Below are 139,767 nucleotides of genomic sequence, written 5' to 3'. Positions count from 1 at the left end.
TTCTTCAGTGCTCAGCCTCCTTTATAGTCCAACTCTCACGTCCATACATGGCTACTCCAAAAACATAACTTTGATTAGACAGACCTTTGTTGGCAAAGTAATGTCTCTGCTTTTTAATACACTATCTAGGTTGGTCATAACTTTTCTTCCAAGGAGCAAGCATCTTTTAATTTCATGGCTACAGTCACCATCTGCAGTGATTTTGGAGCCCAACAAAAAGTCTCTCACTGTTTCCATTGTTTCCCCATCTATTGGCCATGAAGTGATGGGACCAGATGCCATGATCTTAGTTTTCTGAATGTTGAGTTTTAAGCCAACTTTTTCACTCTCCTCTTTCACTTTCATCAAGAGGCTCTTTAGTTCTTCTTTGCTTTCTGCCATAAGGGTGGTGTCATCTGCATATTTGAGGTTATTGATATTTCTCCCGGCAATCTTGATTCCAGCTTGTGCTTCATCCAGCCCAGCATTTTGCATGATGTACTCTCATATAAGTTAAATAAGTAGGGTGACAACATATAGCCTTGACGTACTCCTTTCCTGATGTGGAACCAGTCTGTTGTTCCATGTCCAGTTCTAACTGTTGCTTCTTGATCTGAATACAGATTTCTCAGGAGGGAGGTAAGGTGGTCTGGTAATTCCCATCTTTTGAAGAATTTTCCACAGTTTGTTGTGATCCACACAGTCAAAGGCTTGGCGTAGTCAATAAAGCAGAAGTAGAGGTTCCCTTGGAGAAGGCAATGGCACCCCACTCCAGTACTCTTGCCTGGAAAATCCCATGGACGGAGAAGCCTGGAAGGCTGCAGTCCGTGGGGTCGCTGAGGGTCGGACACGACTGAGTGACTTCACTTTCACTTTTCACTTTCATGCATTGGAGAAGGAAATGGCAACACACTCCAGTGTTCTTGCCTGGAGAATCCCAGGGACGGGGGAGCCTGGTGGGCTGCCGTCTATGGGGTCGCACAGAGTCTGACACTACTGAAGCGACTTAGCAGCAGCAGCAGCAGCAGCAGCAGCAGAGGTTCCCTTGCAGCTGCATCGTTTCCGGGTTTTGCGGCTCACCGCCCCTCCCTTCCCAGCTGTACTCCACTTCCGCGTTTTTCTCTGGGCCCTGGGCGCCGGGGCGTGGAGGCGGTAGCGCGCACGCGCACAGGGATCCGGCCCGGGCCGAGCGCGCGGCCGGACGATTGCGGGTGAGGGAGAGTCGGCCCTGGCCGGGATGGCGGGCCTGAGGGGTCGTGGTCCGGGTCGGAGCGGGCAGGGGCTCTCGGCTAGGATCTCCCGGCTCCCGGGGCATGCGGGGGCCGGGCGCTAGAGCCCGGGTCCTGGCGATCTGGGTAGGACGATCGTGTAGGGCCGGGGGCGGTCTCGGGCCGCCGTGACGCGGGCGCTCAGCCGGGCCGGGGCGGGCGGGAGGCGGGTGCGAGGCGGCTCCTCCTCGTCGCGAACTCTCGGTGACCTTGGCCAAGTCACTCCATCCCCTTGAGCCGGCGCCTGCGTCTGTGAAGTGCGAATTATGAGCTCTGCCTGCCTGCTGGAGCGGTTTTGAGGCTCGGGGGCGGGACCCCGGAGGGTACCTGGGGTAGAGGGCGGTTCCCCGGGGACCACCAGGGCCCTGGGTGAGGGAGAGGGGCCTTCCTGGCGTAGCATTTTGTTACAGGCTTTGGGGAGGACCGCTCATCTGTAGATTTTTAAAACTCCAGAGCACTATGAAGTAGTTACAAAACTTGATTAACACAAAGGAGAGAGGTCAGGGCTTCCCCGAGGCCCACGTTGCACAACTGTTTCAGCAATGCTCACGCTCCGGCTCAGTGAGAATGGTTCGCAGCCGTCAAGACCCTTAGCTGTGGAATTAGTACTATTTGTGATTCCTCTTGTTTGGCAAAACCCGTTGCGCCCACCTGGGAAATTGTGGCGCTGGCCAAGCAAGTGTGGTATCTGTCCACGTGAGGCAGTCCTCCAGCTTCCCAATGGACCGAATTGTAGAGACTGAAGATGGAGGGGGCGCCATAGCCATTTTGGGTGGTGGAGTGGGATCTCAGGAACCCTCCCGACGCGGGCAAGGGTCTGCAGTGTGACAGATATTATGTAATTATATAGTACTCAACTGCCAATGGTAGAAAGTCACTAAAATAAGAAGCCTATTAAGATGTTCTAGGTTGGAAGAAATTCAGAGCATTTGAATTGACTTGAACTGAAACTTTTCACCGCAGGTGACTAGCATGCAGATAACCATTCTCTGACCTGCTGCCCCTCTTCTGACATGGCCCACCGCGGTGGGGAGAGGGACTTCCAGACTTCAGCGCGGCGCATGGGCACCTCTTTGCTCTTCCAGCTCTCGGTGCATGAGCGGGAACTGGACCTGGTGTTTCTGGATCACAGCTATGCTAAGCCGTGGAGTGCCCACCCGGATGCCAGTAGTGCCCGCCCCACCCGCATGCTCTTTGTTACTCCTCGGAGGCAGCACGAAAGTACCATGTGAGTTTGGCCTTCTCTCCTGTGGGCTGCGGTCACCCTAACTGGGCAGTAATCAGTTGGGGATTAAAGTGGATTTTATTGTGGGAGATTAGGGGTGGGGTGGGATGTTTAATTCAGCATCCTTCTTAACCATCCTGAGAATGTCAGGCCTTTTGATGAACCTCTGGATTCAAGACATCTAATGAGTTAGGAAGGCAGGATGTTCAAAGGAAAGCAAACAGCTGATTGCATTTAGGATAAGAGGACTTGTGTGGAAAGAGGAATTGAAGATGATTATTTAAACGGAAGAAAAAGATGGAAGAGTTGACTTTTAAAAATTGTCACATAGGATTAGACTCATTCCTAAAATAGCCCAGTGTTCTGGCTCCAACACCGGCCTTTTTATGGTAATTTGGTTTGTTTTTCCTCCATTCACCTGCAAAGCTTAGGAGCACATGCCCAAGACTTTTCTTTCCCTCTTAACTTGTTATGGAACTGTCACCATGGGTTGATCTTAATCCTTCTTAGATATGGTTATATTTTCAGCTCGCCTACATAATAGGGTCAGGAATTTTTTCATAAACTTACCATGTAATATGTGGTAAGTTACATTTGGTCTGTGCAAACTTGTTTAGCAATTCTTTTGAGCTTTAAGGCATTCTGATTACCTTGGAACACAAGATGTTTCAAGATTTAGTGATATATTCTGATGATAAAATCATGCCCTTAATAATTTTATAAACTTTTTTGGGGAGGAGTTTGTTTTTGTTTGTCTCAATCTGACCTGATGTTTAATCTCTGTAGCACAGGTTTTAGGTTTGCTGGAAAACAGAGATCTTGTGCTTTGCTTCTTTTGATCCACCAGTGAGCCTTAATGAGCTAGAAGTGCCATGACATGTGTGTTTAGCACGTGTAGAATAGTGGTGGTTTTTATTTCATTTCCCAGCGAGAGCCTCATTTTGTTGACCTATTTTGGATGTCACAGGATCTGTGATTTTAGAGAATAATTGAGCATAGTCCTGATGCTTCTGATCAAGGGCATCACTGAAGAGCTCTTTTAAATAGAATTGCAAGTCTCGCTCTTAGTTATGTAATAGCTTCTTGCAAACATTGAAACTCCTGTATTTAAATCTCATGATTATTTTCTTAAAGTGAGATTTTGTGGACTTGGTCATTTCAATACTCAGAAAATTACTTCCTCTTACAGACTAGCTCCATATATGGGCCCTGTAAGTGGGAGTTTGGCATATTTTAGGAGCTCTTTTTAGGCCACTGGATCTGGAAGGTGGTTGCAATGGGGGTGTAAGTGGGAGCTAGGGGAGAAGCTGGCAGGGGCTACCTCATGTAGGAATTTGAATCTCAGAGTTGGTGAGAAGTCATTGAAGGATTTTAAGCTAGAGATTGAGTTTATATTTAAAAAGATCACTTTGAATTTTTGTTGAATAGATGATAGTGCTGAAGTGGAATAGATAAGACCTGGCAAGGAGACCATTGCAGAGTGGTCAGGGCCAGAGATCATGGGCCTTGATGGGACAGGCATATTACAGGTGGGGAAAAAGGGATGGCCTTGAAGTGTATTTCTTGGGTAGATCCAACATGACCTGCTGTGGTGAGTTGGCAAGAGTGGCCAGGATTAAGGGGAGAGGAAGGGAGGATGATGCTCATGTTTCTGGCTCAGTAGTGCCATTAGTTGGGAGGGACCCCGGGAAGATAGGGTTGGAATTGTGACACCAGGACTTCTTTTTCAGGCATCCAAGTCTAAGTACCTTGCCCAAAGTCTGTCCACAAAAGATAATCAGCTCTTTCACCCACCACCAAATCCAGCTGCACATTATTTCACTTCATTTTATAATGGTATAATTATTCTAGCCATTGGGAGTGTATACAGTAGCATCATTGAGGTAAAAAAGTTAAAGTGACATTTGCTAGATTGCCAGTAGACCAGTGTGATTAACATCATATTTTGGGTGACAGAGTTATTGCACTGAAAAACACAGCACTAGGATTTCATTAACATTTTATTTATTTTTTTCATTAATGTTTTAAAATACAAAAGATCTTTCAGGTATCCACTTGTGTTTGTTTCTGTTGTGGGCTCCTTACAGAGTGAGTAAGCTGAGGTGTCTGTCTGCATTCCCAGCGATGTGTCTTAGACAATCATGGGCTTTTACAGCATATCATTAGCTATCAGTTGACTTGGTAAGGAAAGGAAAATTTGTATAAATAATTTAGAACTTTAGACCAACGTTGCCTGATAGACTCTCTGTAGTAACAGAAGTGTTCTGTACTTGCTTCCTCTAATATGGTAGCCTTAGGTAGACATTTCTTTTTTTTTTTTCTTGGAGAGAAAAAGAAATGCAAAAAGGCAAAATGGTTGTCTGAGGAGGCCTTACAAATAGCTGTGAAAAGAAGAGAAGCAAAAGGCAAAGGAGAAAAGGAAAGATATACCCATTTGAATGCAGTGTTCCGGAGAATAGCAAAAGGAGATAAGAAAGCCTTCCTCAGTAATCAATGCAAAGAAATAGAGGAAAACAATAGAATGGGAAAAGACTAGAAATCTCTTCAAGAAAACCAGAAATACAAAGGGAACATTTCACGCAAAGATGGGCACAATAAAGGACAGAAATGGTATGGACCTAACAGAAGCAGAAGATATCAAGAAGAGGTGGAAAGAATACACAGAAGAACTGTACAAAAAAGATCTTCATGACCCAGATAATCACGATGGTGCGATCACTCACCTAGAGCCAGACATCCTGGAATGTGAAGTCAAGTGGGCCTTAGGAAGCATCACTACGAACAGAGCTAGTGGAGGTGATGGAATTCCAATTGAACTCTTTCAAATCTGAAAAGATGATGCTTTGAAAGTGCTGCACTCAATATGCCAGCAAATTTGGAAAACTCAGCAGTGGCCACAGGACTGGAAAAGCTCAGTTTTCATTCCAATCCCAAAGAAAGGCAATGCCAAAGAATGCTCAAACTACCACACAGTTTCACTCATCTCACACACTAGCAAAGTAATGCTCAAAATTCTCCAAGCCAGGCTTCAATAGTACATGAACTGTGAACTTCCAGATGTTCAAGCTGGTTTTAGAAAAGATCAAATTGCCAACATCCACTGGATCATCGAAAAAGCAAGAGAGTTCCAGAGAAACATCTGCTGCTGCTTTATTGACTATGCCAACGCCTTGTGAGCCTTTGGATCACAACAAACTGGAAAATTCTTTAAGAGATGGAAATATCAGACCACCTGATCCGCCTCCTGAGAAACCTGTATGCAGGTCAAGAAGCAACAGTTAGAACTGGACATGGAACAACAGACTGGTTCCAAATCAGGAAAGGAGTACGTCAAGGCTGTATGTTGTCACCCTACTTATTTAACTTATATGCAGAGTACATCATGCAAAATGCTGGGCTGGATGAAGCACAAGCTGGAATCAAGATTGCCGGGAGAAATATCAATAACCTCAAATATGCAGATGACACCACCCTTATGGCAGAAAGCAAAGAAGAACTAAAGAGCCTCTTGATAAAAGTGAAAGAGGAGAGTGAAAAAGTTGGCTTAAAACTCAACATTCAGAAAACTAAGATCATGGCATCTGGTCCCATCACTTCATGGCCAGTAGATGGGGAAACAATGGAAACAGTGAGAGACTTTATTTTCTTGGGCTCCAGTGTCACTGCAGATTATGGTGACTGTAGCCATGAAATTAAAAGATGCTTGCTCCCTGGAAGAAAAGTTATGACCAACCTAGATAGTGTATTAAAAAGCAGAGACATTACTTTGCCAACAAAGGTCTGTCTAATCAAAGTTATGGTTTTTCCACTAGTCATGTGTGGATGTGAAAGTTGGACTATAAAGAAAGCTGAGCACCAAAAAATTGATGCTTTTGGACTGTGGTGTTGGAGAAGACTCTTCAGAGTCCCTTGGACTGCACTAAGATCCAACTAGTCAATCCTAAAGGAAATCAGTCCTGAATATTCATTGGAGGGACTGATGCTGAAGCTGAAGCTCCATTACTTTGGCCATCTGATGCAAAGAACCGACTCATTTGAAAAGACCCTCATGCTGGGAAAGATTGAAGGCGGAGGAGAAGGGGATGACAGAGGATGAGATGGTTGGATGGCATCACCAACTCAGTGGACATTAGTTTGAGTCAACTCCAGGAGTTGGTGATGGACAGGGAGGCCTGGTGTGCTACAGTCCATGGGGTTGCAAAGAGTTGGACATGACTTAGCAACTGAACTGAACTGAGGCGGATGTGTCTGTTGAGCTCTTGAAATATGGCTTGTGTGACTGAGGAAATGAATTTTTTTATTTTATTTAATTGTTAGTAAGTTAAACATTTGCATGTGGCTTATAGCTACGCTATTGAAAAGCACCTTTAGGCAATCAACTGTATGCTTATGGAATATACTTGTCTTTTTAAAAAATAGCTTTGTCAGTTTTACATAAGCTCATTTAAAACAACTTTGTGTTTCCCCTTCGTACACCAGCATGTCACAGAGATCTAGATGCGTGTGGGAAAGGTAACTTTGGATCAGAATTTTCTGTGGACACAGTGTGCTTATGCAAACTGTAAAGCTGATTAAGGACTTCCCGGGCGGCCCGGTGGTTAAGACTCTGCCCTCCCAGTGCAGGGCCCACAAGTTCTGTCCCTGGCAGGGAGTTAAGATCCCACAAGCTGCTTGGTGCAGCCAAAAAAAATAAATAGATAAAAAGCTGATTATATTAAAGAGACATTTTTGGCACTGGGACAATCATTAAATACTTACGTTGTTTGAAATATGTGTGGCTGGTCCTATTTCCTCACTTTTACAGTGAATCAGATGTCCCAATAGACGTGGAGACAGTCATATCCACCCCTGTGCCACTCTACGACAATCAGAAGGCACGTAGTGTGATGAATGAGTGTGAACGGCACGTCATCTTCGCCAGGACCGATGCGGATGCCCCTCCCCCGCCAGAGGACTGGGAGGAGCATGTCAACAGGTAGGTTGCTTCTGAGAGGACTGGGCACTACAGGGTTCATGGTCAGTGCATTGTGAATATCTTATATCGTTGTCATTGAAACGTATTTTTAGGAGTTTATTTCATTTGCAGCCATAGGAGTCAAAATGTTCTCCTGTCTTTGTAACTCTCAGCTCATTCTGCAGTGGGCTCCCTGGGAGGAGAGCTTGTGTGTCCGCCGTCTTTGCATCCCTGACACCTCGGACATTGCCTGGCACATAGTAGGCAAGTAGTAAGTGTTAACTGAATGTATAAATGAGTCAAATTTGATAGGTGTGACTTGCTCTGTAGTGTATATAGTACACGTTATGATAGTACACGTTATGATACGGGAGTTAGCCAGACTACCAAAAAAAATTAAGTGTCCGTTTGTATGATACTGTGCTTATAGTGTCTATAACTAGGGTAGTGAAAATGTTTTGGAGTCGTATGAAAGGCTAATAGATGTTTGAGTTGAGTGACTTTTAAAGATAGATTTGTAGTCTGTGGTTTTGGGGGAGCACCTCAGCCTGTTTTCATGAGTTTGCTGGCTGGTTTTGCTCTCTCATATCCTACTGACCCAGGGACTCAGCATTCCTCTTTAGGTCATTTCTTTGTTGTTTGCTTGGCAAGCATTTATTTATCTTGTATTTGTTGCATAAAACTTTATGAAAGTAAAATTTATGTAGCATACAATTCGCTTATATAATATGTACAACCAGTGATTTTTAGTATATTCATCACTGCAGTCAATTTGATGAACGTTTTCCTTACCCCCAAAAGAAACTCCTTACCCATTAACAGTCACTTCCCATTTCCTCCCAACCCCTCCAACCCCTGGCAACCACAGTCTACTTTTTGTCTCTCTAAACTTAACCTTTTCGAAACATTTCATAGAATCATACAGAACACGGTCTTCTGTGACTGGATTCTTTCACATAGCATAATGTTTTCAGGATTCATCCATGTTGAAGCATGTGTCAGTAGTTCATTTCTTTATAATGAACTTTATTCCTTTATAATATCATTCATCCTGAATAATATTCACAGTACAGAAGTGCCGCCTTTTGTTTATCCATTGATCTGTCGATGGATATTTGCGTTGCTAATGCTTTTTGGCTACTGTATATGAATAATGTCACTGTGAATATTCATTTACTTGTTTTTGTGTGGGCATACATTTTCATTTCTCTTGAATATATACCTAAGAGTGAAATTGCTGTGTCGTTTGATAATCTGTGAGGAATCTTCAGGTTCTTCTCCAAAACGACTGCATCATTTTGCATTCCCACCGGCAGCATATGAGGGTTCCAGTTTCTGCACATCTTTGCCAACATTTGTTTTTCATCTGTCTTTTTCTTCTTAGGACCATTCTAGCAAGTGTGAAATGACATCTCATTGTGGTTTTAATTTACATTTCACTCATGGCTCTCTCTGTATGTATTTATCTCCTAAGGGAATGTTAAGGTCTTTACATCAGGAGTTGGAAAGTAGTAAACTTGTCATAATGTTGGAGGGTTCTTACTTAATGGAGGAAAAAGAAGTAATTTGGTAGGAAGAAGGGCAGGAAAGTTCGAGGCTCGTTGGAATGGTTCATGAGTTTGGTTGGAAGCAGGGAATGAAATTGAGCTGGTGTGCTTGTGTGATCAGGTGGTGGCTGGTGAAGGTGGAGCGGTTCTGCACCCTGGTTGAAGATCTTGTGGAGAAGTTCTTCGGGGTCTTGAATTGGAATTAGTCTTGTGCCCTAAGAAGGGGAAATGGTCTCTAGAGCGTCAGATAAAGAGGAAAATCGCTGTGAATGAAGATCAACTACTCGAGTATTGCTGGGGCCAGTGAGCTCAGCAAAATCGTTTATCGCCATTGTTATAGTTAATAACCCTGAAGATACTGGCAATGGTGGTAACAAAAAGAACTCACATTTGTCGAGCGCTTTCTAGTGCCAGGCATTGTACCAAGTGCTTCACGTGCGTTCTCTCTTTTAAACCTCACAACTCCCCTAGGCATATCCCTTCTTTATCTGTATTTTAAAAATGAAGAAGCTAAACTCAGTAAGTTGAAGAAACCTTAGGAAGTCGTGGAGCAGGGGTTTGTTCAGAGCGCGCCGTCTGACTCTGGAGCCCAGTGCTGTCAGCTGCTGTACCTTTTCTTTAAGGGCAGTGGAAAGAGCCCAGTGATGGCCGGACAAGGTGACTTCAAACAGATATGTGTCCCCATTGTGTTGTTGGTTGCCTTGTCTTCAGTCTGCAGTTTGAGAAACTGCATAGCAGAATTGCATGAATTTTTCTATCGGTTCACCCTTGGTCATGGGCAAAGGGTTTTGGGTGCACTCGTCATGCTTACCAAAGTCATCAGAGACTTAATAATATGCATGAATGCAAGTTTCTTAATTTATAAGGAGAAATACAGCTGCAGGGCAGACGAGATACTGGGGCAGCCTGGCCCAGAGCCCTGATGCTCAGTGGGAGAGTCTGGGAAGCTGTTCTCTTACAGAAGTGGGTGGCTAGTAGACCATCTGCACGGGGGTGCCCTCCTCCAACACGGTAGCTGGATGACAGAGAGGCCAAGGCACACCTTCACCTGCCCAGTCCTGCAGAAAAACACTGACAGGCTCTATGCTTTGGCTCCTCTTTCTCCATGTGGACCTCCATACCTGTGTTATGCCATTGCCACAGATGGATATGATTAATTAGTGCTCAGTTTATCTCAGATTATTTGTTTTTTAGTGTCTGATGAGATTTTGGAGGTGTTCTTCTCTCATTAGCAACAGGCTTACATCTTCAGGTACGTCACTATTTCACATAGCTGATTTCATTATTTGATGATACTTACTGGCTTCAGTCTCAGAGGTCACCATTTTTATGACCTCGTCCCCAAATTCTGGATCTGTAGCCTGTTTGGAGGTTGTAGTTAGTTCTCTCTGCTCTGATTATAATCATCTGTTGCCATTCTTTCACTTGATTTTATTGTTAAATTGCTGCTTCTTTTCTTCCATGTATAAAATCATATAAAATTACAGTTTGCTACACCAAGAACTCATATAGGACAGCTCCCTAGAAATGTATTTTTCCTCAGAGAGATGACTGATCTCTCTATCAGGGAGTCAGAAACGTACTTTTCTTTTTTAGTGCCCCATTTTGCCCTCCTGAATTATTTCAGTAGCAGATAGCTTCAGATCACTTCTTTTTTTTTTTTGTCTGAGCCACGCAACATCAGGGTCTTAGTTCCCTAACCAGGGATCAAGCTCATGCCCCCTGCACTGGGAGCACGGAGTCCTAACTACTGGACCACCAGGGAAGTCCCCAGATAACTTGCTGTATTTAGAAAATGCATCCCCCACCCCAGCTGACTCTTAGGTTCTCTAGTAATGCCTGATATTCCATGAAACATGATTTTAAATATCCCTGTCTTCTTGATTTAATTGTCTAGATCAGGGGTTGGCAAACTATGGCCTGTGTGCCAAATCCAGCCCATTGCTTGTTTTTCTATGACCCATGAGCTAAGAATGGATTTTATATTTTTGAGTGGTTGAAAAAAAATCAAAAGAAGACACAAGAAATTCAAAATTCAGGGTACGTAAACACAGTGTTATTGGAACACAGTCACGCCCACTCATTTAGGTATTGTCTGTGGCTGCTTTTGCACTACAATTGTGGACTGAAATAGTTGTGACGGAAACTCTAAAATATTTAGTATCCAGTCCACTATATAGAAAAAGTCTGCTGACTCCTGGTCTAGATTTGTGTCTGCATGCCAAAATCGTGTGACTTGGTGAACTTTTGAAAATGATATATATTTGCAGGTATGGTAATGTTTCCCAAAGAAGTTGGATCAGCTTTTTTCCCCCAGATGTTTGTCAGATATCAAGTTTAATTAGATGCACAGCTTTTCAGACATGTAACAAAACTCCTGACATATGGTACTTCAGGGCCTTGCTCGAATGGATTCGAGGACATTGCCAGCCTTTCAGTAAAAGCATCTAGTGTCCTACAATAGCAGATTGTCTATCTTAGAAATCGGAACTTCTGAATTCAACTAAAAAATATTCTCCTTTTCTGAATTTGCTCTAATTGTATCTCTCAGTATTGTATATATAATATCTATGTGTTAATCTCAGACAGATATTTGAAATTTTGATTCAAGACCTTTGAGTTGTTTATTTTCCCTCCCTCTTTCCCTGTCATTCCTCTTCCTTTCTCCTGGTGTTTAAGCAAAGAATTTTATGATCTGAAAAAGTAAGTGTGACCTTTTTCATCTCTCTGATGTTCTTTGTTTTTCTCTGTTTGACTTCTGGTTAAAGAGAAAAAAAAAAAAACCCTTTAGACATTTTAATATTGAATTAGTGTCAGAGAAAGAATTATCTTTGAAAATATCAGGCTCTTCTAGGACTCATGTGACTTTGGCTGCTTTGGATAAGAGAAGCCAGAAGTCAGAATGTCATTTGGTTTCAGTGGGAGTGTGGAGAACATAAAATTGTCTGATCTCATCTAAGCAATGGAGAGAAGACATTTTTGTACCCATGAAAATTGAATAGGTTTAGATGGGGGAGTGCATTGACTCACCACAGTTCCCATCAGCTGTGTGACTGTTTAGACTTGTGTCTAAAATTCTGTCTCCTGTTTTTAAATTTTTCCTTAATTATATCTTTTGCATACTCTTAATCTTCGGTTAGATCATTTTTTTCTGCCCATTTAATTTTCTAGCCTCCCACGAAGCTCACAAAATACAGAGAATATGTTTCAGTTCTTGGAATCACTTTGTTATATATCCAGCAACTAAGTTCAATCCTAAGAACTTTTTCTGGGGGTTTTAGACTTGTGGTTTTTCAATTTAATTTCAGCTGTCAGTGGTGTATGGTAGTAATTTCTAAATAGCTTTCTAGTCTCCCTCCCATTTTGTTCACATCATTTTCCTTGCTCCCATCATTTTGGGTTTCAGAATAAATACAGGGTAAGAAAAACAAATAGAGAAAACATCCTGTTGTATGATAAAGAACAAGATAATTGTGGAAATGCTGTCGGTACCTCATAAGTAAAAATTATATACACCTCATTCTCTTTCCTTGGGATTAGGGTTTGCAACCTGATTGATAGGCTTTGAGAAAGCTCAAGAGATCCTTGAACATAAAGAAATTGTATTCGTTGTTTAACCTGTTTGATTATCACTGAGCATTATTGCTGGGGTTAATGGCTCAGTCGCTCTGTCTTGTCTGACTCTTTTGCAACCCCATGGACTGTAGCCCGCCAGGCTGCTATGTCCATGGGATTTTCCAGGCGAGAATACTGGAGTGGGCTGCCATTTGCACCTCCAGGGACTGGGGGTAAGGCTGCAGTGTAATACTGCTTTCAAGATTTTACAGGTTCTTTATACATATTATTCACACAGAACTGGAAATTCTAAAATTTTAACACAGATCTTTCATTTCCACTTCAAGAGATTTATCCTGCAGAGAGATTTGCATGACCATGTGAAGATGCAGAGAGATATGTATATGAGTGTATTGGGGAGAGGTGGGGTTGTCACTGTGACTGTTTATAATAGTAATAAAAGGGACAGAACCTCAGTGCCCACCAGTAGTGTAGAACCAGTCATTAAAAGCAAGGAAGTTTATTAATAAGGAAATATCCATGTATCTCCAGAGAGCTTTTTATAACCACTTGTGGACATCCTTTGTCTCCTCCGACCACCACCAAAACCCAAGCCCAGCAAAGAATCACTATGCATAAGCGAAGTGCTACTCATGTCAGTGTGTAATACATTTGAACAGTGTAAAGGAAGGTAAGGTTATGAACCAGCGGACTGGTGACGCTAGTTCACACAAGCCTTCCTGGTCCCAAGGTATCCTGAGCCCCAACCTTGAGTAAAAGAAGCTGCTCCTCCATCTTCTAAGTTCAGAATCTCTCTGAATATCAAACCACAGCAAAAACTGACTTGAGACTGATGAAGTAGCAGAAATTAAGCCAGGAGAGCTGTGGGAAGATAAGAAAATGTCAAGAAACCTGAGATGGCTGCTGGAACCCCACAAGAGGTTATAAAAGGATGAGTGGCTTTGGAGGTTGAGACGGGCGTTAGCTGTGGCAACAAAAGCTACTAAAGACAGAGGGCACTTCTGAAGAGAAAGTTCTGTGACCGTGGACTTGGGCTGCTGACATAGAACTTTCACTCCCATCAGTAATCGTAGCTAGCCTGAGTTTTATAGATCATCTTGTCCATCTCTTTGCAGTCAAGGAGACCAAAGGTACTCAGGCAGCTCCTGGCTCACAGCTAGTGTTTTCCTGGACTTGGTGACTGTGGTAAGTTGTAAAACTGGAGATGTAACGTGGTAGGTGGAGATTGTATTTTACAGAAGGAAAGGAAGTTGGGCTGTTATTTTCCTCCTTTCTGGAGGGTATTTACTCTTTTCAAGGATAGTGAGATGATGGTTGAAGTTGGAAGCAATGTTCTTGTGGTCCAGGCACCCTGATCTGGTGAAGGGCTCTATTTACAGTTGCCCCCACATGATGTATCAGTGTTGCGCTGCTCCTCAGGACCTGGGCACCTAACTGTGGTAGGGAGTGCGAGGGTTTGAATTTGTTCTTCGCTGTTCACAGGGTTTAGAATGCAGTGTGCGTACAGCTCCTCCATGTCTTTATTCAGCAGATGGTTAAAGTCCCTGCTCTGTGTCAGAGACTTTTAAAACAGACAAAAATCTTTGCCGTCTTGGCCTTTACATTCTAGCAGAGGGAGACAAACCAAACATAAATAAAACGGATAGAATGTGAGGTGGGGATAGGGAATCCCGAGGTGAGAGTCTTGTGTTGGCAGTTTTACGTGTGGGTGAGTTGGGGGAACCCTCAGTAAAAGGTGACATCTGAGCAAGAACCTGGCGGTTGGAGAGGGAGCCATTGTTTCAGGCGGAGGGAGTGGGTGGCTAGGGCCCAGTCTGTGCTGTGGGAACATGCAGGGTGTGTGGGGAGACAAGGGAAGGGGCAATGCAGGGACGCATAGTGAGCTGGGGGCTGTCATGGAGGATGAGGTTGGAGAGCCAGGGGCCACACAGCCCATGGCTACGACTTTGACTCTCAGCTGACATAAATGGGCCTGGTTTGCAGTTGCCACAGGCCTCCTTGCTTCATCCCAGCTGATGTGGAGTGCTGCCTTGATGTCATTCCACGCTCTCATTCGGGTCTGGCATCCACCTAAATTTTTAAAATGAGATTTAATCACCACTTTATTTTTATGGCAGGGAGAGCTGGTAAACAAATACTGGAATAAATTGGGCATCTTCTGTTACGTTTTTCTTGGTATCTGTAGGAAGATTACTGGCCAGAGTTGGAGTCTCAGAGTAATTAAGGTTGTCAGGAGTGGGGTGGAGAGGGTAAAGCTTTAGTCAGCTCCACACTGCTGTGCAGCGTTTCATGAGGTTGGGATGAGCAATAGGGTAGGTTTCTAATAGCAGGGAATTTATAGCTGAGTTGGAGGAAGAACCATAAAGCCTCCCATAAGCAAGGTCAAAGTGTGTCAACCAGGGTTGTACTCTGGATGCACAGCACTGACTTCCATGGGGCAGTTGTATGGCAGAAACCATGTAAAGCAGCCATCCTCCGATTAAAGATGAATTAGAAATACATTACCTATTTAAACATTTTACAAAGTAAATTTGTTAATTGTGGGATATACAGAAAAAACATGGAGAAAGAAGGAAGGTTAATGAGGGGTGGATTATTTAGGAGTGGGAGACCAGCCACTTGGTTTTGTTGTATTTTTGTCCCTAACACTGATGTAAATAGGCCTCTTATCTTAGTGTGAGGTTTTAGTGCACTAAATGCTTCCTCATCCTGTCTACCTTTTTTGAGTAACTTGTGAGATTCAGATATGTCTGTGCTGTGCTGCCTTGCTTTTGTTTACTAGTGGATTATTTTAGCTGTTAGGTCATTAATGAGCTTTGCTAGTACCACAAAGGCATAATTGCTGGTGGCTCGGCAGTAAGGAACCTGCCTGCCAACGCAGGACACACAGGTTCAATCCCTGGGTTGGGAAGAGCCCCTGGAGAAGGAAATGGCAACCCACTCCAGTATTCTGAACTGGAAAATCCTAGGACAGAGGAGCCTGACAGGCTACAAAGTTGGACATGATGGAGCGACTGAACACCAAGCAACAAAGCCCCACAAAGACTTGTCGCGTGTGTATTAACACATGTGCTGAGGTGCTTCGCTGGCAGGACTGGGACCAGAATCTAGGTGTTGTGCTTTAGCTTGGTACTCAGCTACTTGGAGTTACACTGTTTCACAGTGGGAACAAAAATCATGACATAATCTTCTTTGCAGTGAACTGGTGCAGGGAGCGTCCCCAGGGTTTGACTCTTAATTCCTCAGAGTGTCTCTTACAGGACTGGCTGGACCCTGGCCCAGAACAAGCTATTTAACAAGATCCTCAAAGCCCTGCAATCTGACCGGCTTGCCCGCTTGGCCAATGAAGGGGTAAGACTCCAGAAATCTGCCCCCAGCGGGCCCTCCCTAGCTCAGGCCTCTCTGACTGACTCACTTGTTGGGTGCTACCCCCCACCATCCCCCAACCCCAGTTGCTACCAAGGTGACCCTCAGACTTTTCCCTCTACTTCCACCGTTCAGGCTTGTAATGAGCCCGTGCTGCGTCGTGTCGCTGTGGACAAGTGTGCAAGGAGAGTGCGGCAGGCTCTGGCAAGTGTGAGCTGGGACACCAAGCTGATCCAGTGGCTGCACACCACCCTGGTGGAAACCCTGAGTCTGCCCATGCTGGCAGCCTACCTGGATGCTCTGCAGACGCTGAAAGGGAAGGTAAGGCTGGGATGGGTGTCTGCCCAGTCCTGGGGTAGCCAGCCTCTGCTGTGGGTTCAGGAAACGGGACTGGGCCGGGTCATTGCCTGGTCAGTCTGGAGGACATGACTGAAGCTAAAGTGCTTGCTATTAAAAATAGGAGACATGGTGTCATTTCACGTTCTCATTCGGCATAAATGTCTTCAGCCCTCCTGTCTCTAGGATGAGGTGTGGCGCCCCCAAACCAGAGAACATGTTTAGCCTCTACAGCCCTGCAACTTGTGGTTTGAGGTGAGGTGAGAAAGGAGAAGACAGATGAAGGGTTTACCAGGGTGAAGTGTTGAGAGAGGAGTGAGAAGCAGATACCCATGGAGCTGAGAGTGGGGTGGGAAGGGGAGGCGTTCGGAGCCAGGAGCGCAGGGCGGACGCCTCAGTCTCTGCTCATTGTGACAAGCCTTCAGTAGCAACACTCTGACTTGAATCATGCTTTATAAAGCGCCGTTGCATTTCGCCTTCCTTACTTGGACAGCGTTGCAGTCACGCTGTTTTCCTTTGTGACTGTGGTTTACTGTGGTTGTAGTTAGACTGTTCAGTGTGATGGAGTACTGGTTCTGGACACAGACTGCCTGGCTGATCCTTTCATCACTAATTAGCTGTGTAATCTTGGTTAACACCTCAGTTTCCTCATCTCTAAAAAATGGCTGATTATAATAATACCTGCCTAGGATTTTTGTGATAATTTGTTAATCTGGATAGAATGCTTGGCACAAAGTTTGGCACATAGGAAACCCAGGGTAACTGTTAGTGATTTATAAGTGGTACCATTGTATTTAGTGTGTTTTGCTCCAGCATGGCCTCAGATAACTTGGATTAATTCAGTTTTTTACTTTTGTGGGTTTTTTTCTCCTTTGCAAGCAGCTGGCCAGCAACTTTCCCCAGCCATATTCCCCAAATTTCCAGACTTACTGTTTCCTATCTGTTTGTAAGTTGAAGGATGCTGAGTTTGTTTGAAAGCAAAAGAAGACTGATTTAGCTTCTGGAAATAAAACTCAGGACTAGATGCATTAATAAAATGCATGGTAGGAATTTGACATTAGTTTATACGTGCTGCCTTTGGAAAGAGAATAGCATTAATGAATCTACTTGAGGGGACCAGTGTAGTCATGCCCAGAGTCCACGTCCTGCTTCTCTTCATGTGCCCAGTATGCCTTGGAGGTCTTTTTCCTCATAATGAAGTTGGCACTGCTTTCCAACTGAAGTTATTGTCTGGATGTTCCCAACAAATACATGTTTTGTGTCCCCAGTGTGCCGGGTGTTGGGATGAGCAAAACAAATTCTCTCTCCTCTGATGGAGCTGATTTTCTAGTGGTGAAAGAGGCAAATGAAAAGATGGCCCCAGACTTCCCCCTGTGCTGCTCCTCTGCAGTGGTCACCCTGGCTCAAGTGTGAACAGGGAGCAGCAAGGGCACAGGGTGGGTAAGGGGCCAAGACAGGCCCCTGCCAGAGAGCAGTGGCTTGTAGTCGAGCAATTCCACTGCTCTCTACAGCATTCCGCCTGTGGAAAGAGAACAGCGTTGGTGAGTCTGCTCTGGGGGACCAGTGAAGTGGTGCCCAGAGTCCACTTCTCAGTTTTTCTTTGCATGCCCAGTATGCCTGGGAGGTCATTTCCCTCAATGAAGTTGGCACTGCCTTCCAACTGAAGTTATTGTCTGGGTGTTCCCAAGTGAAGGAAGTAGTGTTCAGATTTACTGAGCACCATGGACCACTGGCGGTACTCCACAGGTGTGCATGGTGCGTGCTGCTGAGTCACAGTATGGGTTAGCTGGGGTGGCAGAGAAAGCACAGTTAGCAGGGGCCCAGACTACAAGGTGCTGTTCTGCTCAGTGGTATCTCTCCCATCAGGCTCTTGTTTTCCCATGACTGTTAGAGTCACAACAAATATTTAAGTTGTTCCCCAAACTTCTAATGTACCAGCTGGATGGAATTGTCAGTGAGTGGGGTCACGCTCTAGGCCCGGTTACTTTCACCATCAGACCTGTTGTAAAGGGAGCAGAGACGGTATGGGCCCCATCCTCTTCACTGTCTGCCGAGAGTGATCCTGTGCTGGAGAGAGCAGGGATGCTTGGTCTGCCTAGCTTCACTCAGGCAAAGGAGTCTAACTGTTCTGTTTACAAAAAAGCGAGTTTCAAGGCTTTGTCATTTCAGAGGTGTTCTCTACTATGTGTGTTTGTGTGTGCGTGCACGCATGCTTTGTGCTCAGTCATGTCTGATTCTGCGATCTCATGGGCTGTAGCCCGCCAGGCTCCTCTGTCCATGGGATTTTCCAGGCAAGAATGCTGGAGTGGGTTGCCATTTCCTACTCCAGGAGATCTTCCTGACCCAGGGATGGAAGTTGCGTCTCTTGCAGTGGCAGGTGGATTCTCTACCACTGAGCCACGGGGAAACTGCCAGATAAAAGTTTTTAAAATCTAATATTCAGTCAGATCCTCTACCTCTAGGTGTTGAGTGGCTCACAGTGACAAAATATCAATTAGTTTTAAACAAACACCCGGTTTAGGGTGAAGATCCTTTACAGTTTGACACTGTCCTTTGTTACCGCTGCTGCTGCTGCTAAGTCGCTTCAGTCGTGTCCGATTCTGTGCAACCCCATAGACGGCAGCCCACCAGGCTTCCCCGTCCCTGGGATTCTCCAGGCAAGAACACTGGAGTAGGTTGCCGTTTCTTTCTCCAATGCATGAAAGTGAAAAGTGAAAGTGAAGTTGCTCAGTCCTGTCTGACTCTTAGCAACCCCATGGACTGCAGCCTATCAGGCTCCTCCGTCCATGGGATTTTCCAGGCAAGAGTACTGGAGTGGGTGCCATTGCCTTCTCCTTTGCTACTAGCCTCTCCTATTTCCTTACTTGAATTCTTGACTTCAGGCCATCTGTGCCTAGAGTGAGCCCTGGACTTTGTTGTTTATATCTGGTGTCTGTTTAGAAAGCTTTTCCCCATCTTCTGTTGGGGTTGTTCAGAGTGCGTCTCACTTCGCATGCTGTATCTGCACTTCCGTCTTCTCTGCTGGATGGTTCGGGCCACAGCAGTGAGGCTTCTTTTCTTTACGGCGCGTCGCAGCCCCTCCTCTCTGGTGATCTGTGTGCTCGCCTTTGTAGGTTGTAGATTAAACTCCTTTGCAGTCAGCACTAGCCTGGTGCCTTGTAACAGCAGTGTTGCATAAATGTTTGTTTCCTGAGTTAAACTGAGACAGCCTCATGGTTAAATATTCCCCTCATTTTTTGTGCAGAGCTCTTTTTAGTCTTGCTCTTTTAAAATTAAGAACACTGTCCTTTCTTGTCATTTCCAGGAATAACTTACCTTCTTGTGCTATCTTCAAACTTTTAATTTTAATTGAAATATAACTGACATATAGGATTTCCCTGTTGGCTCAGATGGTAAAGAGCCTGCCTGCAATGCAGTGTTCGCTCCCTGGGTCAGGAAGATCCCTTGGAGAAGGAAATGTCAACACACTCCAGTATTCCTGCCTGGAGAATTCCATGGGCAGAGGAGCCTGGCGTGCCACAGTCCATGAAATCGCTAAGAGTCGGACACAACTGAGTGACTAACACAGATACACACATACAACTGACGTTTATTGACAAGTATACAATATGCTTCAATATTTGTATGTGTGGTAAAATGATTACCACAGTAAGTCTAGTTACCATTTGTCACTGTACGTAGTTAAAGAAATTTTTTTTCTTCTGATGAGAATTTTTAAGATTTATTCTTATAGCAGCTTTCAAATATGGAGTGTAGTATTATTAACTACAGTCATCATGCTGTATGTTACATCCCTTGACTTTATTTATTTCATACTTTTTGATCCCTTTTACCGATTTAACTAATCTCCCATCCCATCCCTCTGACAACCAACAGTCTGTTTGTATCTATGAGTTTGGTTTTGTTTTGTTTTTCCATATCCCAGATACACATTAGATCATTCAATATTTGTCTTTTTCCATCTGACTTACTTCACTTAGCACAGCGCCCTCAGGGTCCATCCATGCTTTTGCATATGGCAAGATTTCCTTTTTATGGCTGCATAATATTCTATTGTATATATATTTCCACATTTTCTCTATCCATTCGTCTATCAGTGGGCACTTACGTTGTTTTCATATCTTGCCTATTGTGAATAATGCTATGGTGAATATGGGGGTGCATATATCTTTTTGAGATGGTGTTTTTGTTTTCTTTAGGTAAATACCCAGAATTGTGGTAGTTCTGTTTTTAATTTTAGGAGGAATGTCTATTAGTGTTTTTCATAAAAGTTGTACCAGTTTACATTCTCACCAAAATGTATAAGGGTTCCTTTTCTCCACATCCTTGCCAGCATTTGTTAATGCCTGTCTTTTTTGATAATAGCTACTCTAACAGGTATGAAATGATATCTCATTGTGGTTTTGGTTTGTATTTCCCTGATGATTAGTAATGTTGAGCATATTTTCATGTATAGTGTATAAGATCTGTATATCTTCTTTGGAAAAATGTCTATTCAAATCTCCCACTTTTTAATCAGATTGTCTTATTGGTGTTGAGTTGCATGAGTTCTTTGTGTGTTTTGGATATTAACCCCTTATCAGATACATGACTTGAAAAAGTTTTCTCCCCTTCAGTAAGTTGCCTTTCCCTTTTGCTGATGTTTTCCTTTGTTTTGCAGGAGCTTTTTAGTTTGTAGTTCCACGTGTTTATTTTTGCTTTTGCTGCCTTCGCTTTTGGTGTCAGATCCAAAAAAATATTGCCAAGACTGACATCAAGGAGCTTACTGCCTATGTTCTCTTGTAGAAGTTTTATGGTTTCAGATCTTCATTCAGAATCTTTAATCCATTCTGAGTTAATTTTTGTGTATAAGGTAATACGATGGTCCAGTTCATTCTTTTGCATGTAGCTATCTAGTTTTCTCAACACCATTTATTGGAGAGCCTGTCCTTTCCCCGCTGTGTGTTCTTGGCTCCTTGGTCATAAATTAGTTGACAGTACATGCTGAGTTTATTTCTGGGCTCACTGTTCTCTTCCGTTCTCCTGTGCGTCCGTTTTTGTGCCTGTGCGATACTCTTTTGATTACTGTAACTTTGTCAGATAGTTAGAATCAAGAAGCATGATGCCTCTAGCTTCGTTCCTTCTTCTTAAGATTGTTTTGACTATTTGGGGCCTTTTGTGGGTCCATACAAATTTTAGGATAATTTGTTCTATTTCTGTGAAAAATGCCATTGGAATTTTGATAGGGATTGCATTGAATTTGTACAGTATATTGCTTTTTGGGTAGAATGGACATTTTAACAATATTAATTCTTCCAATCTGTGAGCATAGAATATCTCCATTTGTGTCTTATTCAGTTTCTTCAGTTAATGTCTTACGGTTTTCAGATAAGATGTTCTCATTCCTTTTACCTCCTTAGTTAAATTTAACCTGGGAAGCCCTAGTTAAATTTATTCCTAGCTATTTAATTCTTTTTGATGCATTGTAAATGAGCATATTTTCTCAATTTCTCCGCTATTATTTAGAAATGCAACAGATTTTTGTATATTGATTTTGTATCCTGCAAATTCACTGAATTCATGTATTCTAATGGTTTTTTTGGTGTCTAGGGTTTGCTGTATGTAATATGATGTCATCTGCAAATCTGTAGTTTCACTTCTTCCTTTCTAATTTGAATGCCTTTTAGTTCTGTTTCTTGCCTGATTGCTCTAGCTAGGACTTCCAGTACTGTGTTGAATAAAAGTGGTGAGGGTGGGCATCCTTGTCTGGTTCTCATCCCAGAGGGAAAGCTTTCGGTTTTTCAATGTTGAGTTTGATGTTAGCTATGGACTGAACTTTTCCCGCCTGCATCACCATAGTAGTTTTTATTCATATTTCTCAAAAAAATTGTATTTGTTTTTGGCTGTGCTGGATCTTTCTTGCTGCATGGGCTTTTCTTTAGTTGTGGTGAGCGGGGCCTTCTCTTAATTGTGGACATTTTGACTTTCTGCGGGCAGTATGAGATTCACACAGACATTTTTTTTCAGTGGAAGCATCAGCAAGTCTGTAATCTATATTTACACATCTTTGAGGTCACATTTTTGGTAAATTGTAATGGTGTAATGTGGAACCACTGATACGGAGAGCAAACTAAAATTACACAGATTTTTCAGCTTCATTGGGGTTGGTTAGTGTGCCAAGCCCATGTTTTTCAAGGGTCAACTGTATACCCAGTATAGTAGGCTGTATTACTTGGAGCATAGTAACAAATTTCTGTAACACTCCAGAGCTTGAAGGCAGTATACTAGAAGAAAATGCAGAGTTTTATTTTGTTTTTAACTTACAAAATCAACTGATGTTTGTTGACGAAATTTAGAAAATATAGAAGGAAAGGAAAAAGCTTCTTCATATCTCCATAAAGTTTATTATGAACATTTTCACATATTCTCTTATTGTATTTTTCTTAATTAGAGATGATTTTTATATTTTCTGTTTTACCTTTAACATTTTAGCAGGGGAGTTTCCTGTATTACTGCAAACTGTTTTAAGCATTTTAACTTAGTCCATAAGATCTGATTATGTAGATAACGTGCTTAGCCACTTCTTGTGCGTGCCTTGATGTTGCTTCTACTCTTCGACTATTACTGAGAATGAATTTATCTTTTGCTTACCCCCTACCCCCTGTGTGTATGTGTGCATGTGTGTTTCTGATACAGTTTTAGGAAAGGGATGGGAATAAGTTTAAGTCTCTCGATGCATATTACCAGATTGGTTTCCAAAGGACTGTGTCCATTTACCTTTAATGATGGAGGGTGTATTTTTAGCCATCCACTTCTTTGTACTTTTTCTTGTGAGGAAAGTCTGAGAGGCGTCATTGGAACCTGTCCTTGGCTCACAGTAGGGCTGTGTCCTCCCGCCTGACCCTGGTAGTGGGGTCTCCTGCCTCACACTGGAAGCGTCTTCATTCTCCCTTGCTTCTAGATCCCCACGTTGATTGACCGGATGCTTGTGTCCTCCAACACAAAGACCGGGGCTGCAGGAGCTGAGGCCTTGTCCCTCCTACTGAAGAGGCCCTGGGACCCTGCCGTGGGGGTGCTTTCTCATAACAAACCAGTAAGTTGGACTTCACTATGGCCCGTGAAGTTTATTTTAGATTCCAGTCTCAGAACCATGGCAAGAGGATAATAAATGGCGTGTTTAACTGTGTTCACTAATAACTGGCTGTGTGTCATGCTTAACATAGTTTCCTGAGCAAATCAGCATTGGTGAGGATGAGATAGGTCGTGGGGTACGTGGGGTTCCGTTGGGGAGCCTCCGTCACTCACTGGCTCTCTGATGGGGTCTTACTCTGTAGAGCAAACTCCCCGGCTCTCCTCTCATCCTCATCGCCTCCTCCGGGCCTTCTAGCTCCGTGTTCCCCACCTCACGCCGCCACCGCTTCTGGCAGTCTCAGCTGTCCTGCTTAGGCAAGGTATGTGGGGGGCGGGGGGGGCGGCTCGAGAGGCAGACAGATGCTCGATGCTTAGTGAACTTAGTACACTCCTTCGTGTACAAGAAGCGGGTGCCGAGATGCGAGATGGATGGACTTGAATGTGGTGCATCCTCCAAGTCTCTGGACTGCTGATGGTGCTTATCCGGGGTTGGAGGGTTCAGGGGAGGCTAAGCAGACTGGAGAGAAGAGCGGAGACTGAGCTCATGGCGTGGCAGCCCCTGTCTTTCCTTTAGGTCATCCCTGTCGCCACCCACCTGCTGAGCAATGGGAGTGGAGTGGGGGTGCTACAGTGTCTGGAGCACATGATCGGGGCGCTGAGAAGCAAAGTGCTGGAGGTGAGGCTGCTCCTCTGTCAGCTCGCCGCCACTCACCCAGCATTCTGCACCCGTCTGCGGCCTCCTGTCTCACTGTCTTCTCTCTCTCCCCACAAAGATTCACAGCCATTTCCCCCACAAGCCCATCATCTTGATTGGCTGGAATACAGGAGCCCTGGTGGCCTGTCACGTAAGTAACCGCATCTTATCCAGAGCTTGTCTGGGGCTCAGCTGCTGCTGCAGATAGCTACTGTTGAGCCAGGCACTGTGCTGAATGCTTTGCCTGCATACTTGGATTTTAAACTGTGGGGGACAAGCTTTGTTTTTTAACTTTATTGTAGAAAATGTTAAGTAGAAATTTAAAGGGAGGATAGACTGGTGTGGTAACCCCCTGGGCCCCTCATTAAGCCCTGCCAGTAACTGACTCAGAGCCAAGGCCTTTTTCATCTTACCTCTGCCCACTTTCAGCTCCCTCCAGTTACTTTGAAAAAAACACCAAGTATTTTCTTTATATATATTTTAGTGTGTAGCTAAAAGACGGTTACTCCTTGGAAGAAGAGTTATGACCAACCTAGACAGCATGTTAAAAAGCAGAGACATTACTTTGACAACAAAGGTCCGTCTAGTCAAGGCTATGTTTTTCCCAGTAGTCATGTATGGATGTGAGAGTTGGATTATAAAGAAAGCTGAGCGCCAAAGAATTGATGCTTTTGAATTGTGGTGTTGGAGAAGACTCTTGAGAGTCCCTTGGACTGCAAGGAGATCCAACCAGTCTATCCTAAAGGAAATCAGTCCTGAATATTCATTGGAAGGACTGATGTTGAAGCTGAAACTCCAATACTTTGGCCACCTGATGTGAAGAACTGACTCATTTGAAAAGACCCTGATGCTGGGAAAGATTGAAGGCGGGAGGAGAAGGGGACGACAGCAGATGAGATGGTTGGATGGCATTACTGACTCAATGGATATGAGTTTGAGTGAACTCCGGGAGTTGGTGATGGACAGGGAGGCCTGGTGTGCTGCAGTCCATGGGGTCGCAGAGTCAGATATGACTGAGCGACTGAACTGAACTGGGCACTGTCTATTAATTTTGAAAGGGAGAGGTATTCTTCACATAAGGGACAAGAGCAGCATTTGTGTTCTCTTGGTTGCATTTGTTCTTAGTGGAGGAAAAAGGGAGGACTCAAGCCTTGCAAATTCCCATGATGGAAGCATTAGACCTCCCATCCTCCCAGAGGTTCAGGTGGGCCCCTGTGGGCCCCGGTTCTCTCGGTGGGGGCTGTGGTGTAACCAGACATGCTGTGTTCTGTCCTCTTACTGCCCTACTGTGTGGCTGATACGCCTGTGTCATCACCTCGGGGGCGTGTCATCGCCTGGGAGTTACAAGGGGGGCAGGAGGTGGGACCGGCTGGTGGCTTCTGGGCAGGATGTGGCTGTGGGGAAGTCAGTCGGCCTCGAGGCAGACCATGCCATTATCTGCAGGTGTCGGTGATGGAGTATGTCACTGCCGTCGTCTGCCTTGGGTTTCCTCTGCTTACCGTGGACGGCCCCAGAGGGGTAAGTGTGGGGCCTGCGGGCTGCCGGGTCACCGGCCGGTGGGAGGACAGGAGTAGGAGCCTGCCTCTGCAGGCTGCTGCTCAGAGGCCGCAGCTACCCGGGCACTGTCTTGAGTGCACTTGCCAGGCAGTGTTGAGCATGTATGAACTGGCTGACTGTAAAACCGGACCTGTTTAGGATGTGGACGATCCCCTCTTGGATATGAAGACTCCAGTCCTCTTTGTCATCGGTCAGAACTCCCTGCAGTGCCACCCTGAAGCCATGGAGGACTTCCGGGAGAAGATTCGGGCGGAGAACAGCTTGGTGGTGGTTGGAGGAGCTGATGACAATCTCAGGTGGGAAGGGTCCCTGGGCGCTGCCAGAGTGCCATGTTGGAAAGACGCTTACTTCTAAAAAGTTGGAAAAATTGTACCAAAAAATTCTATATACTGTTCACCCAAATTTCCCAAATGTTAACATCTCGCATAACCAAAAAGTAGTCGTCACAGCTGGGAAGCTGACATGGATACGGCGCGGTAATCTAGTTTGCAGACTCGCGTCCCGTCACTGTGCCGCGCGCTCGTCTGGTCCCGGGCCGAGTCCAGGCCGCGCGTGGCTGACGGGTGCTGTGTCTCCTCAGCCTCCTCTGATGTGACGCCGCTCCTCAGCCTATCTGTCATGACCTTGACACTTCCTAAGAGTGCTGTTTTGCAGACTGTTCCTCAGTTTAGGGTTTTGGCGTTGTCTCGTGATTAGGTTGAGGGCACACTTGGCGGGAATGCCGCGGAGCTCATGTGGCCTGCGTGCATCCTTGGGGCTGCATGTTGCTGCGTCCCATTACTGGCGAGGTCACCGTTGATCACGTCGTTAAGGTAGTATCTGCCAGGTTTCTCTACGGTTACTGTATTTCCCTTTGTAGTTAGTAGTCTTCTTGTGGGGAGAAGATATTTCGAGATGCTGTAATCATAGTCCTTGCCATTCGGCTTTCACTGGGGTAGGCATTTCTTTACATTGTCTTCCTAGTAACACTGAGGATGAATTTGAACAAAGATTTTATTTGTCATGCTGCTGCTGCTAAGTTACTTCAGTTGTGTCCAACTCTGTGTAACCCCATAGACGGCAGCCCACCAGGCTCCCCCGTCCCTGGGATTCTCCAGGCAAGAACACAGGAGTGGGTTGCCATTTCCTTCTCCAATGCATGAAAGTGAAAAGTGAAAGGGAAGTCGCTCAGTCGTGTCTGACTCTTCGCAACCCCATGGACTGCAGCCTACCAGGCTCCTCCGTCCATGGGATTTTCCAGGCAAGAGTACTGGAGTGGGGTGCCATCGCTTTCTCCTTTTTGTCATAGACGTCCTTTTATATATTTTGGAGTATAAACAACCAGAGTTTGGAAGAGATTTTAGGGGGACGTCTTTAGTCATTGAGATGGCCATTCTTCCCTTTCAGGGTCTGCCAGCGGGGCCTTTAGTTACATTTTCATGAAATGTACTGAAAAAGAGATTGTGTCCTTTATCGGCCTGCTTTCTCACATGCTCAGTCTTATGTATTAGCTTCCTGTGAATGTTTTTACTGGAGAGCTTAGAGTGAGTGCCTGTTCCCACCCGTCTTGTCACTTTCTCACCCAGAGATCCTTTGGAGAAGCCGTCCTGGCCTTTGTCATCTGACAGCTTCTTGTGGACCTAAAGTCTAATCCTTGGATGCTCAGGGCAATGCTTGCTTGTAAATACATTCTTTCCTATTAATTCAGACATTCTTACGTATAGGAGGATAGACTGTTGAGTTGTGGTGAGGGAGTAGGAGGGATGAAAACACCTTTCATTAGAGTTGCATTGTGAGGCTGCTTGTGAGACATATTTGCATGGCGCTGAGGGCGTTGGACTGAGTCAGGAGACCTCAGTTTAACTCTTGGCTCCTTTGCTCAGGTAAATCGCTTAACTTCTGGGACTTGGTGTCCTCATCTGTAATACGAACACGTTACATGACAGGGCTAGAGGCCAGACACCAGTGAACTGGGGCCTCAGGATGTGGAGGCTCAGAATGTTGCTCTTCATCTTGTCACTTGGTGCCCTGTTTCTGTCTCTGCTGAGACTCCAGGCAGAAGCCAGGGGATTTAAGTCTGGCTTTCAAAGAGGAGAATGCAGCCAGCAGTGGCCAGTTTCTCTGATCCCTGTAGAACTCACCTGTGGCCACCTTTCCTGGTAATATCATTTCAACAGCACCTAGAAGTCTCGGGGTTTGGAACTGTATTGGGGGACCTCAAGATGAGGGCTTAGCGATCAGGTAGAGTTTACCTGTGAAGCCGTGGGGATAGGACTTCTGGAGTGGACAGCCCCAAGCACCTTCCATGTTTCTTTAGTTCGTTACCTGTGTTGCTTTGTGTCATCCCCACAACTCCATGAGGGAGGTGTTGGGGTTCCTTATTTTGCAGATGTGGAAACTGAGGTTCGGAGAGGTTGCAGACCTGCCTGTGGGCTACCATTATCTTCCTTCTTAGATTTAGAAAAGAGCCAACACAGAAGAGAAACCCGTTCTTATTTACATTTGTTACTGTGGAATGTTTAGAAAGTAAATATTTCCTCTTTTTTGCCTCTTAGAATAAGCAAAGCAAAGAAGAAATCGGAAGGGTTGACGCAGAGCATGGTGGACAGATGCATTCAGGTACACAGTTGCTTTCCGTGGGTTTCTCGGCTAGGCTTGTCTGTCTGTAACCTTTTAGGCTCGGTCTCCTTGGCAGCATCCTCCCGACTCTATGGAAGATTGGGTATCCCCTGGGGCCTTTGGGGGACCTAAGTCATAAGCAAAGAAAATGGGGAAAGAGGGAGGGGAGGGAGAAGGAGAGTAATGATCTAAGATGTGAGCAAAGCGGGTGGGGAGGAAGGGTCCACTGAGGAGTGGTAAAGTGTGACCACTCAGAAGGCCACGCCCACCCTGGGCACAGGGCCTGGGCTCCTGTGGGCCCTTGGCTGAGTGCAGGGCTTGGGCCATGCTTTGTGAAGTAGGAGGGGCAGCGCACTGATTTCAAAGCTGGGGTGACTCCGTTTTAGTAGGAACTGTTGGGGCACTTCCTGAGGCCTGGGCCTCTCCTTCCCCCAGGACGAGATCGTAGACTTCTTGACCGGGGTACTTACTCGTACTGAGGGGCACGTGGGCTCCGAGCCTCGGGATCAGGATGCCGAGAAGAAGAAGAAGCCCCGAGACGTGGCCCGCAGAGACCTGGCCTTTGAGGTCTCAGAGCGGGGCAGTCGACCTGCGTCACCAGCTGCCAAGCTGCCTGCTTCCCCCTCGGGCTCAGAGGTAATGCAGGCAGAGAGGGGCGCTGTTGCTGGGGAGTCAGCAGAGTGGGTTCCTGTGCTTCCCGGGGAAGGCTGCTGGCCTTCCCAGGCCTCGGAGTTCCTACAGGGGGAGGCCCTGACCGGGGAACTCCAGGGGGCTTGATGATTGACAGTCCATCCAAACGACCTTGACTTGGCCGTTATCCTTCTCCATCTACTCAGGATCTCTCCAGCGTGTCCAGCAGCCCCACCTCCAGTCCCAAGACGAAAGTGACCACAGTGGCCTCTTCCCAGAAGTCCAGTCAGATTGGAAGCACCCAGCTGCTGAAGAGACACATGCAGCGGACAGAGGCTGTGCTGGCCCACAGACAAGCCCAAGGTGCGGCCGCCGGGCCCAGGGCCTCTCTTGGCTTCTGCCTTCTCAGTTGGCGTCATGTGGCAGTTGAAAAGTATTGGTACCTGCCTCTTTTTCCAGACATGTTTGTCCATGCAGAATTAGGTTGGAATAAATACTGAGGGATGTTTTCAAGGATAAAATATGACACAAGGTCTATGCGTTGGTGTGACTGTGTGTTCCACTAATTATAGCCTCGTCTTGGCATTTGGGCAAGTTCACTTAATGAGTCGACTCCATGTATATTGGCCTCAGATATATTTTCTGACTCCCAGTTGGGAAAGCTGTGTCTTCTCTTCAGGCCCAGCCTTTCCTGCAGTCTGGGAGCTCTCCGGGTCCTGCAGACGGGGCTGGCCGTGCTCATCAGATACCAGGGCAGCTCCGAAGCCTCGTGCCCCCCCTTGGAGAGTTAAGATTCCTACACTGGGACTTCCAGTGATGTTTTTCAGGAACCTCTGGATATAGGTTTTCAGTTAGGCTGGGAAATACTTGTTCAGTTAAAATTAAGAGTTTGGAAAGCAGTGACTGTGATGTAAGAAGCTGCCCTGCCCCACTTTGATCCAGTCAGCAGTCCTGAGGTGAGGCCCCTTGGGCCTGGGCCAGGGGCGGGTATCCTCCGAGAGTCTCCGGCTGGGGGAGAGGCGGCAGCCAGAGGTGGCTGTCAAGCGGACAGACTCTTCGGCTCGTTTCTTGTAGTGGAGCCACAGGGTCAAGACTTAGACCCAGGCCTCGTCCAAGGTTGCCCAGAGGTGGCTGTGAGTGTGAGTGGATCGATGGAGACACAAAAAGAGGCCAGGCCACTGAGGTCCACACGGATGCTCTGTGACCCGCGCCGTCCCCAGTGGTGGCCAGAGCCACGTGGGTGCAGTCCCCTCAGGCTTTTGATGAAGAGAGAGAGAACAGTTTGTGATGTTTCTGGAGGCAACGACTAGTCAAGGCCGGAAGGCCTGCAAGGCTGACTGGGGAGCTGGGTGCAGAACGGGACCCAGAGCGGCGCGGAGGAGAGCCGCAGCACGGCTGCCTGGCACAGGCAGAGCTCGCGGGCAGGGGGTGAGGACAGCTGGGGTCCCTGTGCCCCCGCCAGGCGCCTCGCCCCCCTCTTGGCACTGGACTTGCTGTTGCTCATGGAGTCCGGGCAGCGGCCCCGTGAGGCAGGCACATGCAGCATTTTCAGTTTATGGAGGACTCCAAGGAGCTGCCAAGTGGCAGAATCAGGTTTCAGATTCATCAGTAATCCCAGGAAAAGCCTCTGTTGACCATTTTTCAGAGCATTTTCATACCTTTTCTTACTCCCCGTCTCTTTCTCCTTTCTCTGGCTGGCTGTGATTCTGTAATTCTTTCTGATTCATTCCAGCTCAGTTTGCTGCTTTTCTGAAACAAAATATGCTGGTGAGGAAAGCTCTTCCTCCCGGCACCTCCTCCTGTCTCTTTGGTGAGTATCACTCTCCTCGCCTGCACCCTCCGCTCTCTGCTTCTCTCCTCCTTCCCCATCTCATCTCTTCCCCAGCCCTGCTTCTCTTTTGTCTCTGATTCCCCTTATTCTCTTCTCTCCGCATTTTTCTTTTCTCGTTGCTGTCCTTTGGCTTACTCCGTAGTCTTTGCTTTTCCCCGTTCACTCTGCCTCTCATGGTGGTTTTCCCCTTTTGTGTCTCACTGTGGTGCTTGGCTCTGCTTCTCCTGTGCGTGCCTATGGGCCATTCCCTGCGAGCCTGCATCTCCCTGTGTTTTTCTCCTTGCCTCTGATTTCCTGCTTCCGTCCTGGTCTCTGCAAGCACTGAGCAGCATAACTATATCTTCTTTCCCTTTGGCCCTCCTTCCTGTGCTGATTTTGGTCAATGCATTCATCCCCTAAGCAGTCCTTCCTTTCAGCTGACTGTGGCCTCACTGTGGTCTGGAGTGGTTCCCTGTGGCCCCACACCAGTCTCCCCCCGGCACTCCCACCTCCCATTTTTCGTGTGAGTCCAGCCCTCTCTCCTTCCTCCTGCCTTTCTGCCCCTGATTGCCTGTGCTGAGAAGGGCTGGGCGTGCTTCTAAGTGGAAAGAGGAGGGGACCTGTGAGCAAGGCTAAAGGATAACTTAAGCATCTGGGAGGCTTCGCTCTGTGCAGGATGTGTGTTTGATTTGGTGGATAGGGTGGCCTTTCTCAGCCCTGTTCCCACTGACCTGGGGACTAGCTTGTGCCGTGGGCCCCTGCTGCCCTGTTACTTCAGGGTCAGAACTGTAAAGTCGTCGCAGCTATGAAGCCCCCGCGCCTAGTAGTTACTCAAAGCCAGCCTGGAGTCCTGGTGATAATCCTTCTCATGGTCAGCGTGCAACAGGCAGACCCTCAGCCTTGGGCCCTGAGGGGACTCAGAGCTCTGGGGACATCTCCCTTGTAGGGAGGACGGAATAGCCTGCTCCTCTGTTGCTTGTGCAGAACTCGTTGGCTGGCCTGCAGCTGTGTGACGGGGGAGGGCGGGAGGCTTGTCACATTCTGAGTCCAGGAAGCCCTGTTGAGGTCCACTGTGGCGAGTCCCATTTGTTCGGCAGAGTCGGGATGGCATCTTCCTGTCTGTCTCCACCGACTCAGAGCTCCTTCCTTCCGAGCCCAGGACGGGAGGGGAGGGGACTGTCCTCGTAGAGGGCCACTGTGGAGATGAGCATAGGTGGGCCTGAAGGAGTGGCCTCTGTGGACACGCTGGGCCGGTTCTTCCCACGCGGCCATGCCGATGCTGGTCCCGGTCATCAGCGTCTGTCGGGCTTCTCTGGATCATGGAGAACTTCACCGCAACTCCATGTCTTAGTTCCTATTTCATCAGAACAAACCGAGGAAGCTGAGAAAGAGGAGCTCAGGGTCCAGCTGAAGCGGCACCATCCCTCCAGTCCCCTTGCTGGCAGTAAGACCTGCAAGCGGCCGAAGATCAAGGTGTCCCTCATCTCCCAAGGGGATGCAGCTGGAGGGCCTTGCCCCACTTCCTCAGGGGGCGCTCCAGAAGGTGAGTGTCTCTCGGCCTGCTTAAATAACAACCGACGGGACCGTCCCAGAGACACAGCATCGCCCCCTTGGCGGCTACTTGCTGGGCGGCGGCTCCTCTCCCTCGGCGCAGCAGGCGCCCAGAGAAAGGCAGCAAGGGTTGCACGTGGGGGAGAGTGGGCAGGGAACTAGGATCAGGGAGGCAGGACAAGGATCAGAGGGGGCTGGGGGTCATTCACAGCATCGTACTCTTTGTTTCTTTTTGCTTTCAATTAAAGATGATAAAATATTCCAGGAAGTTTAGAAAACAGAAGGAAAAGATAACCCCCAACTCTTCCCCACCCTAATGTAGAGTTATCTTTAGTTTTTCGTCTTTCAGTCTTTTCTATAATATTTTGCATTTAGCCTGGACTCTGGGACCCTGAAAGGTCAGCACCAATCCGGACTGACCGGCGGCCTCGGGGTTTTCTGTTTTGCAGCCGCAGGAGGGAAGCCCCTCACCATGACGTTGGGACAGGCATCCACAGGGGCCACAGAACTCACCGGGCTTCTCGCCACAGCCAAGTGAGTCTGTCTGCTGGGCTGTCTGTCCCCTTCTTTGCCCTCACCCCTTCTCCGGATCCAGTGAGTGCTTTGGAAGATAGTGGATTCTGGAGTGAGTCTGTCCTGTGAATGTGACTTCTTTCTGAGTCGGGTGTTTTTCCTTTGGGTCAACTCAGAGTTGACTTTTACTTAAAGTTTACAAAGTGTCCTGTAGCTCTTGCTTCAAGACCTGAAGTCTTTCCTTTAGGCCTGACTTAGAAGGACTGGAGGCTGAATTCAGAAGGTGAGACAAGACACCGACATTCTAGCCTTGCGTCCATCGCTGAAAGCCTTGCTGGGCCCCCACTGGACCCTCCTGGTACTGCCAGGGACCTTTAGGTGACAGAGCTCCTCTTTGTCTCCAGGTCAAGTGCTTCTGAAGGGTGTGTCTCGGCCAGCCAGACATCCTCAGTGGTCTCCAGCAGCGCCTCGCCCAGTGCCTTGCACACGCTCCAGAGCCGCCTGGTGGCCCCTTCTCCTGGCGGCTCCCTCCCAGGTACCTGCTAACTCAGCCCCCGCCGCACCCCAACCCCACCTCCCAGCCAAGTCTCTCTGTCTGCTGCTGGAGGGTGGCCCTGGGAAAGCACTGTGGAGCTAGGGCTCAGGGGTGCTCCTCTGGGTCTCAGGCTTATTGTAGACTTGGCATGGAGTGGAATTAACTTTTAGGTGGGGGAGTTCAGGGCCTTAACATCTGTAGTAAGTAAATGTCCTAGTCCGCAGGTGATGTCTCTTGTGCTGTAAGGAAGGGGTCCCTAAGCCACAGGCTTGGCGGTCCTGGTCAGTGACCTGTAGGAGCTGGGCCCCACGGCAGGAGGTGAGCTGTCGGCTAGCAAGCCAAGCTTCATCTGCCACTTCCCATTGCTTACATTACTGCCTGAACCATCCCCGCTGCCCCTGCTCCAGTTGTCTTCCACGAAAAGCCCCTGGTGCCAAAAAGGTGGGGACTGCTGCTATAAGGAGAAATAGCAGGTAGGTTTCCAGCTGAGTTGGTGTTTTTAAGCATATCTGGTTTAAAGCTGGAAATGGTTCTGTACAGGGCATCAGCAGAATGAGACATGTTTCTGCCAGGCTGGTCCCCTCACCCTGCATTGAAAGGCTAGTTGCTTGAGCCCAGCAGGGTGCCCCGTTCTTCCAGAGGACCTTCCTTTTTGCTCTCAGGCCACTGGACTGTGTGTAAAGTGAAGTCTAAGTCAGGTATTGGGGATTCTTTTGGCTTGTAAGTGGGTCCATGTTCTCCTTGGTGTTACTGAACCCATCCAAAATGCAGGCCAGGTGGTCTGGATCTGGCTGGGATGTGCAGAGTGAATCCAAGACAGCGAGTCAGGAACAGTGGGCGTCCGGCGCGCGTGCGTGTGTTCTGGCATCTCTCTGTGGGCACGGGAAATGTCCAGGAGAGAGTGTCAGTGTCTCAGTTGGTCACTGAGGATGGCGGGCACAGCTGCTCGTGAGAAGGTGCCGCAGCCCGTGCTGACGTCTCTCGTGTCCTCCCTTAGGGGCCGCGTCAGCCAGCAGCCTTCTCCAGGGCCTCAGCTTCAGCCTGCAGGACATCAGCAGCAAGGCCTCTGGCCTCCCGGCCAGCCCTTCCCCCGGGCCAGCCCCGCAGGTGCACGTCTGCCTCCCCTGGGCGGGACAGGGCGGGACAGGGCGGGAAGGGAGGCGGCCTCCTCGGCTTAGGTGGCTCTGGCAGGGACACGGGGTCAGGGACAGGTAGCCTCTGACTCCACAGCGGGGCACTACCAGAGGCTAGTGACAGGTTTCTAGGTCTCTTTGTATCTTTGCTTTCTTGGTTGTGAAATGAGGATAATGATAGTCCCTCCTTCGCAGAGCTAATGTGGGGATTAAATAAGAGAATATGTGGAAATGCCTGGCAGAGTACCTTGCGTGGGGCAGGAGAGGTATCCCCAGGAGAGGTATCAAGCATGCGGGCCCGCCACACTCGACCGTCGCAGCTTCTGACTGGCCAGGCTTGTGTCCCGCAGGCCACCAGCGTGAAGCTGCCCGCCCCCGTACAGAGCCTGGGCGCCGTCTCCACGGGCGCTGGCAGCATTGTCCGCGCCGTCCCTGTGGCCACCGCCCTCTCCTCCTTGGGTGCCGCTCCTGGCGGGAAGCCCACAGCCATCCACCAGCTGCTGACCAACGGGGGCCTCGCTAAGTTAGCAAGCAGCCTCCCTGGCCTGGCTCAGATCTCTAACCAAGCATCAGGTGAGTCTCGCATGAGAACTGTGGGAATCTTCCCCCAAGACCGTCCCACCTCGCACGGGCAAGGTATGATGTTGAACCCAGCACCGCAGGGTCCTGGCCTTGACCTTGGGGATTCAGCTCTGTGGTTCCAACCACAGGGAATGTGAGAGTATACAGGCTGCTCCTGTTGCTTTTGGACTGACTGACGGGGCCTAGATGACCCAGCTGGGGAGGAGACCATGACAGGAGGCCGGGTCGGGGGGTGTCTCATGGGTGGTCAGGGGACGCTCTAGGAAAGGGAAGTGGAGGCTAGGACAAAAAAAGCCTACCATTCTGTGTCTCTCAGGCTTGAAGGTCCCCACCACCATCACTCTGACCCTGCGTGGCCAGCCCAGCCGGATCACCACGCTGAGCCCCATGGGCACAGGAGCAGCCCCATCAGAGGAGCCTGCCTCCCAGGCACTGCCCTCCAGCTCACAGGTGAGTCTGTCTGGGGAGACCGAGGACATGGGCCCAGCGTTGGGAGGCGGGGCCCAGCTGGCTGGCTGGCTGGGGGAGCTGGGCTGGTCAGCAGGCCCGCTGCACCTCCACTCTCAGAGTTTGTGGCTTTGTTACTGTGGTTGGGTTTTGGGTTTTGTTTTTTAGAAGTATAGTTGATGTACAGTGTGTTTGTTTCAGGCGTACAGCACACTCAGTTATACCCTTTTTCAGATCCTTTTCCCCTTTAGGTTATTATAAAACTGCTGAGCACAGTTCCCTGTGCTGTACAGCAGGTCCTTGCTGGTCGGAGTTTGTAGCTTTGAGGCTGAGGGAGTCGTGGGCCTCTTTGCGGCTTCTTCTCTGTAGCTCCCCTGGATTGTGTGAGGATTAAACATGAGCTGTGTTCAGCGCCTGGTCAGTGCTCGTCTTCTTCCCCTCTCCGCCCTTTTCTGCTCTGTTCTTGGCTTCACTGTTCAGAGGTTACATGGGAGCAAAGTGGTAATATTCTTTATTTGACTCTCCAGCCTTGGGCCATCCCAGATCTTTGTGTTCATTGTTGTCTTTTCAGGGCTCAGTTAGGTTTTTATAGCTCTTACACAGGAAGACACCATCAGTTTCTCTTAGCTGATTTGATTTCCACTGTGACCTTTTCAAGTAAAATGTTTCTAACTTTTAATGGTGATCTGAGGGCCACCCAAAGATCAGAGGTTAACAACAACAGAAAGTCCTGACTCCAGCAGCGCTCCTTGAGTGTCCGGTTTTCAGCCGAGGCCTCCTGTGTGGAGCCCTGGGGTGCAGCTTCCATGGCTGAGGCTTAGCCTGTCCCCTGACTGCTGCCAGGCCAGCCCCGCCCTGGGACTGGGCACTGGTGCCCTCCCACCTGAGCCTCCCCAGGGGGAAGTACTGCTCAGAGGTGGTTACCCTGGCTTTGTGCAGAGAGGTGCAGGTGATTTATTTTATTCTCTGTTCTTTTTAATTACAAAAGTGATTGCACTTTCTTTAAATAATCCAGAAGTTATAGAAATCATATAATTTATAAAGTGAAAATTTCCCATGATACCACTCCCAGGAATGATAGCCCCTGTTGGTAGCTTGATATGCATTTTGCTAGATTATTCTTTCTACAAAATTCATTATTTTACTCTTTTGACAGAAATTAGACCACAGAATATGGCTATTTTCTAACTAACCTTTGTTTGTGAAACACGTGGTGTCTTTCCCTGTCCTTTCCATGGAGACTTCTCTATTTCTTGTTAGTGGCTGTCTCGTGCTTCACTGGGCTGATGTACTAAAGTGCATTTCACCAGTTCCTGTTAGAGAGCTATGTTTTGTTTTTCAGTAGCGTAAATATTGGTATGGTGACTACCCCTTGTTCACAATTTTTGTGTACCTCTGGGAGATTTCTGTAGGCTGGAGACAGTAAGCTGGGGCCTGTACATCTAACACGTGGCTGCTGTTGTTGTTTAGTCGATAAATAGTGTCCGATCCTTTTATGACCCCATGGACTGTAGCCTGCCAGACTCCTCTGCATGGGACTTCCCAGAACATCTGGCTAGCTGCTGACTAATTGTCCTTCAGAAGGGTTTGTCCATTTACAGTTCAAGCCACAGAGATGAGAATACCTCTTTTCCTCCACCTTGTTGATTATGAAAATCAGTATTTTTAATTTTACTAATTTGATAGGTGAAAAATGAAATTGTTTTAATGTGCATTTTCCTGATTACTTATAAGGTTGTGTCTTTAATGAATTACTTGTCATATTCTGTATCTACTCAATTCATAGCAGCTTTATATATGGAGATGTTTATCCTTTATACAAATATGCAAATATATTATACAAATTGTATATGCTTTATTCCAGTCAGTTACTTATATATATATTTTTTTTTTTTTCTGTTGAAGTATTAAGTTGCTTGTCTTTTAATTTTTGTTTCTGGGTCTTTTATCAAACAGACATTAAAAATTGTTTATGTAGTTAAATCTTCAAATTCTTCCCTTTATGACTCTAAAGTTTTGTGTCTTAAGAAAGCTCTTCCCATTGTAAGGATATAATCTTTTTATGTTTTTAAAATTTTCATGCCTAAAACTGTGGTAAAATTTGCTTACAGACAGTTTACCATTTTACCCTTTTTAAACTGATGGTCACCACCATGTGCCTCCAGAGCTTGCCCATCATCCCTTGCTGAAACTCCGTGTGTGTTCTCTTACGTTGCTTGTGTTCCGTGCTTACCTTCAGTTATTCAGTACATTTGGAATTTATTTTTCACTCTAAGTGAGGTAAGGATCTAACTTACTGGGTCCATTCATCTTCCGTTCATTTGAAGAGAGCTGCTCTCACATTCTAGATTACTTACTGTACACGCGGGCCCTGTTAGTACCCTTGCCTGTTTCTGTACTACTTGATTATTGCTTGATAATGCATGTTCTTAAGTATCAATTGTGTTTCTAGTTCCCTAAGATCATCTTTATTCTTTTCTTTTCTTTTTATGAATAATGAGGTTTAAGATTTGTTCATTGCCGTTTTGGAATCAAATGAACTGAATGAGCACAACTATTTCTTTTAAGTCAGTTAAAATGGTTAATTACTTTCAAACATTTCCTAATACCAAGCTGTCTGAATCCCAGATTCAGAGTTTGTTCAGTATGTCCTATTCTGGTTTTGCTTTTGTTTTTTGCACACTCCTGAATTTTATTGTACGTGTATAAGAAACAAGAACTTCAGCGTAACCAAGTCTAGTCTTGCTTTACTTTTGTTTTACTCAGGGTTTTGATGTCTATGTCTATTAGTAAGATTGGCCTATAGTTTTCTTTCTCTCTGCTCTTGCTTTTTGATGTATGTCCTTTCCTTGTCCAGCTTTGGAATATGAGAAACATTTTCTTTCTCATATTCCAAAACATTTATATAGCACAAAAATTGCCAGTTTTTTGATGGTTGGATGGAAATGACCTGCAGGCCATCTGGGCCTGTTTTCAGGCAGTCTTAACCTTGGCTGATGACACGTTGATGCCCAACTAGAAAACAGATCCTCACGAGTTATGTTCCTTTTCTTTTAGATGGTCCTCTTCAGCTTGCTTTGGCTGGGGCAGGTGGGGGGATCTAGTTAGAGTTGAGAAGAGAGCAGAGGTCAGCGAGAATCCTTTTGCATGGCTAAACTGAAGGACTTCTACTTGATGGTATTTACTTGAGAGCTTAGTTTTTAGCTGAGTAAAATGGGTGTGTCAATTACTAGGAGGGTTCTAGTGGTGATTGTTTTCTTTTAGACAAAGGAGGTGTTTCTAGGTTAAGGCTTGCTGATTCAAAAGTGTTTAACAGTTATTTCAGTGTGCAGACTGCCAGACAGTATGACCTCAGGGAAAGCTCAGGCCTTCTGTCTTCAGTAAGCTGTGTGACCCTGGGCAGATTGCCTGGCCTCTCTGTGCATTTTCTCATCTGGTCTAGCGAGGAGGTTGGCAGAAGTCAGTGACTCAGTTGTGGTGGTGGGCTTAGTAGGGGCTGTCTCAGAAAACTCTTCTGGCTCTGGGAAGATGGATTTCTAAAAGCTGAGAAACAACCACCCATTTCTGATGTTTATATGACAATTGGAGATTTGAACACTGACTGGATTATTGTTTATTAAGAAATTGTTAATCTTTTTAAGGTGTGATAATAGTTTTAAGTTTGAAAAATAATCTTTTTTAAATTTGGAGGTTATAGACTACAGTATTTATGGAGAGAATGAATTAAAAAAAAGAAAAGGTTGTAAACACTGATAGACTTCTCTAAGGTCTGTGCCCTTATTTATCTTGGTTGTTCCTGGTGGAGATGAATACTTTCTGTGTGTTTCCTTATGAAACTGGACCATTATGTGGCCCTACAGCTGCGAGCTGCAGGAGAAAGGGGAGACAGTGTAGTGCCCTGCATCAGGTCCTGGGAATGGACTCCTTGACTGTGATCACGAGGTTTTCCTGTCTCTGGCCACGCAGTGCCCTCGTCAGGCTGGCAGGCAGCCTCCAGCTGTCTGCCCAGCGGGGTCATTGCTCCCAGCACTCCTGGTTGGGACAGAGCTCATGTGTGTACATTGCAGCCCGCCCTGGAGCAGCGCCAGCGCATGGGCGACGGAGCCTTTCAGGTTTTGATTGTCAGACCTTTCCTCATTCCTCCTCACCTGTGTCCTCTCTCCTCACCCCCCGTTTACTGCATCCTCGGAGACCTCTTAGGAGTTTTCCAAAGGCAGAACTAGAGAAATAGGGAGAATCTTTGTGGAAAAAAGCCAACTCTCTGTACTTCCTTCTTCCCAAGCTGCAGGGCTCAATGATTCATGGCATCTTCCACAGCACTTAAAAAATGAACATGACCTAGAGCAGTGATACTGCAGAGCAGTCATGGAAAACTTCTCTTCAACTCTGTCACCCTTAACAAGTCACCCGTTTCCTTTTTCCTGCATTTTTTCCCTTTTTTTTTTTACATAATAATAGGAGCCAGTGATTGTGGTTGACACACAGGCGCCCTATGCAGGTCAGCCCATGTAGCCTGACAGCAGCCCTGGGGAGCAGGTGCCCTCGTGTCTGGCTCACAGAGGGGGAAGGAGGCCGGGGGCTGGGGGCCGTGGCCCCGAGGCGCGGGCGGGGCTCTGGCTGCGTCTGCGGCTGCCGGAACCCCCGTCCTTGTGCCTGTGCCGTCCCCCACCGAGCTTACTGCTTTGGAATAAGTTCCCAGGGGCGGGGTAACCGGCTTAGTAAGAGGGTCGGTTGTGCTAACCTGGCAAGCTGCTGACCTTGTTCACTGCCTCTCCCGCCACAGCGCCTGCCTCCAGCCCCCTGAGGACCCTGTGCCACATGTCTTCCTTTGCCAGGCTGGTGACGGCTGCTGCACGGTGAGGCCTGGGCGGCGTGCGGTCCTGCTGAGCTGTCCACTTGTCCAAAGACCTCTTTAACACAGTCATTCTTGCCTCTCTGTCAGCTGTCTTCAGGGCTGGACCTCCAGGTCTTGTGTAATCATGAGGCAAGGTGATACGGCACCAGCAACGGGACCCTGTGCCCCAGTCACTACAGGTCTGATTCCCAGAATCTCCAGGTCCTCAGCAGACCTGGTTGGGCACGAATCTGAGGCACTGCTTCCCCATCAGGAGCTGTAACTTGACCCAGGAAGCGGTGTCAGACTGCTCACTGCATTGTGATAAAGGAGCACCTCTTGGAAGTCTGTGCCTGCCTGCACCAAGTTGGGAGGAGGCATCTGTGTGGTCCGGGGCTGTAGGAGTTGAGGTCAAGAGCCCTGTGCTGAGGGCAAGGATCATCCCGGCCCCCCAGCTGGTGGCTCAGTGCCAGGGGGCTTGTTCTGTCCGTCATAGTCCACCGAACAGTCGTGGGAGAGGTCTTTCCAGGCAGCACTCACTGTGGGAGCCACGCTGGATACCAAGTGCCTGCTGAGGCCTGGGGACTCCACTCCAAACCCACGAGAGGGCGCAGAGACCCGGACTGTCCTCTTTGAGTCCCTTTGGCTGCTTACAGACCCGGGGACAGCAGCTGCTGGGAGGAGAGAGCCAGCTTTTCTTTTTTCCATCATGTTTGGGCAGTTCTTGTATTCAGAAAGGCTGAAGAGGACGAAGGAGACAGCAAACAGAGTGACCTGGAGGGCACGTCAGTGGTGAAGATGCTCGGGGCTTGAGGCTTTGCATCTGGCATTGTGGATGCGACTGGATACGAGAATTTGCCGGGCCAGAGGAAAGAAGCCCCAGCCCTGAAATTTCTGTGCTCAGTAGTAGAGCAGGGACAGCTGCTAAGTGAACATCTTGGCCGTTCGTCCCGTGGAACTCTGACATCAGGACGACAGATGCCATGCTTCGGTGTTTCTGTTGCAGCTCTGTGTGTGATTCTCGTCTTCTTGCTCAGAAGTGGGAGGATGATCGGCATTGACTCTCCTGTGCAGGGTGCTCAGTACCAACCTGAGTCCTGGAGGTGGAGGTCCCTGGAGAAGTGATTACTGAGGATGGAGCCCTGAGCCCTTCCTTACCTCCTCACGACACTTGTGTGCAAAAGTATTTTTAGATTTGGTTTAGAATCCAGAGCTGGCTTCTTTCCCTGTTGTACTCTAGAAAGTTTCTAACCCAGGTGTAAGGCATCCCACGTATGACTCTTCAGTATCTGTAGGCAGGGAGGAGCCACAGCATACCATGGCTGGACCTGTGGTGAGGGTCCTGACCTGGGGGCGGTGTGCATCCAAAGCAAGCCACCTGTGTTCAGTCCAGGAGCCTCAGTCCAGTCTGAGTGGCAGCCGGGAGGGAGCCTGTGGTATAGAGGAATCTCAGACAAGGCAGACGGGGGTGGGGGGTGGGCGTCCAGGCAGGGCCCGGGGCAGTGCACACCCCAGGCGTGGAGTGGGCAGGTTATACACTGTAACCCCCCGACCTCCTGCCAAGCTGGTCTCCCAAGTGAGTCACACAGAATTAGCCTGCATCCTTGCATTAGTGGGCAGGTTACTGCTTTCTGAAATTCAGGCAGCATTCGGTAAGTTGGAGGAAGATATGAAATGTGAAAAAGACGTCCAGGGTCAGGGGTTTGGTGACTTGACAGGTAAGATCGTAACACACCAAGAGGAACTGAGGACAGTGAGACCTGTGTGAAGCTTTTAGCAGTCACTGCCGGCAGATTCCTGAACAACCCATTCGTGACTTAGGAGTGCATTCTAGACAGCACTGGGGGGGCTTCTCTGAAAGATGCTGACCCCGCTGTGGGCTGGGCCAAAGGAGAAGCTGAAAAAACATCCCGCGTTTGTCTCAATCCTAGTAAGCTTCCCACGAATGATTTTCTGAGGCTTGGCTTATACACCGGGAAGGATGCCAAAGCTGGAGAAGGGGAGTAGTGAGAACCTTGGTTCTGCTGCACTGTGGAGGGACGGGCTAAAGGGGGAAGTAGTTGAAGTCCCTAGAATCATGCTCCCCGATTCCATACTTCTGTAGCCACATTTCTCGAAGTGGAGAAGGAGCTTTCCTCTGCCAATCACGTAGCAGACCTAGAGTCCCTGACCTCGGAAGGTGACGCTACTGGCCAAAAGTGTAGAAGGATCCACAGGGCTTTAGCTGAGTTCTTGGTGACAGGTACGTGCTGACGCCCTGTGAAAGCAGCCTTTGTGTGAAGATGAGGTCACTGATGGAGGAAGACCTGTCCTCGGCTCCAGCGCCGGGACAGTCCTGGGCTGGACGGGGTATCGAGCTGAGCTGCTGGGGCAGTTCTGTTCTCCATTAGCCAGAACACTTAAATAAAAACAGATTTTGGATTGCTTCAACATGTCTTCAGTCAACTTCTTCCTTTTATTCTGGTAACCACCCAGTGGAATGGCACAGAAAACAAAAGCTACAGTATTATGGTAATTCCGCTGACCATCTTCCTGATGCCTGCAATACCCACGAGGTGGGTGCTGTAATTCCCTTTACAGATGAGGAGACTGAGGCACAGAGAAGCCACACAGCAGGACTGAGCCCAGACAGTCTAATACCAGTGTCTGTTCTTCTCTGCACTGTGCTGGGATTCTGAAATGGGAGACCGGAAGTGGAAATTAGCGCAGGAGGTGAGGAGATGGTGGCTTGGCCTTCATGCGACTCCTTTCAGTTTAGACCCTGGGCCCACCAGGCCTAGAGTGACTGCTGCTGCCCTGGTGGGCTCTCAGCTGGGGCTCAGTCAGCAGGTGAGGCCCCTCAGCCTTGGCCCTGAGAGGTGGGAACCCCTGTGCACATCCTGTCCCGCTGCTGCCCAGTAAGTAATGACTTAACGCTGAATGAACGGATTCCAACCTCCGCGTTGTCTGTGATCCTGTGTCTAAGAGGACCTTCCTGAAAGTAAAGTGAAAGTGTTAGTTGCTCAATCATGTCCAACTCTTTGCAACCCCGTGGACTTTGCAACTTCTTTGTCCATGGGATTCTCCAGGTAAGAATACTGGAGTGGGTTGCCGTTTCCTCCTCCAGGGGATCTTCCCAACCCAGGGATCCAACCTGGGTCACCTGCATTGCAGGCAGATTCTTTACTGTCTGAGCCACCAGGGAAGCCCTTAAATTCCAGGTGCCCACCTTCAACCTTGGAGCCCCTGTGGGTGGAAACTGTGGTTCTGGTGCACTGCTGAAAGGCCTTCACATGCGAGCTCTTCTCGTTTCCTTCCTTACTAGAGACTTCATCTCACTTCAACTCCAGTCTCACCGACTTGGGTGCGTCACATGAAGGGAGAGGTGAAGATTAGGTTGTTAAATGATAGCTCTCTCAAACTTTAGCAGTATAAGGACAGGGCCATAGCAGATAAGGATACAGAAGAAATTCTGTTGCCTTTTTCTCTCCCTTTCCAAAGCATATGTTTTAGTCAGGGTTGATGGCTGCAAGAAGCAGGAAACTCTTCACTACCCAAACTAGTTCTAAAAGGCGATACTCTCTCACAAGGTGTCTTCACTGACGGGAGCCCGCCAGTCTCCACTGCCCGCCTGATGATGCCCGCTGAGCTGGCACGGCCAGGGGCCGGTTTTGACTCTGTCGTCATGGGTTTTCCACCCCTTTGTGAGTGGCCAGTCTCTGTCTCTCATCCAAATTCTGAGCACAGTGAGTCTGGTTGGCTCAATCCCACGTACAGGTTGGTTCTTCTTACACCCTTTCTCACCCCAGTTTAGTAACATCCAGAGGATGAAGTCATATGGCCCATGTTTTGCCTTTCTAAGGGATTAAAAAACAAAACTACCTGAGCTATTTCGATGTGTGTGTGTTTAACTTACATTGAGAGCATAGGGAAGTCCCATGTTCATTTTCCTCCAATTTCAGTTTCCTCCAATACTTAAAGTTCCCATAACTAATAGTTCAGTCTAAGTCAGTAAAGATTGACAAATTTGACTAAATAGAAGTTTAAAGCTGTGGTTTAAAAAAACACCTTTTTTAAAAGTGTGAAATAAATTGTGTATGTGTATGTGAAAGAAAACAGAAAAGAATGGAAATATACACATCTACCTGTTGGCACATGTCCTGCAGAGGATAAAAGGATCAGGGAGAAAGAGATCTATATATGAACCCCAACAAATTTTAAACAACATAATGAAGCATCACAATACACCTAGGAGAAAGGCTAAAACAAAAAACAGAGACAGAATAAGGATGCAGGGAAAATGTATCTCTTCTACATTACTGGTGGGAGCATCAAATGGGTTTGCTCTAAGTTTTTGCTATGACTACATATTACTTGCAATATCCAGGTGGCTCAGTAATAAAGAACCTGCCTGCCAATGCAGGAGATGTAGGTTCTGTCCGTGGGTCGGGAAGATCCCCTGGAGTAGGAAATGGCAACCCACTCCAGTATTCTTGCCTGGGAAATCCCATGGACAGAGGAGCCTGGTGGGTTACAGTCCGTGAGGTCGCAAAGAACCAGACATGACTGAGCAGCTACACGACAACAAAAATGAATGTTCTATGGATTGAATGTACCATAGTTTTTGTTAACTGCTCACTTGTTGAGTGGCATCTTGATTGTTTCCAGTTTGGGACTATTGCAGATAGAGCTGCTGTGAGCATTTCTGAGTGGATTTTTGTATAAACTTTCGTTTTCATTGTCTCTGGACTAAATGCCCAGGAGTGTGATTATCAGGTCATATGGTAAATTTTTATCTTTTGAAAAACTGTCGAACATTTTCCCAAGTAGCTCTTCCGTTTTATGGTCCCACCAGTAATGTAGTCGGTCAGCTCAGTCAGCTCAGTCGCTCAGTCGTGTCCGACTCTGCGACCCATGAACCACAGCACGCCAGGCCTCCCTGTCCATCACCAACTCCCGGGGTCCACCCAGACCCATGTCCATTGAGTCAGTGATGCCATCCAACCATCTCATCCTCTGTCGTCCCCTTCTCCTCCTGCCCTCAATCTTTCCCAGCATCAGGGTCTTTTCAAATGAGTCAGCTCTCCACATCAGGTGCCCAAAGTATTAGAGTTTCAGCTTCAACATCAGTCCCTCCAGTGAACACCCAGGACAGTAATGTAGAAGAGATCCATTTTCCCTGCATCCTTACACTGTCTCTGTTTTTTGTTTGAGCCATTCTAGATATATCGTGATATCTCATGTTTAAAATTTGTTGAGGTTTATATGGTCTAGGATCTGGTGGTTCTGTCCTCTTGGTATATTTTCTGTAGGTGCTTGAAACATTATACTGTTGGGTAGAGGGTAAATGGTGATAAAATTCTGTAGATTGATGGTATTGAGTTCTTATAGCTTATGCCCTTGCTAATTTTCGTCAAGTTCTGTTGGTTGAGAGAGTGCTGTTGAAATTTCCAACAATAATTGTGGAATTGTCTGTGTCTCCTTTAAGTTTTTGCTTCAGATACTTTGCAGTTCTGTTATCTGGCACATACCACTTAGGATTTCTGTGTCTTTTTGGTGGATTGACATTTTTATCATTATGTAATGTCCCTTGGACTGCAAGGAGATCCAGCCAGTCCATCCTAAAGGAAATCAGTCCTGAATATTCATCGGAAGGGTTGATGCTGAAGCTGAAACTCAATACTTTGGCCACCTGATGTGAAGAGCTGATTGATTTGAAAAGACCCTGATGCTGGGAGGGATTGAGGGTGGGAGAAGGGGACGACAGAGGATAAGATGGTTGGATGGCATCACCGACTCAGTGGACACGAGTTTGAGTAAATTCCAGGAGTTGGTGACGGATAGGGAGGCCTGGCATGCCACGGTCCATGGGGTTGCAAAGAGTCAGACAAGACTGAGCGACTGAACTGAACTGAATGTCTCTGTACCTGGTTATTTTCTTTGCCCTGAAGTTTACTTTTATCTGACAGACATTCACATGTCACATCTGATTCCATTTCTGGTTTTGGTATTTTTTTATACTTTTAGAAATTGTCTTTTATTATTTTCGGCTGCTCTAGGTCTTTTGTAGTTGTGGCGAGCTCGGGAGACTGCTTGCTGCAGTGGGTGGGTTTCTCGTTGCGGTGGCTTCTTTTGTGAAGCACCGGCTCCAGGGCTCGTGGACGTCAGTAGTTGCGGCTCGTGGGCTTATTTGCCTCGTGGAATGTGGGATCTTCCTAGACCAGGGATCGAGTCCGTGTCTTCTGTGTTGACAGGCAGATTCTTAATCACTGGACTACCAGGGAAGTCCCGTGATTATCTTTTTTGTACCCTTTCTTCTATTGCCAAACATCTCCAATTATCTTCTACAATAAATTCCCAGAAATAAGACAGTCAGATGGTATGAATACTTTTTATGACTTACTGTTGTCTAAGCAGCTTGTGATAAGTTATGCCCTCACCAGCAGTGTGTAATGCTGCTTGTTGGTTTTGAACTGCACCTCACTTATTATTTTTAATTTAGAACAGTGGAACAGTGGAAAATGTTTCCTTTTTCTTTTTGCATACATCAGTTCCCAAATTAGAAATTTCCTGTTGAAGGAACCACATATCCCAAGTTCTAATTTGGGACATACGGGAATGTGATAAGAAGGGAGATGGAGAAATGGGTAATCTTTTGTTTGATATCATAGCTGCTTACGTACATGAACACAAGCCCACACTCACTCACACACATGAACATTACACATGTGTACAAACGTTCGTGCCTCACACCCTCACAAGCACATTACACACGAGTGATTGCATTTGTGCGTGCACCAGTTCACTCCTAGGTTTTGTCTTATTCTGTTTGGTCTGCTATAATAAAATGCCACAGATTAGGAGGCCTATAAGTGAGAAATTTATTTCTCACAGTTCTGGAGGTTGGCAGTTCTAAGACCAAGATGCCTACAAATTCAGTGTCTGGTGAGGCCCCCTTCCTAGGCTGTCTCTTATCTGTAACCTCCCTTGACAGAAGGGGGCAAGGGAGCTTTCTCAGTCTCCTTTATAAAGGCACTAATCCCATCCACGCGGGCTCTTCCCCTCATGACCTAATCACCTCCTAATTCCAGTGTGGGAGGGCATGACATGAGACCATGGCAGATCCCTCATGGAGCCCCTGGCTGGGCCGGAGGCTTCAGCATGGCCAGGGCATGCTCAGAGTCTGTCTCTGACTTCTTTTATTCCCTTATCCTTGCCCAGAGTCCCCGCTGCTACCAGTTTCAAAAGTTTTAACCACTGGTCTGGGAGCGAAGGTTGACTCTGGGACAGGAAATGAGGATTTGGAGAGGTATGCCTCAAGAAGGTGAAAGCAGAGCTTCCTCCCCTCTCTGAGATGGTGAGTGAGTTTGGCTAAACCCCTGGGTGGAGCTCTGGATGGTGACCGGAGGTCTGGATTCTGACAGACCCGTGTCAGGAACCAGGGCTGGCACCTGCCACGCGGGTGGTGTTGAGTAGCAGCTTCGAGGGGCAGTTATGATTTGTGTCTGTGGTGTCTCCCTTTTGTTTTTCCTAACATTTTAACAGAGTTTTGTTTCTCTCTTTGCTTAGTCTCAGGAGTGTGTGTGTGTGTTCAGGGAGAAGCAGATGGGCTTGGCCCATATCTCTGCAGCGGTAGTCAAAAGTGTCTATCCCTTCTCCAAAGCGGGGTGGGGAATTGGCCCAGGTCACTGGCAGGAAGAGCTGCTCTTCTGCAGGCCCGCCAGTGTCCAGGGCTGATGGGGCGAGAACCACTTCTCCAGAATGAACCTGGGCATGGCTCCTGTGTGGGTCAGGACCCTCTGGGAGCCACTCAGGCAGCTTGGGAATTCTGAGGGGGAGGGGGATTCTGATGCTGACTAATACGCACAAATACCGTAATAATTCAGGTGGAAAAGAATTTGGGTGGGTCCAGGACACCTGTCCCATGGCCTGCCTGTAGTCTCTCAGTCGTGTCCAACTCTTTGTGACCCCATGGGCTGCAGCCCGCCAGGCTCCTCTGTCCATGGGTTTCTCTGGAGTGGTTTGCCATTCCCTTCTCCAGGGGAGCTTCCTGACCCAGGGATTGAACCCGGGTTTCCAGCATTGCAGGCAGATTGTTTACCGTCTGAGCCAGCAGGGAAGCCCACTGTCCTATGGAGACAGGTAGAATTGGGGATTGGTGGTGAACAGGAACCGCTGACTGCCCTGAGGGAGCCTACATTCTGGGGTGAAGATAGAGAATGGGTCTGGCAGTGGCAGGAGGGGCGAAGCACTGGGCGCCTGAAGGCACGTGGGAGGGGTGCCCGAGCCAGTCAGGCTTCCTCCGATTCTCCTGACAGAGGCTGGAAGGAGGAGCCAGAGCCATGGAGAGAATGCTTGTCAGGTCAGTGTTTTCTGTGCTTCCAGGTCCGCGGAAGTGCCAGGCAGCTGGGAACTGAAGTGGGGCCTCAGGACTCAGCCCAGACAGGCTGTGAGGGTGGCGACATCGCAGTGGGGAGGGGGATGCCATGGGGGTGTGGAGTCAGGAGGCTCGGAGGAAGCAGGGCCAATAAGGAGCCTTTCACACTAAGACGTTTGAGGTTTAACTTGAGGGCAGTGGGGGGTATTGGCCAGGTTTATGCAGAGCTGGAATGGGAATGAGTCTTTGAATTTACCATCTGACTTCCTCAATACGCAAGGCCATCTCAAATGCATTGCAGCTGCTCTTCAAGTGACACTACCATTCCTCCACTCCACTCTTGGTGTTTTCGTTTTAAATTCTTCTCTTTGGCTGTGCTGGGTCTTCGTTGCTACATCTGGACTTCTGTATTGCAGGGCACAGGCTTCTTATTGCGGCGGCTTCTCTCGTTGCAGAGCAGTGCTCTCGGGTGCTTGGGCTTCAGGAGTTGTGGTTCCCAGGCTCTAGAGCACAGGCTCGGTCGTTGTGGCACATGGGCTTAGTTGCTCTGCAGCTGGTGGGATCTTCCCCGATCAGGGATCGAAACCCCGTCTCCTGCACTGGCAGGCAGATTCTTTAGCACTGAGCCACCAGGGAAACCCCCTACTCTTGATGCTGGCTATAGATAATCCTTCTTCACGCAGCCCATGTAGACCTTTTTTCCCCCCAAGTTGTAGGCAGCCTGCCTAGATTTCTCCCCAGAAGCTGCCTTGCTGATTACTACCCAGTCATTGAACTCAGTAGCCCACGAGCAGGTGATGTCCAGCCCTAGTTTCTAGGATTTGGCTCCCTGGCCCAAACCCTGCTCCCCCACAACCCTTGCTCATGTGGGAGGGGAACCAGACAGCTCTGCACAGGACCTGCGGCTGAGACGTGGCAGTGAGCTCAGGGACCTGCGTTTAAGTGAAACAGCCTTCATCAGGTGGTCACCAGCTAGTCATCATGTGTATACACAGCAGCTCTGTGGCAGGTAAGCCTTCCTGGGCCCTTGGCAGACATTACTAATCCATTACGTCACCTTCACACTGAGTCAGCCCGAAGCTGCAGACAAACCATCAATCAGAGCTGGTACCTGGGGTGAAGCCGATTTGCCATCCTTGTCCCAGACCAGACAGGATGCAAAGGTCAGGGTGACTCTGAGTCAGAAGCCAGGCCGGAGGGCAGTGGTCAGTATGCCAGGGATTTCAAAAGCCCTGCGGTAAAGGCAGGGCAGGGGATGGTCAGGCTGGCCAAGCAGAAATGCAGGGAAGGAGCTGATGATTCACCTTCACCCAGAACCTCAGTTTGCAAAGCACTTTCACTAAATAACCATGAGTCTCAAGGTAGAAGTTACTTCCATATTATAGAAGAGGCAGTGGAGGCCCAGGGGAACCTGTTCCCAGTGTCACCAGTATGGCAGCTACGGTTTTGGTCTGCCTGACAGACACTTCCTGTGAGGGAACAGGCCCACGCGCCTCGTACGCACCAGATGTGAGACCAGGCTTTTTCCTGAAAAGTCTGTCCTTGCCTTGAGACCGCCAGGAGAGAGGGCAGCAGAGCTGAGCCAGAGGGCAGCGACATGCTAATAAATGCCAGAGTACCAGCTCCCGGAGGGTGCAGTCCTCTCACTTTGGCCTCGTTCAGGCTGCCAGTGTGATACTGAATGCAGGGTTGGCAAGAGAGGAGCCGGGGGGAGCCAGCTGCAGCGCCCCCAGGGCAGGGCCCACAGCCTGGTTGGTGAGCTCTCCCTGCAGTCCCCTGAGCCACGCAGGCTCTTTCCTGCCTGAGTAGGGATTTGCTTCTGTTGTTGGCAAGTAAAGGGCTCGAGACTCCTCCCTGAACCCATGGAGGAGTCGATCTCAGGGGTGGGGATCTTCCCTCCCTGCCCCCTGCTCCCTCAAGGGAGAGGTGACCAGACCTGGCAAGTGGTAGGAATCAAGCCAAGGAGGTGCCCCCACAGTCAGGGGAGGTAGGGAGGTGCCCATCCCTGTTCTCCCCCAGCGGCCCCTTGCTGCCCAGGCGGCCTCACAGACAGGGCTGGGCAGGGACTCCACTTGCTGGTCGCAGGTGGTATTGGTTCTCCAGGAAGGGCCAGGGGCCCAGAGGAGCCAGCATGGTCCTCTTGGGACCAGGGTATGTTCAGTGGGCAGGGAGGAAGGTACCTGCCCTTCTCCAGTCACTAGACCCTGCCTGTCTGGGCCTCACTCTGGGCCACAGTGCAGAACCTGGAAGGGACCGCACTCGTTTCCTAGATGTGCAGATGTAGCCCAGGACGGGGCAAAGGCTTCTGATACCTGAGGAGTTGGGCGGGGGAGCCCACCCCCTGTCCCTGTGGCCGGAAGCCAGGGGACACTGCACAGGTGACTCTGCCATGACCCACTTCTGCCCTGCTTGCCTGTCTGGAAACCTCATTGTTTCCCGGCAGGAAACAACAGGAAACGTTCCTAGAGTCGTTTGCTTAGGAGGCTGGCCCGGTTGATCTGATGACAGCAGAGCGGAAACCGCCGCCTAGTGTCTGAGCTGCTGAAGGGCTGAATGTGGAAGCGCCTGGGAGACCTGGAGGCTGGACAGCCCAAGCCCCTCAGGCTGCGGACAAGTAGGGCTGTAGTGGATAGGCGGGTATACCCTGCCCGAGGTGCAGCCGCCCCCACTGAGTGCCGAGCAGTGGCCCCCATGTGTCCAGAAATTCTGATTTTTAAAGAGCAGCCCAGTACCCACATTTTTATGTAAAATTTCTTGATTTTTAAATGCTAGCAACTAGTTACAGAAACATTTAGAAAAAAATTGCATGGATCAGTCAAATGAAACACGTCTTCAGGCCATCGTCTGCAGCATCTAGTTTTGAGCCTACATGGAAATCTCTCCCTTACCTGTGGGGTCTTCCCAGCCTCCCCTTCTAATACCTCCTTCCTTGCAACTGCCAGCCCGCGTCTGTGCCCACCCAGAGCCCGCTCCCCTGTGGCCCCCTCATACTCTACCCACAGGGGACTGAGAGACCTCCCTGCTTCCAGACCCTGTGGCTCCCCCTTTTGAAGGTCACACCAGGAAAACAGACATCCCCTCTCCACCGTGTCCTTGCTGCAGCCACCCACAGACCCTCGAGTCCTCCTTCCAGTCCCTGCAGACAACAGTCCTCGCCCCAAACCGCTGCTATCCTATCTGTGCTGATTCCAGGGCAGCCACAAGATTGCCAGGAGAAATATCAACAACCTGGTGTATGTAGATGACACCACGCTAATGACAGTGAAGAGGGACTAAAGATCTGCTTGATGAGGGTGAGCGGAAGAGGAGGCTGAAAAAGCTGGCTTTAAACTTATCATTCAAAACTAAGATCATGGCATCCGATCCCGTCACTTCATGCAAACAGAAGGGGAAAAAGCGGCAACAGTGACGGACTTGATTTTCTAGGGCTCCAGAATCACTGTGGACAGTGACTTCAGACATGAAAGTAACAGATACTTGTTCCTTGGAAGAAAAGCTGTGACAAACCTAGACAGCTGTTTTAAAAGTAGACATCACTTTGCCAACAAAGATCCATATAGTCAGTTATGGTTTTTCCAGTAGTCATATATAGATGTGAGAGTTGGACCATAAAGAAGACTGAGCGCCGAAGAATTGATGCTTTCAAATTGTGGTGCTGAAGAAAGACTCTTGAGAGTCCTTTAGATTGCAAGGAGATCCAACCAGTCAATCCTAAAGGAAATCAACCCTGAATATGCATGGGAAGGACTGATGCTAAAGCTGCAGCTCCAATACTTTGACCACCTGATGTGAAGAGCCGACTCACTGGAAAGGCCCTGATGCTGGGAAAGATTAAAGGCAAAAGGATAAAGGGGCAGCAGAGGATGAGATGGTTAGATGTCAGCTCCACAAGGGTAGAAACTTGAAAGTTTTGCCCACTGAGGTGTCTATCCAACACCCAGAACAGTGTCTGGCACCCACTGGAAATAGACATTCAGTATTTGTCAAACCGCCTGTACTTAAGACTGTCACCAGGAAAAGGGCCAGGACTGTAGGGACATGCCTGCCAGAGTTGCCTCCACTCACCACCAGAAACCATGCAAACGCCACAGATGGTTTGGAGGGGGTCCTAAAAATGACCCTGAAACAGTTTATGCCTCAAAGGCAGGTGCTGGCCTGTAAGTCCCCAAGGCAGAGTCAGGAACTGTTAGGGGACATGGCAGGTAACACAAAGGAACGAGTATAAAAAGCAAAGTGACGTGGGTGACCCATCCACCTAGGGCGGCAGCGCCAGGAAATGTGCAGGGTGCCCTGCCAGCGAGCAGGCGCTCCCTGCAGCCCAGCCTGGCGTCTTAGCTGCAGGATCTCTCAGACCTGCTGGCTCAGGATGGTCCCACCCCTCGGAATCTCGGGGCGTGAGAAAAACCACAGAAAGGTGGCATGCCAGAGCTGCAGGGCACAGAGGTCTTCCAGGAAGTAGGTCCACATTCGCCTGCAGTGTTTGCTGATGCCGGAGCAGAGCCGCAGCGCGCCCCCCGGGGACCAGCTCTGGACGCAAGACGCCCGTGCAGAGTAGTTCCCAGCGAAGCCTCCAGAGGGCGCCAGCGTCGCAGCTCTGTGCAGCCCGAGCTCAAATCCTGTTGCCAGGCCAACGGCCCACTTCTGTGCTGGGAAAAGGCCGCTGTGGCTTTGCAAATGAAGGGGACTCCAGCGACCCTGCCCCACATCAGGCAGGGCCCCGCACACAGCAGATGCCCATATCCAGGGGATCTGACTCTAAAACACCTGCAGCCCAGCACAGGGCCTGCTGCTGCTGCTAAGTCGCTTCAGTCGTGTCCGACTCTTTTCGACCCCAGCGACGACAGCCCACCAGGCTCCCCTGTCCCTGGGGTTCTCCAGGCAAGAACACTGGAGTCACAGGGGATGTGACTCTAAAAGACCTGCAGCCCAGCACCGAGGGCACTTGCCAGGAGGGTGGTGGGAGTTCTCAGACCTCTCCCTACTCCTTGTCAACCACGGAGACCCCATAGACTCAGAGATGGGAGCACGTGGGTGCCTGCAGGGGTGCGGAGCTCAGGGGTGCGGAGCTCAGGGCTGGAGATCCGCTACTTGTGCTGGCGTCTCCCCACAGCAGGGAGCAGGGGGATCCCTTCAGAGCCTGCGTGTTCATCCATCATCAGCTGATACATCTGAGATCGGAAGTCAGGACCCGGGCCAGTAATGGCACTGCCTTTCCAGAAACCTGTATGGAGCTTGGCCGGTGGCTGTGCCCAGGTTCTAAGAACAGGCAGCCTGAGGAGGGAAGGGGAGCAATGCCTCTGACGGGGTACCCCTCCCACAGCGACAGGTGAGAGCACACTGCTCCCCAGGCAGAGCCTGTAGGAAGGAGGGCATTAGGCTGCAGGGTCTGAGCCCCGGGAACAACCGCATCAGGAAGAAGGCAGATGCCCAGGTGAAGATTCTGATCCCCTTCATCCCCTTTTCCCTCCAGGCGCCCCCGGTGGGAACCACCTGTGCCCCCACCCCGCACATGCGGCAGGCTAGTAGAAGGGCTCACCAAGAAGACTTGGCAGCAGCCCCCCAGGTCAGCATCCAGCACCAGGGCAGGCGACTCCAGCATCCTGTTCGCACCCTGAGCCCCAGGAGCGCTGCTGACAGCTGCAGGGCATCCATGTGGTTTAGGTCAGGGTGCTGGATCACGCCCCAGTGCACAGCTCTGCTCCCCCATGTACTCCGGGGGAACCAGAGCAAGTCCCAGCCTCTCTGAGCCTCAGACTCCGATCGGCACCGTGAGGAAGGTAACAGCTGGTTGTCCCCAGACTCAACCAGCCCAGTGGGCTGAAGGCACAAGCCAAAGGGCACAGCGTGCGGAGGTATGAGCTGGAGGCTGGGTTTGCCATGGCCCTGCTCTTTATCCCAGTGACAGCATCCCAGGCAGGAGTGGATGCTGCGCAGGTCCCTCTCCTTGGCTCCCCTGTCACCCTATGGGTGGCGCTGCCCACGAGATCACCCCCGCCTCACTGCTCCTGCAAAGGTCCACACCACGCACACCTCAGGGCTGCATGTATTCACTGGTGTTTTATTGGACTTTCCATGGGCAGCATGGACAGCCCCAGGGCCCATCACCCACCCCGATCCCTGCTCTGGGGCCCGGGCTGGGAGCTGTCCGCCTCTCGATGTCTTCTCCTGAGGCATGCCATCACTGGGCCCCAGCCCCTGGGCTCAGGCTGCCATCTTGAGAGGGAAACCCAGTTTGCCCAGGGCCTTTTTGGGCCAGGCTTCCCAGCCCGGGCCCATCCCTGTCAGGCACAGGCAAGCTCTCCTGAGGAGGGGCTCAGAGCCCCGGGCAGTGCCTATCCACCCCAGGCTGAGGTCAGACCCTGACTGCACACAGCATGGCAGGCTCAGACCTACAGCTTGGTGTTGAGGTGGAAGGAGAAGTGGGGTGCTGTGTAGGCTGTGGCAGGTGGCACGTGCCATGGAGACGAGGCCGGGCAGAGTCTGTGGCACAGGGCACCGTCAAAGGATGCCGGTGGGAGGTGCATCAGGCCAGCGGTCATGGGCGAGGGTGCTGTGGCGGCCAGCAGGTTGGCCGGGAAGGCAGGGATGACCAGGGGGCTGAAGGGGAGGGTGGCCTGGCCCTTTAAGGGGCCCAGGGTGCCAGCAAAGTTCAGTGGACAGCGCAGCATGGTACCCCTGTAGGCCTCCGGGAGGGCGGGGCCCAGCAGGCAGGAGACGGCCAGGTCAGGGCCCCCGGGCTTGGTCCCACACTCCTGGGCGTTCGCCTCCTTCAGAAAGGGAGACACTGCCCGCAGTTTTTTGCCGCCGTGGACCGAGCCGTCTTCCGCCAGGCTGCGCTTGTGGCCCAGGCCTGGGCTGCTCGGGAAGGTGGGCAGGGGCACGGGGCTCTCAGCAGGGACCTTGGTCATGGGGGACACCCAGCAGGCTTTGGGTTTGGGGCAGAGGCTGCCCTTTCTGGAGCTGCCCTTGTGGAATGCAGAAGGGCGGCCGGCATCCCCGCCCCACACCAGTGGGGGCTCTTTGGCTGGCAGCCCCTCCTCCTTGGCAGGGGGCCCCAACAACACCCTATCTTTAAGACTGGGGAAAAGGTCCCTGGGACGCTGGCTGATAGGCTTCAGCACCTCGCTGGGGTAGGCGTGGAAGCAGCCGGTGACGACGGGGGCCGACGGGCGAGGGCCTGCCTGTGTCTCCCCCCAGAGGCCGCCCCCAGGGGCCTGCCTTCCTTCCAGAGGTGTCAGCCGGTGCCTGGAGTCCTCGGCCGGCCCTCCTGGGCTCTGGGGACTCTCCATGGGCGGGGCGGCTGGGGGTGCCTGGGGCTCCCCACCTGCCCCGTGGCGACAGCCCTCCTCCTGACACTGCAAGGCCTCCGCCTTGCTCACCTGGGCCAGGAGCTTCTTTTTGGCCAGCGGTGACATGATACCATGTGTCCCTCTGCAGTAGAAGCTGGACAGGAGCCGTTTGTAGGCCTCAGGGCAGCCACTGGCACCCAAAAAGGGCAGAGAGGGCCCCGCAGCCAGGCCTCGCTGCTCCATGCCGTCTCTGGGTGTCTCCTGGCTAGGAAGCCTTGCCAGGTCAGGGGCATCTGTTTTGGTCTTTGCTGGCATCAGCTAGAATGAGAAAAGGCCAAGCCTCAGGGCTGTGGTGAGCCATGCAATGCTGACCTGGGGACGTGGGGACAGGAGGGAGCCAGCCCTTCCAGCACCTTCGTGCAAAACTGTCAAAAGGCGTCCCATCCCCTGAACAGACACAGCTGGTGTCAGGACTCGGGGACTGGTGAAATGGGGTGCAGGCTAGGACTCAGACTCCACGTGTACCCCCAACTTGAGGGCCCTCAAGTAGTGAACCACTCTATGACCCTTGCCCCCCGCCCGGTGCTGCCCTTGGGGGAGGGGGGTGTTCTGGGGGTTCCAGGCAGGGAGCTCGGCAGCCACAGTGAGCTGGTAAGGGGCGCTTTGAGAGGCATGGCATGGGGCTCAGAGCTCACCTGGTCCACCCGCTTCTCCTCCTTGACCTTCTTTGGCCTCTCAGTGGCCCCATCATCCCCCCGAGGCTCCTTGGCCATCTTGTACTGCTTCCTGGGCTTGGAGGGGGGCAGGGGCTTGTCATCCTCCCCCTTCAGGTGCCGCACGTATGGGAGGACCAGCCTGGGGAAGAACAAGGCATGTTGCCAGGGGGCCGGGCTGGCAGGAGGCTCCCACCCTCTAGGCCCACCCCAGCTTCCCCCCCAGCCCAGACTGCCAACACCCCTGCCCGACCAGCACACAGACACCCCCCAGCCGCGGGGGCCGTCACCCGCCCCCAGCCCCACCGCCCAGCGGAGTTGCCGGGTGACGGCCCCGGGGCCCCGCACCTCTCGTAGTGGCGGCGCGTGCATGTGGCCGCGCTGGTGCTGCCCGGGCTGCCCCCCAGCTCGTCGTACACATTCTTCCAGAGGCGGCGGCCAGTCACCTGCAAGGGCGCCACGTCAGGGCACAGCTGGCGGGTGCCCCCTGCCTGCGGGGTCCTCGCAGCTCGGGGTCCCCACCCGGAGGCTGTTTCTAATTGCTTCTCTGCCAGCAGGGGCGGGGAGGTTGGAGGGGCCTCCCCTGGCCAGCAGCCAGCCAAGTCCCCCTCCCAGGGGCTGCCTGAGCACTGGCCCTTGGTGAGTGCAAGGACAGGACAGATGGAAAGGGTGACGATCTTGCTCGGAACACCAAAGAACGGCAGATAGGGCAGGTCCCTCCTCCCTGCAGCGCACAGGGAGCTGGGGAAAGGGCAGGGTTTGGACACCGCCTCATCCTCCTGCCGACGGGAAAGGGCAGGTCTGCTAAGCTCCCTCTTTTCCCGAGGCCCCAGGGGCACAGCTGATGTGCTGGGAGACGCGGCAGGGTGAGGACTCAGAGGAGCCATCCTTACCAGTTCATAGGCCCCTAGCTTCTCCACGGCCTTGTAGATCTTCCACAGGTTAACTGGGGACAAAAGGGGGCGGGACCCCTGTCAGTCTTGGTGGGAGGAGGGGGCAGCCAGCTGCCTGTCCCCATGGCCCTGTCAGGCTGGCACAGAACCAGCACATACCCAGACAGGGCCACCAGGATGGCTGGGCAGACCGCACCCTGTGTGCTGGGGGCCCAGTGGCCTGTGAGGATGGACATCTGGCCACACCCACTGCCAGGCCAGTGCCTGGAGGGGGGCAGCCTTTCTGTGTGCAACCCCGGTGGGCTGGCACGTCGGGGGTCGCCCCGAATGGAGGTCCCCTGCTGGGCCCCCCTCCCGTGCCTGCACCCCGGGGACGCACTCTGCTTGAAGCCGAGATGGGGCACCCTCTCGATGGGCGTGTGTCGCTCCTTCATGAACTTGTAGAGGCTGACCAGGAAGGCCTGCTCCTCCTCCTGCTCCTCCTCCCGCTCCCCGCCTGCCTCGGGGGGCTCCTGGGGAAAGAACACGAGGCAGTGGGATGAGCCCCCAGTTGGTAGGAGGCTGCGGAGAGGTGGAACCACTGGCTGCTGGGGAGGGAGGAGATGCATGGCCACCAACTCCAGGCTCCCAGAGGAGGGAGCAGACCCTCACACCCAACTCTGGGCTGCAGAGGTTGTTCCTGGGGTCAGAACAGAGGTGTTCCACATTAGCCCAGGACCCCAGGTCAGGATCCAAGAGGCCTGGTTACAGGGATGGCCATGGGAGCAGCCCTGCCCCTTCTCCAAGCTTCTGATCTTCTTCACCTGGCTGTAGGTTGTCACGTCGCCATCTCAGCTCCTCTACCAGACTCTGAGCTCCTGGAGGCAGGCTCTGTGGCCCTGGGGCCCCCAGTGGCCCCTGTGGTCCAAACCAAAGGATGGTGCGTTCATCTGTGTGGGGCCATTCCACCAGGCTTGCTTCCGTGGTCTGCCATTCATGTGCTCAGTGCGGGAAGGAGAGACCCTGTCCTGGGCTCCAAAGGGCCCTTGTGTCCAATGCACAGGTCTTTTGGTTTCTGCTCCCAGTGGGAATTTCTCCTGATGCTCTTCCTGTGGCTGGTGGCTCAGGGCAGGGGCTACTGTTGGGCTGGGGTTGGGGTCCCAGCTGGGGTGGCCCCAAACACGAGAGGGCTGGCAACCATCATCAGGGTGAGAACCGTGCAGAGAGCCATGTGTTCCAAAAATACTCTATTCAAAGTGTCATGACCGTAGTTTTGACTAATCAAAGACCTCTGGAAATAAACATGCCAGCTTGCACGTTACCTATGAAATTGGAACACAGTGCCGTGCCTCAAAACAGAGGCACTCTGACCACTGCTCTTCAGACGAACATGCTTTTCTGTTCCTCTTCTCTGAACTCCAGGAAATCTGTTAAAACCTGTTCCCATTTGCAGCTCCCTCCAGCCTGTGCCTCCGAAGCAAATGGCCAGAGAGCACTGAAGCAGAGGCTAAGGGCTATGACTGGGCTGGCCGCGCGGCAGCGCCGATCTCACTGCGGGGCAGAAGGGCGCACGTGCCGCCTAACCTTGCAGAACAGAGCTTACCCTGTCTCATAGATCAGGGCTCCAGGCCAGCCTCATGCAGAAGGGTTCTGCTGTGAAAACCAAGCCTGAAAGTCCAGCCAGAGGTGATGGGCGAGCCCTCCCGTCTGCCCAGCGCCCAGTCAAGGCCCCAGACAGTGGGGCTGTGCCCCTCTCTGGACTCTTTTAGGGTTGGGGGGGTTAGGGAACACATCTCCAGGGCGTCTCCAAGTCACCTGGGAGGCTGCACACAGGTGGGGCAAAGTGAGGGGCAGGAAAGAGGCCCCCAGAGGGGGAGGGGTGGCCCAACTCACCTCCAGGTGCACGGGGCTCCGGCTTCTCGGCTCACCATCGGGCTGAGGAGACACTGGTGGGTCTAGGGGCTCCCCTTCCTCTGACTGCTTCCTTTTCCCTTTGACCGGAGGTGCTGGGGGAGAAGGGCAGGGGAGAGTGAGAACATGAGATGCTGGCGGAGGAGTGGGTGGCAGGAGGGCAGCGTGGCATCCGAATGGCCTGGTGGGGGTCAGTCCTTGCCACCCTCTGCTTGTGGTGCCCAGCTGCTGCAGGCGGCCTCTGAACCACACGGGTTCCCCTGACTCTGCCGCTCCCACAGCCCCACCCATGCCACACCTGCCGGTTTTCCTTACTCCATTTAGCCCTCTTCCCAAAACTATGAAGGGAGACCCTTAGTCACCCTGGGGTCAAGTCAGAGAAGGCTGGGGCCATGGTGCTCGGGGAAACTGTCTCCAAACCCCACCTCTCCACATCAGAGAGTATTTGCAGCGGCTGCTAAGAGAGCTGCAGAGGCTCCCATGTTTGTGGGTCCTCAAAGCACCATGGGGGCTGCTGGGACCATAGACCCTCCATGAATAACCAAGAAGAAAGTTCCCATTTATGAAGCAGCCAAGCTTTTCTTAAGCATCCCTCATGATCCCATGCATGCTTAGTCATGTCTGATTTGTTTGCAACTCCAGAGACTGTAGCCCACCAGACTCCTCCATCCATGGGATTCTTCAGGCAAGAATACTAGAGTGGGTTGCCATGCTCTCCTCTAGGGGATCTTCCTGACCCAGGGATCAAACTCGCGTCTCTGGCGTCTCCTGCACTGGCAGGCAGCTTCTTTACCACTAGTGCCACCTGGGAAGCCCAGCAGAGTCCTAACTGCCCGTAATTAGGCCACACACTCCCCTCGCCTTCATGGCTCCTGGTGACCCTTCAGGTCTCACCTGACAAGCCCCAAGCAGGTAGTGGGGGGCCCTTCCCAGCCCTCAGCCAAACACAGCACTTCTCTCTAGTCATCCTCACCTCCTCACACCATACGGATGGGGCCATCCAGACTGAGATGCCCATGGCTTGTCTGGCCTCCTGACAGCTTGGTGAGGCCGCCCAGCACCCCCACACAGCAGGTGGCAGGTAAGGGAAAATGTCTCCTCTGTCCGTGGGATATTCCATGCAAAAATACTGGAGCAGGTAGCCATTCCCTTCTCCAGGAGATCTTCCCAACCCAGGGATGGAACCCGGGTCTTCTGCATTGCAGGTGGATTCTTGACTGTCTGAGCTCCACAACAACCTGATGGAGGGCAGGGAGGAGCCAGGAGCTCAGTTGTCCTAAGGGCATCCTGTGAGTTGATGGCTGCAAAGACATAGCCACTGGAAGCCGCTCTGGCCACGCAGTGGGTGATTGGCCGTGTGAGACCACACTTTCTTTCCTCCTTTCTGTTCATGTTCCATGAACTGTCCTGGTTCACTCCAGCTCAGAAAATCCTTACTGCTGGGAACCTGCAAGATTCCTCCTCCGTCCCAGGTAGAAAAGAAACTAAGAACAAGAAACCTGGGCTTCCCTAGGGGCTCAGTGATAAAGAATCCGCCTGACGATGCAGGAGATATGGGTTTGATCCCTGGTCTGGGAAGATCCCACATGCTGTGGAGCAACTAAACCTGTGAGCCAAAACTACTGAGCCTGGGCTCTAGAGCCGGGGGCGGGGGACCCACAACTACTGAAACCCTCCAGCCAAGAACCTGTGCTCTTCAACAAGAGAAGCCACCACAGTGAGAAGCATGCCCTCCACAACCGCGGTAGAACCTGCTCACTGCAACTGGAGAAAAAGCCTGTGCAGTGACAAAGACCTAGCGCAGCCAAAAATAAAGAAGAAACCCGCAGCAGAGTGACCCTCAAGGCCAGCGATACCCAGAAGCCTGAGCCGTAGAACCTCTGACTGCTGGACAGTGTCCCCTTGGGCGGCTGTTCACGGAAGTGCCACGCAGGTTCTCGGCTCTGTGTCCCTGGCCCTTTCATATGTATGTTCTCTCAGTGAGTCCCCGAGGGATCCCGTTTTAAAGAGAGATTAAGTTGCCTGCCTCCCTGGGGGACCACATTCAAAGCAAGGTCTGTCTGACCACCCGTCCAGGGGCCTGGCCTCGCCATCACTAAGGCTGTGGTGCTTATCACCAACATCCACAAGCTTTGATGGGGAGTCCAAATAAGCCTGGAAGAGAAACCGAGCCTCATGCTAATTGGGCCTGGGCCGTCCTTGCAGGCCGGCTCCTGATCACCAGAGACATAGCCAATCTCCAGAAATAACTGGGTGCTAATCACTGACCCCTCCCACCCCTGACGATGCCTTTCCAACCGGGCCCTGGGCAACTCTGCACCTTCTTTCCTTCTGTGAATTGGGGCGGGGGTGGGGGGAAGAAAGACACTGCGGTCCTTTGCTAACTATCCGTGAATCCTGAAGCCTTCAGCTAATCGGCACGCCTCTGTCCCCCCAGCTTTTCTCCTTTCCCTTCCTGCCTTCTCTGCTCTGCTTTCACATCCTCTGTCCCTTCTTTCCTGAAGGGAAAATGCTCAGCTCCGAAGGACTCTCTCCACCTGTTCCTGTGACGAGGCTTCTCACTGGCACCCTCCTGCAGATCGGCGGGCCTCAGGGAAAGAAGGTGGTGGGACCAGGGCCCACTGGAATCACCAGGGAAAATTTAAAAGACATGGTGCCTGTCTCTCCCACCCTCCCCCAACATGAGTACGACTTAAGGTCCTGCACGGGGCACCAGGGGTTTCCTGGTGGCTCCGCAATAAAGAACCCATCTGCCAATGCAGGAGACATGGGATCCATCCCTGGGTCAGGAAGACCCCCTAGAGAAGGAAATGGCAACCCACTCCAGTATACTAGCCTGGGAAATCCCATGGACGGGGAGCTTGGCAGGCTACAATCTGTGGGGTCACAAAAGAATCAGACAGGACTTAACGCCTAAACAACAACAGGGGCTTCAGGGGTTCAAACTCCCCAGGGGGCCTGAGAGGGCAGCCAAATTAAGGGCCACCGGGACAGAGCGGCCCTGGTCCCTCCTGCTTGGTTGCAGGGGGCCACACTCTCCTAGGGAAATCTCCAGGACTTGGGCACTTGGGTCACCTGGGAAGGAGGTCACCATCTGAGCTGTTTCACCCCAGCAGAGACGGGGATGAAAGCCACAAAGGGAAAACACTCTGGCTCTGTGCTCTGTGCGCGGCCGAGTCTGGGGGAACGGGCCTCCATTCTCGCCCACCTGGGCCACAGCCCTGGATGAGGGGCGTGAGGAGAGTCTTCACCCTCCTTCCCCAGCCTGTCCTCTCCCTCTCTTCTCCAGTCATTGCGAGATCGTAGTTCCCGCTAAATCTTCATTTGGAAAAAGAGTTCTGCCTTGAGAAGTAAGTCCGAAACCCCCTCCCATATGGGCCGGGTGAGTCCTGTCTGCCCAGCTCCGGAGACCCCAGCATAGACTGAGTGATCTCCTCCCCGCATAGTTTGAAATTCTACTTCCCCCACAATCGAAAGGTTTGTAAGGAACACTCTGCGAGCTGGTTTTGGGCTTTCTGTTCTCTTTCATTCCTTGTGGAATGCTGGACCCATGCACAGTTTTAATTTCTGTTGCGTTGTAACAAAACTTACTATCCAGAGCTCAAGTCCCCCATCGTTACTCCTCTGAAAAAATTCCATCTGAACTTTAGGATAATTCTGTCACATTCCAAGATGAAAGAGAGAGAGGGAAAGGATGAAGGAGAAGAAAGAAACAAAAGCCACTGGGGTTTTTGACCGAGTTGCATTTAAACTTAGAAATTACTCTGAAAAATGCTAACGCCTTTCTGACGTGCATCCTCCTAAGCAGGAGCAGTGTCTCCACAGATGGAGGTCTCCTCCACAGGGCTCAGGGGCTCCTCCTCAAGGGCCCTGTGGCCCCCGCTGAGCTTATCCCCAGTTGGCGTGCCGCTAGACAACCAAGTGAGAAGAGCCCTGGCGACGGCAGCGGGACCTGGCTCGCAGCCCCGGCGCCCCTCATCCCAGCCGTGGGGCCCGGCCCCATCACGGGCAGCGCGCAGCCGTGGCAGCAGCATGGCTACGGCCCTTCCTGTGCCAGCAGTCTGCTCAACTCCACAGCTCTGTGGAAGTCAAGCTTAACCCTCGATCCCAAAACCGAGGCAGTGAAGAGGTTAATTTCAGTCACTAGCTGTGAAGGAGGAAGCTCCTGAAATGAAGCCCCCTGCTCTCAAGCCACCCCCCACCTCCACACTATGTACTTCACCATCTGAAACCAGTCTCCTAGGCCCTGGTCTGGGCACTTCTGAACACTGGCTCACTACATCTTCCCAGCACCCAGTGGGTATTATTATCTCTCTGCCCCATTAACAGATATTACAAGATCTGAGGATCTGAGAGGCTCAGTAACTCACTGAGGTCACACAGCTTACTAGCGGCAAAGCTGGGATTTGCAACCAGTGCGGTATCCCTGTCTCAAGACACTGACTCCAAGGTCTAGAGTCTTTTAATGGGAGCAGGGAGACCCCAGGGCTTCCCTGGTGGCTCAGTGGTAAAGAATCTACCTGCCAATGCAGGAGATGAGGGTTCGATCCCTGGGTTGGGAAGATCCCCCAGTGAAGGAAATGGCAAGCTACTCCAGTGTACTTGCCGGAAATGCCATGGAAAAAGGAGCCTGGCAGTCCATGAGGTCACAAAGAGTCGGACACGACTTAGCGACTAAACAACAATAAAGCGAGACCCCAGGTTCCTTGTCTGTGCTCAGAGGGTGAAAATTGACCGTCTCTCCCCAGGGGACCTGCAGTGCCACACTGCAGCCCCCCTGTTAGTCTGCTCACAAGAACCTGGGCCTGTCCTCCCAGAGAAGCTGAAGGCAGACGAGGTGGGGCAGGAGGAAGGGTGGGGAGGGGGCTCTGACCCCACACAGGTGTTTCTGGCCTTTACTTCGTTCTCCCACCTATAAGAGGGGTCTGTTAGACCCAGTGGGCCCAATGTTCTATGCAGAATGAAGCGAGAAACGAGGCTCTCCCCCAAAAAAACCACAGGTGGCTGTGTGCGTGCGTGTGTGTGTGTGAGATCTGAGGTCTGTCACTCCACTGTGTCTCAGTGCCTAGAGTTCTGCAGCTGCTTCATAAACATGACCTGCACTGATGGAGAGGAGCTGGGCTGCGCCTAGTTCAAGGCCTCTCTCCCTCCCTCTCTCTCTCTCCCTCCCTCTCTCTCACTCTCCCTCTCTCTCTCCCTCTCACTCTCTCGTCCCCTGCTCCTGCCCCGCCTCCTCACTCTCGGTGTGACGGAAAGGAAGCGACACTTCCTTTCATGAAAAGTCACCCACTGGGAGCACCGTGTCAATTACTACAATAATGGTAACAGAGGCCTCAATAACAACCAGCAGACTCGCCACACCTTCTTGCCTGAGGTTGTTGGCTTAAGTTGCTCTTTGGCTTGAGCTGGAGCTGAAACAAAGACAACCTTTGAAGCGGCCAGTCCACTCAGCTCGGAGCCAGCTGCCTGGCAGAGCAGTGGTTTGGGGAGGGGGGCCTGCCCAGGGCTGTGCTCCAGCCAGCATGGAGGACAGACGGACAACCTGGACACGTGCAGCCCCCACCTGCCCTGCCTCCATGTCTCAGGGGAGGGAAGAGGGGCCAGGGTTGGGGAGTAGCTGGGGCCAAGGTGACAGCCTTGAGTGTAGAAAAGAGGGGGTGTGGGGCACCCCACAATGTGAAACGACCAACCCCCAGACCCCCAGGATCTGGTGGTCCTGAAAGACCCCGATCCAGGGTGGGGCTGAGTCCCCACCGTCTTGTCCCTCCAAGTCTGGGTGGTATCTGGTGATGAAAGTGACAGCCCCATCTCTGTACTGCTTCCTGTGTCCCCACCAAACCGGGCTGGGTGGCGGCGTGTCCAGACGTGGGTCAACAGTAGACGCACAGCCAGGACAAAGGAAGGCTGCCTGACTTCTGCCTGGGGCACTCTTCTTTCTCTCTCTCCTAGTAGAGCTCTCCCAGAGTGGCTCTCGAAGCCCAGCCGGTAAAGCAAGGTCCAAGACGGGTGCGGGCCATCCCAGGTCAATTTCCCACCTGGGAACAGGAGACCATTGGGAAGGGCGAGAGGGGCAGGGTCTCAGAGGCCTAAACTGTCCTCACTGTCAGACCAGGGCTGGTCTCTAAGCCTCAGTTTCTCAGGCTGTAAGCCCCTCAGAGAGAGGGACTGATTCTGTGAGGTCCTTTATACCACGGCCATTCCAAGTTCGAGGTCCAGGGCTTGGACAGGACCTCCACCCTGGTGACCCAACCCACTAGCTGCCATCTCCGCCCTAGCACGGCCTCTGGGCACAGAGACCCCACACCCCCAACTTTGGTGCTCCAGTTGGGGCAAGAAGCACCTGTTATCCTCCCTTCAGCTCCGCGGACTTCTCTTGGCTAGCTGACGACCCCGCAAAGAAAGGGACCCTGGGTCTGGCCAGTACAGTGCCGCCAGACCCGCACCCTGAACCCTTGGGGGTCCGGCATCGGGCGATCTCCTCCCCCATTCCTTCCGGGGAGGCCTGAGGCCGGCGCGGCCGCACCCCCTGAACACTGCGCAAGGACAGAGACGAGGCAGCGATTCAGACTGAGCGCGAAGCCAAACGCTTCTCTCCTCGCAGCCCGTGCGTCTCCGTTTTCCACCCCCTCCCCGCCCCCCATCACTCGCGGGTCCGCCACGCTGTCCCTTCTGTAGCCCCAAGGGGAAAAAAGAGACACAAGAGAAAGATGAGCGGATCAAAGAAGGAAGTTACTTCTTCCCTGCCGGGGGTTGGGAGTGGGAGGATACAGAGGAGGGTGGACCGGAGACAAGAAGAGGAGAGACTACGGGAAAAAAAAGAAAAAAGGGAAGAGGAAAGAGAAAGGGTCGGGGGCAAGAAGCCGGTAACCGCCGAAGGATCAGTACAACTCTCGGCTTAAAGAGGAACAGTTGATTCTTCAAAATGCATTGAGCAAGTTCTTCAAAACCAGCGCAGAGTCACTTTCAGGAAACGGCGGCCGCAGTGGAAAGCGCCCCGCGCGCCCAGCGGACCCGGTGCCCCTTCTCGGCGGCGCCGGCGGATTCTGAGAACCGCCGGGATGTGACGGCGGGGAGGGGAGAGGGGAGGGTGGGGGGCGGGGGTACTGCAGACGGAACTGCTGCGGACAGCTGTCACAACAAATTAGCTGAGACCAGCTCGAGATTGAAAACCACAGCAGGAAGTGGGATGACAGAACCGTACAGGACTTGGTAAATTTCAGTCAAGAGACGACGAAGAGAGTTTCGAGATAAACGCCCGGGAAGCCCCTTGGCCGCCAAAACTTTTTGTCTTTCCTTTTTTCGAACAGCGCGCGCCCGACACTAGGCTTTGGCTCCGGCTCGCGGCGGGAGGACGCGGGCGTCCCGGGCCAGACTACCTCCCCGCGCTCTCAACCCCCGAGTCCACTCCCAGCCCCCGCTCGCCCCCCAAGGCAGCACCGACCGCCGCGAGCGCCGGGAAAGACCGGGCGCCACAAACTCGCCCTCGCGCGGGGCCGCCCGTCCCGTCCCGTCCTGGACGCACCGCAGAGCCACTTACCCATGGTCCGGAGAGCGCGCGCGGCGCCACCACAGCACCCTCCTCGCGTTCCTCTCTCCGGACCCCGCGCTCCCCGCGCGACTGACCCAGAGGCGCCGCTCGCCGGCCACCAACCCCCCCCCGGCCCCGCCCCTGCCCGCCCCCAGCCCCGCTCTGGGCTCCGGTTGGTGGGTCCAACTCTTCCGCGAGCGATGGGGACCGCCTCCTCAGCCCGCAGAACTCTGGGAGCTGTAGTGTGCTCTCTCCCTCCACAGGCGAAGAAGCTGCGGAGCTGGGCTCCTCACCCGGAGGGGCTGAGGTAGGACAGCCAGGAGTCACGGCTTCCTTGCGCCGCTGGAGGCAAAACTCGAGTCTTGGAAATGTCCTCTTTGGTCTTAAGCAGGGCACTGGGGTCTGGGTGGGGTAGCAAAGCGCTTCCGATTTTGACTTGAACTGGGTGGAAGACCTCTCCCATCTCCCTTCCAGCCCAGCTTAGAAGTAGAGATGGTTGGTGAAAGCTAAACAAGGACCCCTTCCAAAGTAACAAGTCCTCGGCCAAAGCTCTGTGGGGGCCCAGAAATGCCTGGGGCAGGAAACCTGCTGACAGGGGCCCGTGTCCACCTATTTCTCAAAGACAGAGAGGGCAGCTACAAGGTGAGCAGTGGAAAGGGGGGGCATGATCCCTGCTTGGGGAGATGAGGCTTCCAGTGGAGTAAGGGTCTTAGGAGATGCTGAGCCAGCTGCAGCTGGGCTTCTGCCAGAGGGAGAAGTAACTCAGCCATATTCACCTCACAGAAGAGAAAACTTGGGTTTTCTCTTGGGTTTAAGAATTCAAGGTCTGGAAGCATTGTTCACAATAGCCAAAGAGTAGGAGCAATCCAGTGTCCATTGATGGATGAATGGCTAAACTGTGGTCTGTACTCGGTTGCACCCAAGTCTTTGCCGCTCTTTGGACTATGGCCCACCCAGGCTCCTCTGTCCATGGGATTTTTCAGGCAAGAATACTGGAGTGGGTTGCCATTTCTTCCTCCAGGGGATCTTCCCAACCCAGGGATCAAACACATGTATCCTTCATGTATCTCCTGCATTGCAGGCGGGTTCTTTACTGCTGAGCCATCAGGGAAGCCCCTAAACTGTGGTGAAAGTGAAAGTCACTCAGTTGTGTCCGACTCTTTGTGACTCATGAACTATAAACTCTGTGGAATTCTCCAGGCCAGAATACTAGAGTGGGTAGCCTTTCCCTTCTCCAGGGGATCTTCCCAACCACCCAGGTCTCCTGCATTAAGGCAGATTCTTTACCAGCTGATCCACAAGGGAAGCCCAAGAATCCTGGAGCGGGTAGCCTATCCCTTCTCCAGGGGATCTTCCTGACCTAGGAATCTAACCGGAGTCTCCTGCATTGCAGGTGGATTCTTTACCAACTGAGCTATCAGGGAAGCCCGAAACTGTGGTATGTACATACAGTGGAATATCACTCAGTCTGAAAAAGGAAGGAAATTCTCACGTGTTCCACAACATGGATGAAACTTGAAGACATTATGCTAAGTAAAATAAACCAGACACAAGCTACAAATACTGTATGATTCCACGTATATAAAGTACTTAGAGTCAAATTCATGGAACAAATAGTATAGAATTATGGTTGCCAGGCTTCCCTGGTGGCTCAGATGGTAAAGCGTCTGCCTGCAATGCAGGAGACCTGGGTTCAATCCCTGGGTCAGAAAGATCCCCTGGAGAAGGAAATGGCAACCCACTCCAGTACTCTTGCCTGGAAAATTCCATGGACGGAGGAGCCTGGTAGGCTACAGTCCATGGGATTGCAAAGAGTCGGACATGACTGAGCCACTTCACTTCACTTATGGTTGCCAAGGGCTGGAGGGAGGGAGGCAGGATAGGGAGTTAGTATTTAATAAGGCTTGGAGAAGGCAATGGCACCCCACTCCAGTACTCTTGCTTGGAAAATCCTATGGATGGAGGAGCCTGGTAGGCTGCAGTCCATGGGGTCGTGAAGAGTCGAACACGACTGAGCGACTTCACTTTCACTTTTCACTTTCATGCATTGGAGAAGGAAATGGCAACCCACTCCAGTGTTCTTACCTGGGGAATCCAAGGGACGGGGGAACCTGGTGGGCTGCCGTCTCTGGGGTCGCACAGAGTCGGACACGACTGAAGTGACATAGCAGCAGCAGCAGCAGCTCAGATGGTAAAGACTCTGCCTCCAAAGCAGGAGACCTGGGTTCGATCCCTGGTTCTGGAAGATCCCCTGGAGAAAGGAATGGCAACCCACTCCAGTATTCTTGCCTGGAGGATTCCATGGACAGAGGAGCCTGGCAGACTACAGTAGATGGGATTGCAAAGAGTGGGACATGACCGAGTGACTAACACACACACATTTAATAAGCACAGATTTTCAGTTTTGCAAGATGAAAAATTTCAGAAGATGAATGGTGGTGATGGTTGCACAAAAATGTGGCTGTACTTCAAGTCCCTGAACTGTATACTTAAAAATGGTAAATTTCATGTAATGCGTATTTTTCCACAATTTGAAAAAAGAGCCAAGGTCTCACATATGGACTTGAACCCTGTCCTAACACAGAGTAAGCAACCGCAAATTGTTGATTAGTTTTAATACAAACAGCACTATGCATTTCCTAATTTTACACTATAAAACTGAGCCTCCAGAGGATTAATTGGCTCAGTAAGACAGCTGGTAAATGGTGGAGCTGAGCACCCGAGCCCCAGTCAGGCCCCTCAGTCATTCCCCTCAGAGCTTCTTGGCAATGCTGTTAGCTGAATCAGGGAACACAGCCTGAGAAGGAGAAAGCGTGAAGGGGAGACTTGAGCGCTGGTGAGGACATGATGGGCCAGGGAGATGTCCAGCGATAGTTGGCAGTGAGGCCTGGAATCCATGACAAAGCGCCGACTGGAAACACAGCTGGTTAAGGAGCCCTAGGACCCGTGCATTCACCAACCCTGTTTGCACTCATCGCCCAGCCATCAGCCTAAACAGGTGGCCAGGGTGGTAGTTTGGTGACCCTGAAACTCTCCCTCATCCTTTGGCTCTGGGATGGAAGAACTCTCCAGGCCCAGTCCAGAGTGGACAACACGTGGGCTCCCTTGTCTACCTCATAATGGGTCATTTTATAAAAGTCTGTGCCTGCAGATTTGGTAACAGACACATCGTCAACAATAGTAACTGCCTCTAACAATCATTATAATGGTGATTATGATAGTGCCCCCACACTTCCCAGTTTATAAGCCCTCCAGGAGACCTGAGGCTGTGTTGGCAGATGCTGTGGTAGAAAAGCTTTGTCCATTCTTTTTTTTCAGTGGCAGGGAGCCACAGCTTGCAGGATCTTAGCTCCCATACCAGGGATCAAACCCTCGCCCTTGGCAGTGAAAGCTCTGAGTCTCGACCACCGGACTGCCATCCTATTAGGACTGTTTGCCCAAGGTTTGGGGTAGAGGCCTAGGCACTACCCTCAGCATCCCAGTCTAGGCCAACCCCACCCTCCCAGGCTGAATAGACTCATTGCCTGACAAAGCAGCAGATCATCCCACACAGGATAGAGTTATTCTGCCATCCCAGGCAGTCGAACACACTCTTACAGACAGTGGCTGTTGTGCAAAGCCTCAGCAAGTCAACACCTGCCTGTGTCAACCTGGAAACAATATGATCTAAATTTAATTGCCTCCTGAGGCAACTGTTTGCAATAGAAAGTAATTTACAACAGCCAATAAATCTTGCAGAGGAATGACATCTCCATTTGCTTCCCTAAAATCAAACATGCCTGTTGGTCAAGCCACTATCTGATATACCTTCACCTCCTACCCACAGCTACCCTCCTCCTGCATTATCTAACCATCGGATCCAGCCCCTGATGGCATGAGAGAAGTCGCCTGGGCCCTCCATGTCCTGCTGTCTCAAATAGATTAATTCAAAAAAAGAAAAACCCACGAATGCATTCTTCCCATAAAGACATTACAAATAAATCATTTCTCTCTGACACCATTCCAAATTCAATTCCCTCCCCAACCTAGAGATAAGGACTCTTATCACATTGAGTGGGCTTCCCAGGTGGCACTAGTGGTAAAGAATGTACCTGCCGACGCAGGAGACATAAGAGAGGTGGGTTCGATCCCTGGGTTGGGAAGATCCCTGGACAAAGGCATGGCAACCCACTCCAGTATTCTTGCCTGGAAGATCCCATGGACAGAGGAGCCTGTGGGCTATAATCCATGGGGTTGCAAAGAGTCAGAAGCAACTGAGCATCAGATTGGGTAAACTCTTCCGGAACTTTCCCTACGTATTTTCATAAATACATGGTTTAAAAAAACACGTAAATGTATGTGTGCTTTTAAAAAGTGATTCCATTCTAATTGTTCTATTCTGCAACTTGATTTTTTTGTCCAACAATACGTCTTGGAGAACCCTCTCTGTTAGAACACAGATCTGTTTCTCTCTTGTAGCTGCTAGACTGCATATCTGGTACGGACGTATAGCAGTCTTTATTTCATCCCCTCTTCATGGTGCTTGGTCTTTTTGCAATTACAGGAACCTTCCAAGAACATCCTGGACCCCCTTAGAACATTTGCAGGGCTCTGTAACTTACAAAGGAGTCCCAGAGATTGGCCTAAAAGCTGCTTTCTCCTAGCCTCTGTTCCCAAGACTCGGCATCCCTTGCTGGCCCAAATCTAGGAAGAAAACCTGGTCTTGGGAGGGGTGGTCCTCATCCTGGAGCTCTCAGAGCTGGAGGGACTGTTCACGAGCTTCTTCCCACCTGGCCTCATTCTGGAGAGGAGGCCAGCAGGCCCAGAGACGTCAGGCAAGTTTGAAGGAGGTCACACAGCAAGTCCGTGTTGTTGCTCTTGCTCCTGGGACCCACAAACACATCCAGCGCGCTCAGTCAGTTTTCTGCTCTGGGAAGCTCCGTTCCCAGGCTCCAGCGGTGGCAAAAGGCCCCCAGGGCTTTGTTTTCAAAGGAGAAATGAATCGGGAAGTATTTTTAAGTGCTGGCCCCGCCTGGCTCCTGCCTTGCTCCCTCGTGCCTTAGCTGTCCAGGAAAGGCCAGCTTCACAGTGGCATCTGCAACTCATGGAAAACAACAAACGCCTGAAATAGATGATACCCAAGCTCAGGAATGGAAAGAATTGGCTCATGGCTTCAAACGCCTCTTAGAAAAAGGCAAGAATAGCTTTCGGCGTTTGGGGAACTGCTGGAGGTGAGGGAGGGGGATCTGAGAGCTTTGGTCACTTTTTTTCACCTCCCCCTCCCCCCACCCCCATGTGAACACTTAGCTTCCCCAGCTCAATCCACTCTGGGAGCACATCCACACCTGGCTACTGCCGGAAACTGGAGGAAACTGGAGATGCTACGTGATTCTTACGCTTCTTGAGCCTGAAAGGTAACGGTCGAATTCCTATGTGTGTCTGTGTTGGCGGGAGGGCGGGAGGGTGGGGGAGGGTGACAGGGAGAGAAAATGCGGATTTTCATCCCCACTCAGATAGCCCAGCTGCTGTGTGACCATCTGCAAGTCACTTGACCTCTCAGAACCTCCAATTCCTCACTGGCAAAGCAGGCATAATGATTCATTTATTCATGAATAAATGAGTCATTTGTTATGACCCAGCTCTGTGCCAGCACTGGACTAGAGACTGGGGGTATAGCCATGACCAGGACAAAGCTCTGATCTCGTGGAGCAAAATATACAGCCCTTGACAACCTTACAGGTGATGAGAATCAGCCATTGCTTCTTCAGACAGTTCCAAAGTCACTCAAGGCCTGGTGCCAGAGGGGTGACAATACCTTTGACCAGTGTTTATCAGGCACTGAACCTAGCATCTTACCTGGATTATTTCATTCAGTGTCACCCAGCCCTATGAAGTGGCCACTATATATTTATCCCTATATCACAGTTGAAGACATCGAGCAGCAGAGAGTAAATGCTGGACGAGGTAATAAAGACAGGCCAGCTGTGGGCCAGCTCCCTGTTAAGCGCTGGATACCTGGACAACCAAAGCCTGGTTCCTTCTTTATGACACAAAGTAGTAAGTCTAGACTGGAGGTCAGTACAAATGCACTGGACAAAGGCTTTTTTAAAACAAAACAAAACAAAACCACGGGGGTCTGTATAGAGCTTTTTTTAAAAATGTATTTTAAATTGGAGGATAATTACAATATTGCATTGGTTTCTGCCCTACATCAACATGAATCAGCCATAGGTATACATATGTCCCCTCCCTCCTGAACCTCCCTCCCACCACACCCCACCCTACCCCACTAGGTTGTCACAGAGCATCAGATTTGAGCTCTGTTCATCAAACAGCAAATTCCTATTGGCAGGCTATTTAATATATGGTAATATATATATGTCAATGCTACTCACTCAATTTGTCCCCCACTCCTTCACTCAGAAGTCTGTCCTTTATGCCTGCCTCTCCTTTGAAAGTGAAAGTGAAGTCGCCCCGTAGTGTCTGACTCTTTGCAACCCCATGGACTGTAGCGCGCCAGGCTCCTCCATCCATGGGATTTTCCAGGCAACAGTACTGGAGTGGGTTGCCATTTTCTTCTCCAGGGGATATTCCCTACCCAGGGATCCAACTCAGGTCTCCTGCATTGCAGGCAGACTCTTTGCCCTCTGAGCCACCAGGGAATCCCTTGTTGCCCTGCAAATAGGTTCATCGTGTCAATATATGATATCTGTTTTTCTGACTTACTTCACTCTGTATTATAGGCTCTAGGTTTATTCACCGCATTAGAACTGACTGGCAGCACTATTTACAATAACTAGGACATGGAAGCAACCTAGATATACTTTCACAGATGAATGGATAAAGAAGTCGTACAGAGCTTTTGCTCTCATTTTAAAATAAGCTTCTGGTAACCCTTCATTTCCCTGGTGTATGACTGTCTCCCATTTGACAGATGAGTAAACCGAGGCATGCAGCGCTTAAGTGCCTCTTCGGAAGACTGCACAGACTGCACGATGGGACCTTCTTACCACCTGCAGGTTCCCAGGACTCTCTGGCGGGAGCGGGGGCGGAGGCGAGAGGGGGTCGCGTCCCAGGGCAGGAGAGAACTACATCTCCCAGGATGCCATGCGAGGGGCGTGTAGGGGTGGAGCCGCCGCGAGCCCACGGCAGTCATTTCTTGGTATTTAAAAAAAGTAGCAAAAGAAAAGAAAGAATCAAAGCCTCAAGCGTCACGTCTAGGAATAGCGTCGGAGCCAGGCCAAGTCATTATAGACGATGAGTAATCCGGTTAAGTCATTTCTCTAAACGCCATTCCTTGTAAGAGAATTAAAATATCAGCTTACATCAGTCCGGGAGAGGCAGGCTCCAGGGGCCCGGGGCGGGAACGCTGCCAGGAGGGGGCGCGGCTGGCGCGCCTCGGCCGCTCCGCTCGGTCTGGGGCAGCGGCTGGACGCCAGCGACCGACAGCTGGGCCCTGGGCTCGGCCTGACAGCCAGCTAGGGGGCGGCGGGGGAGCCACCCGCCAGGCCTCAGTTTACCTTCTTGTTAAGAGCTTCTAGGAAAGTTTGGGCTGCCTCCTCTCAAGAGAATCAGTGTCCCTTGTGGGGATGGACCTGCAAGGTGAATGAAGGCCAGGCTACTAGGCCAGATGGGAATGGGGTTTCTTTTTCTTCAGTGTCCCCTCTTTCTGTCAGATTCCAAAATTCCTATCTTGACAGCTGCAGGAGCAAAGAGCTGATGCTGGGAAAGAGTGAGGGCAGAAGGAGAAGAGGGCGACAGAGGATGAGATGGTTGGATGGCATCACCGATTCAATGGACATGAGCTTGGGCAAACTCCAGGAGATGGTGAGGGACAGGGAAGCCTGGCGGGCTGCAGTCCATGGGGTTGTGAAGAGTCGGACATGACTTAGGGACTGAACAGCAACAACAACCAGTGGGGGTCGGGGTGGATCTGGATCTCCTGGAGGTGTGAATTTTGCCCTAGACTTGCAGGAGTCATAAAAGCATCTTGAGATGAGGATTGCAATGAATTTAGGGAGGGTGAGCTGATCCAGAAGCTGACCCTAAAACCTGTCCCCTAAATCCCTCTCCAGGTCCAACAACATGAGCTGGGTCCTGGTAGTGAGCTGGACACTCATCTCTCCCTCGGTGACCCTCACGTGGACCCTTGGCAGATAAGGTCACTGGGGCCCGGAACCTTCCCACTGGCTTCCCGCACCAGTCCCCAAAGCGGTAGAGAGTAACTCAAGCTTACAGATGAACGCTTGTGGCAGCCTCTGAGCAATTTACACACGTTCACACTTGCAATGAATCAGGCGCTTTTGAAATTCCCTTTTCACCAAAGGGCAGAGAGAAACCGAGAGGTTCTCAACTTCCTAAGAAGCTGCACAAGGCTCAGCCAGTCCACTAAAACAGGAAGCTCCAAGGCTCTGGAGTCAGGCCGACTGCTCCCCAGTCCTGGCACCCTCACTTGCAGATGACCTTGGATGAATGACTCACTATCTCTAGTCTTCGATTTTCCCACATGTAAAACGGGATTAGCAATACCTACCTTGTGAGATTACTGTGACGGTTAGAAATAACGTAGACCTTTAACAAATGGTCATTCTGTTGTGTTGGTGTTGTGTGAAAACAGCCTCCGACCCAGCAGATTCTGCGTGCATCTGAGCCTGTAGAAGTAAATGTTAAATAACCTGCTCCCCCAAACCCAACCATCTCTTAGCACAGCAGTCACCTTCCCTGCATCAGGGGGCCAAGCCCTTGGCACACCCCTGGCTCCTCTGCACAGTCCTGCCTGTGTGCACCCCAAGCCCTGGCCTTAGCGACCTGAGCTGGACCCTGAGACCCCCCACCTGACCAGGTTTTCTAGGTTTACAGGTAGTAGCTTCAAGGTCCTGAGCTCCCCAGTTGGGGTCTTCACATTTGGCCGGGATGTTGGGAGGAATTATGGTCGAGGTGAATGATGTAGCTCTAACCTGAGCGGATCCATTAACCCCTTCCATGCTGGAAGCCTAGGCTTGGATGGGTGGGGTGGGGTGGGGGTTGCTGCTCTAATTACTTCTCCTGCTCAGTCCCCTAGTGGCTTCAGAGTCTCCCAAACCCTGACCCACACAGATCTCTACAAGAGGGAGATTCCTCACTCATTCTGATGAGTGAGGCTTCCTGTGGCTGAGTGGCATCTGCCTCCTGCACAGAGTGGGAAAAGCGACCTGCATTCTCCATAAGAAGACCAAGTGCCCCAGGACTGCCCTGGCCGTCCAGTAAGACTCCAAGCTTCCAGTACTGAGGGTGCACGTTCTATCCCTGCTCAAAAGTTTTGTTTTGTTTTAAAAAATAAAACCCGAGTGCCCCAAATCAGCTCAGTTCTTCATGCTCAGTCTTCTCATCTGTAAAATGGTCATGGCACAATAAAAGCCGTCACACCTGCTAGTGCAGTTATAGGCACTAGATAAGTTATTTCTTATAAACAGCTTAGAACTGTGTTTGGTGGGAAGGCAGATCTCCATAAATATTAGCTCTTATCCAGAACCCAGGACCAAGCAGAAGGCATGGGGTGAGCCAGGGCTAGGGGAAGGACACAGGAAACCTGGGTTCCATGGACCCATGGAACATAGCAGATAGTGGTCCTGCCCACCCACCCCACCTTCCCTTCTGCTGCTGCTGTCAATGTGTCAAATTTTGTTGCCTTTAGGGCTTTTTTTTTTTTTTAATTAAACACGGGCTGCCTGAAAACCCTAATATTCTGGTTAAGTTTTGAAACAGCTCAGAAATCCCCTCCTCTTGTGAGTCAGAGGCAGGAGCATTAAGCAGAACTGCCAGTGGGGTGCTGCGCAGAACTGCAAAATAACAGCTGGGCAGCCCTGTGGCCCCAGGGAGCTGAAATAGGGGCTCAAAAATATTGGGGTGCGCTGGCGTGGCACGAAGGCCGGAAGTCCCTGGGGGTGGGGGTGGGGCACACCAAAGCCCCAAAGGATCGCCATGCCCACCCCCTGACATAAAAACAACTCGGAACGGTTCAATTAGTGTAAGGAAGTCTCACAAGACTGGCTTTTCCCGGAACGGCGATTTCGATGCTCGCCTGGAAATATCAAATCCTTTCCAAGCATTTTTCTTTTTTCTATTTTGGTGCCTTAAGCACGTGCTTGGGGAAGTGATGGGTAGTTTTCTCTTTCCAACCCAGCCCGCGCGCAGGGGTCTTCACCGACCCGCTCCGGGGAACTTGAGTCCCGCCTCGCGCAGCCATCCTCTGCTCGGCTCCGCCGGGGCGCGGTGGGAGGAGGGGCGGGCTGCGGGGTCCGGAGGGACGCCGCCCTGGGGATGCGGGGCGAGGCAACGGGGCGGGGTGGTCGGTCCGAGCGCCCGCTCCCCTCCCCCTGGGCTCGCTGAGCCGCTGAGCCGAGCTGGGGAAGGCGGGCGGGCGGGGGTTTCGGAAAGCGCTTTCCATGCTCGGCCGGATCTGAGTCAAAAATGGGGAGCTTGTTCAAACCGAAAGAATAATTCGGTTAGCCAAGGCCGCCAATATTTCTCTGCGCCCAAATTATTGCTAGGCAGGGAGAGCCTGAGCCGGAGCATCGCTGGCCCCTCGGGCCTCGCCGAAAGCCCCGGCCTCCACCCCCCCCCCCACCATAGTTCCTCTTTTTTCCCAGAAAAGGGACCAGGGGGCGCGCCTCCTCCAGGCCCACAGACTCTGCCAAGTACCCAGGGCCATCCAGACCCTCCTGAGGCCCAGAGGAAAGGGGGCCGGCAGAGATGAGTGAGACCTCTCTCACCTGCCCTGGTCGGCCCTTCTCAGGTGGATCAAGAGGTCCCTCGTGCCTCTGAGCATTTGCACCCTCTGTTCCCTGTACTGTTCCCTCCCCACCAGCTTGCAAGTTCTTGAACATCCTCCTAGGGGTAGAGATGTGAAGCTTTTCAGAAAATTTTCTGGAAGTCTCATACTAACACTCCTGGGGCCTCTACTAGGTCTTAGAACAGGCCTGGCTTCCCATCATAGAGACCTGCTTGAAACCAGCTTGAAAAGAACCCCCAAGTAGATTCAAAATCCCCCCTACAGGCCCCCATGCCTCGATTTCACTCCCAGGCATCTTTGCTTAACAGGGTTCACGCTCTGGCCTGCATCCCTAGTGGACCCAGTAAGGCCCAAATTAACAAGGCTTTTTGAACTGACCTTAACAGGGAAAGAAACGTCGATCTATATGTAAGAGCTAATGATTTTCTTTTTTTTTTCAGGCTGGCCTCCCGGTGAGGAGTGGGCTAGGGAGGGCCCAGGGGTTCTTTGTGGATTCTGACCTCTCAAACTCAGCTTCCCCAGCCTTTGTGGTCACAGAGACTCTCTGGCTGGGCCCGAGTTCATTCTGACCTTAGGACAGGTGTGGAAAGGAGATGCTGATGGTTCATCTTTCTGGGCTACCCGCAACACCTGGCCTGGGCCTGCTGCACTGCCGCCTCGGCCCAGCTCATTGATTCAGCAGAAAATTCGCCCCGTAAGCAGGACCATGGTGAGCTCCCAGGCAGGGCCAGCTGGCCTTATGCGGAAGAGCCCTGTAGACAGCCAGATGACTGAGGCATAGAGGGCACATCACACACAAGGACAAGCACAGAACATGTTCAAGGTCAAGGGACATGCGGGGTCAGCTGGGCCTATGAAGAGGACAGCGGTCCCACCCCACCGCCACCCCAAGGCTCATGGCCCAGGCTGGCAGGGACAGGTCAGCATGGCCACTGACCTATGAGAACACCTGGCATTAACCTGGCCTTACCCGCTGTGGTTGCTGTGTTGGGGGAAATTCTGAGGTCCCTGCACTCCCTTTTGGAATGTCGTACTCTGGCCAGCAGTGGAGACACACACATGGAGCCGTGCACACATCAGCACGTCCAGCATGCTCCCCCCTCAACTCTCGGGCCCACCTCTGTGCCAGGGAGCATCTTTCCTCTCTGTTTAGCCGTCACTGTTTCAGATTAACTCTAACCCCAGGAAAAGGAAGTGGAGATCAAGGGTGGCCAAGAACACAAGCCTGTTTGCCAACTGCAGGGTGGAGGCTGCCCCCAGCCCAGGAAGCCTTGTGGAGGGAGGAGAGACATATTCTCAGGGATCACTTCCTGTGAATGCTCCCACTTCCAAGGGCGCTCTGGACAGGGAAGCCTTCCAAAGGGCAGGGTTCTGGGACCATCATTGAACTCCCTGAGGTCTCTCTCATACCTGGGGAGGGGTTGGCTGAAGGGTTAGCTGGATGTGGAGGCCTCAGGTAAATACAGCCCAGAGAAGTTTTATCTCAAGGCTCCCAACAGCTTTTGTTTTGCTTTTAATCTCAATGTCAACTTTAAAAAAAAAAAAAAAAAAAAAGGTGGGGGGGGGGGCAGAGTTCCGTATAAAATTGTAGATTTCAGACTTCTCTTAAAATCAGATCTGCCTCACCAGTCAAGCGGCCTGCCCGTCAGCTAGCAGGTGGACCCTCTGTGGCTCGCTCAGCCGCTGTACGCCTCCCCACCCTGAGGCCGTCTGTCACTGGGCTCTGTCAGCGTTATCTACCAGGCCCCAGAGGGATTTGAGGGTGGCCACCCCCTGAACGAGGCCTCTGTTTTACAGAAGACCTGGCTGGTCTTCGGGGTGTGTTTTTGTTTTTGGCTTCTCGGGTTCTTTGTAGCAGTGCTCAGGCTTCTCTCGCTGCAGGACACAGGCTTAGCTGCCCCGCGGCGTGTGGGACCTTGTTTCCCTGACCAAGGATCAAACCCTCATCGTCTGCATTGGAAGGCAGATTCCTAACCACTTGACCGCAAGGGAAGTCCCTGGTCTTTGTGCTTTTGAGCAGGGGAGTATCTGTTCATCCCGAGGGGTGAAGAGGGCCCTGGTTGCTGAGAGAAAGCTGGGAGCCTCTTCATTTTAAGGAACTAAGTGAGAACTTGGAGCCAGGATGAGGGCTCTGCCTTCTGGTACATTCTGGGGTGCTTCACTGGCCTGGCTCCATTTTGATAGGGTTTTATATTTTTAAAGGGTTGTAAAAAAAAAAAAAAGACCAAAAAACCCCAAAAACAAGCAAACAAAAACAAAGACGATGTGACTGAGATCGAAAGCCCCAAATATTTATTATCTAGCCCTTTTTGTTACAAGCTTGCTGAGTCCTGGTTTTACAGATGGGAATACTAAGCTCCAGAAAGGGAAAGTGATGTGCTCAAGGTCACATACGATGCACGAGATGCAAGAGACACAGGGTCAGTCCCTGGGTGGGGAAGATCCCCTGGAGGAGGAAATGGTAACCCACTCCGGTATGCTTGCCTGGAGACTTCCATGGACAGAGGAGCCTGGCGGGCTACAGTCCATGGGGTCGCAGAGTCAGACACAGCCGAAGTGGCTGAGCAGTAGCAAGACCACACGGCAGACTGGTGACTGAGCTCTGTCTGTGCCGACCAGCCTCCTGCTTTTCCTTCAGTCTTGCAGTGAGCACGGGGAGGCGCCCGTCAGCCCTGGGCCAGCCGTCTGTGAGCGCAGGGCCTTGGAGGGGGGCCAAATGGACGCCTGTGCCCTGATGGTGGCCGTTTCCTGACAGTTGCTTTGACAACGCTATGTTTTGTTACCTTTTACCTGGGGATCTCCAAGCCCACGACTGAATTCAGAGAATATAGTTGCTGGTTTCTGTACATTTTCCCTCCTGCGGTTTGGCCTCTTCATCAAGAACTCTATGAATCAGAAAATTCAAGTGCGTGCAGACACACACAGGCATGCGTGTGGAAGGGAAATGACTTTTCTGGGTAACTGAGGGTTAACTGGAAGCCTGTGTTCTTCTGCCTTGTTGAATTTTTTTTTTTTTTCTACAAATGATGAGCATTTCCCCAACTGAGTATTTTGAAAAGTTCCACCACTTTCTAAATATGTGACCTTGGTCAAGTTACCTAACCTCAGTAACCTCAGTTTCCTTATCTGTAAAAATGCACCGAGCGCCGCCTCTCTAGGTTGTGAAAGGCACTAGAAAGAGGAGTGTGTGCTTGAGGTGGAGGCGCCAGCACCGTAGTTATTCTTCTTAGTGGGTCAGTGGAGCGGCCAGATTGACTGAAGCTCTTCGTGGGTATTTAGCATTATGCTTTGGAATCCAATGTGCCTTTTGTACGCGTTGACATGGAGATTAGCCAGAATTGGCATTCATCTGCAATTTCTATCGCAGCTAAGTCCTCCCAAAGAGATGGTTTTTCTTATGATTTGCTGCTTTCTCATAAAAGCCGGTGCCTGCAACGCACCAAGGACTCTTGATCTGTCGGGACCTGAATGCTGTCTTTATCTGGGAAATGTCTACAGATAAAGGGCAGGACTGGGGCTCAGCCTTCCAGGTGTCCCATCACACCCCCGCTCCTTTCCCATCGTCCCTACTCACAAGCCAGGACCCACCCCCGGGTCGAGGGTAGCCGGGAAACAGGGAGTGGGGAGACTTCGCGGACCACTGAGAAGGCAGGAAGGCCTGTGAGGGGAAGACCTGGGCAAGTTCTAGATTCTCAGCAAGTGTAGGGGGTGCTGGGGGAGTGGGGGGCCAGTGCATTCTGGGAAGCCTTTTCTGACTGGCCCTCAGATTGAGGAGTGGAGGGGCTGCCCTCAAGAGGGGAGCCCACAGGAGCCTCAGCCCCATAGGCTCGCTCTTGTCGTTTGTGGAGGACAAGGAGCCAGCCCCAGATGGGAGGGCGGCTGCCGGGCACACCACCCTACAGGGCCCTCTTCCCTCTGGTCTGACCTCTGCTGCTCCGGCCGCTTGCCCCTGGGATGAGGCCAAGGGAGCTGCCCGTGCTGCGAGTCAGGGGGACTCAGGTGGGTCTCTCGGCCCAGTGCATTCTGGGAAGACAGCAGCTGTCTTCCACAAGGGGACTGAGCTCAGAGTCAGATCAGCTGCCTTCCCGGTCTCTCGCTGTGTGGCCTTGGACGTGCCACTCAGCCTCTGGGCCTCACTCTCCTCACCTGTAAAGTGGGAATCCTTACCTCTCGGTGTTGACGTGAAGACAGTGAGATTAATGTGTGAGAAAGGAGCCTCACGTGGGTCTCGAGGCTCATGGCCTGCCCTCTTCTTGGGGCTGGGAAAGCTGCCTCTGGAGTAGGTTTGGTTTCTGGGCTGTAGACAAAGGTTTTCCTCGGTCCTCATCTCTGCTCAGCCCTCCGGAGCCCCCCTTCTCCCTCTGCCACTCAGCTCAGCCTGTCCGGGCCTCTCCACCTCTCTGTACCCCCGTAGCCCACCTGATGGCATTGGTGATGTAGATTTCAGCTTCTGTTTACCCTGCAGCGAGCTTGCCACCCAAAGTCTAGTTTCCATCTGTCACCATACAGTTGACCCCTACACCCACTTTGCCTATGCCTCCCACCGCCCTTGGCTTCCCCTCTGGTTCCCTCTGGTAAATATACTCTGTTCTATGTATCTACATGCTTTTGTTTAGTTTGGTTTATTCATTTATTGTGTTTTTGTTGGTTTGTTTTTAGATTCCACATAGTGAAATCATACGGTATTTGTTTTTCTCTATTTTCACTTAGCATAATATCTTCGAGGTCACCCATGTATTGCAAATGGCAAGATTTCATCTTTTTTAATGGCTGAGTAATATTCCTCTGTGAGGCTTCCCTGGTGGCTCAGGGGTAAAGAATCTACTGGTAAAGATGCAGATTTGATCCCTGGGTTAGGAAGATCCCCTACAGAAGGAAATGGCAACCCGCTCCAGTAGTCTCGCCTAGGAAATCCCATGGACAGGGGTACCTGGCGGGCTACAATCCATGGGGTTGCAGAAGAGTTGGACATGACTTAGTGACTAAACAACAATAACAAAACAATACTCCATTGCGTGCATAAACCATTGATCTATCTATTCATCCACTGATGTGCACTTAGGTTGTTCCTGTATCTTGGCCATTGTAATTAATCCTTCATTGAACATGGGGGTCGCATATGTTTCAGAATTAGTGTTTTTGTTTTCTCTGGATAAAAGCCCAAAAGTGAAATAGCCAGATTGTGTGTTAGTTCCATTTTTAATTTTTTAAGAAAACTGCATGTTTTTTTCCACAATGGCTGCACCAATGTATGCTCTCAGCAACGGTGCAGGAGTGTTCCCTTTCTTCCTGTGTAGACTGACTCTTATTCATCCCGCCTAGGGTTCAGTCTGCCTCTTCCGTCTGAAGATTCAGGCCTATTTTTAATCCTAGAAATTTTCATTCATTATTTCTTTGAATATTGCAAATGTTATTCCTGGCCCATTCATTCTGATTTTTCTCTTCTACAACTTCTGTTTGTTGTATATTGCTGCTAAGTCGCTTCAGTCATGTCCAACTCTGTGTGACCCCATAGACGGCAGCCCACCAGGCCCCGCTGTCCCTGGGATTCCCCAGGCAAGAACACTGGAGTGGGTTGCCATTTCCTTCTCCAACGCATGAAAGTGAAAAGTGACAGTGAAGTCGCTCAGTCGTGTCCCATATCATTTCATCATCTGTCTCAACCTTTCTCTCAAATGTTCTCATCCTTTGACAGAATGTTGCATTCTGATTAATTTTCTCAGATCTGTCTTCCAGTTAATCCAACTATGTCTAATCTGCTGGCTTGCCCATCCATTCTGTTTACAAATTCAATGTCTATATCTTTCATTTCCTGGCTCCCTTTTCAAATCTGTTTCATCCTTTTCAAATCTTTTCCATAGTATCCTGCTCTTTCCCTGTCATTTTTTTCCTTTATATATTTAAGTATTTTAGCATATCAATATGATCTCTTTCAGCTTGTTCTATTACCCCCAAGTTCTCAGAGATGATTTTTCCATTTGCTGTATTTGCTGACTCTCCTTCACAGTAGATAGCTTTTGTGTGTGTAATTTAATTGCTGTTTTTGAACTCATCTTCAGTGAGATTATTTTGCTCTGTGGGAGCCCTATGTGTTCTGGGCTGTGAAAATGGCCTCAGAGATCTGTTTTTGTATTTTTTCATGCTAATTGCTCCAAGGACTCATTAGAGGAATTTTTTTTAATTTATTGAAGTATTATTTCTTTATCTTTATGCAACTTTTTATTTTATTTTTAGGTTTTTGGCCATATTGCAAGGCATGCAGGGTCTTAGTTCTCAGACCCGTAGGGAAATCTTTTTGTGTTAATTTTTCAACTTGGGAATTCTTTGCCCCATAGAGAGTATAAATTTGGATGCCACCTCCATGGATAGTTCGAGTTTCCAGTTCTGGTCTTTCCCAAGGATCTTTTCTCCCACCCAGAGCCATAAACCAAAACAAGATTCACCGTCTGTTCCCTACATTGGTGGGTAGCTTATTTCCTGATGGGCAGCCTTTTCAGGGTTCTAGCTTATATAGCAATCTCAGTTCTATTTCTTCTTTTTAAAATATTCATTTACTTATTTGGCTGTGCCAGGTCTGAGTTGCAGCATCTGTGATCGTTAGTTGCGGCATGTGGGGTCTAGTTCCCTGACCAGTGAGGGAACCTTGGCCCCCTGCATCAGGAGCATGAAGTCTTGGCCACTGGACCAGCAGGGAAGTCCCCTGCTTCTTCTTAAGGCCATACCTCTTGACCCTGAGTGGGTGTTGAAGCTTCAGCCCCTATCGTTAGGCCCATGGTCAAGGTCAAAGCTCAACTCTGATTTCAAGTCCTCTCTGTACACCCAATACCTGGGTGTTTCCCCACCCTTTTTTCAAATCCTACTGTGGTCCGAACGTCCACTCTGAATTTCTCAGTGTTTTTTGGGGGAGGGGTGTCAGTGTTATTTCCATACACGATGTTGCCAGAATCGGAAAGTAGTGGTCATGTGGTTTAGCAGAGCCCCTTGAGGACTGGGGGAGGGGGCTGGAAAAATCGTTTTGGGGGTTATATCGGTTCAGAGGGACAGCTGAACATCTCTGCTTCAGAAATAAACAGAGACCACAGGGTGAGGAGAAGGGGAGAATAAAGGGCCTGGAGATGTGAAGGAAGGTCAAGGCTTATAAAGCCAGGAATGGGGAGAAATCCCAGGGGAGAAACAGGACCTTGAAAATAGTGGTTGGTTGGGCTCTGATTGAACTTTGTTCTCTGTGCTGAGTGACACTGTGAGTCCCCCTCCCCTCACACAGCTTCATTGTTAGAGCTTATCTGGGGTGTGCTGGGTGGGCTGCAGGGAAGAAAACCTCCATGGGAAAGGAGACCAGAGAGGGGGATTTGGCCAGAAACAGTGGGCAGAGAAGGGAGGCCTTTGTTAACTTCTCCCCAGAGTCCCTGGAGCCTTTGAGGGGAGGCACTGGGTTCCCCTCTGGTACTAAAAGGCTAAAAGAAGGCTCAGGCTTTTTACTTCAGCTCTGGGTACCACTCCCCACTGGGCAAGGCCTGGGGAAGCTCACAGACAGCCCCACACTCAGAGCGACTCCCACAAACACAGGATCCATCCAAAGAGGTGGCAGCTCAATTATCCAGAAATCTGAGTGTTTTTTCTAAGCCTCTTCACCTATCTGGAACAGACCTGCAAACAAGGAAATGTAAAAAAATACATGCTGCCAGGTACATGTACTGATTTTTTTTTTTTTAATATTTCACTTGATAGTAGAATTTATTGTACACATTTCTACTTTGGAAAATTGTCATTCTTTTCAGATTTTGGGTGTTTGTTTTGGCCACAGCACATGCCACACAAGATCTTAGTTCCCCTACTGGGAATCAAACTCAGATCCTAGGCCGTGAAAGGGAGCTAATCACTGGGCCACCAGGGAACTCCCTACATGTACTGAGCTTGTGCCCATTTTTCAAATGTCTTTGGGACATTTACTCGGGAGACTGAAAGTGAAAATCACCCAGTCATGTCTGACTCTTTGCGACCCCATGGACTGTAGCCCTCCAGGCTCCTCTGTCCATGGGATTCTCCAGGCAAGAATACTGCAGTGGGTTGCCATTCCCTTCTCCAGGGGATCTTCCCAACCCAGGGATCTAACCCAGGTCTCCCGAATTGCAGGCAGATTCTTTACCATCTGAGCCACGAGGGAAGCCCTCAGGAGACTAGTTATCTTTATTTTAGAATTAATAAAACAGTGGAGAACTTAGGAATCAGTTCTGGTTTAATCTCTACTAGTTACTCAAACTTGAGCCTCAATTTCTGCATCTGAAACACACCCAAGTCACACAGCCAGTGGTGGCCGAGACCTGACTCCGCACTGCCAACGGCACTCAGGTATCCTGTGCGCTTAGCACAGGGCCAGCACATCAGGGGCCCAGGAAGTGTTTGCTGACTGCCCCGCTGAAGGACTCGGTGAGTTAATGAAGGTCTTGGAGAGGTCACACACGGGGGTGGGCACGGGGGACTGGTGTCCACTCACCGGTGAGAGAGTGAAGTGCAGGGTGGTGCCTGGAGCACTTGCTCGCAGTTAGTCACCCCAAGGCCCACCTCCGCCCCCACCAAAGTCAACCCTCAGGACAAGTGAGACCCCTGGAAACAGAATTTGAAGACCTGTCTTCCTTGCATATATTTTCACACATAATCAGGAGCTGAGAGAGGCAGCAAAAGTCAGTGGGTCCACGGCCCAGGGGGACAGACACCCAGCTGTTAAGCCTTTTATCCCCGGAGGATGGGTCAGTTCTTATCTTGCCTCTGGAAGCTCAAGGGGAGGGTGGACAGTCCCCTAGGAGACAGAATAGGCTGGCGCCCGCTCTGGTGCCAGACACCTGGGGTCGTGTCTCTGCCGGGGTGGAGGGAGTGCCGGGGGGTCTGGAGGGTGGTCACCCCTTGTCTGAGGGCTGTGCCCAGGGCCCGGGCAGTGGACACAGTGACAAGGGCCAACACGAGCAATGACAGTGGGCAAAAGCTCAAACGAGTGGAAAATAGCTTTTTAAAAATATATATGTATGTATTTATTATTTATTTATTTGGCTCTTAGTTGTGGCACATGGGACCTAGTTCCTTGACCAGGGCCTTGGAGTCTTAGCTGAGGGACCACAAGGGAAGTTCCAGAAGAAAGACATTTCTTACTTTCTGTGTTATTTCGGCTTTGGTGTGGGGCCAGAAGGCCCTCCGAGGGAAACTTGAAAAATTCTTCTGGAAAGCTCTGGAATGTGTCTTCCTGGCCAGCAGAGGGCGTTCTCAGCAACACCGACTCCCCTCCCCACCCACCCGCACCCCCCACCCTCACAACGGATACCCGAGGCTGGGGACCCAGGAGACGCGTCCCCAGGGTGCACCTGCGCTCGGCAGGGGCTCCCTGGGCAAAGCTCTCTCCTCCCTTCACCCTGTGCTCCTGGCTGCCGGCCCCTCTTACCCAGCACCCTGTGACCACTCCTCTCACTCCAATATTCCTTCTCTCCTGTGGCAACAGCCGGCCCCCACTCCTACCTGGACACAGAACTGTCCAGAATAAAGGCTGCCTTCCTAGGCCCTGTAGTGGGATGTGGCCGGTGGGATGTGAGCTGGAGTAAGGGCCTGGGTGAGCCTTCTTGTTGTTCATTCGCTCAGTCGTGTCCAACTCTTTGCGACCCCATGGGCTGCATCACACCAGCTTCCCTGTCCTTCACCATCTCCTGGAGCCTGCTCAAACTCATGTCCACTGAGTCGGTGATACCATCCAACCATCTCATCCTCTGTTGGTCCCTTCTCCTCCTGCCCTCAATCTTTCCCAGCATCAGGGTCTTTTCCAGTGAGTTGACTCTGCATCAGATGGCCAAAGTATTGGAGTTTCAGCTTCAGCATCAGTCCTTCCAATGCATATTCAGGATTGATATCCTTTAAGATTTACTGGTTTGATCTCCTTGCAGTCCAAGGGATTCTCAAGAGTCTTCTCCAACACCACAGTTCAAAAGCATCAGTTCTTTGGTGCTCAGCCTTCTTTATGGTCCAGCTCTCACATCCATACATGACTACTGGAAAAAACCGTAGCTTTGACTAGACGGACAATAATAGAATGGGAAAGACTAGAGATCTCTTCAACAAAATTAGAGATACCAAGGGAACATTTCATGCAAAGATGGGCACAATAAAGGACAGAAACAGTATGGGCCTAACAGAAGCAGGAGATACTAAGAAGAGGTGGCAACCTTCCTGGCTCTGCCCTAAAAAGGAAGGGGCAAGCCTGTGCCCCGCCTGAGCCCTTTCCTCCTCCTGCTGGCACATGGCTAATGGGCAGGCACTCTGGGCCATGTGCAGGAGACAGGACCCCAGCGAGGAAGAATACGTGTTAGAAGCGGCCTAGCCCGGGATCTCCCGGGTGGTCCAGTGGTGAAGACGGCTCGCTTCCCCTGGCGAGGGCACTGAGATCCCACGTGTTATGGGGCATGGCAAAAAACAACAACAGCAAACATGTGGGCTGGCTCATGATGGCTTCAGAGTGGAAGTCCCCTTCCACTTGGACTTGGAAGGAAATGGAACATATCCTAAGCAATTCTGAGCCTCTGTTACAGCCTATTGGACGCAGCTGCCCCCTGGCTTCCACCTCCACCCCTGACCTCGGACCTCCTCTCCAATCACTGACCTCCTTCCCAACAAACCCAATGGCTTCTTCCCAGCTGTCATCCCACCTGACCCCTGGACTGAGCTCGGCCACCTCCAGGTCCTCCCTCTGGGCTCACCCTTAGCTTCTGGATGCCAGGCACCTCCCCTGTCTCTGATGTTCCTCTCCATGTCCTTTGAGGACCCTTATTCCTGTGCTTGTCCCTGACATGTTGGTTTTCCCAAATGCCGTCTCGGGTCATTTTGGGGATAAGGGCTAGACTGACTTTCTAAATGGAAGGGTTAAGCAGGGGATACTGTTATGGCAACTCACTCCAGTATTCTTGCCTGGGAAATCCCATGGACAGAGGAGCCTGGCGAGCTACAGTCCCTGGGGTTGCAATGAATTGGACTCGACTTAGCACGTAAACCACCACTGTCTACCAGACTCCAAGTCAGGTATTTTCTCCTGGTTGGACATTGCCCATGCCACACGCTGAACTCGTGCAAATGTATGTGGGCCACTGTTCCACTCATGACGGCGGGCTGGGCCTCTCCCTCTGCCCCACCAGTTATCTTCGTCAGTTTCCCAAACTGGGCTCCTTAGAGTCATCTCTATGGGGCTCACGATTGGCCCTCACCCTTCTGCTCATCTGTGTCCTGGCACACACACAACTCCTTTTCCAAACCAGCGGCCTGGACTGGTGGTGCCCCTGCCTGGGAGAGCTGCCTGAACCAGGGGCTGCCCTGGCCGTGCTGGGTCGGGGCTCCGTGGGGCCCTGGAGATGCAGAGTACTGTGACTCACTCCCCACTGAGCTCATCTGGGGCCCTGGGGACCCTGCCTGCAGCAGGAAGACTACCGGGCAGACTCAAGACCCCAAGAAAGGCACCGATGTCCCTCCAGCGAGGACAGAGCTGCCCCTTTAATGGTGAGAGCTGGTGTTTACTGACGGAGCTGTTGCTGGGGCTAAGCACTCACCCATTGCATCCTCCTCTCAGCCCCCGAGGTGGGTTCTTCATCCCCACCTTGCAGCTGAGAGAGCTAAGGCTCAGGAAGGCAAGCAGCTAGTCCAAAGGGTTAGGTTGTTAAGCAGTAGCCCTGTCTGGCTCCAAAGAGTGCGCGCTTACCCTCACCCACTTCCTTGTCCTCCCTGCCTGGTAACTCTGGAGGGTTTATCAGATTCCACCTGGGCACCGCTGCTGGGCAGATCTCACGCACAACGGGAGAACTGGTGACTCCTCTAGTTGAATCCCCAGCACTGGCTTCTCGCTTCTACATCTGCCTGGATCCTCAGGTGCCCTCGAGCCATCTGACCTGAAGGTTCACACATCTCGAGCTCTCTCTATATCTTGAACTCCCGTGTCCCTCCCCTGTAGCTGGCAGTGCCTCCCCTTTCCCTGGGGCTCTGCCCCTGTTCTCATCACCTTCTTGCCGTCCCCAGCTCATCACCCGCTAGCAGCTCTCCTCCCCTGCCCTCAGCCCTCCTAGCAGCTGTCCTCCACTGCCCTCAGCCCTCCGTTGTCCTGCCTTTGGGTTGTTCTTTTCTGTTTAAATCTTTCCCCGGAGGAAATTGCTCCAGACCCCTTCACCCAAAGCTCCTGTTCGGAATCCTTTAGTGAGTCCCTATTTTCTACAGAATAAAGCCTATACCCTCCTTAGCATGGCCTCTGTGAGCGAGTTCCCTGCTCTCACCTCACTCCACACACTGGAGGACCCCTGCCCCACTGCCCTGGGCTGGACAGTGCTAGATGCCCATATCCTCCTTCTTCTGTTTTTTAAATTTTATTTATTTATTTTTAATTGAAGGATAATTGCTTTGCAGAATTTTGTTGGTTTCTGCCAAACATCAACACGGATCAGCCATAGGTGTACATATGTCCCCTCCCTTTTGAACCTCCCTCCCGCCTCCCTCCCCGTCCCACCCCTCGAGGTTGTTACAGAGCCCCGGTTTGAGTTCCCTGAGTCACAGGGCAAATTCTCATCGACCATTTTACATTCGATAATGTATGTTTCCATGTTATCCTCTCATTACATCCCTCCTTCTTCCTTAATAATAGAACCCTGTGTTTATCTGCTCCCTCAATAAAGACTGCATCTCTGTTTCCCTTGCAGCTATTTGTGGCCACGTGACAAAATTCTGGCCAATAAAGTGTCAACAAAAGTGTTACATAAATCCTCCCATATGTGGACTTGACAAGGAGCTGACTTAGCTGAGAGGAATGCCTTGGGGATCTTTCCCCTTCCTGCTACCTGGAATGCTGATGTGCTGGCTGGAGCTCCAGCAGCCTTTTTGATCCGTAAAGTGACCTTGAGGATGAAGGCTATTACTAGAATAGTGGAGAAGAAAAGTAGAGAGAACCTGGGTTCCTTATGGCCATAGGGCTGTCACACTTACTTGCGACTTACTTTGTGTGAAAAAGGGATGGACACGTCTCATTTAAGCCACTATTCTTTCAGGCATTCTGTTATATGTAAGCAGTCCTAATTTTAATCGGTACAACCAGAGAGCACTGTGTGTGCACAATCGCACTTCTGCGCCTTTACACGTGTGGCTTCTCCTTCCCGGAGTGCTTTTCTTTCTCCTACTGCTGTTTAAAGTCTAGTGATCTTTCAGGGATCAATTTTTAATATCTGTTGTTTTGCAAAATCACCCATTCCTGTGCATAAGAGCTCCCCACTGAACCCATGGTCTTCACAGCCCTCACTCTGGCCTTCTTGTAGCACTTCTTTAAGTACCAGGGTGAGCTTGAGTTGACTAAAGCTCAGATATTAGGCTTTCTTCATCCTCTGGTCACTTGGAAAAAAAGAACAGTGCTTGGCACTTAATAGTTTGTGACCCCATGGACTACAGCACACCAGGCCTTCCTGCCCGTCACCAACCCCCAGAGTTCACCCAAACTCATGTCCACTGAGTCGGCGATGCCATCCAACCGTCTCATCCTCTGTTGCCCCCTTCTCCTCCTGCCTTCAATCTTTCCCAGCATCAGGGGCTTTTGTAACAAGTCAGCTCTTCGCATCAGGTGGCCAAAATATTGGAGCTTCAGCTTCAACATCAGTCCTTCCAATGAATATTCAGGGTTGATTTCCTTTAGAATAGGCTGGTTTGATCTCCTTGCAGTCCAAGGGACTCTCAAGAGTCTTCTCCAACACCACAGTTCAAAAGCATCAATTCTTTAGCCCTCAGCCTTCTTTATATCCAACTCTCACATCCATACATGACTACTGGAAAAACCATAGCTTTAACTAGATGGACCTTTGTTGCCAAAGCAATGTCTCTGCTTTTTAGTCTGCTGCCTAGGTTGGTCATAGCTTTTCTTCCAAGGAGCAAGCATCTTTTAATTTCAAGGCTGCAGTCACCATCTACAGTGATTTTGGAGCCCCCCCAAAATAAAGTCTCTAACTGTTTCCATTGTTTCCCCATCTATTTGTTGTGTAGTGATGGGACTGGATGCCATGATCTTAGTTTTCTGAATGTTGAGTTTTAAGCCAACCAGAATGGTATGGACCTAACAGAAGCACAAGATATTAAGAAGAGCTGGCAACAATACACAGAAGAACTGTACAAAAAAGATCTTCATGACCCAGATAATCACGATGATGTGATCACTCACCTAGAGCCAGACATCCTGGAATGTGAAGTCAAGTGGGCCTAAGGAAGTATCACTATGAACAAAGCTAGTGGAGGTGATGGAATTCCAGTTGAGCTATTCCAAATCCTGAAAGATGATGCTGTGAAAGTGTTGCACTCAATATGCCAGCAAATTTGGAAAAATCAGCAGTGGCCACAGGACTGGAAAAGGTCAGTTTTCATTCCAATCCCAAAGAAAGGCAATGCCAAAGAATGCTCAAACTACTGCACAATTGCACTCATCTCACACGCTAGCAAAGTAATGCTCAAAATTCTCTTAGCCAGGCTTCAACAGTATGTGATCCGTGAACTTCCAGATGTTCAAGCTGGATTTCGAAAAGGCAAAGGAACCAGAGATCAAATTGCCACATCCATTGGATCATCAAAAAAGCCAGAGAGTTCCAGAAACATCTACTTTTGCTTTATTGACTATGCCAAAGCCTTTGACTGTGTGGATCACATCAAACTGTGGAAAATTCTTCAAGAGATGGGAATACCAGACCACCTGACCTGCCTCTTGAGAAACCTGTATGCAGGTCAGGAAGCAACAGTTAGAACTGGACATGGAACAAGACTGGTTCCAAATCGGGAAAGGAGTATGTCAAGGCTGTATATTGTCACCCTGCTTATTTAACTTCTATGCAGAGTACATCATGAGAAATGCTGGACTGGAAGAAGCACAAGCTGGAATCAAGATTGCCGGGAGAAATATCAATAACCTCAGATATGCAGATGACACCACCCTTATGGCAGAAACTGAAGAAGAACTAAAGAGCCTCTTGATGAAAGCGAAAGAGGAGAGTGAAAAAGTTGGCACTTAGTAAGTGTTCAATAAATATCTGTTGAATACATACACAGACATAAATGACATCCTCAGGGCAGTGCCACAGTCTTCCCAGCACAGACACCCTGAAGATGTGTGTATGATGCGTGGGGCACAGGGCAAAGGGAGACAGGAAACCAAAAGAGGAGAGGGTGTGCCCCGCCTTGCCCCCGCCTCTGAGCTGCCGCTGCCCCCTCAGCCAGGCCTCATCCCTGGCTCCCCTCTCCGGCCAGCTCCACACCCACAGGGTGGAGGGGACCCAGCGCAGGGGAAGCTGCAGCAGAACCAGGACCCAGGAAGGTCTGGACAGGGTAGCAGTGTGGAAGTAAGAGCACAGACTTAACTAGGGGCTGACGACTTTGCTGGCAACCCTAGCCTTCCTCTCTGACCTCTGGACCTCTGGGTGGGGGTCCACCTACTCACCAAAAGGATGTGGTGGACTCCAAAGAATTTCTAGGAGGCTCATAGACAGGAAGCAAGTGGGCAGAGAGAGCCAGGGCCTGGGAACAAAGCTGAGAGCCTTTGTGGTCCCAACCATTTCCTTCCAGCGTATTAGATCCACGGTCAGTTCCATGTCTCTCCACCAGGCGGCAGTGCTAGCCAAGCTCTCTGATTTTAGGGCAGATTTTTTCCAAGGGCGTGTGGATGCTTCCTCCACTGTTCATCCTCTCACTGAGAATCAAGAGTCTGGTATTCACCCAGGAGTGGAATCGCTGGGTTGTGAGGTCGGCTGATGGACAATTTTTAAAGAAACGGCCACACTGCACTGTTTGGCACTGACAAATCCTTGCTGACTACCTACCATGTAGACAACCCTGATTATTCTAAGGGCTGGTCTCCGGCCTGGCAGCCCCCTTGTCTCTGATATTTCCACATGTCAGGTAACAGCTGAGCACAGGCAAGGGGTCTCAGGGGCTCCAACAGCAGACACAGAGGCTGGGCTGCCTAGCAGAGTCTCAGATTGGCTGGATTCCCACTGGCTTCCCATTTCTGCTCAGTGGCAGGCTGGTGTGAACCCTAGGCAAGACCCCAGCTCTCTTGGCTGTGTGATGGGGACTGACACATCTGTCCAGAAGCTTCTCGGAGCATTTGAGGCATCTTAGGAGATGACCCAGGAACAGCCTTTGTAATGATGAGGGTCTGGGCAAACAGATGATTGATTGCCAGTGAATGGACCCTGGCGGGGGGAGGGAGAGTCTGTGGGGAGCTTCAAGGTGAGGGAGGAGGGGCAGAGTCCTCAGCCCCTCTGACTTCTAGTCCTGGGAGCGCCCCTCCTGGCTTTGAGGATGCCACTGGACTTTGTGGGCTCACCCCTCCTGCAGTACCAATTATAGCCAGCAGGGGCCACCTCAGAGGACACCCTCCTCTTAGAGGGCCTGTCTCTGTTCAAGTAGCTAAGTCCAGTCGGACTCTGTGACCCCATGGATTGCAGCACTTCAGACTCCTCTGTCCCTCACTATCTCCTGGAGTTTGCTCAGATTCATGTTTATTGAGTTGATGATACTATATAATCATCTTCTGCCTCCCCTTTCTCCTTTTGCCTTCAGTCTTTCCCAGCATCAGGGTCTTTTCCAATGAGTCAGTTCTTCGCATCAGGTGGCCAAAGTACTGGAGCTTCAGCTTCAGCATCAGTCCTTCCAATGAATATTCAAGGTTGATTTCCTTTAGGATTGACTGGTTTGATCTCCTTGCATTCCAAGGGACTCTCAAGAGTCTTCTCCAGCACTACAATTTGAAGGCATCAATTATTGGGTACTCAGCCTTCTTCATGGTCCAACTCTCACATCCATACAAAACTACTGGAAAAATCATAGCTTTGACTATATGGACCTTTGCCAGCAAAGTGAGGTCTCTGCTTTTTAATACACTATCTAGGTTTGTCATAGCTTTCCTTCCAAGGAACAAGAGTCTTTTTTTTTCATGGCTGCAGTTATGGTCCTCAGTGATTTTGGAGCCCAAGAAAATAAAATCTGTCACTGCTTCCACTTTTCCCCCTTCTATTTTCCATGAAGTAATGGGACTAGATGCCATGATCTTAGTTTTTTGAACATTTGAGTTTTAATCCAGCTTTTTCACTCTCCTCTTTCACCATCATCAAGAGGCTCTTTAGTTCCTCTTCACTTTCTGCCATTAGAGTGGTATCATCTGCATATCTGAGGTTGTTGATATTTCTCCTGGCAATCTTGATTTTGGCTTGTGATTCATCCAGCCCAGGATTTCACATGATGTACTCTGCCCAGAAGTTAAATAAGCAGGGTGACAATATACAGCCTTACGGTATTCCTTTCCCAATTTGTAACCAGTTCATTGTCCCTTGTCCCATTCTAACTGTTGCTTCTTGACCCACATATAGGTTTCTCAGGAAACAGGTAAGGTGGTCTGGTGTTCCCTGTCTTTAAGAATCTTCCCGTTTGATGTGCACAGTCAAAGGCTTTAACATAGTCAATGAAGCAGAAGTTTTACTGAAACTCTCTTGCTTTTTCTATGATCCAATGGATGTTGGCAATTTGATCTCTGGTTCCTCTGCCTGTTCTAAACCCAGTTTGTATATCTGAAAGTTCTTGGTTCACATACTGCTCAAGTTCATGGACCTTGAACTTTCCAGGCTCCTATGCAATATTGTTCTTTATGGCACCGGACCTTACTTTCACCACCAGACACATCTACAAATGAGTGTCATTTCTGCTTTGCCCCAGCCACATCATTCTTTCTGGAGCTATTAGTAATTGCCCTCTGCTCTTCCCCAGTAGCATATTGGACACATTCCAACCTGGGAGGAGGGGGGGTGCATCTTCTGTTGTCATGACTTTTTGCCTTTTCATACTGTTATGGGATTCTTGCAGCAAGAATACTACAGTGGTTTGCCATTCTCTCCTCCAGTGGACCACGTTTTGTCAGAACTCTTCACAGTGACCCGTTCGTCTTGGGTGGCCCTGCATGGCATGGCTCATAGCTTCTCCAAGTAACTCAAGCCCCTTTGCCAGGAGAAGATTGCAGTCCATGAAGGGGCCAGTCAATGTCTTCCTGAAACAAGTATTTACAACAGCCTTGCAGCCAGGCAGGTGTCCTGGAGGGAAGGGTGCAGTCTCCATCGTGGGGGGCCTCCACTTCACACTCAGGCAACCAGTCAGCAGCTATCCATGAGTCCCTACTACTGTCAGCGAGATGGGGAAGATGTTAGTAGCAACTGAGTGCTCAGAGGGACCACGGCCTGGTGGAGGATCATGGAGCCTGCACAGCATGGTGGATAAGGCACCAGACAGCTGGGGCCGCACCCTGGCCTTTTGTTTCTGATTCTGAACAAGTTGCTTCACCTCCTTGTGCCTCCGTTTCCCCATTTGTAAAGTGAGAATGATTACCATAAGTAGAATGTTTTCAAGAAGTTGCCTTGAGGATTAGCAAGTTAATACAGTACTGGACTTAGTAGTGTTTGTTATTAATAAATAAATAAGCTGGAGGTGGGACTTCCCTGGTGGTTCAGTGGTTAAGAATCTGCCCGCCAGTGCAGGAGACATGAATTCTGTCTCTGGTCCAGGAAGATTCCACATGCCGCGGGGCAACTAAGCGCGTGCCTCAACTATCGAGACTGTGCTCTAGAGCTCCAGCTCTGCAACAAAAGAAGCCACCGCGATGAGAAGCCTGAGCCCCGCAACGACGAGTAGCCCGTGCTCACTGCAGCTCGAGAAAGCCGACTCACAGCAACAAAGACCCCTTGCAGCAGAAGATTAAAATTAGAAAAAATAAAAATTATTCAAACAAAAAACCTGGGGAATGTGTGATGGGAGGGAAGGCCTCAGAACCCCAGGCCCTGGATTTGAATTCTCAGAACGCCCACCCCACCGAGGTCCTGAAGAGGAGGCCATACCACCTCAGCCTGCTGGCACTGGGCGAGCTACCATCCACAGCCTCTCCAGTAATTTTCCAGATGGGCTGAGGCTCAAGGCCTGATTTCCCTGATAAGATACCAAAACTATCTCTTTTATAGGAATGTGGTTTATCAAAAAGGTGCCCTTGGCTCCAGCTTACCCAAGGCAAACAGCCAGCCCTACAGGCGGGGTCAGGGTGGGGGTGGGGGGGAAGGCAGCCTCTGACTCCAGCCCTAAGGCAGGATTTCTCCGACTCGGCCAGCAGGACCACCGGCCACCGACTCACTATGATTGCTCCTGACTTCTCATCAGTTTGCCTTTGTCCTTAAAGACGGTCTCTAGAGAGCCTGGCAGGGGGCTTGATGTGGAAGAGATGGTCCAGAGTCACAGCAACACCTTCTGAAGTCAACCGAGGCCAAGCAGCTGTTACCAGGACCAAAATCATGGCACGCTGGGGCTGGCAGGGACCCACACACCAGCGCACCCTGGTCTTCCGTCCTACACACGGGGACACAGAGGCCTGCGGAGAGAAAGAGAGGTAAAACTAACACAGGAGACAGAACCCGGGTCTCTAGACACCCATCCTTTCCCCTCCTCACCCCGAGTCAAACTGCCCAGCCAACAGCACCACTATCCCCAGGGACATGCATGGGGCATATCCACCCCTTCAGCTGAGTTCCAAGCAGTCAATGATCAGAGGGCTTGCCTGGTGGTCCAGGGGCTAAGACTCCAAGTTCCCAACTCAGGGGGCCCGGGTTCAACTCCTGGTGAGGGAATTAGATCCCACATGCTGCAACCAAGACCCGGAGCAGCCAAATAAATAAATATTGAAAACAAAACCAAAGCAGAGTAGCCACTGCTGATGGCCTCGGTCTAGGGTCTTGGGAGGGCCTTAGCCTGGAGGTCAAGGGCCAAGATACCCACAAGCATCCGAACTCACCTAGAGCCTGTCGCCTACAGTGGGCTCTACAGAACCGCCTTGTTAGAAAGGCTGAATCCCACACCTGCCCCGAGCTTCTGACTCAATCTGCATCTTAATAAGATCCCCAGCAGGTTCCCGTGTTGCCATCTGAGAAGTACTAGGTTAGAGCAAGCCACTTTCCCTGCCACCAGCCTCAGTTTCTCTAACAGGACCGAAAGGGGCAAAAGATCTCTGACACCTCTTGCCATCACTAACACTCTGGGAGCCTGGCCTTGGGCACGACCCCCTGCGGGACTCTGTGTTCCACGGGGGATTCTGGGCAGTGGAATTCCAGCTCCAGCAAGCCTGGGGCGCAATCGACACCTCTGCTTGGCTCTTCTCTCAGCCAGAGACCCGGGCCTGGGGCAGCTTTGAAGGTCCTGGAATGCAGTTAATTCATTTCAGCCCACTTCACCAACACTGATTAAACAAGCGCCGCCTGTATACTGAGGTCAGCAGCAGTGAATCTCTCGCTACCCTGGGCTGTACATTAGAATCAGCTGTGGCGCTTGTGCTTTTATTATTTTGGTTTTTGTTTATTTTATTTTACTTTTTTTTTTTTGCCTCACTGTACGGAATGTGGGATCTTAGTTCCCTGACAAGGGATCAAACCTGTGTCTCCTGCAGTGGAAGCACAGAGTCATAACCACTGGACAGCCAGGGAAGTCCCTGGGGGTGCTTTTAAACAAGGCCGATGCAGGGCTCCACCCCAGGCCACTGGAATCAAGGTCTCTGGGGGCAGGTCTCAGTATAGGTATTCATTAACACGACTCAGGCAATAATAATGCACAGCTGGTTGATCGCAACTGGTCAGAAATAAGAGAGAAGGCTCCTCCACATTCGACCTCGGCCATCCTCCCGAGTCCCCGCTTCCTCCGGGCCAGCCAGCTGCACCGGCCTGTTGCAAACCAGAAGTCATCAGGAAATTCCCTGCAAATGCTAATTAATCATCAACACTGTAATATGATCCTGGCCGCATGACAAGGGGACCTGTCGAATATCTTTGGGAAACCTGTCCCCTGGCCTTCTTCAGACCCAGGGACCCATGCCTGAGGAGCCCAGGCGGATGGGGGCCCAGATCTGCTCTCAGACTGGTAAGTACGAGCCCTGAGCTTTGTGCCTGGACCAGAAGGACAAGAGCAGAGGGGTGCTCTGTGTTTTCTGGGGTGGAAGACTCAGGAGATAGAGGTATAGTCAGTGGAAATATTGCTTAGAAGGAGTTTCTGATCCAGGCCAGGCTGCCCTAGACAGTGAGCTGTTATGAGGCTGGGAGGTAGTGAAAACTTCCTTTCTCTGCAAGAACCCAATAGAGGCTGAGGAACTCAGGCCACAATCCTGAAGTGATGCAAAGACCCTTACGACCCATTTGCCTTTCAGATCCTGTTGTGCGAGAGAAGACTGGCTGGGATGGGAAAGAGGGTAGAGTTTAGGGGGCCTGGTGGAAGACCAGGGTCCCAGCTCACCTTCACAGAGCTGTGGGGACCTTTCCTGCCCAGTCACTTCTCCCTGGAGGCTCAGTTTCCTCATCCGCAGGCTGGGGGCCAATGCCCCCATCCTGCCGGTTACAGAGCTGCCAGAAGCAGACCACAGGGTCACCAGGCTCAGTGGTTCTCTGCCAGTCTCACCTGAGGTTACAACTTTGCCTTAGTGTGTGGGGCGGGGATTAGAGAGCTGGGTCTCTTACGACTACTAGAGATCTGGACCACACATCCCTGCTCCCAGAGCCTGAACTCTGCTCCTTCCCAAGCAGAAGGACCCATAGCTCTTGACTGTGTAGTAACCATAGTAACCTAGGTTCCCGGGCACCAGCAGCAGGGGGCACCTGGATCAAGGGGCAGGGGCGGGGCCAAGCCGCCGCTGCCAATGTGGCAGCAGCAGCTCGTGTTTGGATTTCCAGGCAGTGCTGCTGCCATGAAGGAGGCAGCGCAGGAGTGCAGGGTGAGGAGCTGGGCCGGGGCTGCCTGACTTCCAGCTGCACAACCACCTCCCTGAGCTCAGTTTCCTCCGAGAGCTTCCCTGGGGGGTGGCCGGGAGTCTGTAAGGCACTTGATAGGTGCCAGGAGAGGCTTGGTGACTGGAGGGGTGTGAGGATGAAGATGAAGATCTGGGGAGGTCCTCACTGAGCCTGGTCATTTACATTCCAAGAGCCTTGCTGCAAAGATTCTCTGGTTGGAATCCACCTGTCCAGAGGGCAGGACATCCAAAAGGCCATGACTGTGCTCCCTGCTCCCCAGCCACCCAGGGGGCCCTTATTGCCAAGCCAGTGCACAGTGGGGGCCTAGGGGAGGCAGGAGGAGTAGTTGGGAGGGTCCCCCATGGGCAACTCCGCCTCAGGAGCCTCAGGATGCTGCCTGAAAGTGGGGCTGATGAGAATAGCCACCTGCAGGCATAAAGTGCTCAGAACTCCCTGCCCAGCTGGCTGGGGACAAGCCTACTTGCAGGGCCACACTTGGCCAGTGCCCACCTCTGCCTCGCCCCAACCCAGGAGCAGGCTGGACTGGGTCACCTGGGTCAAAGAATGGGAGGAGCCCTGCCAGCCAGCCTTGGAGAAGGGGGTACTATCCAGAACCAGCCCCAAACTCAGGCACAGAGCCCCGGGCAAAGCAGAGGAAGGGGCCCCGTGGGCAGATGCAGTTCTGCCAGACTGGCGGTACACAGGCGGCTGTCATTGCCACTCAACCTTGGCTTTTTGCCGTGAACAACTAACACAGCCATACAGGACCTCACATGTGGAAAGGCTGACCCCCAAGGAGCCCTGTGTGCCTTGCGAGGGCCACACTCAGGCCACTGCTGAGACAGTGAGTGGAGCCCAGACGGGCAGCTGGGAGAAGTAGCACAGCCCACCGGGCCCTGGTGTCCTGTGCGGCACTGTGACCCCTCTCGGCCTCCCTCCTCTAACTGGTGACATGAGGACATAGCCCCACGGGCCAGTGGGAAACTCCCGAGACAGGGGTAAGCTTTGCAAACTGTCAAATTCCTGTAGAGGACTAGGTCTGCTTCTCCTAGGGTCCCTAGGGCCCCCTGCCCTGCTGAGGGACGCACGCACCCAGCAATCCCATCAGTCGCGTCTTTGGCTCCTGCCCCACTGCTCCCAGAGCCGGTGGAGGTCAGGGATGCACTCGCTGTGACCTTGAGGGTGTGCCTGACCAAACCGAGCCTCCCCTTCTGGTGCCTGGCTGACACCTTGCAAGCATATGAGTGTCAGAGAGGAGGGCAGGGATTGTGTGCCCCCTGCATTGACTGGAAGCATGGAGTCTTAACCACTGGACCACCAGGGAAGTTCCCTGGCTCAAGTTTTGATTGAATTCATCTCTTTATATTTTCAGCCTCCCTCCTCCAACCCAGAAAAAGCAGGGTCAGGAGGGGAGGGGGAGAGAGCTAAGGCCTGGGGAGCTGGCTAAGCGCCCTTCTTGGGGCAGGAAGCTCCACCAGCTTCCTTCAGGCCTCTGGGACTGAGAGGAAGGGCTGCCCAGCAAGGAGCTTTCCCGTTCCAGCTGCCAAGTGGAGGCAAGTCAGGAAGTCCCCTGCTTTCAAAGCGTACCCAGGCCTTGGCTGGGCCCAGCTCACAATTCTGAGGGGCTGAGCTGGGACCCCTTTTCCGGGTTTCACACCGTCACTACTTTGGGAGTTACCAGGCTCCTCTTGCCTGGAAAATCCCATGGACGGAGGAGCCTGGTGGGCTGCAATTCATGGGGTCGCTAAGAGTCGGACACGAATGAGCGACTTCACTTGCACTTTTCACTTTCTTGCACTGGAGAAGGAAATGGCAGCCCACTCCGGTGTTCTTGCCTGGAGAATCCCAGGGATGGGGGAACCTGGTGGGCTGCCGTCTATGGGGTCGCACAGAGTCAGACACAACTGAAGTGACTTAGCAGCAGCAGCAGGCTCCTTCTTTCTCTCCCAGGACGAGAGAAGTCACTCTCACTTGGGGGTGAGGCCGGTTCTCTGTGGCAAAGTCAGAAAGTCACACAAGCAGATGGGAAAACTCAGCCACCGCCCACCCCCCACCCCCCCCATCCCCCTCTGCAGAATTAGAGCTGACCACAAACAGCAGCATGCCAGCCCATCTTCTCTCAGCCTGTTTCTAGATACAGACGGGCTATACACGTATAAACGTGTGAGTGATACACGTATAAATGCATGTGTCAAGCAAAAGCAACCTGCTCTTTTTAGTTAATGGCAATAACAACCATCGCCAGGTATCCAGAACTGGTACCGTCAACAGTTCCTTTAATTTTTACAACATCCCTAAGGGAGGGAGGGGTTCCCTGGTGGCTTAAGTGGTAAAGAATCTGCCTGTAATGCAGGAAACCAGGAATGGATCCCTGGGTTGGGAAGATCCCATGGCAACCCAACTCCAGTATTCTTGCCTGGAAAATTCCATGGACAGAGGCGCCTGGCGGGCTACAGTCCATAGCTCTCAAAGAGTCGGACAGGACTCTGACTAAGCAGCAGCAAGGGAGGGAAACTGAGGCTCGGCAAGAGTCAGGAGAGAACTAGGATCCCAGACAGGCAAAGCGGGTTCCCCACTGGTTCTAAGAAGGTCTCTGGAGTGGGGATGCGGGGAGAGCAGGGACAGTGTCCCCAGGGACATGGGTTGGTGGAAATGCCCCTTTCCCCTGGTGGGGAGGGCTCCAGCCGACCTTCATTGACGCCCCCGCCCCCTCCGCAGACGCCGAGGCTCCCCGAGAGGTGCTCCGCTTCCACGCCCAGGCGGTGGGCGCACAGGTGCGCCTGGATGCTCAGCGGAGCACCGCGTACAGGCGCGCCACGTTCCACGACGGCATCGTGTTCAGCCAGCGGCCGGTGCGGCCGGGAGAGCGCGTGGCGCTGCGCTTGCTGTGGCACGAGCACGGCTGGCTGGGCGGCCTCCGCGTGGGCTTCACGCGCCTGGACCCCGCGCGCGTGTCCGCGCCCAGCCTGCCGCCCTTCTTGTGCCCGGACCTGGAGCAGCAGAGTCAGACCTGGGCGGCCATGCTGCCTGACGGCCGCGCGAGCCCGGGGGACGAGGTGCGCTTCTGGGTGAACCGCCGGGGCCAGATCTTCGCCCAGGTCAACTCGGGGCCCCAGCGGCTGCTGCGCAAGGGCGTGCTCATGGGCGCCCCGCTCTGGGCCGTGATGGACCTGTACGGGACCACCAAGGCCATCGAGCTGCTAGGTGAGGCCAGGGCTGGGGACCCAGGCACCGTCCCTGGGAATGCGGGCGGGGGAGGCGGCGGCTCCGGTGGTACCTCACCCGCATAGAGAGTCGGGGAGAAGTGTTTCTTTCATATGGAGTTTTTCCATCAGCTTCTGTCAGGGTATGAAGATGTTCGCTGGGGACCAGACCCAGTCATAGGGAGGGCAACCCTGCTTTGAAGAACGAGAAGGCACGCCCAGCACCCCAAACATATGTCAGAGCAGCGGTCCCTAGCCTTTGTGGCACCAGGGGCCGGTTTCGTGGGAGACAGCTTTTCCACAGGAGGGGTGAGGGAAATGGTTTCGGGATGATTCAAGCGCATTACATTTCTTGTGCACGTTATTTCTATTATTATTCCATCAGCTCCACCTCAGATCATCAGGCAGCAGATCCCGGAGGTTGGGGACCCCTATGTGTTAGAGGGCTGGTCTCATTTACAAAAAAATATATTCAGGGCGGGCTGAGTTTTGCAGTCAAAGTAGAAGTTTGCTGCAGACAGGGGTGGCAACAAAGGGAACATAAGTGTGCGAGTTAGAGGTGGGCAAGAAGGCAGCCTGGTGGGGCAAAGGTGAGATGTTCAGGCACCCAGTGGGGAAATGAGGACCACCTGAAAGGAGAGTGGATTTCAGAGGAGTGAGGGATACAGGGAGACTCATAAACAGAAGTGCTGGCATGCCTGGGCAGTGTTCCAGGGGCCTGCACAAGCATTCCAGTGCCCACCCCCTGCCCCCCGCCCCGTGTGTTTGCTTTTCAAACTGCTTGTCACTTGTCACAGCTGCTCGAACCTCACCCCTGGGGAGCCTGACTTGGTGGTCTGGGGGGCCCAGGCCCTGTTTTCCCACCTCCTGAGGGATTCTGTTGCACACCCGGTTTGGGGGTGGTGACTGATGCTGAAGATCTCTGCTCAGGCAGTGGCAGTGGGGCAGAGAGGAGCTGTCTGAAGGAAGCATGGATTAGGATGGGAAAGCTGCAGGTTCACAAATTCTCTGCTGGGTCCCACTGGGAAAGGGGTGGCCAGGACAGGGCTGGACCCCGGCTTGGAGCTGCAGCACTGCAACCCAGAGAAGAAAGGAGGTGGATGCTCTGCTTTGGAGGCAGGGACTGGGAAGGTGGGTTGAATGGAAACACCCTGACTGCTTTCCCCAGGTCTTGACTTTCCCTTTCTGCCTTAGATCCTACAGGCAACGGCTTCCCCACAACCACGCCAAGGGGCCTCAGTGATGAGGCTCTGCCTGGGCCCAAAGGTGAGTGGCTTCCCTGAGCGCCAGGGACTCCCCAGGGCTCCAGAGCTAGGGAAGCTGGGTGAGGCCCCAGCCCTGGAAACTCAGTTATGTCTTCCCAAATGCCATCAAGTCTCCCACAGGCTCTAGGCCGAAACCTAAAAGCCATGTAACAGTTTTGCCTTCTAGGACGTTGGCTGGCTTCATAAGTTACCAGGCACACTCATGAACAGATGTTATTTTGTCTGCCTGCTTTTAAAAGAGCAATCCCTGTTCACAGAAAAAAAAAAAAAAAAAACTTTGCCAAGCAGAAATAAAATACATATTCAAGGATAAAAAAGGAAGTGAAAAAAAAAAGAAAAAACCACACACCTCCCAAACTTCACATTACCCGTTAGGTAGATTTCCTCTTGGTATTTGTAATCATATATATATATGGGCGGGAGTGGAGGAGGGTGTTTCCCAGGTAGCGCTTGTGGTAAAGAATCTGCCTGCCAGTGCAGGAGATGATAGAAACATGCGTTTGATCCCTGGGTTGGAAAGATCCCCTGGAAGAGGGCATGGCTACCCATTCCAGTGTTCTTGACTGGAGAATCCTGTGGACTGAGGAGCCTGGCAGGCTGTAGTCCATGGGGTCGCAGAGTCAGACACCACTGAAATGACTAAGCACAGCACACCACACGTGGGGAGTTATTTGTGCTTGTTTTCCTTTTTTCTAACTTGGAATCTTATGCTGTGCATGTATGGACCTGACAATTTTCTTCCCAACCTTTTCCACTGATTGCATGATGAGCACTCTCTTACGAGGTAGTCTTCTTCGTACTCGGACCATGTGCTTCTCTATCCTGTGGCGATATGAGTGGGCTGCCCCCTTGTGGCCCCCTGGCACCCCTGACCTGTGTTGTCCCCTTTCCCTGCCCTAGCAGGAGAAGAGTGTGCCATCTGCTTCCACCAGGTTGCCAACACCTGCCTAGTCCCCTGCGGCCACACACACTTCTGCAGCTCCTGTGTCTGGAGGGTCTTCAGGGACACGGCCAGATGCCCCATGTGTCGCTGGGAGATCAAGGCGGTTGTCCCAGCTTGGGACCCTCTTGTTCTGGGTGCTGGAGACGGCCTCATGGTATAGGTGCAGAGCTCTGAGCCCGGCCCCTGCTGACAGAGGAGGTGCAGCTCTGCCATCCTTCTGGAGAAGAGTCGGCGATGCTGGTCAGCAGCAGGCGTGGTGGAGAGATGGCTCAAGGTCACAATGGCTCTACCCCTCCTCAGCAAGTTAGGGCCAGAGGAGCCAGGAGATGCCCCTTTCTGCCCACACGGGAACTACCTCCCTGGCTGGAGAAGGTGGCTAGCAATGGGCCAGCCAGGATCTCGCCCCTCTGCTTAGTCCCAGGTTCATTGCTATGTGCCAAGGCTTTTAACTAGCCTTGGGGTTCAGCCACCATGGACCTGGCAACCCGTGGTACACCTAAGTCCCAGGAGTTCCAAGAACCCACCTGTGTCAGTGAGAAGGGCCTTTGTGTAGACAAGGAGGCTTGATCCCTGGTTTTATGACTGAGGAAGTTAAGGCATATGGTGCGTGTCTGGTGAAGCCTTGCCCACCTAGGGTATTGAGGAGCCTGGACCAGATGCAGGGAGCAGCTGGGTGGAATTTTTTTTTTTTTTTGATTGAAGTATAGTTGATGTACAATATTGTATAAGTTACAGATGTACTGTTTAGTCATAATTTTTAAAGGTTATACTCCATTTGTCATTATTATAAGACTCTTGGCTATATTCCCCTGCTGCGCAATGTATCTTTGTAGCTTACTTTATATCTAGTAGTCTGTACCTCTCAATCCCCTACTCCTAAATTGCCTCTCCCCTGTTCCCTCTCCCCACTAGTAACCCCACATTTTGGTGTGCTCATGAGAGGAGGGGCGCTCAGAGCCTTTCTACTCCATTATCTTGGCCTCTGTCTACCTGGTAGAATGTTCACAGTCTGTAGGGAAGCTAGGTCACTTCTACAAGTCCTCTGAGGACTTCCCTGGTCGTCCAGTGGTTAAGAATCTGCCTGCCAATGCAGGAGACACCAGTTCGATCCCTGGTCTGGGAATTAAGATCCCACATGCCGTGGGACCACTTGGCCCTTGGACTGTGACTACTGAGCCCACACGTTCTAGAACCCATGAGCCACAACTGCTGAAGCCCATGTGCCCTAGAGCCCGTGCTCCACACGAGAAGCTACCACAACGAGAAGCCTCTGCACCGCGACTAGAGAGTAGCCCCAACTCACGGCAAATAGAGAAAGCCCGCTCGCAGCAACCAAGAGCCGTGCGCTGCAACAAAACCCCAGTGCAGCCATACATAAACAAGTAAACAGATAAATAGAAAGTAATTAATTAAAAACAAGTCCTCTGTAAAGGGGATCAGCAGTCAGCTGCCCCACCTTCCTTGCTCGGCAGTCATGAGATCCCAGCAAAATTGTGCATCTGAAGTCGAGCGGACCCTTCAGAGTGCACTGTTGTCGTGCTTATTGCCTTGCAATTTCTGAGATATCAAAATAAACTTTGTCTCTCATGAGTGATTTCATAACGTGTACGTCCCCTTTGTTGCCATCAGCAGGAGTGAGCAGGGTTGGGAGCTGGTCAGGATGCAGGGGCGTGGGGCCATGCCCTCCTGTCCCTCGGAGGCACACCGTGGCCTTGCAGTGACAGGGGCCTGGGCGCTCAGGCCTGCAGACTCTGTTCTGCTGAGCAGGTGAACAGGATGAGCCTACAGCTCCAGCCTTAAATTTACAACCAGGCCCTGCCCTTGCCACCTTTGACTTGTGAGGCCTTCCTGGAGTCTCTGCCCCTGAGTGTAGATGTGACTTGACCTGGGAACCCCAATCAGCAGGTGTCTGTGGTGGGGACAGGTGGGGAGGACAAGCTGTACCTGTTACATTGCTGGTGTTCCTGCTTCGTGGCTGGTGTGAAAGAGCACTAAAAGGGAGTTGGACCTATATGACATCCCAAGTCATGGTGACGGGCACCTCCACAAGCCATGTCCCCACGCTGCAGCCAGCCAGAGGGTCAGGACTTGGGTGTGGAAAGTGAAATGTTAGTCACTCAGTCGTGTGCAATGCTTTGCGACCCCATGGACTGTAGCCCACCAGGCTCCTCTGTCCATGGAATTCTCCAGGCAAGAACACTGGAGTGGGTTTCCATCCCCTTCTCCAGGGGATCTTCCTGACCCGGGTCTCCCTAGTTGCAGGCAGGTTCTTTACCATCTGAGCCACCAGGGAAGCTCGGGTGTGGTAACCCCCAGAAGAGCTTCCATTCTGGAGTAGGATCCCCTCTCTGCTGCCCAGGAGTTGCTCTGACCTTGGTTATGTGACTTGGACATCTGGGAGCCTCAGTTTCTTCATCTGTAACATGGAAATAAGATAATTTTGTTTGCTGATATGTTGTTAGGATAATGGGTATGAGTGAAACTTGTAGCTTAGAGGAAGTACTCAGAATATGGCAACTTTCTTTCTCTGGAAAAGGCATCTCCCAGGGGAAGCAGCCAGAGCTGGGCTGGCCGTCAGGGAACTGGGCATGAATCTTGACGGCTCACTGACTTGTACCGGAGGCCCCCATGCCACCCCAGTTCTACCCTTCTCATACTCCTTCATTCAGCTCAGTCGCTCAGTCGTGTCCGACTCTTTGCGACCCCATGAACTGCAGCACGCCAGGCCTCCCTGTCCATCACCAACTCCCGGAGTTCACCCAAACCCATGTCCGTCAAGTCGGTGATGCCATCCAACCATCTCATCCCCTGTCGTCCCCTTCTCCTCCTGCCCTCAATCTTTCCCAGCATCAGGGTCTTTTCAAATGAGTCAGCTCTTCACATCAGGTGGCCAAAGTATTGGAGTTTGAGCTTCAGTATCAGTCCTTCCAATGAACACCCAGGACTGATCTTTAGAATGGACTGGCTGGATCTCCTTGCAGTCCAAGGAACTCTCAAGAGTCTTCTCCAACACCACAGTTCAAAAGCATCAATTCTTCGGCGCTCAGCTTTCTTCACAGTCCAACTCTCACATCCATACATGACCACTGGGAAAACCATAGCCTTGACTAGACGGACCTTTGTTGGCAAAGTAATGTCTCTGCTTTTGAATATGCTATCTAGGTTGGTCATAACTTTCCTTCCAAGGAGTAAGTGTCTTTTAATTTCATAGCTGCGATCACCATCTGCAGTGATTTTGGAGCCCCCCAAAATAAAGTCTAACACTGTTTCCAGTGTTTCTTACTCCATGTAAAACCACTAAACTTTGGGCATATCTCTGAGACATAAGGGAGCAACCAGGAAACAAGACACCTCACCCCCTGAATCCTTATTCTGTGTAAATCCTTTGATCTAGTTATTTATAAACCAAAAGTAAATATTTCCTTAAGCTAGATTAAAGTCGTTATTCTTGTTCATCATAAAAGACAGATTTGGCTTCTATATTAGCTATATTATATTATAATATATTATAATATAGTCTATATTAGCTATATTAGTATCAGATAAACTAGAATTTAAGGAAAAAAAACATTAAAGGGGATAAAGAGAGAATCCAACTAGAGATTATCGTACTAAGTGAAGTAAGTCAGAAAGAGAAAGGCAAATACCATATAATATCACTTATATGTGGAACCTAAAATATGACAAATGAACCTGTCTTTGAACAGACACAGAGGCAGAGAACAGACTAGTGGTCCTGAGGGGGTGGGGGAGGGATGGAGCAGGAGGTCGAGGTGAGCAGAGGTAAGCTTTTATATGCAGTACTCTTGCTGGGAAAATCCTATGGATGGAGGAGCCTGGTGGGCTGCAGTCCATGGGGTTGTTAAAGGTCGGATATGACTGAGCGACTTCACTTTCACTTTTCACTTTCATGCATTGGAGAAGGAAATGGCAACCCACTCCAGTGTTCTTGCCTGGAGAATCCCAGGGACGGGGGAGCCTGGTGGGCTGCCGTCTATGGGGTCACACAGAGTCAGACACGACTGAAGCGACTTAGCAGCAGCAGCAGCAGATAAACAATAGGGTCCCACTGTACAGCACAGAGAGCTACGTTCCATATCCTAAGATAAACCACAATGGAAAGGAATATTTCGTTACAGAGTAGGATCAGATTCTCAAAAGAGAATGTGTGTGTACATATACACATATAATTGAATCATTTTGTTGTACAGCAGTAATTAACACAACATTGTAAATCAACTAATACTTCAATTTTAAAAATTTAAAACATGATTAAAAAAGAATTATTCATAATAACCCCAAAGTGGAAACAATCCAATGTCCATCACCTGATGAATGAACAAATGTGGTCTTTCCACACAATGAGATGTTTTTTGACAATAAAAAAAAGGAATGCAGTGCTGATTCATGCTACAACATGGATGAAGCCTGAAAACATGCTAAGAGTGGGAAGCCAGTCACAAACGGCCACATATTGCATGATTTTATTCCTGTGAAATGTCCAGAATAGACAGATCCATAGAGACAGAAGTAGATTAGTATAGGGGCTGCAAAGAGGAAGAATGGGGAGTGGCAACTAAGGGGTATGGGGTTTCTTTTAGGGTTCTAAAACTGATTTTGCTAATGGCTGCACAACTTTGTGAATATACCAGAAACCACTGGACTGCCCACTTTAAAGAGGCGGATATGTGAGTTGCATCCAATTTTTAAATTCTGCAAAAAAAAAAAAAAAAACCCACACCAAAATAGATGAATGAAGATGTGCTAGTAGAAGAAAAGGAAGGGAATATTAGCCCTGGGAGGAAAAGCTTCACACAGGAAGTGACTTTTAAACTGTTCTTACAGGTCTGAACTTGAAAGCAGACAGGATGGGAAAGAGGCATTCCACACAGTGGGCACAGCACACGCAAGTGCAGGACGCATCCCGGGCATCATGGGACGGTCCACTGGCCAAGGCAGAGGGAGCAGGGAGCACAGAGAGCCCAGAGGATGGTGGGCTGGAGCTGGCCGTGGCGCACTCTGCCTGCCGTTGAGTGGCTGCAGCGGGCGCCCTTGAGGTCTAGGCTGGCTGCAGGAAGGTGCCGTGTCGGCGGGCCCCTCTCACCTCAGTCAAACACATTCTGCTTGCAAGGCATCTGAGAAACAGGCCCCAAGTTTCCCTTTCCTAGAAGTCCAAGATTTGTAGGTAGTGGTGATAAGGAGTCCCTGGATCAAAGAAGAGGGAATGTGTAATAAATCGTTATCACGAGGGTAATACAGAGTGAAAGGAAGGTAAAAGCACAACCAAGGATTTCCAGTGTTTGCTATGCTGAAGTGGACTCACTATGGGGCTTTCCCAGGGACTGAGAAAAATTCCCTTGCTCATGTGACTTTCAGATGGCTTCCTGTTAGGCCACGTAAGGTGTAAGACAACAGTCTGGGCAATAACAAGCCCTCCCTCCAGGGACCAGGACCACCGTGTCCCCTGTCCGCCCCCAGCCCCTTACATGGCCCCAGCATGTGGTCTTCAGTCCTAGCTGCAACCACCCCCGCCCTGCCCCAGCATTATTGCCTAAGTGATATCTGCTTTCCCCGCTCCACGCACACAAGCAGAGGCCTCCTGGCTGCTGGTAATCTGCTCAGGAACTTCCACTTGGAAGAAGTCCATGAGCAAAGGCAGGAAGGGCAGTGGGGGAGAATCCCTGAGCCTGTGGCCGAGTGGGGAGAATGAGGTGCCATCGCGCTCTTCCATGGACCTGCACACCACACCCATGTCCTGTCTTCCAGCTGCCCTGCTCCCCCTCCCCTTTGTTTGAAGGAGGAGAAAATAGGGGTCCCCTCATGAGCCTGGTGGTGCTGATTCTGATCCTCTGCATCAGCCTGCCTGTCCCTCTCGGTCTATTTGAAGTAAGTAAGCCATGACAGATGGTAATGTCCCCATTTTACAGCTAGAAAAACTGAGGCCCAGAGACCACTCAGCAGTTCATGGTGTGGTCAGGACTAGATCCCAAACCCCTGGATCCCAGCCAAGGGACTCCTCTGCCTCAAGCTTTACCATTTATGGTTTGACATAAATGTAGATCACCTAGTAAATACCATCTCTTTATCCCCTCAAAGTTCCCAACAAAATGGGCACAGTTTGCCCAGTCTCACCCACAGGAGGCAGGGCCTGGGAGCCAGCCTTGAGTACCTGTGTGCCCACACTGGTCAGCCCACCACAACACAAGGGCCTGTGCAGCCCACCTGGGGGCACTCCTAGAGCGTGTAACTCTGGTGAGGGAGGGGACTGTGCTGCTAGACACCACAGGGTATGTCCTGTATAAAAGCACTTCTCCAAGATCAGGAAACAGAACCTGCCTACCTGATACATAGAAACAAAAACAGAGACTCGGGCAAACTGAGCCAACAGAGGACTATGTTCCAAATAAAGGAGCGAGACAAAACCCCAGAAGAACTAAGCAAGGTGGAAAACTTCCCTGACGGGCAGCGGATAGGAATCTGCCTGCCAACTCATGGGACACAAGTTTGATCCCTAGTCCAGGAAGATGCCACGTGCTGTGGAGCAGCTAAGCCTGCGCCACAACTACTGAGCCCACGCTCTAGAGACTGCACGCCGCAACACTGAGGCCCAAGCACCGAGAACCCCGCCCTGCAACAAAGGGTAGCCCTCGCTCACCACAGCTAGAGAAAGTGACCGTGCTTGTCACTCAGTCGTGTCCCACTCTCTGTGACCCCGTGAACTGTAGCCTGCCAAGCTCATCTGTCCATGGGAGTCTCCAGGCAAGAATACTGGGGTGGGTTGCCATTCCCTTCTCCAGGGGATCTTCCCAACCCAGGGATCGAACCTGGGTCTCCTACGTTGCAGGCAGATTCTTTACCATCTGAGCCATCTGGGAAGACCCACAACTAGAGAAAGCCCTCGCAAAGCAACAAAGACTCAATATAGCCAAAAATAAATAATTTTTTTAAAAAAGAATTCAAAATAATGGTCAGAAAGATGCTCAGTGAACTTGGGAGAAAGATGAGGAGCACAGTGAGAGATTTAACAAAAAGTTATACTATAAAAAACAGAGCTGAAGAATACAATAGCTGAAATGAAAAATACACTGGAAGGAATCAACATCAGGCCACTTGAGGCAAAGAGCTGACTCATTTGAAAAGACCCTGATGCTGGGAAAGATGGAGGGCAGGAGGAGAAGTGGGCGACAGAGGATGAGATGGTTGGATGGCATCACCCTCTCAATGGACGTGAGTTTGAGCAAGCTCTGGGAGGTGGTGAAGGACAGGGAAGCCTGGCGTGCTGCAGTCCATGGGGTCATGAAGAGTTGGACATGACTGAGCTACTGAACAACAACAGGGAACTAGATGCCACAGCTAAGACTCAGCTCAGCCAAATAAACAAACATTAAAAGGATAAGCCATCCTCCTGACGCCAGTAAAAAGGTCAACTGCACCTGCCCCTCTCCCCGCTCCAGGTGAGGATCTGGCATTCTTCCCCCTCCTCCAGAGGCAGATGGTTCCCTCTGTCACATCAGCCATGCTGTGGCCGCCTCTCTCCCACTTCCTCAAGGAACCCAATTTCTGCACAGCCAGCCCTGGGATCCCCAGTGTTGGTAAGTTGAACGACACATTAGCAACCTGGGTGCTGCACAGAAAGTCAGGTTTCCAGGGCCTGACAGTGAGAACACTTTCTCCCATGGGACTTAATACAGGGACCTAAGTTTATACAGGGGCTCCATCCATTAGGCAAATATTTTTGAGCATTTCATGCTCTGGGAATGCAGCAGCCTGGGCATGAGCCTGCAGGGGCTCAAAGAAGCAGCTTTGCGGAAGTGTCCGGGGGAACCTAAGTGTGGGTCTCTTATGTTTGGATTTGACCATGAACTTTAGATTCTCCAGTGTTGGTACAACCAGTATTACTGGGGTTTGGCTGACCTTAAGCTAAAACAACAGTGGTCTGTGTATCTTCCATTGACTCTTCCCAATTATTTGTTGAAATTTAAGACTATTGCCAATATTCCAGTATTTGGATTTGCACTGTGGCGAGCAACTGTCTACCACTCTTGCAAGGAGCTTTCTTTGTGCGGAAACCTTTTTCTGTTTGGAGATTTGCTTACTTAGTGTGCACTTTGGAGAGAGGGTCGGGTATTTGTGATTTAAAAAAAATTTTTTTTAATTGAAGTGTAGTTGACTTGAAATGCTGTACCAATCTCTACTGTACACTAGTTATACACACATAAGCATTCTTTAGGGAGGGTATTTGGATCAAAGAGGGTACTTTGGGTCAAAGTCCCTTCAGCAGTCCCACAATTAGCTTCTGGAACATTCCCATTCACACACCCCAAACTGTTCTTGTGATGGTGAGATATAAATTTTGGCTCCGCTTCACTTGCCTTAAATGGAGAAAAGAGAAATTAGAACCACATCAGAAGGTCTAAAATATATGTGTGTTTACACACAAGAAAATGTCCCCAAGGGTTGTGGGGCTGGTGCCTCGCTTCCCTTCCTCTCCCCTCCCTTCGTCCCCTATCCCTGGGGCTGTTGTTAAAAAAGAATAAAAGGATTAAAAAAAAACAAAAAAAAAGAAAATGTCCCCAAGGTATAGAATGGAATGATAAGAGGAAAAGTAACAAGTTGTGTTTGTATGTACTTATATGTGTTAAGGAACTCAAAACATCATACCTTTCTGATTCCTCAGTTTCCCCAGCAGTTCTGGGGTGAAAAATTTGGCTGGTGTGTTCCCAGCTTGACTTAAACAAAGGCGGTTCTCCACCTTCCTGTTTCGTACTGTAAACAGTCATCCTTTTCATGGCCTATTCAGGGCTGTGTTTTCCTTCTCATTTTTGTGCTTTTTGTTTGTGCCTTCACAGTTTACAGTGGCCCTGAGAATAATACCAAGGTGCCATCTAGTGCTCCTGAGCTCAGGAAGGCTGGGGTGTGCCTCCCAGGGAAAATACACCGTAGATAATCTCTGGTCAGTTGTGAGTTAGAGTGCAGCTGGCTGGGAATCCAGTGTTAATGAATCACCTATGTATTAGATAAGAGGTCTCTAAATAGAAGCACACACCAAACAAGGCTATGCAACCATAAGTTGATGAAACCGCTGTGACCAGAGGCTCCTAGGAGCCTGACCCTGTACTTTGTACAAGGAAGCTGTTTAGTATTGGCTGTGGCTTTAGAACTACTGAGAGTTGACTGTATTTATTGGTACAAAATATCTTTTGTAAACATCTCTTTCAAAGGCTATAAATGTTTTATTAGCAGGCACTGTCCTGACCAAAGGGACAAATGCCTCTCATTTCACATCCTGTGAGCCCCCAGGTGACGGCAGCTGCCTGTGTTGAGGATGAGGTTCTGCGAAGCAGTGTGTTGGGACTAGTGCATCACTGAGGCTGTCATTTCAGAGAAAGGAAAACTCCTGTCCACCCCACCATGCGAGATAAGCGCAGGAAGGAACAATTCCAATTAAATCTACACTTTTCTATGTTGTCCTGTCATCATGCTGTCCCCAGTCCACCTGGCTGTGCCCACTTCCTCTCAGTGCACCCACATGCAGAATTTTATGGAACCTGGGCTGACAGCATCCCATATCCACCAGGGCAGCCCCTGGAAGTCAGGTGTTGGGCAGGCTGCAGGCTCTGCCCCTGGAAGTCAGGTGTTGGGCAGGCTGCAGGTTCTGCTATGAGAGAGTTGGACCATAAGAAGGCTGAACACCAAAGAATTGATGCTTTTGCACTGGGGTGTTGGAGAAGACTCTTGAGAGTCTCTTGGACTGCAAGGAGATCAAACCAGTCAATCCTAAAGGAAATCAACCCCGAATATTCATTGGAAGGACTGATGCTGAAGCTCCAATCCTTTGGCCACCTGATGCAAAGAGCTGACTCATTGGAAAAGACCCTGATGCTGGGAAAAATTGAGGGCAAGAGAAGGGGACGACAGAGGATGAGATGCTTGGATGGCATCACTGACTCAGTGGACATGGGTTTGAGCAAACTCCAGGAGATGGTGAACGACAGGGAAGCCTGGCATGTTGCAGTCCATGGGGTTGCAAAGAGTCAAACACGATTTTAGTGACTGAACAACAACAACCAGCCAAACCCTTATTTTAGGCTCTTAAAGGGGAAAAAGTCCCCTCCAATGAAATAGGGACCACCAGCGGGCCTCTGAGACTCTGAAGGTTTTGAGCTGAGCAACAGTACTGGGGCTTCCAGCTTTGAACAGGCGCTTAACCCTTTATGTTCTTGAGACGTCAGGGAAAATGCTAGGAGTCCTGACCCAAAAGCTAGGGCTGGATCAGAGACCATGACTTACTTTTCAGCACAGCTGGATCCAATAGTCCTGGGATGGCCAAGCTGCTGCAGGCAGTAGCGGCCACAGCCCGTATGCTTAATGAGGCGCCTGCGTTTACCCTGGGGACAATACCTAGCTATATTAATGCTTCATCAGGTACAGTCTGTGCTCAAAGGACATCATTGGTTGGCTGGGGGAAGGTTAACAAGATATCAGGCCCTCCTAATGGACCCCGACATTACCTTAAAGGTGTGCCAAACCCTGAACCTGGCAACTCCGCTTCCAGCAGCCAAGAAGAGACTTACTACATCATTGTAGAGACAAACAAACTTACTCCAGCAGGTCTGATCTTCTAGATGAACCTCCTGACAGCCCTGAGATCAGATGGTTTACTGATGGGAGTGGTTTTGTAGAAACAGAAACCCAAAAGGTGGGATATGCCCTAGTCTAGCTGAAGTTATAGGAGCTGAAGCCCTGTCACCCCAGACATCAGCCCAGGAGGCTGAGCTAATTGCATGGATGAGAGCATTGCAATTAGGGAAGGATAAGAAATCAAATATTTTTCAGTTCAGTTCAGTTCAGTCGCTCAGTCGTGTCCGACTCTTTGCAACCCCATGAACCGCAGCACGCCAGGCCTCCCTGTCCATCACCAACTCCCAGAGTTCACTCAGACTCACGTCCATCGAGTCAGTGATGCCATCCAGCCATCTCATCCTCTGTCGTCCCCTTCTCCTCCTGCCCCCAACCCCTGCCAGCATCACAGTCTTTTCCAATGAGTCAACTCTTCACATGAGGTGGCCAAAGTACTGGAGTTTCAGCTTTAGCATCATTCCTTCCAAAGAAATCCCAGGGCTGATCTCCTTCAGAATGGACTGGTTGGATCTCCTTGCAGTCCAAGGGACTCTCCAGGGTCTTCTCCAACACCACAGTTCAAAAGCATCAATTCTTCGGCGCTCAGCCTTCTTCACAGTCCAACTCTCACATCCATACATGACCACAGGAAAAACCATAGCCTTGACTAGATGGACCTTTGTTGCCAAAGTAATGTCTCTGCTTTTGAATATGCTATCTAGGTTGGACATAACTTTCCTTCCAAGGAGTAAGCGTCTTTTAATTTCATGGCTGAAGTCACCATCTGCAGTGATTTTGGAGCCCCCCAAAAATGAAGTCTGACACTGTTTCTACTGTTTCCCCATCTGTTTCCCATGAAGTGATGGGGCCAGGTGCCATGATCTTCGTTTTCTGAATGTTGAGCTTTAAGCCAACTTTTTCACTCTCCTCTTTCACTTTCATCAAGAGGCTTTTTAGTTCCTCTTCACTTTCTGCCATAAGGGTGGTGTCATCTGCATATCTGAGGTTATTGATATTTCTCCCGGCAATCTTGATTCCAGCTTGTGTTTCTTCCAGTCCAGCATTTCTCATGATGTACTCTGCATAAAAGTTAAATAAGCAGGGTGACAATATACAGCCTTGACGTACTCCTTTTCCTATTTGGAACCAGTCTGTTGTTCCATGTCCAGTTCTAACTGTTGCTTCCTGATCTGCATATAGGTTTCTCAAGAGGCAGGTCAGGTGGTCTGGTATTATATGGGTGCACTGGATAAGAATCTACCTGCCAATGCAGGGGACACAGGCTCCCTGGTCAGGGAAAATCCTACATGCCGGAGCAGCTAAGCCTGTGGGTCACAGCTGCTGAACCCGAGCTCTAGAGCCCACGAGAAGCCTGTGCACCACAGCTAGAGAGTAGCCCCTGCTTGTTGCAACTAGAGAAAAGCCCGGGCAGCAACAAAGACCCAAGGTGGCTGTAAATAAAGAGTGAGCACGGCCGCCTGCCTCTTGGCTGGCTCTAGGGAAGAAAATATAAGGCGTTCACATAGAGGCTGCAAACTGGCCACCCCCAGGCTGATTATGGCCCATGGACTTGTTGTAATAGGTTTGCACTAATCCAAGCAGTGAATAAATTTGCCATCAAAACAACTGGAGGATTTTCCATATAACCCTGGACCTCTAGCTCTTCTTTCAAAGGTTTGGCAACAGTGGGCCCTGACTCTGGCAACAAGGGTGTGGAGTTGAGCAGTGGCTGTCCTCGGAGTCCCCACGGCTCCCCCCCTGAGGTCCCCACTCAGCTGCACCACCACCTGGCCCTTGCGGCATCTGGGTTTGCTGCTGCAGCTGGGGCCCCAGTCACGGTAGCAGCACCCATAACTCTTAAGGAGACATCCCCTTGGGCAGGGGTTTCTGAGCCCTATGAAGGCCTCCCTGTCAGGCTGCCCCATCAGCCCAGCACTGAAGCCTGGCCCTGGCCAGAGGGTGGCAGTGTTGTGTATGGAATGGCATTCTGGGCTGTGGCCCATGACAAAGGGTCCTCCACCTCTGTCCCTGGTTGGCAGGGCGCTGGGCAGGCTCATTCCCACCCAGGCTGCAGAGCAGCTTCCTCTCAGGTGAGGAGTACTCACTGCTGCATTTTCAGAAATACCTTTGAGGTATAGCTGACATGCAGTTCACTGCATATATTTACACTGTGTTGTTTGACAATGGGCTTTCCTGGTGACTCAGTGGTAAAGAATCTGTCTGCAATGCAGGAGACACTAGAGACGTGGGTTTGATCCTTGGGTTGGGAAGATCCCCTGGAGGAGGAAATGGCAACCCACTCCACTATTCTTGCCTGGCAAATCCCAGGAACAGAGGAGACTGGTGGGCTACAGTCCATGGAGTCGTAAAAGAATCAGATACAACTTGATGACTAAACCACAAACGATAATTTGACACATTTTGACATCCATATATACCTATAAATCTACTACTGCAATTAAGATCATGAACATAGCAATTACTCCACAAAGTTCCCCCCTGCCTCTCGTCAGCCCTCACAGGTTTGCTTCCATTTTCTAGAAATTCTTCTGTCTTCTTTCACTTGCCATAGTTAGAGATTCATCCCTGCGGTTGCTTTTATAATAGTGTTTTTTGGGGTTTTTTTGCCCAGTATTATTCCCATGTGTGGATATACCTTAATTTGCCTACTGTTCACCTATAGATGGACATGTAAGTTGTTTGGGGCACTTACAGATGAAGCTGCTCTGAGGAGGATTCATGCACAAGTCTCTGTGTGGCCATTTGCTCTCCTCTGGAGTAAATAGCGAGGAGTGGACTGTCTGGATCTGAAGGCTGTGTGGATCTAACTTGTAAACAAAATGCCAAGCTGGTTCTGGCCATGTGGGAGGGTCCTGAACTCACCCCCTCCCATGAAAGTGAAGGTTGCTCAGTCATGTCTGACTCTGCGACCCCATGGACTATACAGTCCATGGAATTCCCCAGGCCAGAATACTGGAGTGGGTAGCCTATCCCTTCTCCAGCGGATTTTCCCAGTCCAGGAATCGAACAAGGGTCTCCTGCATTGCAGTCAGATTCTTTACCAACTGAGCTACCAAGTAAGCCCTCCTCCCATGGAAACACTGAATCGGCAGCTACATAGGGAACGTTCTCCTCTGAAAGAAACTTAACTCCTGCACGTAGGATAAACAATAAAAAGAACTCACGGGGGGACTTCCCTGGTGGTCCAGTGGTTAAGACTGCGCTTCCACTGCAAGGCTGCGAGTTCAATCCCTGGTCAGGGAATGAAGATCCCACTTGCCTCACAGTGCAGCCAAAAAATAATTTTAAAAAATAAATAAATAAAACCTCACATGGAAGCCAGTAGGGAAGGCTTAAACCCTATCTTGTGATAAACCCCCTCCCTGCATGGCGACCCACAGGCAGAAGGAAACTCAAAATCCAGAGCTTCTCCCCTCGGAGTGAAGGGCTTGAACCCCACATCAGACATTCCCAACTGTTAAGACCTGGCCCTGAGAGACAAGCCCCCCAAACAGCTCGCTTTAAAAGCCCACAGGACTTATTTCGCAAGCCCTGCATGGCTGCAGCACAGAGAGACGGTTCTTAGAGGGCTCGAGGGGGAGCTCACCAGCACCAAGGAGCAGAGCAGAGGCGGCCAACTGAAAAGTGCCCAGACTTCCTGCCAGAGGGGCTTATTTGCTGATTTTGAAGCTTTGGCCTGAGGGGAGGCCTCTAACTTAACACACATCTGGGCACAGTTGAAATACACTCCAAAGACAGAGGCAGGTGGGCACCATCTTCACATTCTCCCTCTGCCTCACTCCAGGGGGCTCGTATCCCTTGTGGCTGAGACTCGAGCTCGTGGGCTTATTAGCAGTCTTAGTTGCCCCGAAGCATGTGGGGTCCTACCCCCTGACCAAGACTCAAACCCATGTCCCCTGCATTGTAAGGTAAGGTGGATTCTTTTTTTTTTTTTTTTTTTCTATTTTATTTATTTGGCTGCATCGGGATCTTTCGCTGTAGCTCGCAGGCTCTGGGGCATGCAGGCTCCGCAGTTGTGGCACATGGGCTTAGCTGCTCTGAGGCATGTGGGATCCTAGTTCCCTGATCAGGAATCGAACCCATGTCCCCTGCATTGGAAGGACAACTCCCAACCACTGGACCACCAGGAAAGTCCCTGTGAGGTGGATTCTTAACCATTGGACCACCAGGGAAGTCTCCTAGGGTATGGTTCTTGACTGCCTAGCTTGAGTGGCTGGTGGGGCAACATCTTTTATTTTCCATTTCTCAGGGATTACTGTCTTTTATTGTCTGCTATCCAACATCTTGAAAAACCATTATTTTATATATTGTGTCTTTTTTTTTTTTTCCAGATGTTTCATCTAGGAGGGTAATCTAATTTAGTTCTTGTTACTCTTGGAAGCACATAAGTCTTCAGTGGTTGGTTTTAATCAAGTCAACTAGACTTGAAAAGAAATGATTTCAGGTGCAAATAAATAGTCCCATTGGTCATGGAAACCTTCTGGTCTGGAAAACATGCATCCAAAGCTCCCTTCTGCTCCATCTTCAGCTGCTGCCTCCCTGAAGTTCAGTTTCAAGGGCTCAGTGATGTCAGTGTTTGAAATTCAGAAATGAATCTGCATAATAGTCAACAATAACTAACACTGGTTTGGCTGGATTCTGTTACCAACCTGGGTCCTTGGAGTCTTTAATCAATAGAAATTGATAAGAGGCCATGAGGTGGGAGGCAGATGGGCCCCTGGGCTGGACATGTGTTTGTCAAGTGGAGTAAAATTCAAGCTTTGTTCTCACTCAGACACTCCAAGGACAAAGCTGGTGGTAAAAGCTGAGCTCTGCAAAGAGTTAAGGTCTCCTGTGGTCAAGGAAGACCTCTCTGTCTGCACATGTGCAGGAAGGCTTCTTGGGGGTCAAAAAGGGAGGGGCCCCCACCCCATAATAAGTATGAACATGCACCCACAGGCCTCTGTGGTGGGATCCATCTTAGAAAAAGTTGCCCACGCATCTTGGGGAGGGTTCAAGGACCAGTCAGGTGTGAAGAAAGAAGCAAGATAATTGGCCAAAGGTAAACAAAGACCTGGGCTTCCCAGGATGCTCAGTGGTAAGAATCCGCCTGCCAGTGCAGGAGATGCAAGAGACGCAGGGTTCAATCCCTGGGTCAGGAAGATGCCCTGAAGAAGGAAATGACAACTCACTCCAGTATTCCTGTCTAGAAAATTTCACGGACAGAGGAGCCTGGAGGGCTACAGTCTAGGGGATCACAGAGTCAGACACGACTGAGCACGCATGCACGCAGAGTCCAAGGACCCGCATGGGTAACGTGGGTACCTCCCTCCCTGATGGCAGAACCACCTTCTGTTCAGAAACTTTCCACTCTCGTTTCACTCCTGCACTCCTGGGGGCTCCTCACTCCCTCCGAAACCCACCGCCCCCTCATCTGAATCCCTGACTCCTGAGCCGTGGAGCCTTGGCTGCCCTTCCCAGACCAGCTTCCACCCAGGGTCCTGCTTCTCCTACATCTGTTCTCCGGCCAGCCTCCAGCTGGCCAAGCTCCAGTCTCGGGTATCCTTGCAGTACAGCGCGGGACACACAGCAGTGGCCTTCGTAACGACTTTATGGAACAACTCAGTGGGTACGCGTATGCTGGGAGGTCAGGCCCTCCTGCCATCACTGCTGCTTCAAGCCTCACACACTCTGGGCCCCCACCTCCAAGGCCCCTGACCTCCAGCTGGACAATTGCTGTGTAGCCAGAGTGCACAGCTTAGCAAAGCTGGAGGGACCCAGTGCCCCGCTGTGTTCAGTAATGCCCAGCTCAGTAGGATACACTGCAGTAATCGGAAATAAATTGGATCACAGAAGTGCATGCCTCCCTTAAGCCTTTGGGAAAGGTCATACTTAGCAGGGAGCCTGGGGAGAGTTCCAGGAATCCAGGGGTTTTCCTGGCGACATTGCTAGGGGACTAGCTCTGAGCTGTCATATTCCAGGAAAAGGTTGCCAAGGAGGAGTGCCAGGCAGTCAAAGGACTTTGACCACATCTGACACTGGGGTGAGGGTAGAGTAGGGGAGGGGAACCAGTTACAGAAAGGAAAATGTCAGGGCCTGCCCGCCACTTACCTGGGGCCTGACCTGCTTCCTCTTCACGGTCCTCTGGACCTCCACCTTGACCTCTGCCAGGAGCTGCTGCTGCTCACCATGGATGCAAAAGGGCTCTGTGAGGACTCCCCTGGTGACGCCTGCCACTGCAGGGGACACAGGTTCCATCCCTGGTCTGAGAAGATCCCGCATGCCGCGAGCAATTAAGCCCCGGTGCCACAGCTACTGAGACGGCGCTCTGGAGCCACCGCTGCTGAGCCTGCGTGCTACAGCTCCTGGGGCCGCATGCCCCGTGAGCCTCAACTGGAGAAGCCACCACAGTGAGAGCCCATGCCCTGCAACTAGAAAAAACCCAAGCAAAACAATGAAGACCCAGCACAGCCAAAAATAAAATAAAATAAAAAAACAAAGGGTGCTGGAAATGGTAGGAGATGGAATTTCACTTCTGCCTAGCCCGTGCCCCCCGACAGCTCCCTTGGGTGGGAACTGTACCCATCTCCAGGGACCAACACCCCTCCTTTGGAGGTGCCCACCCAGGGGCTGTGCTGGTGTCTCGGAGGGACAAGGGTCTCTCTGTGAAGAAGGCTATGCTCTCGGCTGTCTTCCCTGTGCAGATGGGGCCCTGGTCACACACCTAGTCTACCTGGGGTGGAGTTCTGATGGGCAGGTTTGCAGTGCACGAAGGACCCAAGAGGTTCTTGATAACCCTGCACATTTTTGGCTGTTGGCGAAGTTAGAACAGAGGCAACAGAAAGGAAGTAACTCTTATTCGTAAGAATATTATTGCATGCTCAGTCACTTGGCCATGTCCAATTCTTTGCGACCCCCATGGACTGCAACCCTCCAGGTTCCTTTGTCCATGGGATTTTCCAGGCAAGAATACTGGAGTGAGTTGCCATTACCTTCTCCAGGGGATCTTCCCAACCTACAGATTGAACCTGAATCTCCTGCATTGGCAGGCTGATTCTTTACCACTGAGATTATCGTTAGCTAGATTCTAAAAGCAGATGAGAATAGAAAATGAGAATAGAAAACCATAAGCCTATCTCACTTGTGAACACAGATATGTCTGAAATCTAAAAAGCTCTGAAACTGCAATATCTCCCATAAGTCATTTGGAGGCAGAGCTTGAAGTGAAGAGAGGCCAATTATACGCCTTATTTTTCCCACTTAGGTTAATTTTCAAAAGTTTGTGGCAGAAATTTTATGATGTTTAATTACAGCGATCTTCTCTAGATTTGCGTGTTAACAGAGTATATGGTATATCCATTATTTTCCCTTTCTGAGATCCAAAAACATTGAAATTCTGGTTGCACTGTGCAGCCTGTGGAATTTTCCTGACCAGGGATCGAACCCATGCCCCTGAGAGGGTTAATAGCCTTGGTGGGGAGACCAGAGGTCCCCAAGCAGCAGGAGGAAATACGCTGCAAGTGGCAGATTGTTTTTTTTTTTTTCTTCTCTTTTAATCCTGTGTTGTCATGGCGACACCTGGTTCCACCTGAACTTAACTTTTCTCAAACCTTGAGCTAACCAACGCCTTTTTCTCATGGAAATGTTTTTCTTAAGCTATGTTAATGAAACTATGTATTTGCCTTGGAATCTGCCTTTTTTCAAATCAGTTCCGCCTAAGACTCAAACCTTGAGCTGATAATGGCTCACAACAAACCAGTACTTCTTACTCATGGAAATCTTCTCTTAAGCTATGTTAATGAAACTACCTATTTGCTTGGAAATCTGGCTTTCTTCAGGATTTGTGTCATCTGTTTTATTCCCGGGGATGACTCACCCTGTGCCATGCTATCTCAAAGTGTGTGTGGGGGCGAGAGCCTGGCGCAACTCCCTCAGTTTTGAGGCAGTTCTTTATCTGATTAGCAACCTGATAACAGGCATATAACGCCTTGCTAAAAACTATCAGGGGGGACTTTTTCCGCCCTCTTCTGATGTCTATGTCAGAAGCTTTCTCTATCTCTTTTTATACTTTAATAAAACTTTGCCACACAAAAAGCTCCGAGTGATCAAGCCTCGTCTCTGGCCCTGGATCGAATTCATCTCCTCTGGAGGCCACGAATCCCGGAGTGTTCTTCGCTCGTAGCAACCAACTTTCACCCCCAGCAGTGGAAGCACGGGAGTCTTAACTGGACCATCAGAGAATTCTGAAAAAAAAAAAAAAAAAAAGAAAAATTCAAATCCTGAAACAGTTCTGTTGTAGCCATGCGTTCCGGGAAACTCACACAGAAGGACAATGCAGAGAGTGGAGTGCAGTTTATTACACCAGCGGGCCCAAGGCAGAGTCTCCTCTCAGCCAAGGACCCTGACCAGCATTTGTGAAAATCTTTTATAACCCGTGTGTACGTGTCTGAACCCACCACTCCAAATTCCTTGAGACTTACATAAACCAAGGAAAATACAATCCCAGTAACCCCATCATTCACGTGCTATGTGCTCACATGCTCAAACAGTCAAACAGTTAGCCAGTAATCAATAAACCCGAGGTTACACTCCAACAGATACAGAAAAATTTATGGCCTGTCTGGAGGAAGGGGTGATTAGTGTATGTTCTCTCTTAGGCAATGAGTAACCTAGATACTATCTTCAAGGTTCCCCTGTCTGGAGGGGGTCTTATCCTTCTGTTGTTTTCATAGGCACTAAACACAGAGTTCAGAGTCCATTGGAAAGGTGGCTGAGCATGGTCAGCATGAACAGGCCTAAGATGGAGTCCAGGCCCTGTGAGTTCCTTCCTGAGTTCACCCTCACAACTTCTCAGTTTGGGGTTCTGGACTGGACAGTATCTTCCTCGAGTTCATATGTTGAAGCCCTCACTGCTCATGTGACTGTGTCTGGAGATGGCGTCCTTAGGAGGTAAGTAAGGTTAAGTGAGGTTGTAAAGGATGAGGTCCTAAGCCAACAGAAGTGTGGCCATTTTAGAAGAGAAGAAATTCTTTCTCTCTCTCTGCCTGTCTCACTCTCACAGTGAGATTCTGTTAAGTGCTGGAGTCGGCAAGCCAGGAACCCGGTCCACACAAGAGACTGACCATGACCCTCTGATCTCAGACTTCTAGTCCTCAGAACTCTAAGAAAATAAATTTCTGTCTTTGAAGCCATCCAATCTGTGGTATTTTGTTATGGCAACCTAAGCAGACTAAAAACATATCAAATTGCATTTATCGCAAGAATTCAAAGATAGTTTGATGTTAGACAGGCATGCCATGTCAATCACCCGTAACTAGACCATGGACCTAAGCCTCAGAGGGCTGCCTCTGCCAGCCTCTCTGCAGGGACAAAGGGACATGTGCCCTCAGGGCCCGTCCCTGGATGCTGGAAGTTTAAGATCAAACAGCCTCATGTGGAGAAGGAAATGGCAACCCACTCCAGTATTCCTGCCTGGAAAATCTCATGGACAGAGGAACCTGGGCTACAGTCCATGGGGTCATGAAGAGTCGGACACAACTGAGCAACTAAACAATAGCAACAACAAATGTCAAAATCTTTCTAGTTTCTAAAATATAAAGAGAAAGATTGAGAACATGTCAATGAGAAGGTTGCTATATTTTCAGAAACCCATAGAAGAAAACTATTGTCTGCAAAGTAATGAAATCAACATTGATCATGGAAAATACATTTGTACATTTCAGTATTTCTACCCTCTTGTCCATGTATGAGAAAGTCAATTCCTAGGCAGGTTGATAAGTCCAGGTTCCCCAAGGAGGATAGAGGGGTCTGGGGTTCTCAAAGAGGAGATAGGGGTCTAGGATTCTCAAGGAGGAAAGGAAAATCGTCTTTTTTTTCTCTACATTCCTTAGTCTTAGTCACATAAAATGTTTTTTCCTTTAAGGCCAGGCTGATGATTACACAACAAACAACTCAGTTTAAACTCTGTACTAAGGATTATATAACAACAATGTATCCTGCTTGAGGACAGTTTCTCCTTCCTGAAAACCTTCTGACTAATTCTGATATTTTAGAATGTATATTGTGGGAGTGGGTCTGGTAAAATTTTTACAACCTTGAGACCTTCTTTAGATTTATTGTAACAATTAATTAAAAAATAATTCCCTTGCTAAAGACTAGTGAGCGGGGCACTCTCCGTCCCCCTTCTGATGTCTATGTCAGAAGTTTTCTTTGTCCCTTTTCTTATTTTAATAAAACTCTGCTACACAAAAGCTCTTGGTCTCTGGTCCCAAAGATAAATCTTCTTCAGAGATCACAAATCCAGTATTGTTCACCATATCATCTTGGGGGCTTGTTCAGGATCTTCAGGACAAGGTAAGAACACTCAGAGCTCTAGCCTCTCTGCTTTCTCAGTATATACATTTTCCACTTTACTAACTCTTCGGTGTGCTTGTGTGAATGAATGACATGCCCTGCACGAAGCAAGTGATGAGCTCTGCTCTGCGGTTTTGCGGTACCTCATCATGACTGAAGGCAGCCCCAAAAAGGGGAGCCTTGTTGGCTGTTTATACCGACCTGCCAATGTCAAGAGACACCCAAGGTCCCTGCTAGGGAGCAACCAGAGATGGGAAAAGCATGTGGACTGAACTTTCCTTTCTCGGTCACCTTTTCCTGGTCCTTTTGACCATTTCGTAATTGCGTGGGCAATCAGAACTACTAAATTAATCTGTTGGATCGTAGACTTTCCATGGACTTGTGATTCATGCCATTACTACATTCTTTTACTTAGATCTCAAGCTTAGTAGTTATGGGGAACCCAGACTTGCCAGCAACATGTTCGGGAACTAGGCAGACTCTAGCTTCAGTAGAGTCTCTCTCTTGGCTGACTGCCTCAGGGGCCAGAGTCCAAAAAGTGAGTCCATGTCATAGCCGTGCCTCCAAACTATATGGATGGAAGTGCTGCTAGCGAGCATGAGGTTTCTAAGAATATAAGTCAGGAATCCCAGTTTGGGAGTGCAATGGGCTTCTTGCTTCGGTAGTACTAGCTCTTAGTGGACTAGATAAAGCTCTCCGGTGGCTTACGGACGTGGCAGTGATTCGTCTACTGCTGTCAGGACTGTACTCAGGAACGTGAACAGGCACACAGAAGATGGATGCTTACCCTAGTAGTGCCTCCTTGGGAAACATTCCAGGAAACTGCTCTGGAAAATCAAAAGCAGAGACATTACTTTGCCAACAAAAGGCCGTCTAGTCAAGGCTATGGTTTTTCCTGTGGTCATGTATGGATTTGAGAGTTGGACTATGAAGAAGGCTGAGCGCCAAAGAATTGATGCTTTTGAACTGTGGTGTTGGAGAAGACCCTGGAGAGTCCCTTGGACTGCAAGGAGATCCAACCAGTCCATTCTGAAGGAGATCAGCCCTGGGATTTCTTTGGAAGGAATGATGCTAAAGCTGAAACTCCAGTACTTTGGCCACCTCATGCGAAGAGTTGACTCATTGGAAAAGACTGTGATGCTGGGAGGGATTGGGGGCAGGAGGAGAAGGGGACGACAGAGGATGAGATGGCTGGATGGCATCACTGACTCGATGGACGTGAGTCTGAGTGAACTCTGGGAGTTGGTGATGGACAGGGAGGCCTGGCGTGCTGCGGTTCATGGGGTTGCAGAGAGTCGGACACGACTGAACGACTGAACTGAACTGAACTCTGGAAAATCAAACAAAGCTCGTAGTGGTATGGAACCAGAAATCAACTCGGGATGCCCTCAGGCCTCCCCCTGGTGCATCTCCACCCCACCTCGGTGGTAGAATCGGGAGGGACGAGTAGGGCGCCTGCGTCTAGAAGGGACAGACTAAGTCCGGCCAGGGAAGGGAAGCTTCGGCGGAAAGTCTGACACCGCCATCTACAGCAGGGAGGGACACCTCCGATGGGAGGAGGCAAAGGGGCTGGTGGCCGCTTTTTTCTCTCTTACGATGGGAGCTACTCAAAGGTCCAGACTCACACCCTTGGATTGTGTCCTGAAAAACTGGGATAGGTTTGACCCCCAGAGTTTAAAGAAGACGCACGCCTGACTGTCTTTTGCAAATCCGCATGGCCACAGTACCTGTGGGAGGGTGGCAGACAATGGCTGGTTGGAGGGTCTCTTAATTACAACACTGTTTTACAGCTAGACTGGTTCTGTAAAGACGATGGAAATGGGTAGAAGTGCCGCATGTGTTACTCTTTTTCTCTCTGTGAGACATGCCAGACTTATGTCCTAAGCGTACAGATTTGGGTGTAAAGCCTTCAGCTCCCCCCGTCCTCTGCCTCTGCCTCTGTATTTGAGGCTCACAACCGAGCAGCCTGAGGGTCAAGGAATCCCTCCAGGAAGGGTTGCCTCAGGCTCAACAGAAGTTCAAACAACCCCAGTTCCAATGCAGCCTCAGACTACTTTGGTTTCAACAGGAACTCAGACAGTCAAAGTAGAGGAGGCGCAGACAACCAAAACAGGATGAGACAGAGGACGAGGAAGAGGAAAAGCAGGTTTCTCTAATCTATCCCTGGGAATGTATGCGAAGGGTAGCTAGAGGGGCTGAGGAACAGCCACACAACTTACTGCCTCTTCAGGAGGCCCCCACTGGGGAAAATAACCAACCCATAAAAATCCACAAGCCCTTTTCTTACCCAGAGGTACAACAGATAAAGAGAGATCTGGGAGACTATCTAGATATACTAGAGATAGTAGATCCCGATTCTGGATAGTAGATCCAGAAAGAGATCTGGATACTACCTAGAGATACTATATCCAGAAAGTAGCCTTTAGTAGATAGTAAGTAGTAGCCTTTATGGGACTAACTTTATTTTATGAGCTTACTTGGAGAGATGTAATGTATGCCTTGGGACAGACACTGACTCCTAACTCAAGAGATCAAGTTTTGGGGGAAGGTACTGCTTGTGGAAAATTCTGAAAGAGATGGGAATACCAGACCACCTGACCTGCCTCTTGAGAAATCTGTATGAACAGTTAGAACTGGACATGGAACAACAGACTGGTTCCAAATAGGAAAAGGAGTACATCAAGGCTATATATTGTCACCCTGCTTATTTAACTTATATGCAGAGTACATCATGAGAAACGCTGGGCTGGAAGAAGCACAAGCTGGAATCAAGATTGCTGGGAGAAATATCAATAACCTCAAATATGCAGATGACACCACCCTTATGGCAGAAAGTGAAGAGGAACTAAAAAGCCTCTTGATGAAAGTGAAAAAAAGAAGAGACTGAAAAAGTTGGCTTAAAGCTCAACATTCAGAAAACTAAAATCATTGCATCTGGTCCCATCACCTCATGGGAAATAGATGGGGAAACAGTGGAAACCATGTCAGACTTTTTTTGGGGGGGCTCCAAAATCACTGCAGATGGTGATTGCAGCCATGAAATTAAAAGATGCTTACTTCTTGGAAGGAAAGTTATGACCAACCTAGATAGCATATTGAAAAGCAGAGACATTACTTTGCCAACAACAGTCCGTTTAGTCAAGGCTATGGTTTTTCCAGTGGTCATGTATGGATGTGAGAGTTGGACTGTGAAGAAAGCTGAGCGCCGAAAAATTGATGATTTTGTACTGTGGTGTTGGAAAAGACTCTTGAGAGTCCCTTGGACTGCAAGGAGATCCAACCAGTTTATCCTAAAGGAGATCAGTCCTGGGTGTTCATTGGAAGGACTGATGCTGAAGCTGAAACTCCAGTACTTTGGCCACCTCATGTGAAGAGTTGACTCATTGGAAGACTGTGATGCTGGGAGGGATTGGGGGCAGGAGGAGAAGGGGACGACAGAGGATGAGATGGCTGGATGGCATCACCAACTCGATGGACATGAGTTTGAGTGAACTCCGGGAGTTGGTGATGGACAGGGAGGCCTGGCGGGCTGTGATTCATGGAGTTGCAAAGAGTCGGACACGACTGAGCGACTGAACTGAACTGAACTGCTTTTGGAGATGAATGGATTGAGGGTGAGGCAAGGGGAAAGCGGGAACATGAAATAGCTCTCCTCCCTATGGGGAGCCAAGCAGTTCCCATAGCAGACCCAGGTTGGGATGATGACAAAGAGAAAGGGATATGGGGGCAGACCCACTTCATCAATTGCATTATTGAAGGGCTTAAGAGAGCTGGAACTAAGCCTCTAAATTATGCTAAGTTGGCTGACATAGAACAAGGAGAGAAAGAAGCTCCCAGCAGATTCCTAGAGAGACTTTGGGCAGACCTTAGAAAGTTCACTAATATTTCTCCTGAGAATGCAGAGGGAGAGACAGCCTCAAAAGATAAATTTCTCACTCAGTCAGCTCCAGATATCCGCTGTAAGTTACAAAAATGGGCGTTTGGACCAAATCAGTCTTTAGAAAAACCGCTGCAGCTGGATCAGAAAATATATTACAGTGAAGAATATGAGGAGGAAAAACAACAACAGAAAAGAACCAAAGAAAAGGCCGGGCTCTAGTGATGACTGTGGAAAACGTTATGAATCAGCCTGAAGAGAAAAATGCCCAGAGGAGCCCAGGTGAAAAGGGACAGGCTTGCTAGTGCTGTGGAAAGGAGGGGCATCTCAAACGAAGTTGCTCTCAGTTGTCTAAGCCGCCCCCTGCTCCCTGTCCAGTCTGTAAAGGACCACACTGGAGGAGAGACTGCCCTCAGAGGTGTAGGCCCCAGGGGTCGGGGTCTCAGGACAATCGGGACTGAAGGTGCCCGGGGGGTCCCCACACAAGTTCCTGTCCTAATAACACCCATGGAACCCAGGGTATTAATAACTGTGGGGGCCAATCCGTCGATTTCCTTTTGGATGCTGGGGCAACTTTCTCTGTGCTCACTGAAGCCCCGGGTCCGCTTTCCTCCCGATCCACCACCATAATGGGGCTGTCAGGATGAGCCAAAGGCTATTGTATCACTCACCCCTTACGCTGCAGCTGGGGCTCTGTGCTGTTTTCTCACGAGTTTCTGATCATGGCAGAGTCTCCCTCACCCCTTCTGGGAAGCGATATACTGAGCAAGGTCCAGGTCTCTATTTTCATGAATACGGAGCCTGCTCTTTCTCTCCCATTAATTGAACAAAATGTAAATCCTAAAGTGTGGGCTGATGGAAAAACGGTGGTCGAGCACAAAATGCTGTTCTTGTCGTTATCAAGCTCAAAGACCCTCACCTATTTCCACATCAAAAGGAGTGCCCACTAAAGCCCGTAAGGAAGGGTTAAAACCCATCATTGAGAATTTAAGGGAGCAGGGGCTATTAATTCCCTGTAATAGTCCATGCAACACTCCTATTTTGTGTGTAAAAAAGTCAAACAATAAATGGAGACTAGTTCAAGTTTTACAAATAATAAAGGAGGCTGTGGTTCCTTTTACTCATACGCTAAAAATAAATGGGTTTTTCTTGCTTATAGGTCCGGGTAGACACTTTACTGAATGGATTGAAGCCTTTCCCTACTGTAATGAACAGGCTAAGGAAGTTATAAAAATTTTAATACATGAAATTGTTCCCAGGTTTGGGCTGCCACAGAGCCTCCAGATCAACAATGGCTCTGCCTTTAAAGCTGCTGGAACTAAAGGGGTGTCAAAAGTGCTAGGAATAGAATATCACTTACACTGTTCCTGGACACCCCAGTCTTCAGGTGAGGTGGAAAAGGCTAATGACATTATTAAGAGACATCTGCATAAATTAACTCAAGAGACTCAGGACAATTGGCTTAAAGTTCTACCCATAGATTTAATGAGGGCTCGGACTGCCCCCCAAAAGGAGGGACTGTCCCCCTTTGAATGTATCTATGGAAGACCCTTCTTACTCACAGAAATTGTTATAGACCCTGAAGCCTTGGAATGAACTAAGTATGTGACTCAGCTTTCAGCTTTTCAACCTTCTCTTCGGTTGAAGGCTTCCCATGGTGGGTTTCTCCACTTCAAGGAAAGGACTTTGTTCAACTCTGAGAATACCTTCACCAACAACAGTTGAATGTGACGCCTCTTCTTGATCCGATGACATCTAACAGTCCTAAGATGGACTGATATAACTATGGAATAATGTAACTTTTAATTTTGATTATGTTTTAACCTAGTTTAATGACTATTTTGCCTTACATCTGTAACTGTATAATGGGGTTTGTTTCTAACCGTTTGAAAGCTTTTAGGTTACAAATGGTTGTCTAGGCTCCCTCGAGTGCCAGCCACAGCCTCCTCCAACTATTACTTGGGGCCTCTGGATCAGAGACCCTCAGTATGAGGGTTAGGAGAATATGGTGCCTCAACAATTTAGGGACAGCGCCCCTCTGCAGCAGGAAGTAGTTATGGAATGAAAACGACGCCCCTTTCCCTTGGCAACATAATTCTCCTAAGAGAAAAGGGGGAGAAGGAGTCAATTCCTAGTCAGGTTGATAAGAAGTCTGGGTTCCCTGAGGAGGAGACAGGGGTCTGGAATTCTGGAGGAGGAGGAAAGGACAAACGTCTTTTCTTTTTCTCTACATTCCTTAATCTTAGTCACATAAACCTTTTTTCTTTAAGCCCGAAACTGATGATTACACAACAAACAACTCAGTTTAAACTCTGTACTAAGGATTATATAGCAACAATGTATCCTGCTTGAGGAGCCTTCCTCCTTCCTGAAAACCTTCTGACTAATTCTGATATCTTAGAAAGTATATTGTGGGAATGGGTCTGGTAAAATTTTTCTATCCTTAAGTTCTAGTCCTGTTATCTTAAAATGTAAATTGTGGGAGTAGGTCTGGTAACAATTTTTGCAACCTTGAGACATTCTTTTGATTTATTGTAATAACTAATTAAAAGAGTATATAATTCCCTTGCTAACACTAGTGAGGGGGCACTCTCATCCCCCTTCTGACGTCTGTGTCAGAAGCACTCTCTGTCCCTTTTGTTTCCTTAATAAACTCTGCTGCACGAAAGCTCTTGAGTGATCAAGCTTGGTCTCTGGGCCCAAAGCTACATCTTCTTTGGAGATCACGAATCTGGCATTGTTCACCATAAGCTATCATGTACAATCCTTTTTGGATTCCTAAAGCAATAAAACTTGACTTTCCTCTAGAAAAAAAACAGAAATAACCAAGCAGCCTAGTGCTTTCTGGCAGGCCCTTGCAGACCTCTGCTCAGCAGCCGTCCTCTGATGTAGACTGTGACGCCAGCAAACAGGGCCCTGGGCCAAGGGCTGCTATTCGCAGGGCGGCTGCCGTGTGATGAGTGGCTGGGCACTCACACACATGCCTGGGGCCCCTTGTGGTGCAGGATAGAGCAGGGGCTGGGCCATAGCCGAGGCTTTCAATAAGGAAATCCAAGGAGACCAAGACGTTTAGACTGGACTTGGCCTTCCAGGCTGGCTGAGGACATGTTTATCGAGGTCAGAAAGGAAGGATGTATTTTGGACTTCCCTGGTGGTGCAGTGGATAAGAATCTGCTTGCTAGTAGTACAGGGGACACTGGTTCAATTCCCGGCCCGGGAAGAGCCCACAGGCTGCAGAGCGGTTGAACGCGTGTGGCACGGCTGCTGAGCCTGCGGTCTAGAGCCTGTGGGCTGCAACCACTGAGCCCACGGGCTGCAACTCCTGCAGCCCGTGCGCCCCAGAGCTGGTGCTCCACAGAGAGAGAAGCCACCGCGGTGAGAAACCATGCAGAGTTCCCTTTTGGAAGTCTTGGTTCCCTCAGTTCCTTCGTTAACGCCTTTTCAAAAAGATAAGGGCCATCCTGGAAACCCCGCAGCATCTCTGTCCCAGTGTCTTGGGTAGCCTCGGGTATTAGGGTCCTTTCATTTAAAGGTAAAAAGATATTGAGAGTCTGGTTGTAGGGGAATACAGAAAAATGCATCTTTGAGGTCCAAAACAGAGAAATATTGGGTGTTCCCTGGCACTTGGGTGAGGAGGGCATAGGGTTTGGCACCAGTGGGTGAATAGGGATGATGGCCTCATTTACTGCTCGTAAGTCTTGCATAAACGGATACTCCCCGTCAGGTTTCTAAATGGGGAGACGAGGGCTGTAGCGAGGGGCCTGGCAGGGCCTAATGAATCTGTGTTTTAGGAATTTACTGAAGAGTGGTTGGATGCTGCTCAGGGCCTCAGGCTTTAAAAGATGCTGTCTCTTTTAGGGGTATTTTTCTGCAGGGCTTAATCTTTTTTATTTCAACTCTATCAAAAATTTTTGACAGTGTTTTATTTTGTTGTTGTTTCATGTATTGCTATTCTTATCTCTTTTTTTTAATTGAAGTGTAGTTGATTTACAATGCTGTGCCCATCTCTGCTGTACAGCAAAGTGACTCTGTTTTACACATACATACATTCTTTTTTGGAAATATTCTTTTCCAATATGGTTATCCCAGAAGGTTGGAGATAGTTCCCTGTGGTGCGCAGTAGGACCTTATCGTCTATCCATTCCAAATGGAAGAGTCTGCCTCCGCCAGCCCATCCATCCCGTTTCCAGTCCATCCCGTTGCTTCCGCCCCTCCGCTTGGCAAGCACAAGTTTGTTGTCTGTGTCCGTGAGTCTGTTTCGTAGGCAGGTTCATTTCTGTTGCATCTTAGATTCCACGTATACGTTATAACATATGGCGTTTCTCTTTCTGACTCACTTTGTTCAGTATGGTAATCCTTAGGCCCATCCGTGTTGCTGCAAATGGCCTTATTTCGCTCTTTTTAGTGGCTGAGTAGGGTTTCACGTGGTATGCACACACACCGCACCTGCTTTATCCATTCCTCTGCTGATGAGCATTTAGGGCGTTTCCATGTCTTGGCTCCTGTAACTAGTGCTGTTATGAACATAGGGGTGCATCTATCTTTTTGATTACAGTTTTGTCTGAATATACGCCCAGGAGTGGGATTGCTGGGTTATATGGAACTCTAGTTTTCATTTTTTGAGAGATCTTCATACTGTTTTCCATAGTGGCTGCACCGCTGTCCATCCCCACCAACAGTGTAGGCGGGCTCCGTTTTCTCCACGGCCTCTCCAGTGTTTGTTGATCTTAGATTTCTGAATGGTGGCCATGCTGACTGGTGTGAGGTGGTACCTTATTATGGTTTTGACTTGCATTTCTCTAATAATTGGTGATGTTGAGCACCTTTTCATGTGCCTATTGGCCATCTGTACATCTTCTTTGGAGAAATGTCTGTTTAGGTCTTCTGCATATCTTTTGATTGAGTTGTTTTTTTTGTTATTGAAGGAGCTGCCTGTATGTTTTGGAAGCTGATCCCTTGTTGGTCGCATCATTTGCAAATATTTACTCCCAGTCTGCAGGCTGTCTTTTCATTTTGTTTATGGTTTCCTTTGCTGTGCGAAAGCGTGTACGTTTGATTAGGTCCCATTTGTTAACTTTTGCCTGTACTTCTATTGCCCTGGGAGACCTAAGAAAACATTGGTACGATTTATATCAGAGAATAATTTGTGCATGTTCTCTTCTAGGAATTTTATGGTGTCATGGCTTTAAGGCTCATTTTTTTAACCTTATAAATAAATCCGTTCAAATCTTATTCAGCTTGACAACATGAGATCAGATCTCTTTTCTGCAAAACTTTTACAGCTTTCTTCTGTTCATTCAGCCCTTTGTTTATTTTCCTCTTTTCATTCTGGAAAAACCAGTCATATTACTTTATAATAAAGTTGCTCTTAACTAAAACACATTCATTCCTCATACATTTCCTTACAGAAAACACATCATGCTTTCCTCACATACTTTTTGTGCATAATTGTTTCCCTTCATTCATATTGTTTCTAGTAGTTTTAATTACATATAGTAATTTATAATTTTTAACCATTTATAGACTTCCTTTAACAGAGGAAACTAGGAAGTGGACAATAATGAACTGTCTCTCACATACCAGTATTCTATGAGCAGACTAGCAAATTTTTAAAATATAGACCATCTCATAATCTTTTGTAAACGTTTATTAACATATGTGTCATACATACACATGGGAGCACTCAGAAATGAGGCACTCAAAGAGGTGTTTAGAACTTCGCTTTATATACCATCTTTTTTAAAAAATTCATGTATTTTTCTTTTTTTTTTTTCATTTATTTTTCTTGGCTGCACTGCACAGCATGTGGGATTTTAGTTCTCCGACCAGGGATCAAACCCTTGCCTCTGGAGTGGGAGCGCAAAACCGTAACCACTGACCCATCAGGGAAGTTCCCCATCTCACAATCTTCTGAAACAAACGTGTCTTTATAGCACAGTTTTTCATGTTTATTCATAGACCCAAATATGTTTAGCTTTTCTATACTATATAAAAACCAGGTGCCAAGAATATATGGGCTTGGTGATAATTTGTTTAGCTAATGCAGCTGAAGGCATTTAGAACATGCCACCCCAAAATATGCCCATTTAGAGTAAGGATCCTTTTGACTTGAAGGCAAGTGAGAAACAGCACACACAGGAACTGTTCTCTAACCCTTTCTGCCAAAAAGCAGGATGTAAATTTTCATTTGTAAAGGTGTTCTCTTCCCATAATAAGAAACCTGGTGACCTCACTTGTTGTTTAGTCACTAAGTCTAAAATAACAGTTTTACAGCCCCATGGATTGGAGCCCTCCAGGCTCTCTGTCCCTGGGATTTCCCAGGCAAGAATACTGGAGTGGGTTGTCGTGCCCTCCTCCAGGGGATCTTCCTGACCCGTATCTCCTGCATCTTCCTTTATCAGCAGGCAGATTCTTTACCACTGTGCCACCTGGGAAGCCCAAAGGAGATGCTGTGACTGCATCAGGAAATAAACAAAGCTTTAGTTTTCCTAGTCACCTTCCCACAATTATAGCCCCTAAGAATTCAAACCCCCTTTCTCTGTCTAGTTCAGCTCAGTTCAGTTCAGCCGCTCAGTTGTGTCCGACTCTTTGCGACCCCATGAATTACAGCATGCTGGGCCTCCCTGTCCATCACCAACTCCCGGAATTCACTCAAACTCATGTCCATCGAGTTGGTGATGCCATCCAGCCATCTCATCCTCTGTCGTCCCCTTCTCCTTCTGCCCCCAATCCCTCCCAGCATCAGAGTCTTTTCCAATGAGTCAACTCTTCGCATGAGGTGGCCAAAGTACTGGAGTTTCAGCTCTAGCATCATTCCTTCCAAAGAAATCCCAGGGCTGATCTCCTTCAGAATGGACTGGTTGGATCTCCTTGCAGTCCAAGGGACTCTCAAGAGTCTTCTCCAACACCACAGTTCAAAAGCATCAATTCTTTGGTGCTGAGCCTTCTTCACAGTCCAACTCTTACATCCATACATGACCACTAGAAAAACCATAGCCTTGACTAGACGGAAATTAATGTCTCTGCTTTTGAATATGCTATCTAGGTTAGCTGTGGATGTGACTAGTGATAGAAACAAGGTCCGATGCTGTAAAGAGCAATATTGCACAGGAACCTGGAATGTCAGGTCCATGAATCAAGGCAAATTGGAAGTGGTCAAACAAGAGATGGCAAGAGTGAATGTCGACATTCTAGGAATCAGCGAACTGAAATGGACTGGAATGGGTGAATTTAACTCAGATGACCATTATATCTACTACTGCGGGCAGGAATCCCTCAGAAGAAATGGAGTAGCCATCATGGTCAACAAGAGTCTGAAATACAGTACTTGGATGCAATCTCAAAAACGACAGAATGATCTCTGTTCGTTTCCAAGGCAAACCATTCAATATCACAGTAATCCAAGTCTATGCCCCAACCAGTAATGCTCAAGAAGCTGAAGTTGAACGGTTCTATGAAGACCTACAAGACCTTTTAGAACTAACACCCCAAAAAGATGTCCTTTTCATTATTGGGGACTGGAATGCAAAAGTAGGAAGTCAAAAACACCTGGAGTAACAGGCAAATTTGGCCTTGGAGTACGGAATGAAGCAGGGCAAAGACTAATAGAGTTTTGCCAAGAAAATGCACTGGTCATAACAAACACCCTCTTCCAACAACACAACAGAAGACTCTGTACATGGACATCACCAGATGGTCAACACCGAAATCAGATTGATTATATTCTTTGCAGCCAAAGATGGAGAAGCTCTATACAGTCAGCAAAAACAAGACCAGGAGCTGACTGTGGCTCAGACCATGAACTCCTTATTGCCAAATTCAGACTGAAATTGAAGAAAGTAGGGAAAACCACTAGACCATTCAGGTATGACCTAAATCAAATCCCTTATGATTATACAGTGGAAGTGAGAAATAGATTTAAGGGCCTAGATTTGATAGATAGAGTGCCTGATGAACTATGGAATGAGGTTCGTGACATTGTACAGGAGACAGGGATCAAGACCATCCCCATGGAAAAGAAATGCAAAAAAGCAAAATGGCTGTCTGGGGAGGCCTTACAAATAGCTGTGAAAAGAAGAGAAGTGAAAAGCAAAGGAGAAAAGGAAAGATATAAACATCTGAATGCAGAGTTCCAAAGAATAGCAAGAAGAGATAAGAAAGCCTTCTTCAGCGATCAATGCAAAGAAATAGAGGAAAACAACAGAATGGGAAAGACTAGGGATCTCTTCAAGAAAATCAGAGATACCAAAGGAACATTTCATGCAAAGATGGGCTCGATAAAGGACAGAAATGGTATGGACCTAACAGAAGCAGAAGATATTAAGAAGAGGTGGAAAGAATACACAGAAGAACTGTACAAAAAAGATCTTCATGACCCAGATAATCACAATGGTATGATCACTGACCTAGAGCCAGACATCCTGGAATGTGAAGTCAAGTGGGCCTTAGAAAGCATCACTACGAACAAAGCTAGTGGAGGTGATGGAATTCCAGTTGAGCTATTCCAAATCCTGAAAGATGATGCTGTGAAAGTGCTGCACTCAATATGCCAGCACATTTGGAAAACTCAGCAGTGGCCACAGGACTGGAAAAGGTCAGTTTTCATTCCAATCCCAAAGAAAGGCAATGCCAAAGAATGCTCAAACTACTGCACAATTGTACTCATCTCACACGCTAGTAAAGTAATGCTCAAAATTCTCCAAGCCAGGCTTCAGCAATATGTGAATCGTGAACTTCCAGATGTTCAAGCTGGTTTTAGAAAAGGCAGAGGAACCAGAGATCAAATTGCCAACATCCGCTAGATCATGGAAAAAGCAAGAGCGTTCCAGAAAACCATCTATTTCTGCTTTATTGACTATGCCAAAGCCTTTGACTGTGTGGATCACAATACACTGTGGAAAATTCTGAAAGAGATGGGAATACCAGACCACCTGACCTGCCTCTTGAGAAATTTGTATGCAGGTCAGGAAGCAACAGTTAGAACTAGACATGGAACAACAGACTGGTTCCAAATAGGAAAAGGAGTATGTCAAGGCTGTATATTGTCACCCTGCTTATTTAACTTCTATGCAGAGTACATCATGAGAAACGCTGGACTGGAAGAAACACAGACTGGAATCAAGATTGCTGGGAGAAATATCAATAACCTCAGATATGCAGATGACACCACCCTTATGGCAAAAAGTGAAGTGGAACTAAAAAGCCTCTTGATGAAAGTGAAAGTGGAGAGTGAAAAAGTTGGCTTAAAGCTTAACATTCAGAAAACGAAGATCATGGCATCCGGTCCCTTCATGGGAAATAGATGGGGAAACAGTGGAAACAGTGTCAGACTTCATTTTTGGGGGGCTCCAAAATCACTGCAGATGGTGACTGCAGCCATGAAACTAAAAGACGCTTACTCCTTGGAAGGAAAGTTATGACCAACCTAGATAGCATATTGAAAAGCAGAGACATTACTTGGCCAACAAAGGTCCGTCTAGTCAAGGCTGTGGTTTTTCCTGTGGTCATGTATGGATGTGAGAGTTGGACTGTGAAGAAGGCTGAGTGCCGAAGTATTGATGCTTTTGAACTGTGGTGTTGGAGAAGACTCTTGGGAGTCCCTTGGACTGCAAGGAGATCCAACCAGTCCATTCTGAAGGAGATCAGCCCTGGGATTTCTTTGGAAGGAATGATGCTAAAGTTGAAACTCCAGTACTTTGGCCACCTCATGCGAAGAGTTGACTCATTGGAAAAGACTGTGATGCTGGGAGGGATTGGGGGCAGGAGGAGAAGGGGATGACAGAGGATGAGATGGCTGGTTGGCATCACTGACTCGATGGACGTGAGTCTGAGCGAACTCCGGGAGTTGGTGATGGACAGGGAGGCCTGGCGTGCTGGGATTCATGGGGTCGCAAAGAGTCGAACACGACTGAGCAACTGATCTGATCTGATCTGATCTAGGTTGGTCACAACTTTTCTTCCAAGGAGTAAGCGTCTTTTAATTTCATGGCTACAGTCACCATCTGCAGTGATTTTG

At 49.9% G+C, this 139,767-nt stretch overlaps 3 protein-coding genes and 2 long non-coding RNA genes across 19 annotated transcripts; 3 read left to right on the top strand and 2 right to left on the bottom strand.

The window, feature by feature from the left end:
• The first annotated feature begins 990 nt into the window (after nt 1–990).
• KANSL3 (KAT8 regulatory NSL complex subunit 3) lies at nt 991–44,110 on the top strand. Of its 8 annotated transcripts, XR_008700123.1 has the most exons (23): nt 992–1,190; nt 2,211–2,475; nt 7,277–7,447; nt 15,810–15,900; nt 16,051–16,236; nt 23,192–23,323; nt 23,565–23,681; nt 23,936–24,037; nt 24,135–24,206; nt 25,499–25,573; nt 25,751–25,908; nt 28,147–28,210; nt 28,646–28,846; nt 29,047–29,203; nt 30,573–30,650; nt 32,002–32,193; nt 32,651–32,735; nt 33,119–33,249; nt 34,247–34,356; nt 34,733–34,955; nt 35,281–35,414; nt 40,195–40,267; nt 40,354–44,110. XR_008700123.1 is itself a non-coding variant. In XM_055539350.1 (22 exons), the coding sequence occupies exons 2-22, from the start codon at nt 2,261–2,263 to the stop codon at nt 35,670–35,672; spliced, it is 2,706 nt and encodes a 901-aa protein (XP_055395325.1). In that variant the 5' UTR covers nt 991–1,190; nt 2,211–2,260; the 3' UTR covers nt 35,673–37,662. The 8 variants fall into 8 exon arrangements, 7 of the variants coding, with proteins under 7 accessions (XP_055395325.1, XP_055395321.1, XP_055395326.1 ...); XM_055539350.1 differs by lacking the exons at nt 40,195–40,267; nt 40,354–44,110 and adding an exon at nt 35,646–37,662 and having other exon boundaries at nt 991–1,190; nt 32,017–32,193; XM_055539346.1 differs by lacking the exons at nt 40,195–40,267; nt 40,354–44,110 and adding an exon at nt 35,646–37,662 and having other exon boundaries at nt 991–1,190.
• Nucleotides 44,111–53,755: 9,645 nt separating this feature from the next.
• Nucleotides 53,756–67,035, bottom strand: ARID5A (AT-rich interaction domain 5A). 2 transcript variants are annotated; one of them, XM_055539344.1, is made up of 7 exons: nt 66,924–67,035; nt 59,369–59,481; nt 57,876–58,008; nt 57,497–57,549; nt 56,952–57,049; nt 56,586–56,745; nt 53,756–56,208 (listed from the first exon to the last, which is right to left on the bottom strand). In XM_055539344.1, the coding sequence occupies exons 1-7, from the start codon at nt 66,925–66,927 to the stop codon at nt 54,991–54,993; spliced, it is 1,779 nt and encodes a 592-aa protein (XP_055395319.1). In that variant the 5' UTR covers nt 66,928–67,035; the 3' UTR covers nt 53,756–54,990. The 2 variants fall into 2 exon arrangements, with proteins under 2 accessions (XP_055395319.1, XP_055395320.1); XM_055539345.1 differs by lacking the exons at nt 57,876–58,008; nt 66,924–67,035 and having other exon boundaries at nt 59,369–59,473.
• Nucleotides 67,036–72,199: 5,164 nt separating this feature from the next.
• Nucleotides 72,200–76,224, top strand: LOC129622329 (uncharacterized). 4 transcript variants are annotated; one of them, XR_008699903.1, is made up of 5 exons: nt 72,200–72,307; nt 73,828–73,912; nt 74,594–74,720; nt 74,969–75,054; nt 75,990–76,224. It is a non-coding gene; the product is annotated as an uncharacterized LOC129622329 (long non-coding RNA). The 4 variants fall into 4 exon arrangements; XR_008699905.1 differs by lacking the exons at nt 72,200–72,307; nt 73,828–73,912 and adding an exon at nt 74,014–74,192 and having other exon boundaries at nt 76,070–76,224; XR_008699902.1 differs by lacking the exons at nt 72,200–72,307; nt 73,828–73,912 and adding an exon at nt 74,014–74,192.
• A 19,090-nt stretch (nt 76,225–95,314) lies between these two features.
• LOC129622751 (uncharacterized) lies at nt 95,315–98,000 on the bottom strand. 3 transcript variants are annotated; one of them, XR_008700121.1, is made up of 3 exons: nt 97,517–98,000; nt 96,863–97,096; nt 95,315–96,421 (listed from the first exon to the last, which is right to left on the bottom strand). It is a non-coding gene; the product is annotated as an uncharacterized LOC129622751 (long non-coding RNA). The 3 variants fall into 3 exon arrangements; XR_008700122.1 differs by having other exon boundaries at nt 95,315–96,317; XR_008700120.1 differs by having other exon boundaries at nt 95,315–97,096; nt 97,517–97,998.
• A 198-nt stretch (nt 98,001–98,198) lies between these two features.
• On the top strand, nt 98,199–106,504 carry NEURL3 (neuralized E3 ubiquitin protein ligase 3). Of its 2 annotated transcripts, none has more exons than XM_055539343.1 (4): nt 98,199–98,631; nt 102,210–102,695; nt 103,889–103,960; nt 104,863–106,504. In XM_055539343.1, the coding sequence occupies exons 1-4, from the start codon at nt 98,583–98,585 to the stop codon at nt 105,060–105,062; spliced, it is 807 nt and encodes a 268-aa protein (XP_055395318.1). In that variant the 5' UTR covers nt 98,199–98,582; the 3' UTR covers nt 105,063–106,504. The 2 variants fall into 2 exon arrangements, with proteins under 2 accessions (XP_055395318.1, XP_055395317.1); XM_055539342.1 differs by having other exon boundaries at nt 104,860–106,504.
• Nucleotides 106,505–139,767: the final 33,263 nt, after the last annotated feature.

The sequence above is a fragment of the Bubalus kerabau genome, chromosome 11 (assembly GCF_029407905.1).
Source record: "Bubalus kerabau isolate K-KA32 ecotype Philippines breed swamp buffalo chromosome 11, PCC_UOA_SB_1v2, whole genome shotgun sequence".
Classification (NCBI taxonomy): domain Eukaryota; kingdom Metazoa; phylum Chordata; class Mammalia; order Artiodactyla; family Bovidae; genus Bubalus; species Bubalus kerabau.
This window is presented reverse-complemented; position numbering and strand designations above follow the sequence as displayed.

Excerpts from the sequence above, each read along its gene's own strand:
- KANSL3 (XM_055539346.1), top strand. The coding sequence starts at position 2,261 with ATGGCCCACCGCGGTGGGGAGAGGGACTTCCAGACTTCAGCGCGGCGC. Across the intron at positions 7,448-15,809 it reads TGGGAGGAGCATGTCAACAG|GACTGGCTGGACCCTGGCCC; the intron begins GTAGGTTGCTTC and ends TGTCTCTTACAG. Across the intron at positions 15,901-16,050 it reads CCCGCTTGGCCAATGAAGGG|GCTTGTAATGAGCCCGTGCT; the intron begins GTAAGACTCCAG and ends TCCACCGTTCAG.
- ARID5A (XM_055539344.1), bottom strand. Across the intron at positions 58,009-59,368 it reads GGAGCCCCGTGCACCTGGAG|GAGCCCCCCGAGGCAGGCGG; the intron begins GTGAGTTGGGCC and ends TTCTTTCCCCAG. Across the intron at positions 57,050-57,496 it reads AGCTAGGGGCCTATGAACTG|GTGACTGGCCGCCGCCTCTG; the intron begins GTAAGGATGGCT and ends GCGCCCTTGCAG.
- NEURL3 (XM_055539342.1), top strand. The coding sequence starts at position 98,583 with ATGCCTGAGGAGCCCAGGCGGATGGGGGCCCAGATCTGCTCTCAGACT. Across the intron at positions 98,632-102,209 it reads CCAGATCTGCTCTCAGACTG|ACGCCGAGGCTCCCCGAGAG; the intron begins GTAAGTACGAGC and ends CCCCCTCCGCAG. Across the intron at positions 103,961-104,859 it reads GGCTCTGCCTGGGCCCAAAG|CAGGAGAAGAGTGTGCCATC; the intron begins GTGAGTGGCTTC and ends TCCCTGCCCTAG.